General features: G+C 53.2%; 5 protein-coding genes across 31 annotated transcripts; 1 reads left to right on the top strand and 4 right to left on the bottom strand.

Annotated features, from left to right (window-relative positions):
- Positions 1–1597: 1597 nt before the first annotated feature.
- Positions 1598–14767, bottom strand: SLC29A1 (solute carrier family 29 member 1 (Augustine blood group)). 17 transcript variants are annotated; one of them, XM_067006306.1, is made up of 14 exons: positions 11699–11739; positions 9383–9507; positions 8058–8203; positions 6082–6163; positions 5765–5967; positions 5518–5657; positions 5101–5235; positions 4911–5008; positions 4679–4757; positions 4139–4263; positions 3562–3670; positions 3228–3313; positions 2595–2794; positions 1598–2268 (listed from the first exon to the last, which is right to left on the bottom strand). In XM_067006306.1, the coding sequence occupies exons 3-14, from the start codon at positions 8084–8086 to the stop codon at positions 2157–2159; spliced, it is 1398 nt and encodes a 465-aa protein (XP_066862407.1). In that variant the 5' UTR covers positions 8087–8203; positions 9383–9507; positions 11699–11739; the 3' UTR covers positions 1598–2156. The 17 variants fall into 17 exon arrangements, with proteins under 17 accessions (XP_066862407.1, XP_058931582.2, XP_058931580.1 ...); XM_059075599.2 differs by lacking the exons at positions 9383–9507; positions 11699–11739 and adding an exon at positions 14513–14767 and having other exon boundaries at positions 4139–4236; positions 8058–8140; XM_059075597.2 differs by lacking the exons at positions 9383–9507; positions 11699–11739 and adding an exon at positions 14513–14531 and having other exon boundaries at positions 8058–8140.
- Positions 14768–16302: 1535 nt separating this feature from the next.
- On the bottom strand, positions 16303–16673 carry MYMX (myomixer, myoblast fusion factor). The gene has a single exon (XM_059076485.2). It carries the CDS (start codon positions 16671–16673, stop codon positions 16347–16349), a length of 327 nt encoding a protein of 108 aa, XP_058932468.1. The 3' UTR covers positions 16303–16346.
- Positions 16674–34745: 18072 nt separating this feature from the next.
- Positions 34746–44006, bottom strand: CAPN11 (calpain 11). The gene is made up of 19 exons (XM_067043213.1): positions 43991–44006; positions 43585–43738; positions 43214–43382; positions 41603–41686; positions 41432–41517; positions 41109–41183; positions 40673–40833; positions 40357–40526; positions 38254–38265; positions 37753–37964; positions 37421–37460; positions 37255–37323; positions 37112–37169; positions 36944–37008; positions 36360–36428; positions 36060–36138; positions 35846–35962; positions 35316–35374; positions 34746–35188 (listed from the first exon to the last, which is right to left on the bottom strand). The coding sequence occupies exons 1-19, from the start codon at positions 44004–44006 to the stop codon at positions 35162–35164; spliced, it is 1722 nt and encodes a 573-aa protein (XP_066899314.1). The 3' UTR covers positions 34746–35161.
- Positions 44007–56582: 12576 nt separating this feature from the next.
- TMEM63B (transmembrane protein 63B) lies at positions 56583–81962 on the bottom strand. Of its 8 annotated transcripts, XM_067006294.1 has the most exons (26): positions 81744–81953; positions 81133–81255; positions 75703–75738; positions 74512–74694; positions 74171–74250; positions 73857–73895; positions 72802–72892; positions 71305–71342; positions 70182–70324; positions 70030–70081; positions 69459–69567; positions 68775–68845; positions 65065–65145; positions 64355–64478; positions 63643–63776; positions 63425–63562; positions 63131–63284; positions 62087–62193; positions 61785–61871; positions 61474–61539; positions 60078–60240; positions 59409–59514; positions 58256–58423; positions 57905–58020; positions 57658–57738; positions 56583–57369 (listed from the first exon to the last, which is right to left on the bottom strand). In XM_067006294.1, the coding sequence occupies exons 4-26, from the start codon at positions 74668–74670 to the stop codon at positions 57178–57180; spliced, it is 2499 nt and encodes an 832-aa protein (XP_066862395.1). In that variant the 5' UTR covers positions 74671–74694; positions 75703–75738; positions 81133–81255; positions 81744–81953; the 3' UTR covers positions 56583–57177. The 8 variants fall into 8 exon arrangements, with proteins under 8 accessions (XP_066862395.1, XP_066862394.1, XP_066862396.1 ...); XM_067006293.1 differs by lacking the exon at positions 75703–75738 and having other exon boundaries at positions 81744–81957; XM_067006295.1 differs by lacking the exons at positions 73857–73895; positions 75703–75738 and having other exon boundaries at positions 81744–81955.
- Positions 81357–93579, top strand: MRPL14 (mitochondrial ribosomal protein L14). 4 transcript variants are annotated; one of them, XM_059075244.2, is made up of 3 exons: positions 81357–81475; positions 90431–90522; positions 93093–93579. In XM_059075244.2, the coding sequence occupies exons 2-3, from the start codon at positions 90452–90454 to the stop codon at positions 93457–93459; spliced, it is 438 nt and encodes a 145-aa protein (XP_058931227.1). In that variant the 5' UTR covers positions 81357–81475; positions 90431–90451; the 3' UTR covers positions 93460–93579. The 4 variants fall into 4 exon arrangements, with proteins under 4 accessions (XP_058931227.1, XP_066862400.1, XP_066862403.1 ...); XM_067006299.1 differs by having other exon boundaries at positions 81358–81572; XM_067006302.1 differs by having other exon boundaries at positions 81426–81475; positions 92900–93579.
- The last annotated feature ends 7470 nt before the right edge of the window (positions 93580–101049 follow it).

Below are 101049 nucleotides of genomic sequence, written 5' to 3'. Positions count from 1 at the left end.
GCTGGAGTTGTGAGAAACCTACTTAACATCCATCTCTATCTCATGGGAACAGGCATTGAAATGAGTGCTGCCACACAGCTGGAGTCTGTCCTGTGACGACTGTGAGGCTGGACAAGCAGATGCAAGGAAGCAAACATCTTCGAGTACCTCTGGGAGCTTAAAAGAGTGAAAACAGACCCAAACCTGAAAAACATGACAGTCTGGTAACTGGAGTAAAAGCATAGTCACAGTTACAAAAGTTCTGAGGTGCAGAGGGAGAAGGAATTGTAGAAACTGGCTGTTGCTGGTGCTGCTAATCAGGAAATATGTGGCGTGCCCCAGGGAGAGACCGGCCTGAGACTAAATGTTTTCAGATTATTCTGCGGCCGTGTGTGGGATGGGCTGCAGGAGACCTGGCAGGAGTCCTGAAAGGCCAGGCAGGAGGCAAGAAGGGACCCAGGGAAGAAGCACCGGCCCCTGAGGGGCTGTGGTGCTGAGGAAGGAACCCAGCAGGACTCCCGGAAGTTGAGATGGAGTGAGAGGGAGCAGAGCAAGGGTGCAGTTTTTGCTTAGCCTCGTGGCCAAAGGGCACCGCAGGGATGAGAGCACTCAGGGCACCTTGTGCTTTTGAAACTGATAGGAAAGGAACACCTTGTTTCCCACCAAACTCAGATTCTGTACCCTGGTTTGGCGTGTACCCTGGGGTATTTCTGTGGACTCCAGTTCCCCCTATGATGATATATTTAACTCCCCTGTTAGGACTTCAGAGCTCATCAAAAGCCCTTAAAAATGTGCTAACAGCCCTTAATGAACTCTGAAGCCTTCAATTAAATTAAACTGTCAGAAATAAAGCCCTGACAGCAGTGCCAAGGGCATGGGGGGTGGGGACAGTGGCAGCTCAGAGGCCAGAGCTCTGGTTTCACTTCCTATCTGGAAGAGCCCTTTTGGAGAAGGGGGACCCAGCAGTATGGCCCCCTCCACCGACACCTCTCACAGTCCTGGGCCACTGCACACCTCCCTTGGCCAAAGTTTGGGAAGAGAAAGCGGGCCCAGCTTCCCTGAGGACACACAGGCCCCTTGTTCGCCAAGAAGTCTGCCTTGACTTCGGTGTCAGGGCCGAGTGCCAGGCAGGGCAGAACCCTTGGGCTGCAGCCTCTTCCTGCTGGGAGGGTGGGAGTGCAGCCAGGAGCTTGGGGGGACAGGGTGGTGGAGCTGGTCATTTGTAGAGAACTCAGTCCTCGGGCTGTGGGGTGAGGACAGAGTGGAGGGGGGTGACCGTGAAGACAAAAGAAAGATGGGGCACTGTCTCCACCCCCAGGCTTATGAAAGAAGGGATGAACCGGCAAAGGAAAATGGCCTTTCTCCATCTCGGCCAACAGTCTGGGTGTCCTGGCTCCAGGCCTGTCCCTCCTCTGCGGCCCCAGCAGGAGGTACTGTAGTCACTCTGAGACTAAGAGGACCAACACCCACACCCACCCCCCACCTTGGACCCCGGCCCAGTGCTGGCCAAGGCCCATCTGGGTCAGGCTCATCCCCCCAGACTCAGGCTGCCATCCCTCCAGCCTCTCCAGGGCATGAAGCCATGGCTGGAGCACACAGGGAGCCATGGAGCAGGGGCAACAAAAAAAAAAAAAGTTTATTTAATCAGAGAGCCTTTGAAGGCATCTGGTTTGAGTGTAAAAAAAAAAAAAAGGCAGTAAAATGGCAACTGTACAGGGTTCATGATGGGCAAGAACATGGAGAGGTGGGGGGAAGAGGCACATGGGGAGAAGGGGGCAGAAATATCAGACTTCCGAACAAGCAGTTCTGGCCCCTAGCCACCCCTGGTACAGGCAAACAGGTAGACACATGACACACACACTCTCTGAGACTAGGAGCCTCTGCTGCTCTGCCAGGCAGGGATCAATCAGAGCCAAGTGCGGGGGGACGGGGGGGGACACATGAACAGACACAGAGGCCGTGTCCCCTCCCTCAACTCTGACCATCAGGCCCACAATGTCCCCACCGTCCATCCTCAGAGGCTCTCTCCTCCAGGCCTGGATGCTGGGCCCAGCACTGGCCGTGAGACAGCAGAAGTCGGCTAGAAGAGAAAACCTCGAGGACCCCTGCCCACCCCTGAAGCAGAAGGAAAGCAGGAGCAGGCAGCCGGTGCCATCCTTCCTTCCATCCATCCTCGGTCACACGACTGCCCGGAACAGGAAGGAGAAGACAGCCCCCAGCGCCAGGCCCAGAGACAGAAAGAAGGCCATGATGGCTCCAGCTGTCTCTGCCTCGGCTGGCTTCACTTTCCTAAAGGAGGGAGGGTGAGCCTACCTTAGGATGGCCCCTACCCCCGCTTCACCCAGAGCATCTAATTCTGCTTACCCACCTGTCGTACTTCCCCTCTTGGGGGGATGTGTACTGGGGCTGTCTCTACATTTCCCTGGGAGCCCCTCCCTCACCCTACCCCTCTCCCACCCACCACTGCCTGGGACCCTAGGGCCAGCAGGCTCCTCTCTCAGCCTGGAAACCCTGAGCTCCAGGATCAGGTAGCTTCTTTTGCCCTCTCTCCCTCTATTGAGTGTCCCCCACTGGAGCACTAGCCCCCTCCTGAGACCACCACACTCCCCACTCACTTGGGCCCAAAGCACATGCAGAGACTGGCGAGATAGCCGTTGGAGAAGGCGAAGGCAGCCATGAAGAAGATGAACCAGGCATCGTGCTCAAAGACCACAGCCAGGTTGTGGCGGGGATGGACGTTACACAGCAGCAGCAGGGGCACGAAGGCCAGCCGGGCCAGCACCAGGATCGGCAGCCAGCGGCTGTCCTTCCCAGGCTGCGGAGACCAGGCAGTGTCTCAGTCAGGCTGCGTCAGCCCCCAGGGCACACCCAGGCCCCCAGGGCTCCAACCAAGGCCCCCAGAGCTCCATTTGGGGTCCCTTAGGATCTGAATTGAAATCTCAAAGCCTAGTTACCTTTCAGGGGTACTGACTGGGAGGGGACATGATAGAGTCTTCTGGAGTGCTGGCCATGTTCTATATCTTGACCTGGGCGATGCTTATCAGGGGGGTGTGTATGTTTACTTGTGTGTGTATATACAGTCATTAAGCTGTACACCTACAACTTGTACGCCTTACTATACATAGATTGTGTCTTGGTTTTTAAAAGAGCATGGTTGCCTTTCCACCATACTTTCTTGGTTCCCTCTCTGGGTCTCAGGCTGGACTCTCCCCTCTCACAGGGTCTTGGTGCCCCCTTCCTTCACTTACCCACATGGTGAAGGCTGTGAGGCTCCGGCCCAGCCAGTCAAAGATATTGAAAGTCAAGAAACAGGACACAGGAATGAAGTAGTCTCCTGGAAGAGAAAGAGTAGATTAGGGAATGGTTAGCAGGTCCAAGAGAGGCAGAATCTACAACCCTGACCCTCACTGGGACTCAGTTTTCCCAGCTATAAAATGGAGAAGATGCTTCCAGCCCAGGGAAGGGCAAATGGACCAGGAGAGTCTGGCTGGGGAGACAGCAGTCCAGGCTCCCCTCCCCTGGAGTCCTCGCCCTGCTGAAGCCCCTGTCCTTCCCCGTCCTGGGAACCCATGGGGTCCTCACTCCAGGCACTGGTGCCCGCAATGCTGGACTTGACCTCAGCAGCCACGGCAGGAAACAGCCCAATGGTGATGGTGAAGACGAAGCAGACGGAGAGAGCCGGGACTATGATCTGGAGGAAAGGGACTCAGATCTGTGTCTTCATGGCGGCTGTGCGTCATTAAATAACCAAGATTCCCCAACACACGCGCGCGCGCGCGCACACACACACACACACACACACACACACACACACACACACGAGAATCCAGGGAAGGGAGGGAATGGGGTCTTCCCCAGTGGTCCAGTGGGTAAGACTCCGCACTCCCAATGCAGGGGGCCTGGGTTCCATCCCTGGTCAGGGAACTAGATCCCACATGCATGATGCAACCAAGAAGCCTGCACGATGCAACAAAGATCCCATGTGCCGCAACTAAGACCCGGAGCAGCCAAAATAAATAAATAATTAATTTTTTTTTAAAAAAGAAAAGAAAGGGAGAGGATGGGCAGTGCCAGAAAGGGGGAGGGTGGGGTGGGGAACGGAACAAAAGGAGAGAAAGAGGGTGAGGGGTAGAAAGCAGGATGCCCAAGCCCCACATACGTTTTTGAGGATGGCGCAGACAGAGTGGCTTTCGTTGGCGGGCTGAGAGTTGGGGGTTGAAACTCCAGCCTCCTCTTGGCCTGCTTTTGACTCCTCTCCTGGGGGGTGACAGGTTGTAGAAGGATCTTCAAGTTGTGGGAAGGACAGAGCAACAGATGACACAATCCCCAAAGGGGCTGGGGTCAGCTGGGGGTGGACATTCCCTTAACCAGTGCACAGCCACGCCCTGACACTTAGCCCAGACGGGCTCTGAACTCCCACAGTGCAAGTTCCCTGACCTCTCCCAGGAGCCTCACGTCAGGTTACGCCCTGTCCAAGAATCTGAAATTGCTTCCCAATGTCCTCAGGCATTCAAGGCCACCCAGAATCTCCCCCCGGCTTCTCTATCCCGGCCCCTAGTTACTATTGTTACCCCTCACCCCATCCCTTGTCCCTCTCGCCTCTGGCATCACTGCAGCATGCTCATTCTTGCCCTTAGCTTATGCTGCCTCCCTGCTGGTCAGACTGTCCTCCACCCCAGCTTCCTCAGGCTCTTCAGACCTTTGCTAATGAGGTCCAGCTTGGTCTCCTGCTCCCCAGGCCCTTCGAGCTTGAGTTGCTGGTAATAGCGGTAGAATTCCTATCAAGTGAGGGAGACCAGGAAGGTGGATTCAGAAGCAGAATCTCCAGAATTTCCACCTCCCCCAGGTTTCATACCCAGAACACCCTTGATCTGGAGTCCTGGACCCGCCCTACACCCCAACCCCAAACCTGGTGTTCTCCAAGAGCTCACCAGACTCGGCAGGCCCAGATAACAGGCGATCGTCAAAATGATAACCCCACAGGCTGTGATAAAATAGCCGAAGGCACTTTCCGACAGCGCCGAGCCACCTGGGGTGGAGGGTGTCAGCGATCAGAGACAGGCCCCGTCCCCTTCTCCCCACAACAACCAGGGCGACAGGCGGACAGATGGCAAGACTTACTGGCAATGGCGCAGATCATGGCCACAGAGGCAAAGAAGCCTGCCAGGCCCTGACCACTCATGACGGGGGCTGTGTAGCTGGCGGGCAGGAGGCCGGCCAGGCCAAACAGGCTGCCCTGCAGGATGGCACCGAACGCTGGGGAACAGGGTGGGCATCAGAGGCGTGGGAGGAGCAGGGTGGGTGGCCGGGGCCCCTGTAATTACTGCTTTCCTCACAGGAAGTATGGACGCTGAGCGGCCCTTTTCTCCCCACTCCCAGGGCCTCCCCTCCCACACCTGGTCCATGCCCGCTCAGACCTCTGAATCCTGACCACCCAGAGGGAGGAAGAGATTTCTCTCTGGCCAGCAGTGGGTGTGAAAGAAAGGGGCAGGTATGTGGGAAGACCTCTGGCCCAGGTCCCCACCCAGCCCCGCTTACAGTTAATGAGCATGATCTTGACCATGGTGATGACAAAGAAGGGTGTAGCATCCAGGGGCACCTTCACCAGGATGGCAGTGACCAGGAACACCAACAGGATGGCCACCAGGCTGCCCAGGATCCGCACAGACTGGGGGATCCTGCCAGAGAGGCCACGATGGCAGAGACGGGTGGTAAAGCCAGGGGCTCAGCCCAGGGAGGGCAGGAGGCAGTGAGGAGGGGTCAGGCTGGGGGCCCGGGCACTCACCTCTGATGCAGGAAGGAGTTGAGGCAGGTGAACAGCAGTAGGGGCAGCATGGCACATAAGGTCATGACGTTGTTGAAGATGGCGCTGAGATAGTTCCGCTCTGGCAAGGGTGCTGAGGGGCTGGCCGAAGCCTGGATGTCCTTGCTCGGTTCAGCAGGGACCAAGGACGCATTCTGGGACGTGTCCAGGCGGTTTGTGAAATACTGTGAGGGTTGCACAGAGGAGTGTCAGAACCTCTCTCCCCGGGCCCACGGCACAGATCCAGGCCCTACGTGCCCAGTGGACATGCCCCCGGGAGCCCATCCCCCACATCTCACCGCAGTGGCTGTCATGAAAAAATTCCAGGGCAGCAGCGTCCCCAGACCCAGCATGAAGAAGATAAGCCAGACGGCTTTGTACCTGGGGATGGGAGAGGAAAGTGAAGCCAGGTGACTCACCATCCCACCCTCCTTCCCAAATCAAACCTGGGGCAGCCCCCTCCCCTTCAATCTCTCCAGCTGTCCCAGAGCACAGGGCATGCGTCCTCCTATTTGTGTATGTGGAGGGAGAGGTGGCCTGGGATGGGGGAGAGGGCACAGAAGAGTCCCGAGGGGGAAGGGGACCAGGGACACAGGACCGAAGGGCATGGCCAAAAGGACCATTCTCAGCCCCAAAGACTCAGGGGATGTTGCAGGCTTGGGAACCAGTGTGACCCACACATCTGGAGGTGGTTTTGGAAATCCTGCTAAAGGCTAGGGGTGGGAGGGTGAGTGAGAAAGCAAACACAAGTCTTCCACCCTGGCCAGGCAGGCTGGAAGTGATTACACTGTCAGGGCAGGGCTGTGTGGCTCTCCAAAGAGGATTCTGAGGTCAGAAAACTCCCAAACCATTCTGGATCTAGGAGGGCAGGCAGGCAGGGAGACTTGGGACATCTGGGAAGCGAGGGAACTGTTTTTTCCTGGCCTAGACAGAACCAGCTTTGTAGGTTGCACCACGTAGGGGAGGCCAGGAGGGTCCAGGCCACTGGACGTCATCTGGGCCCCAGAGTGTAAATAAGCACCACCCAGCCTGGGCCAGGTCACTGCCCCAAGCCCTACACCTCAGGGCCTATCTGGGATGGGACAGCTTTCCCCAGGCAGCCCTGGGCCCTCCCACTGTGGTCTCCAGATGTGTCTGCCATACTTTCCCCAGAGCCCACACCTGCTTTCTTCACAGAGCTGGCAGGGACAAGCCCAAGGCAATGAGGAGACGGGCCTAGCCAGAGTGCAGGGCCTGGCCGCAGCGGGTGGAGGCCTGGGTAAGCACCCCAAGTGGGTGGGTCTGAGCCCTGACAAGTGCAGCACCCCCATCTCCCTCATATATTCCCCACCTTGAGGAAGAGAGGTGAGGCCTTGGTAGAGAGGCCCAAAGGAAGGGAGAATCCCCAGCCAAGGTCCCACAGGACAGAGGGCCAGAGTGGGGCTGGATGAGTGCCACAAGGCCAATGGAGAAGGGGAAGGGGTTCAGAGAGCTGCCACCAGATGGGGGGTGCTGGGATAGGGCAGCAGGAAGCCCGGGAACAAAAGACACCGGGGAGGGAACCAACCAGACAGCTTGGGGCCTGTACTTACTATGTGTCCTTAAATTCCCTCCCACCCAGGTAAACCTCACATCTCTTTTACAGGTGGGAGATGATCTCAGAGAGCTAAAGCTATGTGCCCAAGGTCCCACAGCTAGAAGTGGCCTAGTTCCATGGCCTTTGGCACACGGGGACAGGAAGGGCAGGGGAGCAGTGATGGGACTGGGGGGCCTGGGTGGAAGGCTGTTTTGGACCCCAGGCACGGCTTCGTCAACTTTCTTGGGGCCTAGATTCCTGGGAGAACTTGAATCCAGCTACAATCTCTTCCCCCACATGCATGATCATGGATGCAGGTCTAACTGGAGGGAACTCCTAGGCTCCGGAGGTGGGGAAGTGAAAGGGTGAGGCAGAGGCGAGCCCTGCCAGCCGGCCAGCTCAGAAAGGAGGTGTGCTGCCAGATGTCTCCTCACGGTGGTGGCAGGAGCTGGAAGCTGCTGAAGAGCAACAATGGAAACTCTGACAGGCAAGGGAGGGGCTGCTGCCCACCACCCTGGGCCTCACCGAAGACCACCCCCCCCATCAGCACCCAGCCACAGCACGAAGGACCCCCACCCCTGATGCAGACCTGACTCATAGCTACCTCATAGCTGGAAGGCCCGTCAGTGGTGGCAAGCCCAAATTCCAAAGGATATGGCACCCAGCCTCCTGGAGACCCATTTCCACTCCCCTGGATTCAGAGCCCAGGTCCACCAGTACCTGTCCTGAGGCTGGTGACTGGTTGTCATGGTGATGGCGTTCTTGGTTATGCCTGGCTGATAGCTTCCTCCCTCCGGTGCTTGCTGGGGGCAGAAGCAGTGTGAGGTCCTGTCTTGGCCCTGCTTCCCCACAGGCCTCTTCAGACTCTTGGTGGCGGGGTGAGGAGGGCAGGGCAGACAGAACGGGCAGGCTGAAAAGTCCAGAAGGCCCCACTCCCAGCCCTGCCTCTCACGACTGCTCCCTCTGACCCCTTGGGCCTGGCCCACTGGGCCCCTCTGCCTGCTCAGGCTCTACCTGGCTCCCGGCCTGGCCTGGCCACTGCCACCGCTATTTTTATCCAGCAGTTGAAGCAGTTTGTAAGCAGGGAAACAGGAGGGTGGAGAGCAGGAGGGAAGGAGGAGGTATGGTTGGGAGGGAGAGAACAGTTAAAGGCAGGGGAGACAGCGGGAGGGGTCAGGGACAGTGATGACAATGGAAGTGGCCACAGGAGGAGGGGAACAGAAAGGAGATAAGAGCAAGAGGATAGGGGGAGGGGGGAGGGAGGAGGGAGGACACAAAACAAACAGATCCGCTGCTGCAGCAGCAGCAGCAGCAGCAGCAGCAGCAGCCTCCTCAGGGGTGGTGACCGAGGCCAAACCAGCAACCAGCGAGGCCTCCCTCCCCAGCTCTCTCTGCAAGTCTGACCTCTCTGCACTCCCAGGGAGCCCCTGGGCTCATGGCTAGGGTGGGCTTTGGAGAGCCTGTCCCCTCCTGGGGGCACCCCAGACTCCAGCCTCTCTGCTGGTGGCACCCTCACCATCCTTTCCAGCCACTGCCCAGAGGCTCCCTGGTTCCTGGCCAGTCTTCCAGGAACACACTTCAGGATGAGAGTGGGGACCCAGCCTCTCCCCTGACCCCCAGTCCTGGCCACAGGGTCATCCCATCCTGTTCAGAGAGCTGCCACCAGATGGGGGTGCTGGGATAGGGCAGCAGGCAGCCTGGGAACAAAAGACACCAGGGAGGGAACCAACCAGACAGCTTGGGGCCTGAGGCCTCTGGGCCTCACCCCCAGGCCCCTGTCCTCTTCCCCTTTCTGAGAACAAAGTTGGAGGGAAGACTGGAGGAGTGGGAGGAGAGGCTGCCTAGTCCCCAGGAACCCAGGCTCCTCCCTCAGTATCCCTTCCCTGCTCGGGCAGGGAGAGGCTCCCTGGCACCAGCAGAGGAAACAGCTTTCCCTCGGATGGCACAGAAAGCCAGGCAGGCGTGTGCTGGCGTGTCCCCAACGTGTGGGCCTAGCTCTGGAGCCAGCTCTACCGTTTTGGGCGAGGACTGGCTTCCTTGCCCACCTGGACCAGCACTCAGACTTGCCCAGACTTGCCAGCAGAAGGGTGGGGGCAGAGGGGGCCCGGGCGGTCCGTGGGAGGTGGTCCTAGCTCAGGCTCAGGCAGCAGGCCTTGTCCATGGGCTCCTCCTGAGTAAGGGTCCAGAATGAAGGTGGCTGCACAGGGCATATCAGGAGAGAACCCCCCAGGCCTCACTGTGGGAGGGAGCAGCCCCATTCCGAGAAGCCTCCGCATAAACACAACCAGGGAGATAAAATCCAGCCCTGTACCTTGGGAGATAAGACAGCCAGTAGTCTCAGCAGGGGAGCTGAGGGGGTGGGTCAACTCACAGGTGCAGCCAGTGCTCCAGGACCCAGCCTGAGACCACAGCCCTGGGGACCCCAAGAAAGGACCTTGATGGGCCTTTCTACCCCCCCCCCCCAATAATTCCTCTCAATCTCTCCCTGGGTAAACTCCAGCCTCTCCAAGGCCTTCCTCAGCCCCTCAGCCCACATCTGGGCCATAGGACAGGGAGGGGAGGAGCAGACCCACATAGCTCCACATGGAGGCGCTCTTCCTTTCCACAAATATTTACCGAAGACCTCTGCATGCCAGCCAGGCAGTTCTAGGCACTGGGACAGTGGTGAATGACAGTTTATACATTTTCTAGAAGGATGAGAACGAGAGGGCTCTACCCTGGGGTGTGGGCAGAGAAGGTGAGGGGAATCCCCAGTGTCTCACCTCATCCTAACCTGTGCTCCACCCTCACCCGCCACAGGCAAGATTCCTGGCAGTAAAGAGCATGTGCAGCTTCAAAGCAGGCGGGAGATGGCGGGCGGGGGGGGGGGGGGGGGGGGGGGGGGGGCGGTGAGAATAGATTATCTCCCCTTCCTCAGTAAAATCTCTCTTAGGCTCCGAGGAGTATTTCTTTCTGCTACACCCTTGCTCTCTGTTCTCAACTGCTCACCCCAGTCCTGGGCAAAATTCAACTCCAGGGGCAGCCCGCTCCCCCTGCCCACATCCTGACGTTCAGCCGACCTGCCCAGGTATTTTGTTTTTGTCTGCCTTTGCCCAGCAGCAATCAGGGATCTGATACCAGCTCAGAGCATCTGGTGTTCCTCAGCCATGCCTTGGCCTGCCGAGATGAGGCCTTGAAAGCAGCCACCGAACTGAGCACCTCCCCAACCCCACGGCCCAAACACCTCTCATGCACCGCAGCTTCTAGAGACACCCCTGTGGTAGCATCAAATTCACCACTTCCTTGGATCCCACAAGGGGCCAGCCACTACCTGGAGATACCTTCTCCTGCCCTTAATAAGCTAGTACAAAACTGTCTCCACTAGAACAGACGAAGACAGCTGAAGTTCAGAGAGGTTGAGTAATTTGCCAAAGGTAACAGAGTTAGTGAATGGGTGAGCTGGAAATCAAACTCAATGTGCAGCTTACTCAAGGCTCCTTCTGGGGTGGGGAGGGAAGTATAAAGGCTGCTTCCCATCCAGCCTCCTATACTGGGAGATAGGGTAACTCTACTCCAACTAAGGGGTTAAAAATAAGGTAGGGGTCGAGGTCACCTCCAGCCTGAACTACGTGTCAGCTGTAAGGCACTCCCCCACCCCATTACACACGCATCCTGGCAAGGAGAGCTCACACAGGCAGGAGGACAAGGCAGGAAGGTCTGGAGGTGATCGAGAGGAATGGGCAAAGGGGCGGCCCCGAGAGGGGTGAGGGGCAGGGATGGGACCAGCCCTCGTCCACCACAGCTCTACCCTGGGAAGAAAATGTGGGGTATGTCTTTGTTCTTTCTCTGAGTGATGCAAGGGTCCTCTCTTCGGGAATAAATGAGGACGCGCCCAGGGAGGGAGGCCAGGTACATGAGTTCGACCAATAGAAGGCGGGGGTTAAAGAGACAGCTCCTCCACCTCCATTCCGCGTGCCCTCTTCCCCATTCCCTGCACCCAGCGCAGTTAACGGTGCAGGCCCTCCCCAGTATCAACGACAAGAATTGATCGAGATTAACCTTCAACTCGCCCGCCCCTTGCAGACAGAGGTCAGCTCGGCGACAGCCGGTTTCAGGCCCGGGAGCCAGGTCGTCCACGCCCGCTCGGGTCCGGGTCCCGGCAAGGTGCCCCTGCGCCCGGGCCTCGGCGCGCCACGTGCGGCGCGACTCCGCACGCTCAGCGCGGGGGCGGGGTGGGCCCAGGGGCCCACCCCGCGTCCCCTCTCCCGGCCGCGCAGCTGCCAGGCCCGGCCTCCCTGCTCTCGTGGCAGGCGGCAAGCGGCGCCTTCCACCCCGGCGACCCCCGGCCCCCGGTTCCCCGGCCCCCAGTCCCCGGGTAGCACCTGCTGGGAAGGAGTCCTCCCGCGTGGAGGTTTGCGCGCTCTCCCTGCCACTTCCCGCGCCCGCCTGAGCACATTCAAACCCGCCCTCCGTTCGCCCCGCCCCGGCGCGCCCCGGCCCGCCCCGGCCCTCATCCGCTCTCCGGCGTCCGCCGCGGCCCCGCCCCCGCCCCCCGCACGCCGGCTGCCGGCTCAAACGGACCCCCGACCCGAGACCCTCCGCCGCCTGGCCTACACCTTGTACTATTTCTGTAGATAGGACCTCTGGGGGCCCTGCCACGCCAAACCCTGCCCCATCACGGAGCACGTGGGGCTGGAGGGTATAGCAGCACACTGGGTACCCCTGGTCTCCTCGCTGGGGTTACACAAACTCCTACACAGCTGTCTCGGGACTCTCCCAGCGACAAACCTGCTCAGACAGATCCAGACGGCCCCTCCGTCGCCCCTACACCATCTCAGACGTTCTGTTATGGCTCCCCAAGCCCCCTCCCACACCACTCTCTTTCACACTGCACCTTTTTCCTTTCCAGCGCCCCCTTCCCTTTTCAGTGCCACTTTCTTCGAGTCAGACTATCCCCAGCCCCCATGCCGGGGAATCCCTCCAACGGAATCAGCATGATATGTGGCCTGGGTTTTCCACACAGATCCGCTCACCCACAACTTTGACTTAGAGACGGATGTGTGTGGCGTGGAGGGGTGAGCGACAGCCCTGTAGCCCTCTCATGATTCACCCTTTCTAAATCCAGAATATTGGAAAAGCTGAGGCACAGCTGGCAACGGGAAGAGAAAAAGTCCGGAACAGGCTTGTAGCCTGAGTGAATCCTACGGTACTGATACTCAGAGGTGGAAGCCTTGCGGAGCCCCACATCCTCCCTGGCTGAGGAGGAAGGGGGTGGGCATGCTGAGGAATGATCAGTCCTTCTTGTACTTCCAAGGGAGGGGGAAGGATTCCCTCCTTTTTCGTTGGTCAGTAAATCTGGGGGACGGGAGGATCACTGCCCCTACAGCAGCCCTCATTATAGGACAATCCAAAGGCTAGAGAGATGCTAAGGACAGAAAATCCAATCCACCCCCCACCCCCTTGCCCCGGTTACCCAAGAGGCCTGTACCCTGGAGAAGCCGGGGATACTAATTAACAATTAGCATCTATGCTAATTAGCATCTAATTAGCATCTATCCTTATGATGTTAGCATCATAGGGATAAGGCAGAGTCCCACCTTCTCCGCAGAGAACAGACTGGGCTCTGAGGGGAAGGGTAGTTTTTCTACTTAGGATTGATCAGTGGACGCACCCCAAGATACTCAGAAGGGCTGTTCCCAGCCTACTGGCTCAGGACCCCACAGAGACATGACACACCAACATCTCCCGATCTTAACCAAACAGAGGGCAGGAAGAGGGGTATGAGTGGTATTTTTCTAGGCACTGCCCCATGCCTTGAGGGCAGCTTCATGTCTGGGTCTCCCTCCCCCCATTCCTACCCTGTGTTTGTCCAGCCTCTCTCTTCCTCTCCTGGCACTCTTCTCCCCTTTTGCTCAGCCCCTGTCTCTCTCCCCATCCTCATTTCCCGTCTCTAAGTCTGTGGAGGTGGCAGGCCTTAGTGGTCAAATGGATCCCCCAGGCTGGTGGCCATTGGCTGCAGCTGTGTGCAAAGGGGGCTGGAAGTGGAAAGAAACTGGAGGGAAATGGTGAGGGTCACAGGCCAGACAGCGGAAGGCTGGTTTTTCCTCTCCACCCCCGCTGAAGCTCAGCCTGCTCACTAGATGGCAATAGCCAGGGCTGTTATTGCTGGACAGAAGCCTGTCTGGCACTCTCCCCGCCTGGGCCCCCAGCCAGCACCCACACCCCTCCAGAGCCACCTCCCTATGCAGAGATGGTTGCTGGGTGCCAGGGCCCTCTGCTGGACAGCCTTGGAGCCCGACTCACAGTGGCCTGTGCCCTCTAGGCCCAGCCAGTCCTTGTCACCCTCTGCCCAATCTTTTGGCTCCCTCAGGTCCCGGGTACAGGGGTAGGGTGTGAAGGGCTGATCCAGCTGCACCCCACCCCCACCGGATCCCCCACCTATTTGAGCCTCTGGCTTGCCCTGATTCCCTCCTCCCCCTTCCAGGCCCCAAGCCTTCCTCATCACCTCACATAACCAGTCCTATACTTCCCCAGCCCTGCCTCCATCTGTGTTTGCTGGAAGTGGGTTTGCTAGGCTCCGCAGTTTGTCACCAACGCGTCTCATGACAGTTATGTTCTTAGTCCTGTTTGCGACTCTATTTCCGTGGCCCTCTGGCAGGCTGGGACTAGGGAAGAGGCCAGAGATGCAACTTGCCTGAGTCGCAATATTTAAGGGGGCGCCCAAATATTCCAGAATCCAGATAAATAATGTTTAAAGGCAATATTTTTTTAAAAATCAAAGTTAATGCAAAAAAAAAAATCCATGATGAACAAAACATCAACTAAACTAAAGCCAGAATCCGGCCCTCTCAGGGTCGGACACCTCAAGTCCCTCACCTTTCTTGTGGGTGTGTACGGGGATCAGGGTTCAAGAAGACTGGGCTTGGTTTTCCAGCTTCATTTCTCAGACCTCTGCCCCTATCCTCTGCTCTGGGAAGGTCTCCGACCTTGGAGACAACTGAAGGTGGTTAGGGTAGGGTAGTCATCTCACCACGGCCTCCAAAGTCTGGGAAAATGATTTCCTCCGCCAAAAACCGCAGATGCAGACTCCGTTGATTTCCCCCGCCCCACGAGCTCCGCGCGCTCCGCTCTCCGCCCCGCCCCACCCGCGCAGACCCCGCCCCCTCGCCGCGGCCCCGCCTCTGCTCCCAGCTCACCTGCAGGGACTTCGGAGGGGACATCCGGAGTCGGGGAGCGCGGACGGAAATTCACAGGCCAGTCGGCCCCTGGTCCCCGTTCGGCCTCCTCACTTCGGGACTGGGGCCGTCGTCGTGGCCGGAAACCGCAGTCCGCGCCGAGTCTGACCTGTCTATGCCGCCGGGCGGCAAAGGGGCTGCAACGTGCGATCCCGGCGCCAGCCCCGCGCCCCGCGGCCGGCTCGGTCCCGCCGGCGCCGTTCGGGAGTGAGGAGCGCTCCGGAAGGCCGGCGGGAGGGGAGACCCGGAGCGGGCGAAATAAATAAATAAAGGCTCCCGTGACCCTGGAGGGGACCTGGGGTTCGAATCCCCTTCCCCCCGCCCCTCCCCCGGGCCACCTTCCCGAGGGGGCCGAGCACGTGCACTGGCTTTTCAGGACTCCGGGAGGAAGCAGATGGTGCCGGATTGTGGGGAGGCGGGGGTCTGGCGGAAAGGCCCGCAGGGCCGGCTTGGGGGCCCACAGCTCTGGTCTCGGTTCTTCCCCCAGGCCAACCTTCTGAGGGGTATGCTAACGGGATGAGGGTCCTGAAAGGAGCCTGTACTCCTCACTTTCCCCCTTTGAACCGAGAGCCCAGGACTCGCTGGAGGAGGGTAGAAGAGAAGAGTATTGCATGGGAACCGTAAGCAAATTATCCGGAGGCTGGCATGCAAATGCCTCTGACAGCTCTTATTTGATCCCCGAGGGGCCTCCCACTGGGCAGGGGAAATAGGTGAATTCCTCAGATCACACCCCATCTACCCCCTACCCCTTAGATCCCATCCTGAGCAGAGGACCCCTCAGGGGTATGCATTTATACACTGCTCCTCCGGGCGGCTGCTCACAGGGTCCCTCAGCAAACAAATCTCCCTCTCCCCACACCACTAGCTGCGAAGAGTGTCCACACTTGCTGGAGGACGTTTACCTCCTTACCCTGAGCTGGCCAGGCAGACCCAAGACTGCCGGTTTACAGTGTAATATACTCAAATTAGGCAAGAGAACGTACAAACCGAGAGGGACAATGGAATAGGTAGCAAAAGGAAGCCTTGGATTGTTTCCTCACCCCACCCTCTGGACAGGTTCGACTGTCATGCAGTGCAGGAGTGTGACAAAGACAGTCAAAGGCATCCCAGGCATTTAAAGCAACAAATATTTATTGAGCACCTGCTGCATGCTGGGCTTTGGAGGCAGCACTGACTCCCTAGGGAACCAAGGTCTTACTACTTGGTAAATCACGAGTCAAAGACAGTCTGGATTAGCTAAATTGTCCATTGTCCCAGGGTTAAGCATTGTCCCTCATTGGACCTCATGTCCCCATTTGCCTGCGGGTGGGGGTGGTGGAAGGAGGAGAGTCAGTTCCTCTCCCCTCACAGGCCAGAGGTAATTAGAAAAGTTCTTGGAAAAAAAATTTAAAAGATGGGAATTCCCTGGTGGTCCAGTGGTTAAGACTCTGCACTTCCAATGCAGGGGGCGCAGATTCGATCCCTGGTCGGACACTAAGATCCCACGTGCTGTGCGGCCAAAAAAAAAGAAAAAAAAGAAAAAGAAAGAAAGAAAAGAAAAGTTATTGGGAAGAATGCAGGGGCAGGGAGGGAGGGATAGTGATGGATTTTCTGCTAAATGCAGAGCATCCTTCCAGTCATCTCTGCTGGGAGTAGGGGGAGTGGGGAGGCATGTCCTGGCCAGCCCCCTCTCATGCTCAGTCCCCCACCATGTCTTCTGCCCACTGGGCAGGCTGCAGTCAGTGATGGGGCCAGGACTGTCTTACTCCCAAAGAAAGCGTTTCAGCGGATACAGCTGCTACCAGGATTCACGGCCTCATTTTTGGGAGGCTAGCCTGTCTCTCCTCTCCAGGCGGGCCACTCTGGAGGCCTCCCCAGCATCCGACGGGTGTCTCTGGCTGAGGACAAACAACAGACAGCCCAGCAAAGCCTCTCGCATATCCTGAGAGCCCAGGCGGTGGGCCAGCCGGCGCAGCAGGGGCAGGAAGTGCCGGCGGGCCAGGCGGGCAGCAGGCAGCAGCAGGCGGGCCAGCAGTGTCCGTAGCAGCAGCGGGACTAGCAGAGTGGGCATGGCCGGTGACTTCCAAGGCGATCTAGACTCTAGGCTTGCCTTTCCTGCTCCCTCCTCGCCTGGCAAAGACATGAGGTGGGCAGGATTTAAACCCCGCTTCAGTTTATACCCTCCTGCCCCCAGATCTCAGTTCACGGGTCATTTTTGCTTTCCAGATGCCCTTTCTTTGGGAAGGGTGGCTGGGGCAGGAGGACACTCACCATAGCACAGATGGAGACAAACAGCCAAGGCAAGAGTAAATTTGGGGCTGGGACCTACAGCTCTCCATTCCCAGCCTCCAGGGACTCTTTACTGTCCCCTGAACCCTCCCTTCCTCTAGTCACCCCCTCCTCCTGTGCACTCTCAGTCACCTGGCATTCCCTAACTCCTCTGCCTCAATCCAATAGGAGTTCTTCCCTGGGCAATTCTAAGTTTTCTTTTCAGGGACCTTGATCCACCCAAACCTGACACTTCCGACCCTCCCAGTCCCCCACCGCCCAGCAATGGGCAGCAGCCCAGCTCTCACCAGTAGGGACTACCGCTTAGCATCAGTGTCCAGCTGAATTTGCCTGCAGGGGCTACAGCCTCACTGGACACTACCCAGGGCGGCCCCACCCAGCTCAGCCCCACCCAGGACAGCTTGCCTGGGTTGGGGGAGCAAGGAAGAGACAGCTGTGTTCTGGCACCTGGTATGTGGAGAGGAGGAGGCAGCTTGGCTGGAAGAAGTGATGCAGGAATTCCTCCTGCTGGGGGCAGACCTCAGAGTCTGCACGGCACTTTCTAATGGTGTGATCTGAGGCACGTTGATTCTTCTGGGTTCCAGTCCCCTCGTCTGTTACCTCAGTAATTGGGAGGAGTAACTGGAATGGGACAACGTATGAGACCCACTGAGTCAAAACCTCAGAAGCAGTAAGGTTGCAACCCACACACCGGGCATGCTCAGAGTGGCCGAGATGGAGAATGGACCGGGGCAGGCATTGTGGGCCCTCTCCTGGGATAGAGGCGTGAGGTCACAGTCATATCATAGCTGGACACAGCTGGGCAGCACTCCCACTCAGGGACGGGAAGAGAGATACCCACTTCAGGACCCTCTTCACCCACGTTTTCCCCCAAAGATTAAATGGAGTTCCATGAGATAGTGAGGTAGAGATGGTCCAGGTTTGTTTTATTTTGTTTTTAAATACCTCATTCTGACATGTACACACTGCTATATTTAAAATAGATAACCAGGGACTTCCCTGGCAGTCCAGTGGTTAAGACCCCGCGTTTCCAATACAGAGGGCACAGGTTCGATCCCTGGTCAGGGAACAAATATCCCACATGCCACACAGTACATCAATCAATTGATCAATATTTTAAAATAAAACAAAATAAAATAGATAACCAGCAAGGACCTACTGAATAGCACAGGGAACTCTGCTCAATATTCTTTAATAACCTAAATGGGAAAAGAATTTGAAAAAGAGTGGATACATGTATAAGTATAACTGAATCACTTTGCTGTGCACCTGAAACTAACACAACATTGTTCATCAACTATACTCCAATATAATATAAAAATTTTAAAAATAAATAAATTTTTAAAAATACCTCTTTTTTTTTTTGGCCGCCCAGCATGTGGGATCCAAGTTCCCTGACCAGGGATCAAACCCGCACCCCTTGCATTGGAAGTGCAGAGTCTTAACCACCCCCTCATTCTTCTACTTCATAAAATGGGTATAATTTCTGCCTTGATGGACTCACATGAGATAATGGCCATGAAAGGGTTTTGTAAGAATAAGGACGTGGGAATGTGATTGTTTATCATCAACCCACCACCATCCCCCACTAGCATCATCACCATCTCCAAAACCATCAAAGACCCTGAAGGAAGAAAACTTCCAATTTTGTCGAAAAGGTCTGTCCCCATTCTTCCTGGAGGAAGCTGGGCCAGGAGAGGAGCCAAAGTACAGATGTGCAGGTATGGTCTTCCTTTCCCTCCTGTCCCTTCCTGAGGAGCGGTGATGGTCAATGTCATCCCTGGGCTGTGGGTGGAACGTGTGTTGAGTATGTATGTGCATCATGCCTGTGAGTTCATGATCTCACTCAATTCTCACCATCGCTCTGCAGGGGAATGACGATTATGACCTCTGTACAGATAAGGAAACTGAGGTTTAGAGGGGTTAAGCAACTTACTCAGAATTACAGCAGATAAATGGCCGAGTCTCCCCCTCAGACCTGCCCCTCCCTCAGGCTTTCCCCTTATCTGTCAGTGGCAACTGCCTCTTTCTAGTTACTTCTGGCCAAAATCCTAGAATTTATCCTTGACCTCTCTCTTCGTATCACAGTTCACTACCCACTTTCGTAAATCCTGGTGGCTCTGCTTTCAAAATATTCAGAATCTCCCCACTTCTCACCAGTGCTGCCCTGACTACCGTCATCTGAGCATTTGTCATCTTTCACAAGAATTATTGTAGTAGCCTCCTAACTGGTGTTCCCGTTTCTCTTTTCCACACAGTGGCCAGAATGATCTTTCTAAAACATGAGTCAGATCCTGTCCTTTTGGCTCCCTTTCCAGTCAGAGTTAAAGCCAAAGGCTTTAATTGTGACCTGTAAGGCCCTCGGTGTCTGACCTCCCCCTGGCTTTTGATTCAACTTCTAGTCCTTTCTTCTCTCACTCTGCCTGCCCCACTGGCCTCCTGCTGCTCTTAACTGTGCCAGACATGTTTCCTCCTCAGGGCCTTTGCACGTACTATTGCTTCTGCTTACAAAGTTCTTTCTCCAGGTATCCACATGGCTCCACCTCTCACCTCCTTTAAGTCTTTGCCCAGATGTGACCCATCCATCCTATTTAACAGTACATTCCCTCCACCCCATCTCTTGCTGCCTTCTCTCCATCCCCTCCTCTGCTTTATTTATCTCCTCAGCAAATCCTTCTGACAGGCTGTGTATCTTCCTTCCTTATCTTGCTGATTATCTGCCTCCCTCGCTAGAATGTAAACTCCGTGAGAGTAGGAACTTATGTCTATTTTGTCTGCTGCTGTGTCCCTAGTGCTCGGCAATAAACATTTCTTGTCAGAATAAATAAATAAATAAAGGTTCTGTGATGGGATCCAAACCCAGGCCTGCTTGTCCTAGAGCCTGTGCTACTGAGTCCCAGAACTCCGTGGATCCAAACACATTCCTAGGATGTGTGTGAATCCTGCGGGCCACAGTCAACAGGAGAGAGGCATTTGGAGGGGAGGAACTGACCATGCTGAGCCTAAGGGAGGGGAAGTCAGGTTCCCTCTGGGAACCTTCAAAGTGTGTAATCTCGAGAGAACTGAGAGAACCGTGGAGGCGCGCCCAAGTGCTGGCCTAGATCTGCAATGCTGTGACCTTGGGTAAGTTGCACCCCATACCTCCCAGGTCAGTTTCCAACTGCTGTGAGATCTTCCAGTTGTGAGATCCTTGGACCCTGGGTCTGGGGCCAGACTTCTGTCCCATCCCTGCTCCCTGAGACAGTAGGGGGCTACAGGGGCCTGGGACAGTAAGGCAGGTAAAGGAAACAGGATGTTGTCTCTGGTAACAATAGGAAACCCCAGAGGGAGTTGGGAAGGGAGGTGGGGGAGGGGCAGCAGCTGTGTCCAGGGCCTGGATCTGGTTTTAGTTTATTTTCTACCCCTCGTCCCACCCTGGGATTAACTCACTTCTTCATCTCCTTCCCACCTTCACCTGGGATTAATCCCATCCCCTGGCCTGCCCCAAGGCAGTAAAGGATTTCCTCAGCCTGTCCAGGAAAGATAACCATCCCTTCCGGCAACAAAGCTACTGGAGAGCAGTTCCTTCTAGTTCCTGATTTAGCCTTGTATAATGGATCTTTCACTCACAGTTCTGACCCCTGCCTCCAACACTCTCCTGGCCAGGGAGGAAACTGGTCAAACACCCTGTTCCTTAAAGGCAATAAAAAAAAAAAATGTGTTTGGGTGCCAACTTGTGAAGTTGAGGGCTGTGGGCTGAGCAGTAAGTGACCCCTGAGGTCCTCGTTCGTGATCCTCTCCCCAGATCCTCAGGGCCATACAGAGGTGTCCTGGGGACCCCCCCCTCCATACATAGACATCATTTAATTGGGCCATTCATGTCAACAACAAGTGTGTAGCTGGTGAGGAGGACACAGGACTCACACACTAGCAGTCAACAGTGTGACAGACAAACAGATGGGCAAACTGAGGATGCGGTGGTGAGAGCTGTTAATAGAGCTAATGGGTTCTCGCGAGACCTGTGAGCACTGGGCCTTCCACTCCTGCCACCCCTTTCTGCTGTCTCCATGCCAGGGTTCAAACCATTGTACTGCACAGCCACTCACTCTGCTTGGACCCAAACAGGGAGATGAAGAGTGCTTCTGAAGGTCACTCCAATCTGGATTCACATGCCAGCTCTGGGACCCTCTCTGGGCTACTCTGGATGCCGGAGCAGACTGCACACCGTGCAGCTGGGGGCAGGAGTGACCCCCCTGGAGTTGTGCTGTGCAGCGGGCCTCCTCCCTAAAACGCGAATCATCATAGAACCTGCCTCTGACAGGATCAAGAGATGGGAGATTACCAAGTCCAGAGCTTGGCTTCTAGAAGGTGTTCAATAAACAACAGTTTCCTTCCTGATTGGGAGTTTGGGATTAGCAGATGCAAACTATTATATATAGGATGGATAAACAACAAGGTCTTTCTGTATAGCACAGGGAACTATATTCAATATCCTGGGATAAACCATAATGGAAAAGAATATATATATATATATATATATATATATATGTACTGTATAACTGAATCACTTTGCTGTACAGCAGAAATTAACACAATGTAAATCAACTATATTTCCATAATTTTTTTTTTTTTTGCCACACTAAGATGTGGGATCTTAGTTCCCCAACCAGGGATCGAACTTACGCCCCCTGCATTGGAAGCATGGGGTCTTAACCACTGGACTGCCAGGGAAATCCCAAAGATTTTTTTTTTAATTTACAAAAAAAAGTTTCCTTCCTTCCATATTTTTGAGTTGTTCCTCCCAGCACATCCTGTCTGAGGCCAGCCCTACTGGCTGCTCCTTGAAGACCTGCTATGAGGCATCCTGACACTCAGGAACAGCTACTGAGAGCGGGTGCTGGGGCTCAGTTAATGCCTGAAGAAGCAATGGAGGTCTGTGTCCTGGCTCTGCCATGTTCCAGTGCCCTGTCGTCACCCCTGGGGGACCAGCACTGGCCTGCAGCCCTTCCTTGTTGTGGGAGGTTGAGGGCAGTGCTCACCCCCAAACAAAGATTCTGAGAAGAGGCCAGGGAGGCCCCATCCAGGGCAGGCAGTGCTGAGGGGAGCAGGTGCTGAGGTGCAGGTGTGGAGGCCAGCCGGGTATAGAACTGTCGGTGGGGAAGGGCAGAGTTCCAGCCCTGTCCCCTATCACAACACCTCTCTGCCTGGGACTGTAGTCATTAATCTACCTGAGTGGGGCAATTTTAGGATTTGGGGCCTGAATGTGGCGACAACTAAGAGAAAACTGTGGGAACGGCAGGTCCGCTGAGGTTAGAGAGGGACGGTCCCTTCCCATGACCACCATTCTTCTGCCCTGTACCAGTTCCAGGCAGCGACAGACCCATGAACAGGCAATTGGGCCATAAGACACACACTAGACAGGCTCATAAGACACAAAGAAAAGGGGTCAGGGAGTTGGATGTTGCCTGAAAGAGTAACTAGAGCTGACAGGTGGGGCCCTTCCTTACCCACAAGAACAGTTGCTCTGGCCAGGGGGAGGGAAGCCCAGAGAGGGGCCTGTACAGAATGCAGCTCATTGTTCCCACGGAAACAACTGTGCCTTGCCCCAGACTCAGCTGACGGGCCCCGAGGTGGGAGGTAGGAGCCGTGTCCACTCTGCAAGCCCTCACAGGACTAGTCAGCTGTTGGAGCAGGACAGCTGCCCCCTGGATAGTGGGAGGGGAGGGAGTGGACCAAGGGCCAGGGGTAGGGGGTAAGGAGAGACGCACCTGGCATAGTTGATGTGGCCGCGGGGTAGGGGGAGAGCAGTAAACCCCCCAGGCCCCAGGAAGAAAATCTAACAAAGACTGAGCAAGACCCTCATGGAGAAAACAGATACAAATTCTTACATAGGGACCAGAAAAGAAGACCTCGTACATGGACGTGCCAAGGTAATGGTCGGGAAGGTATTATGTTAAAAAGATGTTGGTTCTCCCCCAGATGAATCTGGAAATTCAACACGATTCCTATTAAACCAACAGTGTTGGGTTTTTCCTTTCTGGAATTGGGTAAGCTGATCATAAAATTTATATGGGAAGAAAAAGGACCAAGAAGAGCCACATGATCTGAAGAAGAAAAAGAAGAAGGGATACCAATTTGGCCTGAGAGGTACTACTCTGGCCAATCTGGTAATATGGGAATTAAAACTGTGGCAAAATGTAAGAATAGACACAGTGACTAAGGAACAGAATAGAGAGCATAGAAACAGACCTAAGGATATATGGTACAGAGGAGAAATTTCTGGTCAGAGGAGAAGGGACATACAGGATCAGAAATAGAACTGGGACAGCTGGCCATCTATGAGGGAAAGAGAATATTTGATCCTCTGGCACACCAACTACAAAAGTAAATTCCAGTGGCATTAGAGACCTGAATGTGGAAAGTAAAACTATGAAATATAGGACATGATCGTTAGGAATTTGGGATGATAGAGAATTATTTGTTCTATAGATTTTTACAAATCTTTTTGTTAGGGTAATTTTCAAAATTACACAAAAATAGAGATAACAGTATAATGAACCCCCATGTATCAGTCACCCAGCTTCAGTAATAATTAAAAACTTTTAAATAACAAAAGACACCACAGAGTGAAAGACAGTCCCCCACAGACTGGGAGAAGAGATTTGCAATCCACATAACTGAAAAAGATTTAGTATCAATCATAAATAAAGTACTTTTATAATCAGTAAGAAAAGGACACACACACACACACACACACACACACACACACCCCACAGAAAAGTGAACGGAAGATATGGGCAGGTCATTTCCTGAAGAGGAAACATGAGTGGTCCATAAATGTGAAAAGCTACTTACCCACCTTAGCTCATGGGGAAGTGCAAATTATATCCAGAAAGAGCTCTCATTTCACACCCCTCAGAAGCAGAAATTCATGGAGTATTGGACACAATTGTTTTAGAGGGCAATTTGGCAATATCTGGTAAAGCTGGAAACACACATTTCCTTTGGAACTCGGCAGTTCTACTTCTAGGTGTGACTCTAGTGGAATTCTCACAGATGTGCACAGGGAGACATGTATGAGGATGTCCTTTCATGGTTTTTGTAATAACAAAAACAACTGGAAACAACTTCAATGTCTACCTACAGGAGAACAGAAATGTAAACGTAATCAAAGTGGAATACCATACAGCAGATAAAATGAATGCACTAACACACAGATAAAATGAATGCACTAACACACGTATCAACAGGGATAAGTTTCAAAAATGTTATGTTAAGGTAAAACCAAGTGGCAAAAGAATATAGGTCAAATCATAACATGTATGTAAAAATGCAGGACACATGAGCAATAGGACATATTCTTGTGGATACATACCTACGTATGCCCATGTAGTAAAAGTAAAAACATAGATGGCTTCCCTGGTGGCACAGTGGTTGAGAGTCCGCCTGCCGACGCAGGGGAGACGGGTTTGTGCCCCGGTCCGGGAGGATCCCACATGCCGCCGAGCGGCTGGGCCCGTGAGCCACGGCCACTGAGCCCGCGCGTCCGGAGCCTGCGCTCCGCAACAGGAGAGGCCACAACAGTGAGAGGCCCGCGTACCGCAAAAAAAAAAAAAAAAAAAAACAACACACAGAAAACCACAACATAGAAGGGAGAGACAGGACTCCAGAGGAATATCTCCCTCTAAGGGAGAAGGGAGAGGAAATGATGGTTCATAGGTTTGGGGAGGGGATTATAGCAGCGTCTCTAATGTATTATCCCTTTTAAAAAAAAATGAAGAAAACTAGGGACTTCCGTGGCGGTCCAGTGGTTGAGACTCTTCGCCTCCCCTGCAGGGGGCATGGGTTCAATCCCAGGTCAGGAAACTAAGTTCCTGCATGCTGCACAGTGCGGCCAATAAATAAATAAACAAACAAAAATTTAAAAATGAAGAAAACTAAAGGAAGTATGGCAAAATGTTAACACTGTCTAATCTTGGTGGTGAACACATGGAAGTATTATGTTACACTACAGAATTGCTGTCCTCTGCATCTTTTTTTATTCTCCATATCTATCATTTAATAATGGAACATACATTGGTCCCCTTCACCTCTACGTTTTTTCTCTGGACCTAAGTCTCTTCCATCTTTCGCCCTCTCTTTCCCTCCCAACCTCCCTCAAGTTTCTGGACCCCCAGAAGTAAAGGCTGTGCGTCCTGGCAGTTAGGGGGCATGGTGCCAGGAGGCAGGCCTCTTGCTTCTAGCTGTGCCCTGGGGGCGGGCATCCTCTTTTCTGTCCTCAGTCTCTCCTTGGGTATCCAGTGCTGGGCTCTTTCTGCCCCCTCTCCTTTCTCTGGCCCCCATAGTGCTTTGTGTCAAGGATGAGGGGAGGGGGAACAGGACAGGCAAAGGAGGAGGGCCAGGGAAACTATGTACGTGGACGTGACCTTGCTATGCCCTCCCCCAAGGCAGTCCAGGGGAGCAGAGCCTGTCCCCTGAGTCATAGACACAGAAGGGTCCACCAAAACTCTATCTCTGTTCTCCTGTACCCAGGGTGGCCTCTTCCCTCCCCTTCCTCATCCCCATCTCTCTCTTGGTGAGGAGATTCTGAAAACAAGGGAAGGGCATGGAAACCTCATCCTCAGGATGCTTGGAGGGGCTGGAATGGTGGGATTGGGGATATATGTCTGTCAGTACCACCGAAGTAAGTCCATGTCAAGTACGACAAAACAGATGCCTTTAAACTTCTCTGTGATTAATTCAGCTGACGAGTATTTATTCTATTTGAATCTGATAATACAAATGTCAAAGAACAAAAAAATATGGGCATGATTCTTTTTTTTTTTTTTTTTTGGCCTCACCGTGCAACATGTGGGAGTTCCCTGAGCAGAGATCTAACCCAAGCCCCTTGCAGTGGAAGTACGGAGTCTTAACCACTGGACTGCCAGGGAAGCCCCTAGGCATGGTGCTTTTTAAAGAGCTACATTTTGAACATGTCTCCATCCTTGGGAGATAAGTGGTTAGCTACACAAAAATCTACCTACGGATTTACCATTGCAGTTAGAATCATGCTGGGAGAACGTGGTTGTATGATTGGGTCACAAAACCCAATTAATTAATTAATTGGATAGGGCAGCTGTCAGACCACATGAGACTGTTATTTAATAGACAGACAATATAGGGTGGTGGTTAAGCAAGTGGAGCTATGTGGTCTGGATTCAAATCCCAGCTCCTCTACTGACAGTGTGGAATCCTAGGCAAATAAGTCATTAACTGCTCTGTGCCTCAGTATACTTTTCTATGAAAGGGGAGCTGATTTGTTTGGATGAAAGGCATTAATAGTTAGATGTTAGAACAGTGCCTGGTATAGAAAACATGCTGAATGAATAGTTGTGCTCTTTTTTTATGATGTACCCACACATCATATTCATTCATCACTTTGCCATTTACAAAGTATGTCATTCACTTGGTCTTCCCAGTTTTCCCGAGTGTTCTCCTCTCTAGACAGATGAGTAAACTGAGGTTCAGAGATGGCCTCGGTGACAATCAGAAAAGGGTGATAGGAGGACTGTCAGTCGAGATGGAGGAGTTTGCACATCAGACCTAAGAGGATGCCAATTCCAGCTGGGCCACGTTGGCCCTCCAGGAGGCATCCTGGATGGAGAGCTTTGAAGGTTCAATGTGGGAGCGGTCACATTAGCTGGGCTCTGCCATTCCTTTCCTTGGTCAACAAACTTATTAAAGGTTCATACGTGCGTGCATTCGAAATGCGTCAATGAAAATGACAGGCCTGCCCCCAGTGTATGGTCAGCAGGGTGACAGAGGAATAAACAGGAAATGACAATATAGAGAGATAAATGGTCTGCCAGGGGAAGTGACTAGCACCTTGGTAGTCTGGGGCACGCGGCCAGCAAGGGGCCTGGGTGTGCGTGTGCTGCTTCTCAGAGGAGGCCTCCTGGAACACAGAGCCAGGGAAGGGGGAGGACTGCGGGGGGAGACTCAGGAGGGAAGGGAAGGCGGGGCTGAGCTGGGGCAGAGTGTGACGAACTGGTCGTGGGGAGACGTGCTGCAGGAAGGGGACAGCAAGGAAGAGCATGAGTAAAGACAGGAGACCAAACAGCAGGGCGAATTCGGGAAATGTTTGGTGCACGCAGGACAAGACGTGGGCCAGAAACAATGCTTGGGGGAGTCTTGGGCGTTCCTCTTGGCTGGTTTCACCAAGGAGAAGGAGGGAAACTAGCATCTTTTGGCGTGATGGGTTGATGATCTGAGGTTTCCACCAAGGTGGTTCTGAAGACCCGATGAGACCAGGAATTTGACGTCTCTGGGCAGGAGTGAGGGCAGTGGTTAAGCTTGGAGGCGGTGGGGATGGGGCAGGAGAAACGTGGCCAGGGGTCCAGGAGAGAGAGTGAGGCTGCTGTGGGGATGGGCAGGAGGGAAAAGTTCCCCCCACGTCAGCTCCTCGAGCTTACCTCCTTGTGGAGACAGAATAGGGACAAGGAGATATCCAAGAGGGAGGAAAGTGCAGTTATACACTCCCAAAGGAACTGAGTAAGTGTAAGAAATTTATTTTGTAAATAAATAAACATATACGCAGTTAAAAACATGCATAGGCATTGATAAACAGGAAGTGGTTATCCTAAGAGGTGGAATATAAGGTGAGTTCTGCTTTTCTTCTGTGTGCTTTTCTGTGTTTTCTATGTTCTACTGAGAATGTGTAACCCCTAAAGTCGATAAAGGACAGAATAAATTTTATTTACACACAAGAGGAGTCTTCAGTATAGAGTCAGATGTCGCCAAGAGGTCAGATGTCACCAGGAAGAGTGAGGTACTAAAGGGGCTTTGGGATGTGGCTGTGAGAGGGGGCAGGTGGCCTGGAGAGGGAGGTTCTGCTGGAGCGAAGGGCAGAGTCTATGGGCAAGCGTTAAAAACCTAGTGGAAACACAGATGACAAAGGAAAATATTTGCAGCCCCTACGCAGAGAAAGGTCAAATCTTCCTAAAATATAAATAGCTCCTAGAATTTTATAAGGAAAAACCACAAAAGCCCAGTATAAAAATGAGCAAAGAATATGAAGCACTCACAGAAAATGAAATGAAAGGAAAACATGAATATTTGCTCAGCTTCAAATGCAAAAAAAGAAATGCAAATTACAAGGACAGTCAGAAACCATTTTTCTTCTATCACATTATAAATATGCAAAAGTTTGACCACACACTGCCTTGATGGGGAAATAGACACTCTTATATTGCTGGTGGGAGCGTAAATTGGGATCACCTTTACGGAGGGGAATTTAATATGTATCTGAATTACTGATATATACTCTTTAGCTCAATATCCCACTTTTATAAATTTATCCTATAGAAATATTTCCACTATATGAGATGACATACGTGCAGTGTTATTCACTGTAGCATTGCTTATAGTAGTGAAAGATTGGAAACAACTCAATAAAGAGCTGATAAATAAATGTCGAGACTTCGCTGCAGTGGAATACTCTGCAGCTATAACAAATCATAAGGAAGCTCCCTGTATACTAATAGAAAAGTATCTCCAAGGTATGTGTATCACCTTTCTCCCCTCTAGCAACCACCTGTTTGTTCTCTGTATCTATAAATCTGTTTGTGTTTTGTTATGTTTGTTCATTTGTTTTATTTTTTAGATTCCATGTATAAGTGAACTCATGCAGTATTTGTCTTTCTCTGTGTGACTTGTGGCATTGAGCATAATACCCTCTAAGTTCATCCATGTTGTCGCAAATGGCCAGATTTCATTCTTTTTTTGTGACTGAGTAATATTCCACTGTGTGTGTGTGTGTGTGTGTGTGTATATACACACACACACACACACACACACATATATATATCACATCTTCTTTATCCATTCATTTATTGATCAGCACTTGGGTTGCTTTTAATTACTTTTAAAAATAAACTATTTATTTTCAACTAGTTTTATTTTAGTTTATTTTATTTTAATTTTTTAATTTTTTTAAAAACTTTTATTAATTTTATTTTTGGCTGCGTTGGGTCTTCATTGCTGCCCATGGGTTTTTCTCTAGTTGTGGCGAGCGGGGGCTACTCTTCGTTGCGGTGCACGGGCTTCTCACTGCAGTGGCTTCTCTTGTTGCAGAGCACAGGCTCTAGGCGTGCGGGCTTCAGTAGTTGTGGCACACAATCTCAGTAGTTGTGGCTCGCAGGCTCTAGAGCGCAGGCTCAGTAGCTGTGGCGCACGGGCTTAGTTACTCCGCGGCACGTGGGATCTTCCCGGACCAGGGCTCGACTCCGTGTCCGCTGCATCGGCAGGCGGATTCTTAAGCACTGCGCCACCAGGGAAGCCCTCAACTAGTTTTAAATTTACAGAAAATTGTGAAGATAGTCCAGAGAATTTCTGTATACCCACACCCAATTTCCCCTGTAATTAATATCATATCTTAGTACAGCATATTTGTTACAATTAAGGAACCAATATGGATACAATAATATTACCTAAAACCCACACTTATTCAGATTTCCTTTGTTTTTACCTAATGTCCCTTTTTCTGTTCCAGGATCCCATCCAGAACAGCACATTACACTTAGTTGTCTTACCTCCTTAGGCTCCTCTTGGCTGTGACAGTTTCTCAGACTTTCCTTGTTTTTGATGACCTTGACAGTTTTTAGGAGTATTGGTCAGGAGTTTTGTATGATGTCCCTCAAGTGGGATTTGTCTGATGTTTTTCTTATGATTAGACTGGAGTTTGGGTTTTGGGGGAAGGAAACCACAGAAGTAAAATGCCATTCTCATCACATCATATCAAGGGTATAGTCTATCCACATGGTTTGTCTCTCTTGTGTTAACCTTGATCACCTGCCTGAAGTTGTGTTTGTCAGGTTTCTCTACTTTTTCTTTTTTTGGCCACACCACGCAGCTTGCAGGACCTTAGTTCCCTGATCAGGGATTGGACTCAGGCCCTCAGCTTTCACTGCTTGTGGAGTCCTAAGCACTGGACCACCAGGGAATTCCCAGCTTTCTCTGTCTTGAAGCTACTCTTTTCTCTCGATTTCCACACTGTCCTCTTTGGAAGGAAGTCACTATGTGCTACCCATACTTAAGGGGTGGGCAATTACACTCCACCTTTGACATACTCTCATTGTGCTTTTTTTTGTGTGTGTGTGTGGTACGCGGGCCTCTCACTGTTGTGGCCTCTCCCGTTGCGGAGCACAGGCTCCGGACGCGCAGGCCCAGTGGCCACGCCTCATGGGCCCAGCCGCTCCGCGGCACGTGGGATCTTCCCGGACCGGGGCACGAACCCGTGTCTCCTGCATCGGCAGGCGGATTCTCAACCACTGCGCCACCAGGGAAGCCCTCATTGTGCTTTTTGTTTTTGCCACTTTTTTTTTTTTTTGGCATTTCCGTACTTTCTGGCACTACAAGATGCTCCAGGTTCATCCCATATATTTCTTGCCCCCAGTCCTAGATTCAGACATTTCCTTCATTTTTCTTGTGATGAGAACTTTTAAGATCTACAGCCTTAGCAACTTTCAAATATGCAACACAGTATTATTAACTATAGTCACTGTGCCATACTTTACATCCCCATGACTTCTTTTTTTGTTGATTTTTTGGCCACATCACGCAGCTTGTGGGATCTTAGTTCTTTGAGCAGGGATTGAACCCAGGCCCATGGCAGTGGAAGCACGAAATTCTAACCACTGGACTGCCAGGGAATTCCCCCCATGACTTACTTATCACTGGAAGTTTGTTCCTTTTGACCACTTTCACATATTCCACTCAGCCCTCACCGCCACCTCTGGCAATCACCAATCTGTTCTCTGTATCTATGAGGTTTTTTTAAAAATTGATTAATTTATTATTGGCTGCGTTGGGTCTTCGTTGCTGCACGCGGGCTTTCTCTAGTTGTGGTGAGCGGGGGCTACTCTTCATTTGCGGTGCAAGGGCTTCTCATTGCGGTGGCTTCTCTTGTTGAGGAGCACGGGCTCTAGGCATGTGGGCTCAGTAGTTGTGGCTCGCAGGCTCTAGAGCGCAGGCTCAGTAGTTGTGGCGCACGGGCTTAGTTGCTCTTTGGCATGTGGAAGCTTCCCAGACCAGGGCTCGAACCCGTGTCCCCTGCATTGGCAGGTGGATTCTTTTTTTTTTTTTTTTGCGGTACGCGAGCCTCTCACTGTTGTGGCCTCTCCCGTTGCGGAGCACAGGCTCCGGACACGTAGGCTCAGCCACCATGGCTCACGGGCCCAGCCGCTCCGTGGCATGTGGGATCTTCCCGGACTGGGGCACGAACCCGCGTCCACTGCATTGTCAGGCGGACTCTCAACCACTGTGCCACCAGGGAAGCCCGGCAGGTGGATTCTTAACCACTGTGCCACCAGGGAAGTCCTATGAGTTGTTTTTAAATTATTAAAAAAATTTTTTTAGATTCCACTTGTGAGATCATAGAGTGTTTGTCTTTCTCTGTCTGAGTTATTTCATTTAGCATAGTGCCCTCAAGGTCCATCCATCTTGTTGCAAATGGCAAGATTTCTAGCACATTTTGACCCCACTTTCTCAGAGACCAGAGGAGGAAGCTCTGGAGCTATCTATTCCAAGGGACCTCTGTTTCCTGATGTGGCCTCGTCTTTGCAGTGCAGTTGGAGGGTGTAGAGAAGTGTCTAAAGGAAACAGGGCCAGCTGCCATGGAGAGTGGCAGTGAGTCATCCAGAGGTGAACTTTAAATTACCATGTGACCTCAGTCAAGGGCGCCCAGCTTGTGTTGTGCAGGGTGCAGGCAGCACGGTCTAGTGCCCTTCTCCAGCAAAACCCCACCTCTGTGAACGGAGGAAGTGCCACACGCTGAGGACCAGAAGAGCAGAGCATAAAATGGGGTTACGCACCACTGGGAGATGGCAAAGACGTCACGGGAAAGGTCTCCCAAGCATTAGGCTGGGGAAGGAGGCAAGTGAAGTTGAACGAGATTGAGTCAGAAGGGGCTGGTGAGGGTGTGTGTGCAGAGAGCAGACTTGACAGGCAGGAGGAGGGAGCAGCCAGGCCTGGCTGTAGCTGGGGGGACTTTTGTTTTAGAGTTTGGATGTGGAGGAATGTGATGTAGGCATGTTTGCATACATGTTGGATGCATGCATGAATTGGATATGTTTATTAAATGTGTGCTAGTTCATCTCCCTTTTCCCATACAGGGCAGTCATGTGCTAAAATTCTGGGGATGCCCCTCACATCATAATCTGGGTGAATGACGCCCCTTGTAGTTGTTCAGACCACAAACTATATATGGGGCTCTGCTAAGTGTGGTGATGATAGAAGCAGAAAAGGTAGGGGTTTCCAGATATAGTGTTTTTTTCTTAAGATTTTATTTTTATTCATTTATTTATTTATTTTGGCTGCGCAGGATCTTATTTTGGCACGCGGGACCTTTTAGCTGCAGCGTGCAGACTTCTTAGTTGCGGCATGCGGACTCCCAGTTGCGGCATGCGTGCAGGATCTAGTTCCCTGACCAGGGATCGAACCCGGGCCCCCTGCATTGGGAGCGCGGAGTCTTATGCACCGGACCACCAGGGAAGTCCCCAGATATAGTTTTTTGACGTAAGAGAAACCATGTAAGCCTAAACCGTTTTGTGATCTAAGCCTGGCCACAATGCTTGCCCTTGAACAGGTCTCAGTAATAATGTTCGTAAGGGAACAGAAGAACGAAATGACTTAGGCAAGAGAAGTAAGAATGGCAAAGATAATAAATCAGTTGTAAAGACTCCCAATTCTGGTTCAGTGGTAAAGATTAGCCTGAACGGGCTTCCCTGGTGGCGCAGTGGTTGAGAATCCGCCTGCCGATGCAGGGGACACGGGTTCGTGCCCCGGTCCGGGAAGATCCCACATGCCGTGGAGCGGCTGAGCCCGTGAGCCATGGCCGCTGAGCCTGCGCGTCCGGAGCCTGTGCTCCACAACGGGAGAGGCCACAACAGTGAGAGGCCCGCGTACCACCAAAACAAAACAAAACAAACAAACAAACAAACAAAAGATTAGCCTGAAGCACTCAACAACCAGCTCGACTGGAACCTAAGAGATGGTGATGTTGACCTTTTCTGGCCCTTGTGACTTCGTCAGCTGAAGCTTGGCCTCTGTTGACTTTTGCCTCAACTCCATGCTGAATTCTCCTCTGCTCAAGCCCTGTCATGAGTATGCATGTACCCTTAGTTTAGAACGTCCCCAACTTGGCTGTTGGGGAGACACTGCTTTGGGAAAGATCTCCAGTGTTCTCCTTACTTGCTGCAAGTAATAAATCCTTCCTTCTCCTGCTCTTTGGCTTGGTTGTGTCTTTTGGCTTGACACCCACCAAGAGGGGAACCCAATTTTTAGGTAACAGTAATGAGTTTACCATCTGTGGGAAGCACGGTACTTCACCCTCATAACCTCAGTCGTCCATACAGCAGCCCTCTGAGACAGACACTGTCACTCCCAGTTTTTTTTGGCCGAGCCACATGGCTTGCAGGATATCTCAGTTCCCCGACCAGGGCTTGAACCTGGGCCGTGGTAGTGAAAGCCCAGAATCCTAACCTCTAGGCCACCAGGGAACTCCCTGTCACCCCCAACTGACAGATGAGAAAAAGGAAGCTCTGTTAGAGAAATAAAATAATTTGCCCAAGGCCATCCAGCCAGAGGCTGGCAGCATCTTCTGCTAGGGCAAGGGACAAGGATGGGGTGGGGTCAGCGTCTTGCTGGGCTCCCCAGAACCAACTGGGCACTGCTGGGTTCTCTCAAAACTCAAAGGACCTGCTAGTTTTCCGGCCTCTCCCAAAGGATCCCTGACCCACCCACGGGAACCTTTGCTCCTTCGCTGCTCTGAGGAGAAAATGTAGTGGTAGAAAATTAGGGTGGAGGAATCAGTCTTAAGACCCTCATTAACGGAGTGAGACCTTCTCTCTCAGACAAGACTGCAGAGAGGAGAGGATGGGAGAAGAGAGTGGCAGGGCTGGAAATGATTCCTCGGGAGGTGGTGGGGGAGGCAATGGAGTGACAGTGATAGGGGGCAGGGCTGGTGCAGGGAATCAGTCACCAGACCCAGGAAGGCTGGAAGTCCCCCACACCCCCAAGCATAAGAGGAATGGACGTGTTTAGTGCAAATAGAAGGAAGTCTTTGAGTCCTTACTGTAAGAGGAAACGAAGCTAGCTACCCTGGGAAGTTGAAAGTACACAGACCCAGGACAGATTCCAATTCTTTTGGGGTTTAGATTCATTCGACCCTAATCTAAAGGAATTTGGAAGCGGTCTGTATGCAAGAGGCTGAAAAGCTTGCAGGTACAGTTCCCCAGAGGGGGAAGCCACGGAGCGATCTGGGAGGACAGGAGAAGTGCAGTTGGGGGCACACTGCTGGTGGTCTCAGTCTTCCCACTGCAGCAGGAGGCTGGGGGCTGGGGGCTGGAAGCAGGGCGTGTCTGAGGCAGAGACTCCAAGGTCAAGGACTGGTGAACCAAGGATCCCTCCACCCTTCCGGTGAGGACCATAGCCTGGCAGTCAGCAGTTTTTTAACAGTAAGAATGATTTGAATCTGAACACCTTTAAGGCAGGAATGAACTCACCCACGGCCACTGTCCCCCACCCCTCCCAGCCACACATCCAAGAGGGTCAGTTCCTTTCTATGACTGGCTGACTCCTGCCGATGCAGGATTTTTGACTTTTGCTAGACCAGCAGTGTCACCTTTGGAGACTCCAGTTTGAGGAAGGAGATGGGAGGGGCGGTTCTGGGTCCTGCGGCTCACTGCGCTGTGTACAGTTCACAGACTCATGCCTTTAGCATCCCAGCCGCTGCCTATACATGACAACAGCGCCCTCTAGCTTCTGTGACAACCACACATTTCCAAATGCTCCCTGGACGGGGTGGTATCACCCCAACTGAGAGCTCCTGGGTGTCCCCTCTTTGGTACTGAGGAAATGACTTACACCCCTGCCAGTCTCTTCCTGACATAGAAACACAGAGACACAGAACCCAGTGGCATGTGCTGTTCATTATAATAATGCCCTTCAGTGAGGGGGAGAAGGGAGGAGCCATGAAACAGGCCAGCGTGAGCAGGGTAGGAAACGTGGACAGCCTCCCCAGCCGGGGACACCGCAGAAGTGTCACTTAATGTTCAGTGAAATGTACTCAGAGAGGGAGGGAGACTGTGAGGTAAATCCAGCCATCAGAAGCCTGGCTGGGGTAAAAGTAAAACACTTTGCGCTGGGAGGCCGGGCCTGGAGGTCCTGCTGCTGGAACGAGCACGGCATCTCGGCCCTTGCATCAGCAGAGACCGCAGAGTTGAGCGCCACAAGGAGCACCCCGCCCCCCAGGCCAGTACCCGGCGGGGGTGGGGGCGGGGCGGGGGGCGGTGCTGATGTTAGTACGAAGCCAGGCTCCCGCAGTGGCTAACCCCACAGCGTTATCTGCAGCCACTGTGGGGCAAGAAGAACATAGAGGATGGGCGAGGTGGGGGGGGGGGGGCATGACGTCTGGGGAAAGGGAAGGGCCAGTGGAGCCGCGGGGGTGGGGGTGGGGTGCCTGAGGATCCTTTCCACGTACCTGGTTCAGGTTCAAGCAAATCTGGCCAGTATTGTTAGGGTCCATGGTTAGAAAGTACGCTGTTTCAAGGAGGAGGCAAGGGAGAAGGGTTGGGAGCTGAGTCAGTGGTCTGCAAGACCCCTTCCCGACTAGGGAGGCTGTCAGAAAGGGTGTAAGAAGCTGTTCCTTCCCTCTTCCCAGCCAAACCCCCAGCCCAGCAGGGAATTAATGGTAAGGACTCCTACAGCCTTGCTGGGAACCAGGGCCTGTTCTGAGTGCTCTCCAAATACTATCTCATTTAATCTCTGCCTCCATTCTATGCAGGCTGTACTGTTATCTGTATTTATAGGTAAGGCAACAGAGGCACAGAGAGATAAAGTGACTTGCTCAAGGCAACAGAGCCAGCGAGTGGTGGAGCTGGGATCTGAACCCAGATCATCTGTGCCCAGAGGAGGGGAATGGTTCTGGAGCAGTGCTCTTCGTGTGGGTATGTGGGAGAAGGCTAGCGGTCCCCCGGCCCAAGGTGGGGAGTGGGCAGGTGCCTGACTCACTGAACATGGCCTTCAGCCTCACGAAACAGCTGATGAAGCTGTCAAAGTCTATGATCATTCTGTCATCTGCATACCTGGCCACCAACACCTGTGTCACCTTGTTATTCAGTTTGATGCCTGGGAGAGAGAGGAGTGTGGAGGGGGAGAGTCCAGCCCTCTGGCCGCTGCTGCCTCCCCCCTCCCTGCCCCAAAGCCCTCTCCTGCCCCTGGCCACCTGCTTTCTCAATTGCCAAGCGCATCTCATAGGAGTTCAAGGTGCCTGAGTGGTCCTGGTCACACTCTCGGAAGATGTCCTGAAGGGACAAGACAGATGTAGTAGGGCCGTGTGCATGGCACGGTGGCTGAAGTGATGAAATGCTTCACGACTGCTACCCAAGACCCCAGGGGCCCCCTACGCTGGCCCACCCCCTGAGCCCCAGTATTCCTATCACCTGGTGACTGTGGGGTTAGTCCTCAACCCTCTGGAGGACCTCTCTTTCTTACCTCCATAAACTGCCCCCTCAATGCCCTTTACCATCCATTTCTTGATTTTTCTCCACAGGATCTGGAACTCCTGAAGCCCCAATTTGCCAGAGCCATCTTTCTGGGAGGTAGTCAAGGATATAACAGGAGGGTGGGGAGGGCATCCTGGGGGTTGGGAGGCAGAGGGACTCACTGAGGTAGAGGGCAGAAGACCCAAGGGGCCTGTATGGTAACCATGGTAACAGCCGGAAGACCTGACATCTTTGTGTGTGTGTGTGTGTGTGTGTGTGTGTGTGTGTGGTACACGGGCCTCTCACTGTCGTGGCCTCTCCTGTTGCGGAGCACAGGCTCTGGACGCGCAGGCTCAGTGGCCATGGCTCACGGGCCCAGCCGCTCCGCGGTATGTGGGATCCTCCCAGACCGGGGCACGAACCCGTGTCCCCTGCATCGGCAGGCGGACTCTCAACCACTGTGCCACCAGGGAAGCCCCTGGCATCTTTTGTTACCTCAGCACCTAATCCCCATCTGGAAGGAGGGCATGGCTGGTCAGAGATGGCCACCTTAGGGCCAGGCTCAGGGGTAGGGGGCTGGGGCAGAAGAGCACTGGACAGGACTGCCCACTGGACAGAAAGATACATCCAAGAGGTTGACCATACAGCGGCACACGTCCAGGCTGAAACCCTTGGTTTTGAGGTTTTTGACTGTGAGGGAGGGAAGGGGCAGGGTGTGGTCGGGGTTTGGGGGGAGGGGTGGGGGGTGATTAAGGGTGGGGGAAGGGTTGTGAGTGGGGGATGGAAGACTCACCAGTGGAGACCACCTTGTTGAGCAGCTTCTGTAGCTCATACATGCCCACCTCCTTGTCCTAGGAAGGGGCACCATAAACCCCCGCTCTGGCCCCTTCAGCCCCAAACCACCTCCTTTCAATCCCCCAGCCCTCTGCCTCTCACCTCTCCACCGGCCACTGTGTGAAACAAACGTATGAAGTCCTGGTCTATGTCACTCTCAGAGATGTTCTCCTGGAGGGAAAGGAGTGGGAGAGGGATACAGTCCAGAAAGTTCTTCCACACCCCTACATGCTGCCCCCAAATCCCACCCCCCACAGCCTCCCCTCACCTCTTGGAGCAGCTCAGCGAAGTTGGCTTCATCCAGTTCCCTGGGCAGAGGTGGAGGAAGGCTCGGAGTGAGCAGGGGTCAGGGAGACAGGGATTCCAGTGGGATGGTCAGGGAGGTCATGTCATGTGTCTGCAGCAATACGGAACGGGCTCCGTGGGATCTGGCTTCTGATTCTGGCTCTGCTACTACCTGGGACTTCCCTGCCTCATGCCTAAGTTTCCCTGACTATAAAATAGGGATGGGGGCGGGGGGACCCAGCTGACTGCCCCCTGAGCTTGAATCTTACAGCTCTGGGGCAGGTGGCCTTGGAGCAGTGAGGTGGGGCCCCTCACCAGGACTCGCTGTGCTTCTCCGTGAAGACCCGGAGCAGGAAGTCAGCATCCTTGTGCGGCTCAAAGGTGGAGGGAATGATGATGTATTCCCCAGGAGACAGCTGGAGGTGACTGCTCACCTCCCGTGAGTTGCTGAAGATCTCTGAGAAGCCCAGGTCCTGATACTTCACAAAGAAGTCCTTTTTCAAGTGGACGTCCTGGAGGTTCTGAAACTGTACGTGCCCTGGAGATGGGCACAGGGCCCACAGGGGAGGGCAGGGAGGGAGGGACCCCCACGGTGGTGCCTGGCTGGGCAGGGCTAGGGAGGGCCTGGACCCTGCCCATCTGGCAGGTAACCCCAGTGGGGTCGTTTCCTTCCCTGACCCTCACTCAGGGCCCAAGGGGGCTGGAACCCTGACCCAGTGGGCCCCAGAACCCTTCGCTGAACACCACCCCTTGCCCATCCACATGCCAGGAGTGGGGTGGATGTCTGCCCAGGATCAAGCCCCACGTCTTCTGTACCTCCTTTGGGACCTGGGAAGGGAAGAGAGAGGAGGGTCAGATCCCCAGGATGGTGAAGGGGATCAGGCCTGTGGAAGCCAGGTGTGTGTGTGTTGGGGGGTGCTAAGGGCACTGGATGCTTAGCTCTTAGCTCTAAGGGCTCTAAGAGCTAAAAGTCCCAGCGTTAATAACACTTCCGCTTTGAATCTAGAAAAATGGTACAGATGAACCAGTTTGCAAGGCACAAATAGAGACACAGACGTAGAGAACAAACGTATGGACACCAAGGGGGGAAAGGGCGGGATGGGATGAATTGGGAGATTGGGATTGACATATATACACTAATATGTATAAAATAGGTAACTAATGAGAACCTGCTGCAGAGCACAGGGAACTCCACTTCTCTGTACAATAGAAACTTAACACAACATTGTAAAACAACTACACCCCAATAAAAAAAAAAATAACCCTTCTGCTTTGGATGGCAAAGTACAGTTCACACAAAGTTTTGCCAAGGGGAGATTTTTACCACTGCAGGTTAAGGTTAAGGATGGGAAACAGAATCCCCCAGAGGTGAGATAACTTGCCCAATCTCACACTGCTGAACAGCTGAAGAGCTGGGATAAAAAACGAAGAGAGCATTTTTCCATGGAGCGCTCATGTCTTGCAGGAAGTTAATAGGGGATTCTTGAAACCGAGGAGGGAGCACATAGAAGTTTGTAAAAAGGTGAGATAAACCAAGATAAATGGGTTGCTCTCCTCCAGGGATGACCAGAACCTTTAATATACTGATGGCCCCGTGGAGCTCTGGGTTGGGGTAGAGAATACAGCCTTTCCTGGCAGGCCTGTGTCTAACCTTGGAAATGGCTTCAGGTGTGTCCGTTAACCCGGGGGACTCACAGCCTAGGAGGAGGGCAAGGCTCGTGTCTGCTTTTGTTCGCGATTGAACCCCTGGAGACTGACTGGGGCCTGGCATGCACTAGGTGCTCCATGAATATCACTGACTATGTAAATGAATGGACAAACGGGGAATTTCTAGGATTTTGCAAAGCACCGTTTGGGAAATGCTTGTCAGGGGTTTCTCTTGGCCGGAGTCCATGCTCTTGGTGGGGCAGCTGTGGGGAGGCTTGGGGGCCGTGGAGAAATCTCCGAGTGTGTGGGAACTGGTGTGAGTTTGGACAAGTGACCTCACCTCTCTGGCTCCCAATCTCCTTCCTCTTCATTAAAGGCGTTACTATTCGAAAGGCCTTTGGAACAATGCCTGGCACAGAGGAAGTGCTCCCTAAGTGCTTTAGATTTTAAAAATCTGAAAAGAAAACTGCCAGCCATGCCTCAAAAGCGCAAAGCACCACTCCAGAAAGAGACAGGGCCGAGATGGGCGGTGAGGATTAAATTGGGAGACTGGGATTGACATATACACACTACTATATATAAAATAGATAACTAGGACTTCCCTGGTGGCACAGTGGTTGAGAATCCGCCTGCCAATGCAGGGGACGCGGGTTCGAGCCCTGGTCCGGGAAGATCCCCACACGCCATGGAGCAAATAAGCCCGTGTGCCACAACTACAGAGCCTGTGCTCTGGACCCCGCAAGCCACAACTACTGAGCCCACGTGCCACAACTACTGAAGCCCGCGCGCCTAGAGCCCGTGCTCCACAACAAGAGAAGCCACCCAATGAGAAGCCCACGCACCGCAACGAAGAGTAGCTACCCACTTGCCTCAACTAGAGAAAGCCCACGTGCAGCAACGAAGACCCAACTCAGCCAAAAATACATAAATAAATAAACAAAGGAAAATTTTTTTAAATTTAAAAAATAGATAACTAATAAGGACCTACTGTATAGCACAGGGAAAACTACTCAGTACTCTGTAATGACCTATACGAGAAAAGAATCTCAAAAAAAAAGTGGATATATGTATAAGTACAACTGATAAACTTTGTAAATCAACTATATTCCAATTTAAAAAAAAAAAAAAAGGAAAAAGGAAAGAGCCAGGGGTGTGGAGGCGGTTGGAGGGTGTCCTGGTCCCAGGGCAGGTGGTGGGGTGGGGTGGGCAGTGGTTCCAGGGGTGAGGCCGTGGGGAGAGCAAGAGTGGCTGGGGGACCAGCTGGGCACGCACGGAGTAGATGACAAAGCCGATGGTCTGCAGCTGGGCTCCCTGGGGCCGTGCCCGCCTCCAGTTCTTCTGCATCAGGGCCACCAGGCAGGTGCAGACGGTTTCGTCGTCCTCTGGGGCATCATCCTCCTCGAGGAGAGAGATCTTAAACTGTGGGTTGGTCCAGAATGTGTCTGTGGAGGAAGCAGGTCAGGATGGCCCTGCCCTTCCCAGGGTGGACGGGCTTCCCAGCCAAGTGCCCGCCTCCTCACCGGGGCCCAGGTGTGCGGTGAGACAGTGGCCCATCCCTTGCTCCCTGCTCCTGCATCCCCTCACCCACCAGTGTAGCTCCGGCAGCCCCCTGCAGTGCTGCCCCTCCTCCAGCTGCCCTCGTAGAAGGTGGTGTGCCAACACCTCTTGTAGTCCCCACAAAGCGTGTCGGGTATCAGGCTGCAGATTTCCAGAAGGGTGAAGTTGTCCAGGAAATCTTGGTAGGACATCCTGTGGTGGAGGGGAGCGGCGGGAAGCCCGCGCGCCTAGAGCCCGTGCTCCACAGCAAGAGAAGCCACCCAATGAGAAGCCCACGCACTGCAATGAAGAGTAGCCCCCCACCTGCTGCAACTAGATGGGCCAGAGCCCATCAGCAGCACACCCGCACCTGTAGGCGCCCCCCCCCCCCCGAGCCGCCCCATCCAAGGCACAGGTGGGACGGTGGCAGGAGAGATGAAGGGACTGGGTGTGGGGACAGAAGGTGGTCCTTCTCAAGCGGTGCTGACCAGAACTCCCCATCCTCCTTCCTGTGCAGCAGCTGCCTCTGGACGTCTGGGGCCACCTCTTCCCACTCCTTGGCACTGGAGCAGAGACAGGCGGTGGAGGGGCAGGGGGTTGGGAGGCACCTCGGTCCTCCCCCAGCGATGCCCTTACCCCTGAATGTCTGCCTACTGTGGGTCCTGGTTAGATGGAGAATCTAGAGGGGAAGGGCTCACACTGGGCGCAGGTGACCGGATGCCAAGTCGGTCCCTCTGTGGCATGGCCTTGCTCGTGGACCTGCTCTGTGCTCTGCCCCTCCCCCCAGAGTGCTGGTCAGGGGGGCACCTACTTGTCACTCCAGGCTCCATTCCACTCAATCCGGCCCCAGGGATTCCGGACCCGAATCAGTGTTTCCATCCTGCCGCGGTACAGGACCTGGGTGGGTTGTGGGCAAAGGTTAGGAGTGTAGGGTCACAGAAGTTCTCCTTCTCCTGCCCCTCTGGGTGGGGTGTAGACTCACATCCTGAAGGCCGGTCACTGAGTAAGCATGTCCTCTCACCAGCATCCTCTGCGTCAACGACTCCAAGTCACTTTGGCTGTTGATCTACACAGAACAGAGAGGAAGGAAAGGAACTCAAGGTCTGGTCAGAGGGATGGGGGCACCTGAAGAGAGGTGACAACTCTCTGGGTTCATTTTTTTAAAAATTAAACTTTGTATTTTCAAATGATTGTAGACTCACACGCAGGTTTCTTTGTTTTTTGTTTTTGTTTTTTTAGTTGTGGCATGGGGGATCTTTTAGTCGCAGCAGGCAGGATCTAGTTCCCTGACCAGGGGTTGAGCCCGGGCCCCTGCATTGGGAGCCCGAGTCTTACCCACTGGACCACGAGGGAACTCCCTCACAGGCAGTTTTAAGAAATAATACAGTGAGATCTGTGCACCCCATATCCAGTATCCCCCAGTGGTAACATCTTGCAAAACTACAGCACAATATCACGTTTTTTCTTTTTTGGCCGGGCCACGCAGCATGCAGGATCTTAGATTCCCAATGAGGGATCGAACCCTTGCCCCCTGCAGTGGAAGTGCAGAGTCTTAACCACTGGACCACCAGGGAGTTCCCTATTGCACGATATCAAAACCAGGATGAAGATGTTGACACAATTTGTCAGTCTCATACAGATGTCTCCACTTTTACTAATACTCATGTATGTTTTATGCATTGTTATCATATGTGTAGTTTTCTGTATCCACCACCATCATCACAATATAGAACATTTCCATCACCAGTAGCATCCCTCGTGTTGCCCTTTTATAACCAACATCCATCTCTTATGACCCCCTTCCCTAACCTCTGACAACTCCTAATCTGTTCTCCATTTAAAAAAAATTTGTCATTTCAGGACTGTCATATAAATGGAATCGTACAGTATGGAATCTTTTGGCATTGGCTTTTTCCATTCAGCATAATTTCCTTGAGATTCATCCAAGTTGTTTTGTGTGTCAATAGTTCATCTCTTCTTATTGCTGAGTAGTATCCCCCGTTACGTATGCACCTGTTAAACTATTCACCCTTTGAAAGACATCTAAGTTGTTTCCAGGTTCTGGTTATTATGAATAGAGCTGCTTTGAACACTTGGGTACAGGCTTTTGTGTGGACATAAGTCTTCATTTCTCTGGGATAAATGCCCAAGAATACAATTGCTGGGTCTGACAGTAGCACTCTGGGTTCATTTATTTATTTGAACAAATATGTGTTGGGTATCTATTGCATGCCAAGTACCATCTTAAGTCCCAGGACCCAGCAGTGAACGAGACAAATAAAGTCACTGTCTTCATGGAATATGAAAACTGTCTGGAGAAGATTGGTTGTGAATATACATGTCGATAAGTAAGACAGTTTCTGATCATGATAAATGTTGGGGAGAAAATCAAAACAAAGTAGAGAGGAACTGGGGGGCAGGAGCAGCTAATTTAGATTGGGAAGCAGGGAAGGCTAGCCTGAGGAAGGGACAGCCATCTGAACTAAAAAATGAATGAGAAGGAGCTAGTTATGCAGGTATTTGGAGAAAGAACTTTCTAGGTGAAAGCAACAGCAGGTGCAAAGGCCCTGAAGCAGGACCAAGCATGGCTTACTTCGATGGAGCACCCCATGAGGGAGGATCGCTCTATGGCCTTCCTAAGCATCTTCAGCAGGTTCGGAGGGGGCTTCTGGAGTTGGAGGCTCTGGGTCACGCCCCCCGTGAAGTCCTCAAAGCCCTCCACCGTGTTGCCCCCAGACAGGGCTTCATAGGATCCGTTCAGCCTGTGGGCACAGAGAGGGCACCATCTGGGCTCTGGGATGCAGCTGTGAGCTTGGACCTCAGAGGGTGCGGTGAGGGAAGGGAGGGATGCCCTGCCGTCCCCCTGCCTCTTCCCCTGATTCCAGTTGCTCCCCTGGCCCCCGTCACTGCCAAATGTCAGGGCAAGCTTGGAGGCCAGGCGAATCGCCAGGCTGGGGCACTCACTTGGCGTACGCCTTCTCCAGCAGGGCACTCCAGAACTCGGCGCACTCGGCTGAGTGCACGAACACCAGCTTGCCATTCTGTGTGGGCAGCCGGTCATCCACCACCACGTCCACCCACTGCCCAAACTGCCAAATCTGCGGGCGGCAAGGTGTGTCTCAGCGGGGCGTGGGGCATCTGTAGGCCCCAGGCCCCCTTCCGAGCTCATACACACATGCATGTGCGCAAGCGCGCGCGCGCGCGCGCGCACATTCCCCCCTCCCGTCTTGCATGAAGACTCCGTTACACGAGCGCCTCCTGGTGTCAGGTTCAGTGACACACCAGTAACAGAGGGCCCCTCACCCCTCCGCCGCCGCCGCCGCCAAAGAAAGGCAGAGAAAGACCTGAACCTCCCCCCCCCGAGCCTCACCTCCAGGTTCTGCCATGGCCTCCAGAGGGACCCACCCACCTTTTGACCTTGGCTGGACTTTAGGACTTCTGAGGTCTTAAAAACTCTTGTGACTTTCAGAAATATTTTTATGACATGAGGAATTTGTCCACGTGTTGAATAATTTGAAGAGCAGATTACAAAAATTGCATGACAGAAGCTCCCAATGTCATATGCGCACATGCACATACACACACATATACGTGCATATACATACATATGTGAGTGTATCTACCGAGAGAAAGAGACAGAGAGAAAGAGAAGCAGGGGAAGAGGAGGAGGAGAATGAATCACAAACTGATAACAATTGTTTCCTTTGGGGGCTTTAAAAAATTAGCTTACACAATTTCTGTAGTGAGAGGATATTTCTCTGATAATTAGACAAAAATCCACCCTAGTAAGTGTCATTTTTTTCAAAAAGGAAAGAAAAAAGGTAAACTTCCAAGCATGTACTAATTCTTTCTCTCTCTCTCTCTCTCTCTCTCTCTCTCTCTCTCTCACACACACACACACACACACACACACACACACACACCTCATACACAATCAACTCTGGCTTTCAAATCGCCCTTCACCTGAAAATGGAAGATGCCAGCATAGTTTTTCTTGAAGCTCTGCCCCCTGGGCACCACGCGGTACAGCAGTTTGGGGTATATAGTAAGGGAGCCGATGGCAGCCAGCAGCCAGCAGTCCCCTGGAAAGACAGAAGGGCTCCCCGCTTGAGCACTCCCATGCGTGTGGGTCCCAGAGTCCAAGCCCCAGAGGAGTAGCAGCTGCTCTGTGGCCCCCTCCCCGACAGAGGTACCCTCCCATTGAGGAGTCTTCAGGGAGGAATCAAGCAGGCAGAAGCTGCAGAAGGGCCAGCTCTGGGGGCGAGTTCTCCACCTTTTCTATTAGGCGAGAGACTCACAAATCAGAGCCAGATGTTTTTCTTCTGGGATTTGGGGAGAAGGTGGTTTTGGCCTTGGTCTTACTCCTCCCTCTGGGACCTGCCATCTTTGGGCGACAGCCAATCGTTTCCTGCCCCTTGAACAAGGCCAGTCCCCTTCCCCATGGCCCCCCACCTCTACCCCATGATTACAGTGGCGTGGTGATCAAGATGGCTCTCCTTGTTGTCAGCCCCGTAATACTAGAGACCCAAGGGGCTCAGTCTGTACCCTCGCTGGGACACAGGGACAGGATTCCTGGGCTGAGGTCATCTGTTGCCATCTCTCCTGGGGAATCTCAGACCACGGGTGGGGCTTGGGGCAGGGTGGTGCCCTGAGGGGGTACATGGGCCAGGCTGAGGCTGAGGGCACTGGCAAAACTTCTGTGATTACCAAGGCCTTCTGGCTGCCTGAGGAACCCTTGGAGGGGGGCAGAAGCGGGGAGAGGAATGTTAAGGACACTCTAGTCACCATCGTGGAAAGGGCACCTAGGGAGAAGCAATTTTTCCTCCTGTAACCCTGGGCCCTCCGGCCCGATGAGCCCCAGCGGCAGCTGTGGGACCTGCTGTCTCCTTGGCCTTCGCCCTACCCACAGCCTGCCCTCTTCTCTACCACAAATGGGACAGAATTCAGCCCCAGAGGAAGCCCACCCTGGCCTTCTTCCTTAAGGTGCAATGAGGGGTTTGGAGGAAACCGGGGGATAGGACCAGGCTTAGGGAGGAAGCTCTCTTTGGGGGCTGTCCGTGGGAGCCTGCGTGAGAGTGGCCGCTCCTTTAGCTGATACCCCAGACTGAGGAAGTCGTGTCACTTGCAGGCGTTAGCGGAAGCCTAATTCCCCTCTCCTTGAGCTTAGGCCGGATTGCGAGCTTGCTTTTAACAGCAAAACATGGGGGAGGTTACCACTTGCTTCTCCCGAGACCAGGTGATGAAGGCATTCGGGCTTCCTCCTCGTTCTCTCTCTTGGGCCACTCACTCAGGGGGAGGCCAGCTACCATGTGTGGACACTCAGGCGTCCTCCGGAGAAGCTTATGTGGCAAGGACCTGTGGCCTCCTGCCACGTGAGTGCATCATCTTGGAAGAGGATCTTCCAGCTCCTGTGGAACCTCATGAGAAACCCTGAGCCAGACCAACCAGCCTATGCTGCTTCCTAATTCCCGCCCCGGAGAAGAAACTGTGAGATGATAGGTGTTTGTTGTTGCTTTCAGTCACCGACTCTTGGAGCAACTGATAACTAATATAGCACCCTGCTTACTCCCAGACCCAGATGGCATCAGGTAGGGGTGGAATCCGGCTTAGGGGAGGAGTAGGGACCCAGAAGAGCTGTCTGAACCCAGAGCTCGCAGTCCCCCAGCCTCAGGAGACACCCCGGCACTCTTTCCCAATTCACCCCCTGCCCCCAGCTCTCCTGCCCCCCACTCACCGAGCACCCCCTGGCAGATGTCGGTCGGGCTGACACCATGCACAATGAATTGAGGATTGCTTGTGATTTGCTGCAATGAAGGAATAAAGGTTTCAGAGAGCCCAGGACACACCCACCCTCCCAAGCTCCCTCCCACCTTCCTGGGGAATGCTGCTGTCTCTTGGGGTTCTAGGGGAACCATGCATGGGGGGAGGCAGGGGCAACTTGGCCTAATTGTAGGCTGTGATGGCAAAGGTCGGTGAGTGACCTTCCCAGGGGTTTTCTGAGAGGTTTTACTTAAGCATGTCCCGAACCGTCCCCTGCCTTGATGGAAATGGAGTCTAGTACAGAGCCAAGAATCTAGGGCGGTGGGGGCTTGGAGTGTATCCAAGTGACTGGGACGTCCCTACTACCCCCACCCCCCATGAGTCCATGCCTCCCTTCCCAGTGCCTACACTGGGCCGCTGCCACCTGATGTTCTGCACGTGTTTGGAGTTGGGGCCCAGTTCCTTGAAGCCCAGTGAACTGGGTTCAGCGGGGAAAAAGGGGTCCTTGAACAGCTCCCCCTTCCGCAGGCAGAGTGCTCGCAGCTCCTCAAAGCTCTGGTTGTTGTAGTTCTGGGCACTGTGCTGCTGGCCCATGCCCTTGGCCTTGAGTCGGTTCTGGCTTATGTGAGCCACCATCCCCTTGTTGGCGAAAACGGTCTCCACTTAACAATCAAAAGACAAATAACCCGATCAACAAATGGACAAAGGATCTGAATAGGTGTTTTTCTGAAGAAGATGCACAAATGACCAATAATCACATGAAAAACTGCTCAACATCCTTCGTCAACAGACAAATGCAAATCAAGGTCACAATGAGATACTACTTCACATCCACTAGGATGGCTCTGATCCAAAAGACTGGTAATAACAAGTGTTGGTGAGGGTGTGGAGAAATTGGGGCCCTCGGACGGGACGCTGCTGGTGGGGATGTAAAAGGGTGCAGCCACTTTGGAAAACAGTCTGGCAGTCCCTCAGTTAAACACAGAATTACCATATGATCCAGCAATTTCCCCTCTAGGTATATATACTCAAGAGAAATGAAAATATATGTCCATACAAAAAAATTCTGCACAAATGTTTAGAGCAGCAGCAACACTCACAATAGCCGAAAAGTGGAGAAAACCCCAAAGTCCATTAGCTGATGAATGGACAAACAAAATGAGGAATACACGTGCAGTGGAATATTACTCAACAATAAAAAGAAATGAAGCACTGAGACATGTTACGACATGGATGAATCTTGAAAACACTATGCTAGGGCTTCCCTGGTGGCGCAGTGGTTGAGAGTCCACCTGCCGATGCGGGGGACGCGGGTTCGTGCCCCGGTCCGGGAGGATCCCACGTGCCGCGGAGCGGCTGGGCCCGTGAGCCATGGCCGCTGAGCCTGCGCTTCTGGAGCCTGTGCTCCGCAATGGGAGAGGCCACAACAGAGAGAGGCCTGCGTACCGCAAAAAAAAAAAAAAAAAAAAAAAAAGGAAAACTATGCTAAGTGAAGACAGCAGCCACAAAGGATCACATACTGTATGATTTCAATTATGTAAAATGCCCCAAACAGGCCAATCTATATAGAGACAGGAAGTATAATCATGGTTGCCTAGTGCTTAGAGGATTGGGGGTTTGGAAGTTGATGGCTAAAGGGTGTGGGGTTTCTTTTGCGGGAGAATGAAAAGGTTCTAAAATTGATTGTGGTGACGGTTGCACAACTCCGTGAATGTACTGAAAACCACTGATTGTACATTTTAAATGGGTGAATTGTATGGTATGTGAGTCATAGCTCAATAAAGCGGTTTAAAAAAAAGACCTCCAGACCATGCAAACAGACACTGCCTTTTGGGGAGAGTGGAAATTATGGAGTGCAGCGGGCAGGAGGGCAGAGGGGAAGGGGCTGCTCGCGAGGGAGGGTCCAGTTAGGGAATAGCCCAGTGGGTGGGGTGGCTGGGTCTCTGAGAGGAAAAGTCAGGCGGGCTGACAGGTCCTGAGCCAGCTGGCGGCTGGGGACCCAGGATCCCTCCTCCCCCAGAGGGACTGCAACCTCTTATACCCTTCCTGAGTATGCCCTCTGTGGGACTGACTCCCCCCTGCCACCAGCAGGGGACCCAGGAGGAGAGCGTGGAGGAGGGGCGAGAGGAGCGGAGGTCCACTCTGAATCTCCAGTCCTACCCTTACCCAGGCACCCGGGGCCTGCGCACCCCCATCTCCCCACATTCTCAGCTGCCTCTGGAATAAGGAAGTGCTTGGGGGAAGGGAGGAAGGATGTGGTCTAAGTTCAACAGAGCCCAGTTGGGGCCGGGGTGTGGGAGGAATCCAGAGTGAGGAAAAGAAGGGGGGCAGCTGCAGAGGGGGGCAGGGGGTCCTGGGCTGTCCAGAGGTGAGACTGGATTGGGCCCAGAGAGGGGTGCCTTCCTCAGAGGCGGGAGCAGGGGGTCTCAGCTACGCTTCCTCCCTCGAGCGGACAGGCAAGAAGAGTTAGAACAGCAGAGCTGACAGTCCTGAGCGCCTGCTCTGTGCAGGGCCCCGAGAGAGGGCCACGTGGTGCCCAGGGTGACAGGAATAGGAAGCTGGAGCTCGGAAGCTGGGTCGAAGGTCACAGAGTGAGGGCTGAGGTGGACTAAGCCTGACCGCAGACCCCAGACTGGGCTTGTGACCTTCACCCTACGCTGCCCTGGAAGGAGGTGCCTCTCCCCTGTGGGAAGGCCTGGGGACCCAGAGCCATCTCCCCATCCTAGTCAACTAAGGAGGTCACGGGCCATTTGTGACTCAGCTTGTCTGATACCCCCTTACTCTTCCCATTACCCAAGCAAGCAAACCCATTCTCCTGTCCCTCACCAGCCTCTCCTGGGACTTCCCTGGTTTCAGGAATGACTCCTGTTCCCTCCACTTATTAGCCTGACAAACCCACCAGCCCAGTGCCTTGGAGCACAGGCTGCCTTTGTTCTTCAGCTGCATCGACTGTTCCTGCCTCAGTGCCTCTGCTTGGAACCATTCCTCATCCTATGCACACATCTGTCCCCTGGGAAAGTCCTGGCTCAATGCCACCGGCTCGGTGAAGCCTCCCCTGACGCCTGTGCAGAGTCGGGGCTGCCCTGGTGTCCAGCACTCTCCTTTATTATGACACCCATCCCTGCCTGGCCTGTCTGTCCCCCCGCTGGCGATGAGCTCTCAAGGGTGGAGGTGGGGTCCCCTGTCCACTGCTGGGTTCCCTCAGTCTTACACTGCACCTGACCCAGCAGGGGCTCAGAAACGCTTTCAGGGGATGAATGAGTGACTGCTTTGCAGACAGTAGTAATTTTTCATCTATGTTTGCAAATCTATGTTTTCTCTCTCCTGCCCTGCTCCCCAATTCCCTGTTCCACTCTAGCTCCACATGTATCTTGGTTATTGGTTGCCTCCCTCATAGAATGAATGCTCACGCAGGCAGGGATTTTGGTCTGTTTTGTTTGCTGCTGTATTCCTGCTGCTGTATTGTGTACATAGTAGGTGATCAATAAATACTTCGAAGGGTGTTCTTGGCAGCTTCTGTAGGGAGGAGGTCGGTGTATCTCAGTTTCTCCCACAGGAAGAGGGCCCAATAACAATCTGTGAAGGGAATGGGTGGGCGTGTGCTTCATCCCTGGGACACCCCCATCCATTAGGGAGAGCCCCCTAGCAGATGCCCAGTAAATGGTGGGACCTGCAGACTCCAGTCCAGCACTGTCCACAGGCCATGACTGGGCTGGGGACCGTAAAGGGCTCAGCTCAGCCCAGGAAAGCCAGAGTGCTGGTGCAGGGAATGACAAAGGTCTTGGCTACAGCAGAGAGGTCTCTGGGGTCCCTTGGGGGTCCCTGAGGCCTGGAGGCTTCTGGCCCCCACTAAGAAAATTTCATTGGCTGTAAGGATTTGGGTGAGCTTGCTGAAGAAAGACTTGGAATCCTGTCCTTTGCTTCTTCCTTAAAGCCTGTGGCTTGTGATGAGAAGATAGTAGGAATCCTCCCTCCGTTATGAAAGTAACTAGCACTTACACAGCATTTATAAAAGTAAAAATAGTTATCAGAGTTTGAGGACTCAGCGCATGCCTGCATGGCTCTAAACACTTTATGCGCATTAACTCATTGAATCCTCACAACAGCTCTGTTAGTTAGGTTTATTATTATCGTCTCCCTGCTTCAGAGGGAGAAACTGAGGCACACAGGCTGCACACCTGGCTGGCAGCAGAGTCAGGGTCACACCTAGGCAGGCTGGTCCATGCTCTCACCCATTACCCTTACTGCCTTTCAGGGAGGGAGCCTCGGTGGAGGGGCAGAGGCTGTGCTGGAGAGAAGGACAAATGGTCAGCAGGTCCGGGGCCATCCCTTCTTCCATCTTACTACAGCCTCTAGGTGGTCTTTCTTGAGCTTCTTCCCTGGGCTGGGAGGAGAGGTTGAGGATGGTGTTGGAAAAGGGGTCAGGAGGTAGCTTACTTCTCTTTAGCAGAGCTCATGCCCTGGGCTGCACCAAGCCAGAGTGGATAGCTGTGTGAACTTGGGCAAGTTGCTTTACATCTCTGAGCCTCGGTTTCCTCATTTGCATGAAGAGGTTGCTATATCCTATCTTGAAGTATGTATCAGGATTAAATAATGCAACATACATGAAAAAGACAGGTGTTCCGTAGGTGCTCAGACAATGTTAGTTGTCTTCTCCCCACTGATCTGGCTGGTCAACTAGTTAGTATTTATCGAGCTCCTAGCAGGATCACATAGCCCCCTGCATACCCCTCTGTCACAGGACTTAATGATCATAAGGACAGGGTCCTGAGAGGAAGGACAAAGAACATCCATAAGAGAGAAGAGAATCCAGAACTTGTTTTGTTTCACCGCTGGGTCCTCACCCCATGTTGCCAGCTGTCCTGGGTGGGTGAACCAGAGAAGGTGAGTCAGCGGTTCTCACCAAGGGGTTGGGGGTGATCACATCCCCAGGGAACACTTGGCGATGTCTAGAGACATTTTTTCACTGTCTTAACAGGGGACTGGGGTGTGGAAGCTACTGGCATCCAGTGGGTAGAGGCCGGGATGCTGCTAAACATCCCACAGTGCACAGGACAGACCTTACAACAAAGATTTATCCTGCCCCCAGATGTCAAGAGTGTGGAGGGTGAGAAACATGGACTGAGTGAATGGCCCACGACCCCGCATGGTGAGGGAACCCTCCATGCCCTTCCGCCATGGGGCTGCCCTCTGCCCGGCCGCCCACAGCAGTGAACATACCCAGCTCTCCAGGGGGTCTGGAAGGACCACAGAAGGTGCTGGCGTCTCAGAAAATTGGAGAACGTCCCCCCCGCGCCCCCCCCCCCCACTTCACTACAGTTATCTCCCAGAATGTCTCAGAGCCAGGGGTATGGGCAAGCTGAGACAGACAGACAGACAAAGCCGGCTGTGGGAAGGACAGGCAGATTGCCAGAGCAATATGTGAAAACAAGGTGTGAATGTATAGGACGATTTTTGGACAAGACAGGGCATGTCTTGTCTTCCCCCGTCAGACTGGGGACCTGTAGATTTAGGGACAGCTTAATTTCCAGAGCTGAGAGCAAGCGAAGATGTTGTCTAGACTGGGCTTGGGGTCGCCCCTTCGGCCTGCACTTCCCAAGAAGCCTGGAGGCTGGGTCTAGGGTGCCCCTTATTTCTCTAACAGCCACGGCCATGGCCACGGGGGCTTCCCTCACACAAGCCTGTTTCCCAGGTGGCTGTGACAGCGCGGTGGCTGGGCCCTCTCCTCTCCCCGACTCCAAACTCTCAGTGGTGACAACGAGGGTGGGCTCCTGCAGGTCTGACCATCCGTGGCCCGTTTTTTCCCAAACCAGCTGAGGAAGAGGCCTAGCTCCTGTGTCTCAGGAGCATCCAGTCTGATGGAGGAGTCACCCTCAAGGGGACACAGCCCCTTCCCTGGGGGGAGGCCCTCGTCTGCCAGGGACAGGAGTGGGACAAACCCCATCAACGCCTACCTGGGGAGTGCATCATGCTGGTGGCTCGCATGGTGCTTGACAGTTGAAGGTTCTCGGGGGAGGGGCCGGAGGACTCCCCCCCCCCCCCCGCCCACCCAGAACTCTCCAACTGCAGTGGGATTCCTAGGTCAGTGGCACGTTTTTGTTTTTTAATTAATTTATTATTTTTGGCTGCGTTGGGTCTTCGTTGCTGTGCGTGGGCTTTCTCTAGTTGTGGCGAGCTGGGGCTACTCTTCGTTGCAGTGCGCGGAGTTCTCGCTGCGGTGGCTTCTCTTGTTGCAGAGCACGGGCTCTAGGCGTGCAGGCTTCAGGAGTTGTGTCTCGCGGGCTCTAGAGCGCAGGCTCGGTAGTTGTGGCGCACAGGCTTAGTTGCTCCGCCGCACGTGGGATCTTCCTGGACCAGGGCTCGAACCTGTGTCCCCTGCACTGGCAGGCAGCTTCTTAACCACTGCACCACCAGGGAAGTCCAGTAGCACGTTTTTAACAGCTGCCTCCTTCCCACTTGTCCCCCCACAAGCTGGTGCTGTCGCTAATCTGGCCCCTTCCATCTGCCTTGTCCCCACCCACCAGTTCAAGGGCCATCTCCCCATGGGGACAGGCGACCCAGCACCCGCACTCTGGAGGTCACCACGAGGCTGGCTGTCCTCACCGTATCATCCCGTTAGGATAAGTCTGAGACCCTCTTCTTCCGCCCACGGCTGACAGGAAGGTGCTGTCCCTGACACACCAACCAGACCTCTTTATCTTGAAAGCCTCCTCGTTTCCAGAAGCCACTGACATGGCGTTCTCCCTGTGCATCTCTGTGTCTTCACATGGCCTTCTCTGTGTCTCTCTCCTATTCTTATAAAGACACCAGTTGTATTGGATTAGGGACCCACCCTTTTCCAGCATGACCCTATTTAAAAAAAAATTTTAATTTTATTTATTTTTTATACAGCAGGTTCTTATTAGTTGTCCATTTTATACATATTAGTGTATACATGTCAATCCCAATCGCCCAATTCATCACACCACCCCCCCCCCACGGCTTTCCCCCCTTGGTGTCCACATGTTTGTTCTCTACATCTGTGTCTCAATTTCTGCCCTGCAAACCGGTTCATCTGTACCATTTTTCTAGGTTCCACATATATGCGTTAATATACGATATTTGTTTTTCTCTTTCTGACTTATGGCACTCTGTATGACAGTCTCTAGATCCATCCATGTCTCTACAAATGACCCAATTTTGTTCCTTTTTATGGTTAATATTCCATTGTATATAAGCACATCTTCTTTATCCATTTGTCTGTCGATGGGCGTTGAGGTTGCTTCCATGACCTGCCTATTGTAAATAGTGCTGCAGTGAACATTGGGGTGCATGTGTCTTTTTGAATGATGGTTTTCTCTGGGTATATGCCCAGCAGTGGGATCAGCATGACCCTATCTTATCTAATTACTTCTGCCATGACCCTATTTCCAAACGAAGTCATATGCTGAGGTATTGGGGATTAGGATTTCAACAAATCTTTTGGGGGGATGCAATTCAACCCATAACATTCTTCTTGGCATGGTTAGGCTACTGGCATGCCTCAGAGCAGGTGATGGGGGTGTTTCTGGCTTCACTCCATGACCCTGGGGGAAGGTGTCTGGTACCATGCCAGTCATTTTGGCCTAATTGTGGGTCCTTGAGTCATCACTCTCCAGGTCAGTTTTCTCAGCTGAACACTAAAATGTTTGAATGAGGCAAGATGTCCTGCCTTTAAGCTCCCATAACATCCTAAGATTTTTTCACCCTGTCCTAGCTCCACTGTGTACAGGTTGCGTTAGCTGGGGCAAGTGACATCTCGGCCATGGGCCTCACGCTTCTCATCTATAAATTTGGAATAGGGCACCTCTGAGGACTTAATTACAGGCCCATCTCATTTTATTGTGCTTCGAAGATATTGCATTTTTTACAAATTGAAGGTTTGTGGCAACTCTGTGTCAGTTAAGCAAGCCTAGCGGGGCCATATTTCCAACAGCATTTGCTCACCTTGTGTCTTTGGGTCACATTTGATTTTATTATTTATTAATTTATTTTTTTGTGGTACGCGGCCCTCTCACTGTCGCAGCCTCTCCCGTTGCGGAGCACAGGCTCCGGACGCGCAGGCTCAGCGGCCATGGCTCACGGGCCCAGCCGCTCCGCGGCATGTGGGATCTTCCCGGACCAGGGCACGAACCCGTGTCCCTTGCATCGGCAGGCGGACTCTCAACCACTGCGCCACCAGGGAAGCCCTGGGTCACAGTTTAGTATTTAGAACTTACCACCAGCAAAAAGATTACAACTTGCTGAAGTCTCCGATGATGGCTAGCGTATTTTGCAATAAAGTATTTTTAAATTAAGGTATGTACATTTTTTTTAGACATAATGCTACTGCACATTAATAGACTACAGTGTAAACGTAACTTTTATGTGCGCTGGGAACCCCCCAAATTCGTCTGACTTGCTTTATTGCGATATTTGCTTTACTGTGGTGGCCTGGAACGGAAACCCCAGCATCTCTGCAGTCTGCCTGTAGTTCACTCATAGAATGTGCTAAGAACAGTGCTGGCCCTCGCGAGCACTCCCATCTCTGTCTGGCTTGTCGTGCCCTCAGCTGTGGGTGCCCAGGAGGCAGCCTTGCTCCTCACTGTGTCACCGGTGCACAGTAGGTCCTCAGGATGGTTTGATGGAGGGATCAAGGGTGAGACTGCTCTTTGTGGCCTCTGGGGACTGCTGTGTGTGCTCCCTGCTGGAAACTCAGCCAGTTTCTTCCCATCCACCGGCTGGCTCTCTGTTCCCTTGCCCTTGGCTCGGCAGCAACTCCAGCCCTGGGACTTTGGGATGCCTGCCCCCTGGGGTTCACATTTCCCAAGACCGTGGATCTGACACACAGGACATCCGGGCGATTTTTATCAGGCTTTTCTCTGTTTGCTGTCCCCACTGTTGGCCGTTTCTTGCTGACAGTCTGCAGGCCTTTGGGGTACCTGCTTCTTCCTCCTTCTCTGCCTCCTCTGAGTCTCCCCTCCCTTCTGGGAGTTCTTAGACTCTCTTTCTTGTTTTCTGCAGTGGGCGGTGGGTGGCAGGTGGGCAGGAGGGTGCTCCAGGGCCTTAGGGGTCACCTGGTCATGCTCCCTGAGTTTACTGATATGGAAACAGGTCCAGAGAGGAGAGGTGGCTCCCCTGGGGATGCACACGGCAGAACCAGGACTGGAGTCCAGGTCGTCTGGCTCCTGTTATACACGCTGTACACTCTGTGGGCCTCTGCAGGGCGGGCTAGAATGGTCACAGGAAATTTCTTAGAAGGTGAATTTGAGTTGGATGTGAGAGGATGGATCAGACTTGAACTGGAGGTTCTGGAGACCCTCCCTTTCCAGTCTCCCTCCCCGTCCAGTCTCCCTCAGGAGAACCTCTCCAAGATCCCTCCCAGGCCGGTATCCTTGGGCAAACCCCATACCCTCCCTGAGCCTGTGTCATCACTCATAAAAAGAGGAAAACCACACCTGCTTTGTAGGTACTATTAGTGAGCACAGTATTAATTACAGCTGACGTTTATGGGGTGTTTACCATGTGCCGGGCACTGGGCCACGTGAGCACTAGACATATATTATCCCACGTAACTCTCACAGCAAACCCACGCCTGACCTCACAGCCAGCTCTGAGAAGTAAATGCTTTAAAAAGCATAGAAGTCACTTAGTGTAATTCCAGGCACATAATAACCACTCAATAAATTGCATCGACAATGACAACAAATAATCATCACAGTATTTAGTCGACTCCTGTGGCCCTATTTTCTTGCCTCTCCCCCTCCAGAGCAGCCCACTAAAAGTCCCTCTCTGGAAGCAGCTGTCCTGGGATCTTCCTCCTCCAGGAAGCCTTCCTGGACCACTGTGGAACTTGTGGCTCTGCACGACCTTTTTCCCCTGAATCTCTGTCCCATTTGTGTGGGTCTCAGCAATTCAGAGTGTGCGCCCATGTCCCTCTTCCTCTTTCTGGGTGGTCCCACAGTTTCCTCAGGGCAGAGGGTAGAGGCAGAGGTGACAGGTGGTGGAGAGGCTGGCATTGTGAATATAGCAGGCCCCTCCTGCTACTCTCTCCTCTCTCTGATGGAGAAACTGAGGCTCCACACAAGAAGTCTCTTGCCCAGGTCACATGTGGATGCTGACCTCACAGGTCCTCCAGACCAACAGAAGGGTGGTTGGACGCCAGCCGTGTGTCCAGGGCAGCAGCGCAAATCAGACACCTGCCTTGGAGTTTTTCTTTCCATTTTTATTTTAAAGGAAGAAAAAAAACCAACAGTGCAAAACCCCATTTTCCAGTGTCAGCCACACCCACCCCCCACCCCCAGGTCACCCCCCTGGCTTGGGGCCTGACTCTTCCTCCCCCAGCACCCCTTCCCCTCTCATGCAACCCCTTAGGGGCTGGAGGCTCTACTTCCCTGGAGTGCTAGATCCCAGGGAGACTTGGGGGGGGAGGTAAGAACTGGGGGGGCAGCCCCTGATCCACCTGCCCCCAGCAGGTCTCCAGCCAGTACCCCCCTTGGCTCTTATTAACTCTTTCCTGATCACACTGGTAGCCCAGGGGGGCACTGATCTGGGGGGAACCCTGTCCACACCCCTCTTTGCCCCGGGGCCGGCTCGGGGCTCTCCTCACTGAGGTTGGGGGGTTCCCTCCCTCCCTCCATGGTGGGGGAGAGCGGTGAAATCCCCAGGTTTAAATACCTTAATGAAAGCAGGGGGTGGGAACGGAAGGGGCTTTAGATCTAATAAATTATTAGCGTTTTAGTGTCCGTGGGGGGCGGGGTGGGTGGGGGCAGGGCGTGGCCTCCAGGGCCCTCCCTCCCCTTACTGGTGAATCTCGTTCTCTATGAGGCTGTCCTCACAAGACTGGAAGTCTGTGTCCGTGAGGCCGTCAGGTGGCATCAGCAGGTCCTCATCTTGGGATGAGGATGATGGGGGCTCGTCCCCTGAGCTCCCAGGACCCCCATCCCCATCCCCGTCAACTTCTGAGTCCTGCAGCACCTGAGCGATGTATTTCTGAAGGGGGAGAAGGGTGGCGGGTGAGGGTGGACAGCTGCCCCTCGTGGGGAAGGGGTGAGGGGGGGACGTCACGGCCTGTGAGGGGAGGGGCGGTGACCCTCTTCCTAGGGCAAGGTGGGGCAGCCCCCAGCTGGTGAAGCCAGATCCCTCCCTACCCCTGCTCAACACGGCCCCGGGGCGTGGAACAGGCTTCCCTTTCTGGATGACAAATGGCACACCCAGCTTCGGGGCTGGATCTCCACCAGAGGCTCTTGCCCACACTTGGCCGTGGAGCAGGGCACTCACCGCAGATTTGGGGACAGCGGCAGCACTGGGGGGCCGTCCATTGCTTCTGGGGTCCACGGTATCTGTCTCCGTGTGCTCAATCTTGAGGGGCCCAGAACGAGTCAAGCAATGGGGGGAAGGCCCTGGCCCTCAGCCACAATCACGACCTCACTCTCTCTTGGCATCCCTGCCCTCAGCTCCCAATGCCCCAACCCCACCCTGCTGAGATTCTGCCCTCGGCCACCTCCCTGCCCGCCTTGCCCCACACCTTGTAGTTGTGGGCACTGAGGTATTTGAAGTGTCCGAAGCAGACGTGGCAGAGACAGATGACGATGGTGATGACCAGGACCACGAATGTGAACATGGACGTGGGGGCTAGAAACCCTGGTGTCGGGCGGGCAGAGAAAGGGCCGTTACCTCTCCTCCGGGTCCCCGTCCCACGGGCTTTGGCTCCCTCCGAACGCACTCCCACGCTCGCATACGTTGGGGCCTCTCCCGGGCCACGGGCCTGCGACCCCCGGCCCTCGTGGCTCCCGTGGCCTGCTCTGCCTCGACTCTGGCGGGAGTCTCCTCTGCCCACCGTTCACCCCAGTCCCCGAGGGTGGGGGGCGGCCCTCACCCGTGCGCATGGTGGAGAAGAAGAGCAGCCAGAAGAGGCACAGGATGGGCGCAGCTACCACCTGGTTCACAGCCCCTGAGTGGATCTTCTTGTCCAGCTTGGCCGGCAGGTAGGCGTAGTAGAGATTGTACCTGTCTACCAGGTGCTTCAGCAGCATGTACATGAGCCCTGGGGGAAGCCACATGGGCCCTGACCTCGAGCTGCCGGACCTTTGTGTGTCTGTCGCGGGTTGTTCTGGGCCTTTTGAGGTCACTGAAGGGCTGGCCCCCCTTCTTCTGCCCCAGGCCCGGTAGAGGATAGAGCCCCAATCCCCTCGCAGGACCACGGAACCTCAGCTTCCACTGCTTCAACCCCTTCACTCTGCAGCCCCTCCCTAGGAATTCTACTATTAGGAATCCATTTGTTTGGGTCAGCAAGCATCCTCTTAAAACCCATATCGTTCTTCCTATCTCTGCCCTTAAACAGACGAGTAGAAATTAGGTGGTAAGTTCCATTTTCCGGGAGGTTGAGGGGACGGGAAATTTCAAATGAGGACAAGGTGGTTAGTTTGAGAGTTTGAAGCCTTCAATAACCAGGGAGGGTGGCGAGGGGTTAGGATGTTAGTGGGGGGAAAGGAGAGGCCACCAGTGGGGGGTGATAATTGGGGTGAAGAGAAACTTTGCTAAATTTCTTCAGAAGAGGGACTTGCCCAGGTCACATGGTACAGCTACAGCAGGGTATTTCCATGAGTGGTAAGGACCACGCCGAAAGGTCTTTCTTGAGTTTACGGGGCTGTGTACAAGTGTGCCCATGGATTCTGTGTAGGACTGTGTGTGTGCGTGTGTACGTGTGTGTACACCTCAGTGGGCCTGGGATGTGTGTCCAAGTATATCCACCTGAGTGAAGGCACTGGTGTGAGCAAACATGACTGTGTTGGGGAGACTTGGCCCAGGGCACCAGCACACGAGCTGAGTCCAGCCCGAGCTGAGATGGCTTTTCCCCTCCTCCCCCCTGGCCGAGCCCCAGACTGAGCCAGGGACCGGGCGGGAGGCCCGAGGGGCCGGTCTCCCAGCCGGGGCCCTGTCCACTCGGGTGGCCTGCCTTGCTAGAGTGGAGCGGGAGAGGTCCTGGGTCCCCCCGAGCAGGGCCCAGGTCCCGGCGCGGCGGTGCCTACCGAAGGGCACGATGATGGGGCAGGTGATACTGTAGGTCATGACCACCGTGAAGACGCACATCATCCAAGCGTAGGCTGCGCCAAACTGGAACTCGTAGGCCTGATGCTGGGGGGGAGATGGGCAGGAGGGTAGCTCGGGGAGGGGCGGACTGGAGGGGCTCAGGGCAGGTGGGAAGTGGGAGGGGCTAGGAAAGAAGCCAGTGGGGAAAGGAACCCAATGTCCGGGGCCAGGCAGAACAAAGCCGATGGAGAGAGGGGCTGTGGCTGAGACGGAGGTCAGGGCGGGCACAGTGATAGGGCGTCAGGAGGGGCCTTCGAGGCATGAGGGGCTGGCAGGTTGGTGGGCTTGGGAATGGGATGCCCAGAGCCCTCGTGTGGGGTTAGGGCAGAGGCACCCTAGGTCTAGACCCAGACCTCCCCCAGCCACCGTCACAGAACAGTAGACTGTCAGAACTGGCGGGGACCTTCAGGGTTAGCTGTGTCAACCTGTCACTGTACACATGGGAAAACTGAGGCCCCAGATGGGAAGAGGGTAACCCAAAGCCACGGAACTCGCTGCCCAAGTCTCAGCACCCCGGGTGCCCCCACACTCTAGCACGGCGGCCACTGTTTCTGGTTGGGCCCACTAGGGGGCGCTGTGCGGACCGCGGCTGCCCCGGGTGGCCCTACCCGCTTCACGTTGCGCCTCTCGGCGGCCGAGCGCGCCAGGCAGAGCCGGATCATATACATGAGCAGGCCCGGGATGCGCAGGAGGTCCATGGCGTTACCGATAAAGGCTGAGGCAATGACGTAGTTCACGAAGAACGCGCCGTTGTCCGGCAGGAACACGCACCTGCGGGCACCGGGTGCTCCAGCTCTGCACCCTTGGGGGACCCGGTGGCCCCCTGCCCACTGCCAGCGTGCCAGCACCCACAACGTGCCTTCTTCCACGTGGACCCTTCAGGTCAGCCCTCAAAGCACCTGTGTCCCAGTGCTCATTCAGTGTGAACCCCAGAGGCAGACGCCAGAGTATCCACAGATGCCTCCAAAGTAAGCCCCAGACCCCCTAAGCGTGAGTGAGCCCAGAGGCACCCCTAGAACTTGTGCCCCATAAAGACCCCCGAAGAGAGTGCTTGAGACCCCTAAGGCCACCAGTGTCCAGGGTGAGATGCCAGAGGTTCCCCCCAGCCCCCCCCGTGACCCCAAAGACCCCCAAGGGTGGGAGCCCCCGCAATACCCAGAAGCCTCCCTGCCTTAGACCTTAACTTAACCCAGAGCCACCTCCAGAGTATGAGCCTCGGACACCTCCAGAACTAAAGCTCCAGAGACTCTACCCCAGAGATCTTCAGAGGGGGAAGCCCAGGGACCTTTGTCAGTACCCATGACACCCCAAGTGTGAGACCAAGATTACCACAGATGGCCTAGAGCGACCCCTAAAGCTGGTGCCCACATAAACAGCCAAGGTTCCTGTCCCCCAAGACCCCCTCACAGGGATTCCCGGGGAAGGTGTGATTCCCAGAGAACTGCAGAGTCACAACTCTGGATGACAGCCCGAGACTTCAGAGGTGTTCCCAGAACTTGTGCACCGGAAGCACCCCAAAGTGTGAGCTCCAGAGTCCCCCATAGGCTCTCTCAGGTGTGAGCCCAAGAGCCCTCCATAGATACTCAAAGGTGTGGCTCCAGAGACCTTCAGGGATACCTCTAGAAACCCCCACGTCACTCCCACAGTACAACCAAGATCCCACTATAGACCTCTCCAAACCTCCCGAGTGAAGCTCGACTCCCATGGTTAGTCCCAGGATACAAGCCCCAAAGCCCACCATAGAAACCCCCCAAATATGGGCCCCAAAGCCCCAAATATACCTCGGGGGTGACCTCAGAATCCAGAGAGGTTCCCAACACAGACCCCGGGACATCCCATGTATACACCCAAGGCAGCCTGTGGGGCAACCTTTGGGGTGACCCTGACTGTGATATAAGCCCCCTCCTCCTCCCTGCTGCAGGGGTGGGAGCTTTGTTGCACCATCCCATGGGGGAATACCCCCCACCAATCTGCTCTCCTTCCCTGGGGACCCCGGTCACTCACTCAAACCGAATAGCTGCCTCAGCCAAGAATTTCTTGTCAAAGAGCCAGCGGAAGAAGAGGTCCAGGCTGGAGAGGAGAGGAGAGGAGAGGAGAGGGGAGGAGAGGGGAGGAGAGGGGAGGAGAGGAGAGGGGGTGTGTGGGGGAGCTGGAATGGCCCAGAACACCGGGGGAGGGGGAGGCCCATCCACAAGCTCTGGGGATCCCCCCAGACATGGGGCCCCTGGCTCTGTAGAGGAGGTGGGAGCCTGACCTCCCCCCTCCCCCTCGGGCCATCCCGGATCCCAGCTCCCATCCGCTCCTCTGAAACCCACCTGCTCAGTCCCAGCGAGGGCAGGAGCAGCACCATGAAGATGAGGAAGGTGTAGCACTTGTGCATGGTGGTCCTGTTCTCCCCAGAGCTGGGGCGGGGTGCATGGGGGGCAGAGGTTAGATGAGCCAGCCCCCATGCCTGCTCCCCCAGCTCGTATGGTGTCCCAGGAGGGTTCCCTGGGAAGGAGGGGGGCTTCCCAAGGTGAGGATGCTGGTCACCACCCCTCCTTTGCCAGCTCTGGGACCGTGTGCGCCCAGGAGGACCACAGTGAGGCGTGGTGTGTGTGTGTAGGGGGTGTCTCACCGTGTCCAGTGGGCTTCAAAGAAAGCAGAGTAGTAGACGATGGTGGGGAGCAGGGCCGAGAAGCACCACAACAGCAGGGTGGGGAAGAACTGGGTGATGATGGGGTTCTGCAAAGGGCAGAGGGGGGCAGAATGTGTCAGGTGGGGGCAGTCTAGTGGGCCCGGCTTGCTTTGCTTACCTGCCCCCTCCCCCCAGTGAGCCCTGGTTCCCCCAGCTCTCAGGGCCTCATGTCAGAAGTCCAGAACATCTGGGGGCCAGGGCCATATGTACAATCCCAGCATGAATAATAGTAGTAGTTAGCATCTCTGAACACCTACTGATCATGTATTTTCATGTATTAATTCTTACATTAATGATATTACCCTATTTTACAGATGAGTAAACTGAGGCAAAATGAGAGTCAATAAATTAATCTAGCTAGTAAGCAGTGGGTGGGGGGGATTTGAACCCAGGCAGCCTGGGTCCTATCTATCATGCTATCATCACTCAATGATTTTCAAAGTGCCTTCTCATGAACTTTGAGGTTCCAGGGAGGTTTGCAAAAGAGATGAGGGGAGAGCAGCAGAAATGCCCCCACACCCATTGCCACCTGAGCAACCTCGCTTTCCTACACTGGGTTTCATGTAAGATTCCTTTTGATGAAGGCCATCAGAATCCAAGTTTGGAAGCCAAGGATCTAGTCTGACCCTTCACTCTTTGGTTGGAGAGACTGAGGGATTTGGAGAAGGACCTTGTTCAAGGTCACATGATCAGTTTGGAATGGACCCAGGCTCTCTCTTCCCTCAGAGCCCCTCTAGGTGTGTGTAAACCCAAGGGAGGCCTCTCTTAGGGGGAAGGTGGCAGGGAGCCCGAGGGAAGTGCACAGAGGGGTTTGCAGCCCATGGTCGTGTGGCACCTTCTTAGTGGGGCTGGGCTAGAAAAGCAGAACAGGAGCTGGACTGGAGGGCATGTGGTCCACCCCCCGCCTGCTGCTGCCAGGAGGGATCTGGGGCCTGGTATCTGCGTTTGGGGACACAGTGTGGAGGGTCGGGGTGTGGGCCTTACATTGAGGTACTCCACGGGCTTGGTGACATTGAACTTGTCCATGGTGGTGATGATGATGGCCGGGGTGGTGAGGAAGAAGAGGAGGATGAAGAGGACGACATTGATGACCAGGCAGCGCAGCCACCAGATGAAGCCACGGATGGAGAGGTGCTCCCTGGGAAGGTCCAGAGGCGTCACTCCAGGGCTGGACGCCTGATCCGTCCCCAGCAACACCTAGGGCCTCCCTCTCCTCCTTCTCCCCACTGGAGCCCACGCCGGCCCCACGAAGCCACCCCGCAATCCCCCTTCGCTCACCAGTAGATGTTCTGGGGGTCAGGGGCGTAAGACACGGTCCAGTTGGAGATGTGCAGGGACTCGCTGCAGGAGGAGGAGCGGGGCTCCCCGCGGCAGGTGCAGCCCTGGCACTTACACACGTTGAAGTCCTTCAGGATGCTGGGGGAGGGGGGCACGGTTACCTGGGACTTGGAGCCCCAGCTAGTCCCTAGGGGCCGGGGCGGGTGGGCGGAGCTCACATGGCCGTGATGGTCTCATTGTGGAAGGTGACAAAAGCCATGCCCAGAGGCTTCTCGTTCACTTTCTCCTTCTCCCGCTTGTAGTCCTCCTTCAGCTTCTGCTCCAGCTTCGTGTAGTACTCAATGGCCTCCACCTGCCAGGGCGGGCGAGGCAGGGCCCTGGTCAGAGCTGCCGGTCCCTGCAGCACCCAGCGGGCACTGCCCCGAGCTGACTGCAGCCCAGGCACTGCTTTAAGCTCTCTGTCCACTCGCTTATCCTCACAACTACACTGGGAGGTGGGTACAGAAGAGGAAACTGAGGCATGGAGCAGTCCAGAGACTTGCCTAAAGCCACAGAGTTAGCAAATACAGCAAGCTGTCCTCCTGGCTGACCTCTTCTGATTTGGGGTGTGAAAACTTGGTCACTGTAGGGATAGGAGGCAAACCCAACAATGGGACTTGGGCTTCCAGGAATAGACGGGGACCTGCTTGCGGTCCGCACCCCAGCTTTGCTTCCTCCGGAAGTCTCTTCACCTTGGGCTATTTATGTGCAAGGCGTGCGTGCGTGCGTGTGCGTGGGTGTGTGTGTGTTCCTGGGGATGTGGGACGGGCCCCACCGTGGGGTGCATCCATCTTCACTGTGACCTGTCTCCCCGAGACCTTCCAACTCCCCCCTCACCCATCAGGAGTCTGGGGGCCCTGAGGCCTGAGCCGAGGCCAGGACGCCCCGTACCTGCTCGCAGCCTTGCACCACACAGCAGCAGAGGTGGCCGCAGGGCTTGGGGTTGATCATGGTGGGGACGTTGTCCTTGCTTTGGAGGTTTGTGAAGTAAAGCTTTCCCCGCTCGGCCTTCTTCCTGTGGGACCCAGGTTCCCCGGTCACCTACTGCCCAACTGGGTCTGGCTAGAGGATGGGTAGGTAGCCCAGCTCGGGGGTCATGCAGTCCATTCCCCAAGGACAGGGGCCAACTTACTCTTTGGTTTGTTTAGGATGCATAGTTCAGACATGTCCCCAGCCCAGTGTCTCCCCACCATCCCTTGAGGGGCAGAAGTTCTCCCTATAGTCTGGCCTAAGTTTCGCACACTGTAGCTGAGGGAGAGTATGTCCTCCAATGGGGTGGGGACAGTGGGCCCCTTCCCTCTAACCTCCATGCCTTGCTCTTTCCAGAGCTGAACTGACAGGCACTCCAGGGGGTGAATTAAAATCAAACGCCCCTTGGGAATTCCCTGGCCGTCCAGTGGTTAAGACTCTGCACTTCCACTGCAGGGAGCATGGGTTTGATCCCTGGTTGGGGAACTAAGATCCTGCATGCCACGAGGCATGGAAAATCAAATGTCCCGGGAAACACCTGGAAGGGGAGCCAGGCTCCTGAGTGGCAGCCAAGATGCCCTCCACACGGGCAGGGGGCCCTCGGGTGTTGCCCCTGCCCCCAGCCCCATTACCTCTCTGCATCAAGGAACATCAGGCGAGCCACGTTGTAACATGGGCGGGCTTCCAGAACCGTGCAGTTGGGGTAGGCCTCCCTGAAACACAGCCCACCATCATCCTCTGCAGGGACCCTGCCCACCCACCCCCAACTTTCCCCTGTGACCCCGTCACATTCAAGACACACAGCCTCAATGCAAGCTCCCTCTTTCTCAGTCTGCAAAAATGACAGTTCCCGAGAATAAAACTTTGAAATTCCTCCTCATGCTTATCTGAGTGGGGGGAGTGTACGCACATAGGCGGGGGCATGGACCCAGATGTGAGCGTGTACCTACGGGGCGCTGGGGACACCACAGCTGTGGTCTGATTCTTGTCTGGGGCTGTGAACCTTAAGTTGAGAGAAACTGTTTCTAGTATGGCTGTTCTCTTAACCCTGCTCCTAGAAGACCTGATTACAGTCCAACACTTAACCCTGACCATCAGCTGACCCCAACCAACCCACAACCCTGGGCTACAGATCTCTGGCCCAAGACCGACCAGAGGTTGATCCTGAAACCTGACCTGAGATTGACCTCTAATCCTGGCTGGAGACTGATCCTTTAGCCTGACCCAAACTGATCCATAACCCAGACCCAATACTGACCCTCTAATCCTGACCCGAGATTGACCCCACCTTGACTTAAGACTGACCAGATAGACTCTCAGTGCCTGGTACCTGGCAGGGCTCGAGAGATGCTTGCAGGCTGACTGGAGGAGCACTTCCTTTTCCATCCTGATCACACAGGGCTCCTTGATCCTAACCCCTAATCTAAATTGAGTCCCTGTCATTTTCTTTTTTTGTTTGTTTGTTTTTTTGGTGGTACGCGGGCCTCTCACTGTTGTGGCCTCTCCCGTTGCGGAGCACAAGCTCCGGACGCGCAGGCTCAGTGGCCATGGCTCACGGGCCCAGCCGCTCCGCGGCATGTGGGATCTTCCCAGACCGGGGCACGAACTCGTGTCCCCTGCATCGGCAGGCGGATTCTCAACCACTGCGCCACCAGGGAAGCCCCCTGTCATTTTCTTTCCTTTTTTTTTTTTTTAATTTTTAAAGAAGGTAATACCAAGCGTTAAAGATTCAGGAGACGTGGTTCTAAAGTAACAAGATGGACCAAACCCACGAGAATTTGGAAACTTAAATCTGGGATGGGGTCCTTGAAAAGCACTTCCCAGGAGGCTTCAGACTTTTCCCCAGACACTGCTATTTCTCAAACCATTTTAGGATTCCTCTTTGGAAGGGCCTTTAGCCCTGTGGCAGGCTGAGCCCTCATTTTCACCCGACTAATCTCTAATCCCCTAATCCCCGCCACACAGGTTCCCTGATTTTATACACAGGATAACCCCTGATTGTGCTGGGTCAGTCCTCCAACCCAGACAGACTGCAGACCTGGACCCCAGACCCTGCCTGATGCTGACAGCTAGCCAGGGGCTCCACGAGGACAAGGGCTGCCTCCTGCTCAGCATCATATACCCAGGCCTGGGCCAACAGCCTGCACATAGTAGGTGCTCAGTAAATACCCACTGTGCTGTGGAATGAACGGGTCAATGAAATGGTTGTTCCATAATGCTCACCGTACTGATCCTAAAAACTCCAGTTAGGACTGCAGTCTCCCCAACCCCTGCTCATAGGCTGGCTGCTAATTTTAATCAGACTGTTTCCTAAACAAAATCACCCACTGACCCCTGAAACAGACAACTTGGACAGTGACCTCCCCACTGAGCAAGGCTGGCTCTTCTTTGTCTCCCTGGGATGAAGCACATAGTAAGTGTACAATAAACAGTGTACTGGATCAATGGATGCTTGACTCTCAGGGTTCACTCCCTCACTGCACTCAGGGCTCTGCTCTGACATCACCCTGCCAGAACCCCTGCTGCCCACCCCACCGGAAACTGCAACCCTCCCTGTCCCTGCTCACCCTGTCCCTCTACCTGCTTTGGTTTTCTTCTTAGCACCTACCCCTACTTGACTAGTTCATTTCTTTTTTTTTTTTTTTGCTGAGAAGTACGGAAGCCCGGCGGGGGAAGGGGGTGGGCGCAGGCGCGGATCCGCCCCGGGGGAGGGGCCGGGCTAGCGACTAGTTCATTTCTTTGCTAACTGCCTCGCCCCACTAGAATGTAAGCAGATGAGGCCAGGGGCTTTTTCTTTGTTTCCTGCCATATCCCCAAACTCCTGCCCCAGTGCAGGCACATAGCAGGTGCTCTAAGGATCCCTGTTAGTAAAGGACTTGTCTGTACAAGCTGATGGCTGATTCCACTTGAATGGTAACATTAAAGTGTCACCTAGGGCTTCCCTGGTAGCGCAGTGGTTGAGAATCTGCCTGCTAATGCAGGGGACACGGGTTTGAGCCCTGGTCTGGGAGGATCCCACATGCCGCGGAGCAACTGGGCCCGTGAACCACAACTACTGAGCCTGCACGTTTGGAAACTGTGCTCTGCAACGAGAGGCCGCGATAGTGAGAGGCCCACGCACCGCGATGAAGAGTGGCCCCCGCTTGCCACAACTAGAGATAGCCCTTGAAACAAAGCCCAGAAATGAAGACCCAACACAGCAAAAATAATTAAAAAAAAAAAAAAGTTGTCACCTAATTCTCAGCACACACCGTCCTTTATCCTGACCCAGCCTGCCCCCTGATGCTGAGCACAGCTTGAACCCCAGATGGGACCCCAAATCATTCTCTCGCACTGACCAATGATGGACGATTCTAATTTTGGCTGCTGTTCTATAAACTGTATGAGGGCAGAACTTGTTTCTAATTGATTTATGCCTGGCACACAGAAGGTGACCAATAAATGCATGTTGAATGAAAGAGTATTCACCAACAAATGCCTGTCACAAACCAGCCCTTCTCCTGTAATACAGGAGCCTGGAATCCGACCCCAATCTAGGGGTCCTGGGATCTAGGATGACGACTGACTTCTCATCCAGACCTCACTAAATCCTGATCCTGACCAGAGACGGAGCCCTGATCCAGACCACCAATGTCTCTAATCAGAACCACTGGACAACTCCTAATACTGACCCCAGACCAATCCCTGAGCAGCCCCTGGACTGGCCCCTAAAGCTGGCCTCTGCATTGCAAACCCCCAAGAGCTTGATGGTCTTGTACTCATTTTTATAGTCCCCAGGCCATCACAGTGACCTCAACAGCACCCGAGAACACTTGCTGAATGGACAGATGGATGTGTGATAGGATCCCTAATCCTGTACACAGACTGTTCTGGCCACCTGAAGGTGTATATCCATCCCCTCACTAAGACAGACCTCCAGCTAAAAAGCGTCTCGGAGAACATGCAATCCAGGCTCTCCTGGGCTCCCTGAGGATCCACTGAAAGCCGAGGAGCTTCTCCCTGCTAGTCTGCACACAAGCTCTGGAATCCCACGCACAATTCTGAGACAGCCACACACCCCATGGGCCCGTGGACCTGGGGTCGACAATCCATGACCCTGTTCAAGCCAGGAGGAAAGGCCCAGGGGACTCATTTTTCAAGTATTTCTCCTGCTCTTTGAGGGGTCAAGTCCAGCCCAAGTGCTAGACCGCCCTGGAGTCAGAGAATTCTTCCTTAGCCTAACCTCCATCCCTCACTGCGGCCCCTGACCCCCCCGGGAGAGAGGCCTGTGAGGATGCTCTTGGAGATGGAAAGCAAAGAAGGGTCCACAGGTCCTAGGGGTGGGGGTGGAGGAGCTACTCACTCAAAATGCTTCTTGATCTTCTCTGACTCTGCATATTTGGAGATTCCGTTGATGAAGAGAGTCCGCTTCACCTGGGGTGAGATGGGGCAGGTTGGCCTTCCTGAGGCTCCGATCCGGGAGAATGCAGGGAGGGGTGGGGAACGGGTGAGCAGAGAGGAGCAGACAGGAGTAGGAGGAGGCCTTGGGAGAAGCCAGGCCCAGGGAAAGCAGGGGGAGTGTTTCTAATAGAAATCAGGCAGTGAACAGAGTGAGAGTCCCGGGCCCCTTGCTCCCTGAAGGGTTACAGAGTGGGAAGAGGGGTGTCTACTCTCAGATCCTCAGGCTGTGAGGCCCCAGCACAGTGGGTGGCATGCAGTGGGCATTCAGTACTGGTTTTGGGAGTGAATATTGCAGGAGAGCGACAATCACTCCCGTAATATCCACCGCAGATATTTCCTGCCCCGGTGCCTTCCATGCACCGCCTCACCTCTCCCCCCACCTACCTCGGGAGAGGGACTGTTCTCTCATTTCACAGATGAGGAAACTGAGGCTGGGAGAGGTAACTTAACTGGCAGGATGGTGGGGGGGGGGAAACCTGAGCTGCTGAGGCAGGATTCTAAGCCAGCTTAGGACTCAGGCAGGAGAGGCCTGGAGAGAAGGGGAGGGGCTGGGCTTGGGCGCGGACCTAGGCTCTTCTCCACTCACCAGGTCATCCTCCTTGTAGCGCATCTTGGAGGTGTGTCTGCGCATGCTGTAGACGGTGAGCAGCAGGTACAGGAAGGCGAAGGAGGTGTGCAGCCAGAGCAGGTTGTTCCTAGCAGGCAGAGGGGTGCATGGAGCCACCGGGGTTGGGAACACTCTCAGACACCCCCAACCTCCCACTGTTAGTTAAACCCTGGTACAGGGCCCCTCTAGAGCACTTCTGACCCCCTCCCAAGGAGGGCCCCACACCCCACATCCTCTAGACCCCAAGATTGTTCCATTCCAACTGAAATGTCCCCAAGAAGTCATCTCTTCATGCCCTACCTGCTGGCTATACTGCCCTCCAACCATCACCAGCCAGCCCTCCTTGGCCCGGGGTTGCACATGGCTCTTCTTTATCTGGCCGTCCCTGGGATCTGCTCCTTCTGTTTCCATCCCAAGCCCTCGGGGACCCACAACCAACCCTGCAGCCTCAGCATCTCTCCGCTGAACACTCCCTTTTTCCTCTCCTCCCTGTTCCCACCCAGACTCTGGCTGCAGACCCAGGCCTCACCGACCAGCTTTCCACCCTTACCCTGATTTCAGGTTGGCAATGGTGGTTCTCCCGAAGCTGTAGGCATTGTTCTCTGGGGGGGTTGGGAGGAGGGAGAGGACGACGGTGGGGTCAGGGCACATCCCCTCCTGCCCACTCCTCTCCCCGCCCCGCCCATCCTGGCCCTCACTGACCCAGCAGGTCCCCTGAGAAGTTGACAGGCAGCACGATGCCTACGGAGAGGACGCCCACGACCACCAGCAGCCCAATGATGTGTCGCTGGAAGGACAGGTAGTGCACAGCGTCGCCGCCACATTTATCCCGGATCTCGTCATCTCTGCAGGCGCCGGGCACGAAGGGATGCGGTGAGGACCAGGGCAACAGAGGGGCCGCTTGGCTCGCCTGCCCTTGCCCACTCCAGCCCACATCCACCCTAGCCCCTGCCAGTCTGGCAGCAGGATCGGGTTGAAAGGGGGGGCTCTGGGTCCCCCATGTTCTGGGAGGGGAGGGAGGAAAGAGGGAGAGGGAAGGGGAGGGAGAAAAAGGAAGGATGTAGAGAAAAGGGGAGGGAAAGGGAAAATAGAGGAGGAGGAGAGGGATGAGGGGGGAAGAAAGAAAAAGAAGGGGAGAAAGAAAGAAGGAAGAGATGAAGGAAGCCTGCAGAGAGGAAGAACGCGAGGAACGGGGAGAGAAGGAAGTAAGAGGATAATCTGGAAAGGGAGGACGAGGATGGTGGCAGGAAGAGGCAGAGGCGGAAGGGAGGAGGGAGGTCTGGGAAGCAGTGGCGCTTTAGGGCTGCCGGCGAAGCCCTTTAGACTTGGGGAGGGGGCCCCAGGGGCCCAGGGGCGAGGGCAGTGGTGGTGCTAACCTGTCCGGGCTTCCTGCCTCTCTCAGGGCTCACTGCCTGCCTGCCGCACTCTGGCTCCATCTCCTGACTTCTGCCTGCTGGATACTGGCTCCTGCCTGCTGCTGGCTGGCTGCTCCCAGCCTGCCTGATGCCCCCAGCCGCTAGCTGCCCAAGGCTCTGAGGTGGCGGCGTGAGCCCCCGCTCTCATGGGGTGGCAGGGGCGGGGATAGCTGAGGGCAGAGCGGGACCCCAGGCAGGGGGGTGCATAGGAGACTGTCGGGGGGTAAAGTGAGGCCGGCTTGGAGGAACAGCAGGGGCCTGGCTCCCTGGAGCAGGGAGGAAGGTGCTGGGCTGGCTAGGAGCGCTAAGGCCCTCAAAGCTGCTGGTCTCTGGACTGTGTAGGGAGATGACAGGTCTGAAGTTTCACTCTGTTTCTCTCTTTCTTTAGAGCCTGAAGACCGTTCACTTACTTTATCCTGAAGATGGCTGTCAGCCAGGAACAGAAACCCTGCGGGGACAGAGGGCTATTGGCTAGAGTCCTCACCCCACCAGCCCGAGCCTCCCTTCCCCCTCAAGCCTCCCCTCCACCCGACCCCGACCTCGTAACCACCTGCAGGCTGTGGCTCACCTGTCGCAGCTCCCACAGTCCCCACAGAAACTAGCTCATCCCCAGAGAAGGGGACAGGAAAGGTGCCAGCCCTCAGAGAAGAAAAAGGACCAAGGCCAAAGGGGGTCATCGGCGGACCCTCGTGCCCAGAGTGCAGATCCCCACGAACACCCAAGGGGGCAGCAGAACTGGAGAAAGGCCTGCAGTTGTGTGGGCCAGGGTGGGGCTGGGTGGGGTTCAGGCTTCTAGCAAGGGGCCTCAGGCCTGCAGCTAACACGGAGAGTTTGCAACGTGGCTGCCAAGAGGAGAGCAGTGGGCCACGCTGCCCAAGGTCTTGCACCTACCCTCCAGGATGCCCTGCAGGGACCAACCCAGGGTCACTGTGAGCTGCAATCTCCTGCTCTCAAGCCCCCAGGCTTGTCTTCAGACAGAGACCCCACTCAGGGCAGCGTGGGGATACGCGGGGCAGGGCTGGACAGAGAGACCCTCCCCCAACTTCCTACCGGGAGAAGGTACAGGCATAACACGCGATGAGGGAGAGAGGTGCCCTCCAGCTAAGACGCAGGACTGTGCTACCTGTTGCCAACATCACTTGAGTCTGGGAATCATCTGGACACCTCTGGCTGGCAGGGGTGATAGCTTTGCTTTGCCACTTACCAAGTATGAGTCCAACTCAGGAAGCTGACAGGCTTCTTCTGCTCTGGCGGCTACAGGAGCTGCCGCCCCCAGGGCCCAGAGCCTAAGCTGGACTATCAGTGCCACCCTAGGGCCTGAGGATTAGAGTGCTGACCAGGATTAGAGTTTTGACCCCGGCAGAATGACAGAGGGCCGGGCAGGTAATGTCGGAGTGTGGTGTCTGACCTGAAAGGGGTGTGGGGTCCCCTTGCATCACCAATACATGCCTTGTCTACAGGGGCCCCTGCCCCTCAGCTCCAATCTACAAGCAGGTCAGCTGGCCCCAGGCAGCCAGGGGTTGCCAGCTTGCAACCTCTGAGTAGCATAGTGGATTCTGTGTGTTTTGCTAGGTGGGCCTGGGAGGCTCATTATTACTTCTAGAACCACATCTAAGAAAAAAGTCATCATTAGCATTGATCACTGGAGGCGGGCACTAAACTCTATCGGGGCAAATGATGTTTAGAAATCACAGATGTTCAACCTATGCTGGTTTGGAGGCTGCCATGGAAGACAGCCAGGAGTTCTGGGTCCAGGGGCTATCCCGTGGCTCTCGGACAAGCATTACCCTTGCTGAGGAAAAGGCCACACTCCATAGGCCCGACTCTGTAACACTGGAAGCTACAGGCTGCTGAGCCCACCTGCCCTGGAGGAGGGGGTGATAAGAAGTTGTGGGGAGGGCACTCACATTGTCTCTTTGGTCAAAGTCGACGGAGCTGGAGACAGACGTGAGACGCTCATACCGGTCATGACTGTCCCCGTGCATAGCTGAGGCCACACTGGGGGTGGGGAGATGAGAGATCAGAGAGCTGGTGAGTCCGTGAAGTGGATGGGCTTCCACTCCAGAGCTCCAGGGTCCAGACAAGGCACAGAAAGTGCAGAGGCAGAAGCGGGGATGAGTGGCTGCCCTCTCCCTGCCTCCCTTAAACCCGCCCCTTCCCTTCAGGGGACCCGGGGGACCTGGGGGGCACTGACGCAGGGCACGGGGGTGAAGGGAGGGGGTAGTGTTCATCAGCACCCCGTGGAGGTTGAAGGAAGAATGTGAGCCGGCCCTGCAGTTCCGGAGCTGACCAGTGGGGGATGGGGGAGCAGAGCCCACACCCGGCACAGGGCAGTGGAGGGGGTGTGGTGAAGGGCAGGCTGGACCAGGAGAGCCCTAGAAGGGCCGGGGGTGACGGGGGCTGGGAGGGGGTGTCCTCCGCCCTCCCTGTTCCCTGACCCCAGCAGCTGCCGCAACTCCAGTGCCAGGCCTATAGACAGAGATGGTGATGGACACAGAAGGCCAGACTCAGAGCCTCTCTGGCAGCCCCCCTCCCAGGCCTCCAGAAGGTGTGAGCAGGGAACCCTGGAATAGGAAGAACTAGCTGTTAGGGGTGAGAAGCCACTGGAGACACCCAGTCTTGTCTCTGCAACCAACAGGATTGACTATACTGTGGGTTCTCAGGAGGATGGCTCCTCCACCCCAGCCAACCAGGACTGCTGAGGCCTGCGTGTATGGGGCCCATGGGGAGGGATTTCTCCCAGGCTGGGGGCCGGAGGGAGAGATGGGTGTGTGTGGCAGAGACAAGCTGGGGAGCCCCCTGCTCTGCAAAGCACACCACCTGCGTTAATCCGAACATGAGCCTGCAGAGGAGAAAGCTGAAAAGAGAAACCGGCAACGTGTCAGGAAGAGAAGAGAAGCATGAAAGAGAAGAAAAGGGAAAGCTGGTTTAGTGGGGATGAGGGGGCTGCTGCCCCACATACTATTCCTGTTCCACTCGGTCCCTCTCCTGCCGCCGGCGCCTGGGGACAGAGAACAGACAGGGTTAGCGGGGGCAGGGGTGGGTCTCCAGGGACTGGCAAGGGACAAAGGCCCAGCTGTGGGCCCTCCTGCCCCCATGCCTGCTCTGGGACCAGTCCCTCTTCATCCCCCCACCAAAGAGGATGAGAACGGGCTGGCTCTCCTCCTATCCCCGAGGAGTGTGGATGAGATGTGTGGGTGCACGTGTGTTGTGTACGCATGTGTGTGCACACGCAAGCCTGTGTGTAGGGGGTAGGGGCGGGTTCCGGAGCCTTACCTGTCTGCATCTGTCACCAAGGCCAGCCGCCCATAGTCCCAGGCCACCTTCCGGAGGATAGAGAACAAGAACAGCAGTGCCTGAGGAAGGAGAGGGTGGTTGGCAGGAGGAGAGGCCGTTCACCCCCTGGACTAGCCGGGACGGCTAGTCCCTTAGAAAGGGATGACTCTGGCTGGGGTGAATGGTCAGAGGCTAGGCTTGGGCTGGGTGATGGGCATTCCCTCCTGCAGTCATGCCTGGGGAGTCAGGGGCAGGTGGGAAAGTGGTTAGAGCTGCAGGTGTTGGCCTGCTATGTACAGGGTGTGAGTGCCAAGGGTGGAGGGTGGCATGTGGGCACTCACAAGGAAGCACATGAAGTCCAGAGCCAGCACGGTGGGGACGCCCCCGAACGGCAGGCCCTGCAGGACGGTGCTGCGGATGCGGGCACTGTAGCAGTAGTCCTTGGGATTGCTGTTGTTGAGGGCTGTGGTGCCCAGTGTGGCCAGCAGGAAGGGCAGCATGGCTGCTACTGCCGCATGGTCCTCCTGGGAAGAGGGCAGAGCAGTCAGCTGGGCTCGGCCCCTGTCCCCCTCACGGTTCTGTTCATGGCTCCGGCAGGATGGGCGTGGGCAGGGGACAGTGAGGGCAGATCCCCGGGCTGCCTGGGTGGGTGGAAGCTGTGGCCTCTGGAGATAAGGGCCTGGGGAGGGGAGGGTTGAGTCACATGGATTTACCTTCACTGGCTCTCGGGATGCAACCCCACCCTGGATCTAGAGAACTTGGCCCAGGTCTGGACTAGGGAGACTGGTTTTTCTAAGCTGGAAGCTGTCTGTGAGTCTCTAGCATTTACCTCCTACCACCTCCACACACACACATTGCTTCTCCCTCCCTCCCTCCCTCCCTCCCTCCCTCCCTCCCTCTCTCTCTCTCTCTCTCTCTCTCCCAACACAAACTCTCTGCCTCTGTCTCTGTCTGTCTCAGGCAGGGGGCAGAACTGAGCCTGAGGGAAGATGGGGAGGGTTCTTAGGTCTAAGTGGAGGGGTCTCTAGGCCAGAGGAGCATGGGTCAGGAGCCAGTTACCTAATCCTGATCTTTTCTTTCTACCCCTATTAGAAAAATGGCATGGTTTCATTTGTTCAGTTTTCAACTCTGTTAATCACCTTCCCAATATAATTGGCTTCAAAATAAGATGTTCAACTTTAGAGTTGTCCCTCTGTCCTCAGAGTAGGGGTCTGAGGATGGAGTCAGAGTGGGAAGTCCATTAAAAAGCAGGACTTCTGGGGATTTCCTGGTGGCGCGGTGGTTGAGAATCCTCCTGCCAATGCAGGGGACATGGGTTCGAGCCCTGGTCCGGGAACATCCCACATGCTGCGAGCAACTAAGCCTGTGCACTGCAACTACTGAGCCCGTGTTCTAGAGCCTGGGAGCCACAACTACTGAGCCCCCTCACCACAACTACTGAAGTCAGCACGCCTAGAGCCCGTGCTCTGCGACAAGAGAAGCCACTGCAATGAGAAGCACACACACCGCAACGAAGAGTAGCCCCTGCTCACCACAACTAGAGGAAGCCTGCACACAGCAATGAAGACCTAATGTGGCCAAAAATAAATAAATAAATTTATTTAAAAAAGTAATTTCTGAGAGAGTTAAAAAAAAAAAAAAAAAAAGCAGGACTTCTGGGTTTGTGTGACCTGTCTCACTCACCCCAACTACACCTGTTTACCCTCATTCTTTTTCCTGGGCCATGGCAGCAACTACACCTTTCCCCCTTCCAGCCTCCTCACCTCTTTCCAATTTTCTTTGCACCTGAGTTGTGAGGACTACAACTCCCAGAGTGCCCTGCTCCTGCCCCTGGAGCAGGGCAGGCTGGGAATGCCATGCCCTGCAGTGAGCTTTTCCATTGGCAAAGGAAGGGAGAGTGGGTGGGGGCCGCTCACCTGGCCCAAGTCCCCTGCAGCCAGGGTAGTGCCCTCTGGCCTGGTTCCCTGCCACTGTCTGGTTGTCCAGCCCTCTACAGTCTGGTGGCTGGGTAGGGAGGAGTAGGAAAGGGGCAGCCAGCCTGGATGCCTGGGAGCTGGAAGTGCCTGGGGACTGAGCTAAGCCCGGTTCTGGGGAGGCTCCTGGGGCGGAAAAGTGTGTCCGTGGCACCACTGCCCCACCCCCATCCTACTGGAGGACCCCTGGGGGCCCCTTCTGCTGACAACACTGAAGCTCTGCCTTGTAGGTGTGTGTGGGGGGGGGCTGGGGCGGGGGGGGGGGTCCCCGGGGAAGAAAGGAAACCAGGCAAAGAGAGAGAACAACAAACCTAGAATCGGTGACTGCAACTCTGGAAAGCAAGCGTCCTCCAGCCCCCTGGGGTGGTTCAGAGGGTTTTTCCTGCCCACCAATCCCAGATTTTCCCCTGCCTCTTCCTAACATTTCAGCTGCAGGGCAAGAGGCACCAGCTCTCAGATGGAAGGGAAGCTGGGGTTGTCTGTGTGTCTCACTCGGTCCCAGGGAGTCTCTGAAAAGCCTGGGTTAGGAAGGCTAAGGGAATAACTGCCCTGTGTGTTATGCTTCCCTCTATCTTTCCAGCCCAAGTTGCCTTTAAAAAAACCCCATTGGGACTACCCTGGTGGCACAGTGGTTAAGAATCCGCTTGCCAATGCAGGAGACATGGGTTCGAGCCCTCGTCTGGGAAGATCCCACATGCCGTGGAGCAACTAAGCCCGTGCGCCACAGCTACTGAGCCCGTGCACCTAGAGTCCATGCTCTGCAAGAAGAGAAGCCACTGCAATGAGAAGCCCGCGCACCACAACAAAGAGTAGCCCTCGCTTGCTGCAAATGGAGAAAGCCCACGTGCAGCAACGAAGACCCAATGCAGCCAAAAATATAAATAAATAAATAAAAACTAAAAAAAAAACAACCCCCATTAACTTAGTAATTGTAGCAGGTGCCATGTATGGAGCACCCACTGTTTCAAGAATATACATTTTTCATTTAATCACTGACACTCCAGAGTTGGATGTCATTGCCATTTTAAGATGAGGGCACGGGGCTCAGAGAAGTTAAGTAAGTTTCCCAAAGTCACACTGCTCATAAAATAATGGACCTGGGGATCAAACCTAGGTCAACTTCCTTCTAAAGCTTTAACACTTTTCAGGGTACCTTGATGCTTTTCTGATGCGCCTAGAACAGGACTCTGCAGACCACAGAAGCTTCATAAACACTCATTACGTGTTCTCTGGCTAGAGAACACCACAGCACTGTGAGAATGTGTGTGTTTAGGTGTGTAAACTTGTGTTGATATGTGTATCTGTGTGTGTGTGGGGGGGTGGGAGGTGGGGAGCTGGGTGACTACATGGCAGTCCACGGAAATGAAGAGAGTCGTTGTTCTCTAAGTGGGGATGTGTATGTGGGTGTGTCTGGGAGCCTGGGTATGTAAACATAAGGTGCACCAGGAAAGGTTAAAGGTAGGTATAGGTATCTTACTGTGGTAATTGGGGGGCCTCTACACAAGTCCCTCCCTCCCTTAAGTCCCAACTCTAATGCACTCCAGAAATCGATCCAGCCCATACCCACTCCTTGCCTGTTTCTCTGCAAAACTCCAAGGCTCCACCAGGCCAGAATGTAATGGGTACAAACCCCTGGAGCAGCATCCCCCTTCCATTCTATCCTCTCCACTCCAAGGAAGGTGGAAAATTCCGGGAACTCCTACATAAGGGGACCCAGTAGAGTAGGTGAGGGTCCAGGTACGTGCTTAGTAACTGGTCACCAGGTCCACCTGCTGCCTCCCTCTTTACAGTCACAAAGCACTCTCCCCTCTGCAACTACACTGCTCTTCCTACCTGCACCAACCAGAAGGCAGGGCACACTCCCCATTTGACAGGGCAGGAAGCAGGGACCCAGGGTGGAGAAGCCACTCACAGGGAGGTCACAGGGCAGGAAAGGGTGGAGCCAGGGCTGGTGGCTCGGCTTGCTGACAGGGTACTCCAAGCTCTTTAATTGTGGAGGCGGGGTTGCTGGGCTCAATTTCACCCAGGGCAGCTGCTCTCAAAGCCTTCACTGAGAGCAGATGAGAGAAGGGAAGAGACTGAGGCAGAATGTTTGGGGGAAGGAGGGGCAGTTTATCCACTCCACAGGGTTGCCTGAGTCAGTGGTATCCCAGAATTTCTCTAGCCTGACACTGAGGCTTTAGCTGGAAGTGTGCAGGGAAAGTGATGGAGGATTTTATTTCTAGCTAACTGATGGTTACTTTATCATCAAGAAGTGTTTGCATGGTGGGGGTGGGGTGGGGAGGGAGCTATAAATTTCAAGTTTTTTTTCTTAAAGAGTTACTAGGGAAGATTTAATTTAGGGCTTGGGATCATAGGAAGGCAGTGTGGTCTGTTGGGAGGAGATGAAGATGGAGGCTAGTTCTGTTACTATGTAACCTGGGCCTCAGTCTTTCAACGTGTAACGAAGAGATATTAATGCTCCATCCCTACCAACTTCAGAGAGATGGGCAAAAATGCATCCACAAATGAGGATAAAAGTGGTAGGAAAAGAATGCATTTATCAAATACCTATTTAACTCATATTTTGTGCCAGGCACTGTTCTAAGTGCTTTACAAATGTTATCTTGTTTACTCCCCATAACAACCCTAGGAGGACAATGAGGTACAGAGAGCGTACATCACCTGCTCAATGGCACACAGCTAGTCTGTGATGGATCTGGGTATGGACCTAGGCAACCTGGCTCAAGCCCATGCTTTTAACCACCGCACTTTTCTTCGGCCTCAGCCAACAGAGGAGCCACTTCCATCAGGATGTTGGGGGTTGGGGGTTGCCAGCTACAGCTCTGGAGAAATGCCACACCCTATTTCTACCTGTTTGCCTTCCCTCTTGCTTCTAGCTCCCAGACCTCCCACCCTGGGTTTGTGATTTCAGGTTCTGAGGCAGGTGTAGGGCACCGGTAACAGAGCCTGGTGGTTAAGAGTACAGGTTCTAGGATGAGACGGATCTGGCTTCTGACCTGGCGACACTACCTCACCACCCTGGGCCTCAGTTCCTTTGTCTGTAAATAGGGATAATAATTCAGTCATTCAGTGGTTGTTTTGAGGATTAAACAAGATGATTTAGGTAAAGCTCTTAATACAGTTCAAGGTACAAATGGGTTCTAAAAAAATTAGCTACTGTTATCAATAAAGTGTGGAATAAAAGGGGTTGGTTTAATGAAGGAGAACTGGTAAAAAGCAAAATAAAACAGAATTTAATATGCTAGAACCCCTCAGTCTGGATGGGCTTCTTGTCTAGACCTAAGGGCTTACACTGCTTTCAGGACTCTGCCACCGAGTGGCAGAGAATGTTTCCAAACTCTTCAAACAAACTGATCCATCTGTAGCAGGCTGGGAGATGGGGGCATGGGAGGGTGGTGCTATGCCAGGATGGGTCAGAAGTTCAGGGAAGAGACCTCTTATTGATCCACTACCAGGCAGGGTGCCAGGCTCTTTACCTGTACTATCTAGTTTGATGCCCATGAGTAACCTCGTAAGGAGATGGTAGTAAACATACTTTTTAACTGACACTAAGGTTCAGACAAGTTAAGTAACTTGTCAAGGTCGCACAGCTAAAGAATGGCAGAGCTGGAATTTGAACACAGGTCTCCAAAACTGTTGTAATTGGAGGGAACTTGTAGGATGTCCAAAAGGGGATTGTTAGCTACTCACCACCTGCCTTCTGCCTTGACACATCCCTACCCACCCACCCATAGGCCAAGACCCAACTGGGTGAGCCAACAGCAGGCCCCAGCATGTGCCACCTGGGGCATGCCAGGGCCTGGACCCTCTAGTACCCTGGAGGACAGTCATGCTGCCAGCACCCCACCCCCCCAGCCCCCCGCTGGAAGCCTGACAGACACTGTCACTCCCCTCCTCACATGTTCCTGGGAGGCAGGTCTGGGGGCCCCTCCTCAGGAGGGGCTAGAGCGGCCTCACTCTTCCTGGGCTGCTGCAGACCCAGGGAGAGGCTAGAGAGTAGTATTGGGTACAGAAGTCCTGGCCCTCCTGCCTGTGCGCCCCCCTCCACCCCTCCAGGAAAGTGGAGTGCTGAGCGGCCAGACCTCCACCCAGGGGACCCAGGCAGGAGGCAGCACAGAGCTCTAAGGGCAGCCGGCCCCTGTGACCTCTCCTCTCCACTTCCCAAGGGTCCTTCTCTTCTGGGGAAGAAGGCGGCAAAGCTTTGGGTCTGTCCTCCCTAGGTGGTCCAGCAGTCCAGGAGGGACAAAGCACACCGCCCCCCTCCCCCCAACAGGGCCTTTGCCCCACTCCGGCTCCGAGTCCGAATCCTTTCTCCACCGCACCCTCCAACGCAGGCCCGGGCGGCTCATGAATGAACTGTACTGTGTGGGGCGCAAGGAGAGGACACGCTCTCGGGGCCAGTCGCCTCCCCAGCCCTTTGACCAGTCCCCAGACGGACCGGGAGCAGCGGCCGGCCTCGCAAACCCTGCCCTTGCCGGAGCCCGAACCCCTACCCCGGGCCGGCTTCTGGGGTTCTCGGCCCCTGGAGCAGGAGAAAAGATAAAAGACACCGAGGACATTGGACTTGGAGACCCTGGAATTCAAAACTCGGGGGCGGGGGCGGCAGATTCCCCACAGCGGCGGCGGGCTGATGGGGTGCTGCTGGAACCGCGGAGGGGACGCGCACCTGGACCGGGCAGGTGGGAGAAGAGTGGCGCTAGGGGGCCGGGGGCGGGGGTCCCACCCCTCGGATCTCTCGAGGGGTGGGGACAGAGGTAGGTGTACCTCTGGACCCCCGGCAGGGGTCGGAGCACTCACATGATAGGCTCAGGACGGTGCGGGGCTGGGGGCAGCGCGCGGCACCACTGGTCCCGCGGGCCCGGGCACCTCTGGGTCCCGCAGGAGGTTGAAGGGAGGGGACGCGCAGCTGAGACCGGGCTTTTTCTTTGGGTGGTGGTGGGATCCTCAAAGAAAAGAGAGGGGGCTGGGGAAGGGTCTCGTACTCACCCCCAGGCGCAGACTCAGCTCCGGCTCGGAGCCCCGGGTTGGGGCGGGGCGGGGCTGGGGGAGGGGGAGGAGGAGTCGCTGGGCGGCTGGAGCTCCGGGCTCCTGCGGCGGCCGCGGCAGTGTCTGGGGGAGGGGAGCGGGAGGAGGGAGGGGGAGGATGAGGGGGCGGGACCACGCAGGTCCCTCCCCCCACGCCGGCACACGCAAGGAGCGGGCGCACTCTCAGATCGCCATCCGCCCACATGGGTCCGACGCGCAGGCGCAGGGCGAGAGGCCGCGTAGGGGGAAGGCGGCCCTGGGCCTGTGGGGGCCCGCGGCGGGATATTCCAGGGCGGCGAAGGCGGTATGAAGTGTGCGGGGGGAGGGGACGTCACTCTCCTAACTCTGCTTCCTCTCTCCCTTGCTTCCCCGCAGGAGGGGTGGAGCACACTCCGGGATGGGTGAGGAAGGGCCGGAGTGCGAGGATCGTGGGCCCTCTGGGGGCCATGGGGCAGTGGGAGGGTCCCGACGGGGAAGGAGGCCTCTGACCCGGACCCTTCTCCCTCCCATCCCCCAAGGGCGGCGAGGGCTCCGGTGGCCACTGCGACCCCGTGTCCCCGGCCCGCGCTCACCTGCCTTCCCGGGGACTGGGCGGGATGCCGCTAGGTCTCACGAGGTGGCCTCGGCCGATCTCTCTGGCGCGGCTCCTCGGGTTTGTCTACTTCTCTCTTTCTCCCTTTCCTTTCCCAACCTGGGTCTTGAGATGACTTTGTGACTCGTTTGCCAGGCGCTTCTGTGGTGTGGAGAGTGAGTCCACCGCCTTCACTGTCATGCCGATAAGTGGCTACCCCGGCTCCAGGTGTTTTCCTGGTTTCTCATTTCATCAGAGGCTGCACCTGCCAGGGATTAAGGCTGGAAAGAAGACAGAGAGAGGGGAAGGAGATGTGTGTGTTTGGGGGCGGGGGGGCGTGTGCATAGCTCCTGTATGTTACCCACAATATAGATCACAGAGGCACACGGAATACCAACTTTTCTATTTAATTGTGGGGTCCTGGAAGGCTCTCTTCCCTTCAGGCTTGATGGGAGATGGTCTGGGGACAGAAAGGAAGTATTGCTTTTCACGGTGGGCAGTAAATGAACTTTGCTACCCAAAGAGATTGATGGACTGAATTTATAAAGAGGTTAACAAAAGAGCATATGACAGAGTCACCTCGGGTTACTAGGGAAAAGCTGGGAAGTTGGGAGATGCTTGAACTTGGGCTGCTGGACAGAGGAAGGGCACTGCCTACCTGGGTGTGTCTGGTTCTTGTGGCTGGTCAGTGTTTCTGCTGTCTGCTGGCTTTTTCAAGGGTTCATTGGTAGCTTGTGGAATGCAGCTGTAAGGTTTTGATGCAGTTCAAACTGAATTCCCATTCAAACTGAGTCCCATTGGTTAGTTGGAAATCAGTTTAGTGGATCATGGCCATCATTTAAGAAAAAAATGAAGTAGGGAAGAAAATATCAGAGAGCATTGTACTTAGTAAGGGTAGGTATTGTTTCTGGACACTTGCTTCAGGTATACACACATGTGAGTGTATTAGGAGGTGTTATGCAATGCGTTTCTGTGTGTCACAGAAAAGTTCAAAACGCATTGGTTTCCTGTGTTCTCCTGTTTGCGCTCTTGCCTTCATCAGGCTGCATCTTAGAGTCATTTAAAATTGTCCACGAGGATGCAATTAGCACACCAGGGATGTAGAATATAGAACAGAGTGGGTCTCTTTTTTCAGGGAGGTTACTATGCTAGAAGACAGTTTACCTTTCACTCATGGAAATACGTACAATGGAAGAGCAAGGATTTTGTTGGGGTAGGAAGTAGGTTGCCTTCCTAAGAAGGCCAGAAAGAGAGGTGAGGTTAAGCTGTGTATGGTAGACTGCCTGGTGAGAGGAGTCTTTGTAGGTTTGAATTCTGGGAGCTGTTTTGGGTAGTAAGATGTTTAGATGAAAAGGAATCTGTCCTATTTGTGTTGTTGTTGTTGTTCCCCTTTATGGAATTGTCCATTTTGCCCTTAGAGCTTCTTGGATGTATATTTTCTATGGAACTTTTTACATGTTGTGTTGATTTTATGGTTGTAAATCTGGTGTGATCCATTGCCAAGTAGCCCTTGTAATGGATATGTGGAAAATGGAAATGGGAGTCTGTAGTTACCTGGGTTTGGGACCCCTGAGGATCACTAGAAAGCATTTCTCATGTATTATTATCTTTTTAATAATGCAGTTAGGCTTGTTAACATGTGGTGGATTCCAGATCTATTTCTGCCTGTGCCTAATTAGGGTCACCACATATTAACAGACAGAGAGAAGAGGAAACATTTCAGAAAGACCGAAATGAGAACTGAATGAAGTACACCATGGAATCCATGAAGGAACAATGGCCAAAATGTTTTATTAGTGCCCCTGAATATGAAGGGTAAAAACCTTCCCTGGAGTCCATTTTTTAGGTGCTCTATTGAGCACTGAGTATAATTATTTAGACCCTCCTCATCATCTAGAATCTTACATGATGCAAGAGTCCTTTGAAGCCTCTCTTACCCCACTCCTGTCTTGGGGGATTATGACACCTGGACCCACGTAAGATGGATTTTCCTGTTGTTTTCGTTACTTGGATAGTTCTTATGGCCGTGTGGGAACTTAGGAGGGTCTCAAAAATCAGGTTACAATTGATCCTTTTTAGAGGCCAGTGGTTTGTTCTGGTTCACCCTGGTGTGATTTTACATGTGTATTAACAATGACAACCAGCTTGTACGAGAGGGCTATGATTCAGATCCCAGAAATATTCCTCTGGGTCAGGTAATATGCTCTCTTATTAAGAAAAGTGCCAGGTAGCTTATTATTCACCAGTGAAACACAACTCAGAGCGAGAAAGTCTCCCTGTCAAAAACTTAAAAAAAAAAATCATCTATGTCTTTAGAAAAGAGGGAGTACTTTTCCTATTCTACTTTAAGCTGAAAAACACTTTCAGGACTGAGTGATCTTAAAGAGACACCCATAGTGCTACCCTGAGAATCAGGGAGTGAGACTGTTCTCCCTGGTCAGAATCTGGGAAACAAACTGCTTATGCTGCAGACCTGAGCCCTACTGGTTAATTCAGAGAGGGGTTCTCCCACTTGAAAACCATCCCTTACATGAATGAAGCTAAAACAAGTTCATTTCCTTGCCTCTTTGCTCTTACCAATGACCCTTGCTTGACAGAGTCACTGAGGCCTGGAGTAGTGGACTCCAAGGAAACAGACTTGGCAGGAGAAGAGGGGAGGAGGGGTGGAGGAGATACCATTTCTTTGGGCTTTTCATCCCACCGCCATCCCCCTGCCTGCCCACCTGACATCTCTATAAACCTGGCTCCTTGCCATTGGCTTGGTAGAGGTACTAATAGGAAAGAAATATGTACGTGATTAAGTAGAATTTACCTTTGCCTTGTTCAGTTTTTCTGAGTTAGACCATACCAAGAATGTTATAAACTTATTTCTGGAACTATAGGTGTTTGCACACCTGTGAGGTGGGGATGGCAGGGGAGCAAAGCTAGAAATAGGTAAAATCTACACATTGAAAAACCAACTTGAATAATGGAGAACTGTCAGATATTTTTAAGAACCACAATTTTAAATCTGTAACAAGGTGGAGCAAACAAATATACAGGTAAATAAACATGTATAGTTAACCAACAGATAAAGACAAGAACCCTGGAAACGTTTTTTTCTTTGTGAACCAGATTGAGAACTGGGGTCCTCACTGGTAGCCATGGTAGAAACAGCCCATGGTGCTAATGAGGGATTGCTATTGCTTCTTGATAGTAACGCTGTGAAAATTCACACCTTTGCAAATCAGCTTCAGCGTTGGTCCCGGGCTGTGCTGTTTGTGGTGCAGATATCTATTGAAAAGACAGCTTTTAAATTCCTGAGTTTTAAAAGATTATGTGGCAGCTTTAAGAGAGGAGAAAGAATACTTGCACTATATGGGGTGTGTTTGTTTCTGTGAAGTTTATTAGTGGTTAAAGCAGCACCTTAGCTGGGCAAGTATTGTGCAGGGTATAGTAGAGACAACCTTCTACTCTTCTTCCCTTCCTACGGCAAGCCCGGCAAGTCGCTTAGCAATTCTGACTTAATTTCTTCACCTGCGAAATGGCACACAGTCTATGAACCTTCAGAACTGTTCAAAATCCTTAGGAATCAACCCTCCCCAAACTGTTGCTCTTTGTTATTTATCTTTCTGTTTCCACTGGGTGCTCAAGAATGAAATCAACCAAGAAAGTGATCTGTGTGAAAGTACTTTGAGAACTGTAACATGTATACTTATGTGAGGTTAAAAAAACTCACAAAAGATGTTTAAAAAAAAAAAAAACAATTCACAAAACTTCCTGAAAGAGAATCCTTCCGGGACAAATCAGTAATGAGTATTTAAGGGACAAATAAGAGTACTTTTTGGTCCATTGGGGCGAAACCTGTAGGAGATGGGAAGGGCTGTCAGCATGACAAGGCAGAGGGTCCAGGGAGTTCCCTTTTGTTTTTAGTTTCCTCGAAGCTGCCAGGCCTCTGCTTTTTCCTGCTTTAATTAAGGACATTTATATCCTTACACTAGGCAGAGTTTGTCCTTTTTGTGGCTGGGCTTTGCACTTGATTTCTCCTAGTGTTTCTTTTCACTTCTGTCACTTACTAACAGAATCTCCTTTAAACAGTCTTTTGCAGTTGGGCTGAACTTTTTTTGTCTCTTTTCTTTAGAACCTGTTTCTCTTGAAAGGCCTTTAAAATTTATGAAACGTGCCAGGCACCTAAAGATAGAAATTGTTCAGGTAGAAACAATGTATAAATATATGTGGATCTGTGGTACTAAGTACAACATTTTGCTGATTCCTAAAGTTCAAGTAATGGCACTTCCTAGCTTTTCACAAAGCATCAGGCTCTTTCTGTCTGCTTTTCTAGTTCAGTCTCTATGTATTACAATTAGCTAAAAATGAGCTCTCAGTGTCTAGGAAGCTCCTCCAAGTTACTGGGAGCCTGGGTGGAGGGCACAAGAAAGACCACCAACCCACCAACATGGAGCCTCTCTGGAGCTGAAGGATGAATTGCAATTGCAGATACATTTTATACATTTAACAGATACTCACTGAGCTCCATTTGTGTGCCAGGCACTGTTCTAGGTCCTGAGCATGCAGCACTAGACGGGGCAGGCACGGTCCCTGCTCTCACGGAGCAATGTTCTTCCAATGGGACCTATAAGGTGATGCCAAGTGAAAAACTCACCTGTGTGTCCCTAAAATCTACAGTCCTCCCTGGCCTCCAGAACTGAAGGGAGATCTTAAACTAAGATTTGAAGTAAGCATGGCTCTTGGATTGTATTAAGTAATTTCTCTCCTTCTCCCTCTCTCACGCTCTCTTGCCTTCCTTCTCTTGCCCGCCCCATCCCCCCACCCCCAGAGGTTATAATTCACACTCTAAACCTGGATGGCAGTACTAGTGCTGACCAGGAAGTGGCATGAAAAGCCATCTCTGGCGCTGGAGTATTCCGAATACCTGGCCTCCTCAGTGAGAGTAGAGGAGGAAATATCATTGGAGTTAGCTTCCTGTGCAAACACGGGACTCAGAATAACATTGCTTGTGAGACAAAGCACTCTACACAGACTGATCTGAAGTGAATCAGGGCCTATGTCTACAGGATGGATTTATCCTAGGAAGTAACATCAAGGTCAGTCAGTTGCTTTGAAATAAATTGCAGCCCTCATTACTCTTACCTGATCTGAGCCAGTTGTTTAGTGGTGCGATGGTGTTTTTTCACAGTGGGCAGTGTAAGCACCAGACCCAAGAGATGATTCCAGGGGCCTGTAGACATAGCATGAGTGAATCCTCTCAAGACCCGCACCATGGTTCTCCTAAAGCATGTTTGCATGTGATGTGCTGGTTCCCGATATACAGATGAGATCTCTACAGTGTCTGGATTTCCCTGTGTCGAGCCGTGGGTGGGGGAATCTGTCTTTCTGTTGGCTACCTCATTTATTTTATTCAACAAGTATTTATTGTACTCCCACTCTATCAGGACCTGCTGGGATCTTTTGCTGGGGTTACAGTGGAGGGGACCACAGATTTTTTTGTATACAAATATATTTGCTTCTTTTATGTTTTCAGGTTCATAGGAATGCTTACTGCTGTCCATTTGATGTCTTTAAGTCCTTTGGGTCTGGAGGTCACTATCAGATCCACCAAAGAGCTAGTGAAAAGTCTTTGAATTTGGTCTTTTCTTGTGAAAATGGAGGTGCTCCCTGCAGACGTGAATGTATTACTTTTGTGTTTGAGGGTAGTACAGGTAATCCGGAGTCTGTGTGATTGCTGAGTTCCTATAGTGAGTTCAGATGCCATGTTGTCAAGCTCTCTGGTTTCTGTGGACAGTGAGTAGCAAGAACTAGAATGTTGAGGGCTATCAGCCTTATCTCCAAAAAAAAAAAAAAAGAAAAAAAAATCCAGATTTATTCCATGTCTGAGTTTGGGTAGTGAAAATTGGAACAGTGAGAGTTCCTTTGGCACAGGACGCCCAGATGTCCTTGGTGTGCAGGAGGGATGACAGCAGATGCTGCAGCCTTACACAGAGCTGCTCGCAGGAGGTGTGTTTGGGGCCAGGGCAGTTTGGTTGGGCAGAGATGGACCCAGGTTGTGGTGGTGGCTTCTCAGCAAGGCACAGAGAGGGGGCCTGGGTGTGGTTTGTGCACAGACTGCCCTGTAGATTTTAGGGAGGTGCCTTGAATGGTGGGGTTTGTTATGCCCAAGTAGGGAAAGTTCTGGGAAGCCTCCAGGCACTTCTGCACTTCTTGGACTCACATAAATGCTCTGGAGGAAGCGATGCAGTGTGGAGAGGCTGGATGTTGCAATTCTCAGGAGAGGGAATGTGGGTGGTGCTGGACTAACCTTGAGGGTTCTGTGGAGGAGCCGAGGAGCCTCTTTTCTCCCAGGGAGTGAGAGTAGGGGCCCACCAGCATCAGATGGGAAGGCTTGGCTGAGATTGGACGTAACTGCAGCCTGGACCAGAAGGACTGCTTTTCAGAGCTACTTTTTAAATTCCTTTTTTTAAAAGCCAATTTTCCATTATTGCTCAGAGTGTGGAGCTCTTCTTGCCACCTACATTTCAAATTGTATTCAAAACCTGAATTGGATGAAAGTGAATGACTTTCACCTGCTGTTTGTCTACATTTCAGTTGATTCAGCAAGCACTGAGTTAGGTCTGAGTAAAATGTTCATGTGACATCAGTATTCTTGATGGAACAAGAATGCTCTAACAGTTGGAAAAATATTAATATTTAAGTTACCATGTTAACTCTGCTGATTTAGAGGGTGGGTTCAGGAAGTCGACTACTGGGGTTCAGATTTCAGCTTTGTCACTCCTAGCTGTGCAACTTGGGCAGATTATCTAACCTCTCTGGGCCTCATTTCCTCCTGTATAAAATGGGGCTAATAATAGTGTCCATTTTGTAGTTTTTGTGAGGCTTAAATGAGATGATAATGTAAAGCACTTAGACACATTATAACTAGTCGATACATTTTCATAAAGAAAGAAAGCAGAAAAAGACCAGGTGACCCTCAAAGCTGCCTCTCACCCTGAGCTCCTGTGTGAAGTGGGCTTTGTACGGCAGAGTGAGGCTGTAGGATATGGAGGGAAGACCCTTGGACCTAAGCTGAGTCCACTTCTGGTTCTGCTTCTGCCCTTGGCTAGTTATGGGGCTTTATGCGAGTCCCTTCCTCTCTTTGTATCTCAGTTTCCTAATCTTCAAAATGGGACGTGATGTGATGACGATGATGATGGTGAGGGCTAATAGGTATTGAGTGCGGGCATCATGCTCTGTGCTTTGCATGGCTTAGCTCATGACTGTCTTGTGAGTAGATGTTACAGGTGGGGAAACCCCATGTTACAGCTGGGGAAGCCAAAGCTCATACTTCCTTCTCCAGGGCTACCAAGCTGTGAAGGTAAAGCTGGCCTGTCTGATAGTCTTTGATTCTGTGTGTCAGATGTTAGTAGTTCTGAAAGTAGGCCACTTTCTTTTGCATATGTTTCTGATCATATTTACATTTTGGCCAACGCTTCCTGGGTTGTCTTAAGGAAAACACTGGCGAATAAGCTTGAGGTTTGAGGCTAAATTGTAGTTAATAAGCATTTCTGGAGTGTTTAGGTATTTCTGTGAAAGTAAATAGTGAGTTTTCCCTCACCATTATTAAATAAAATCTTATCTAAGGTGCTTTGAACTTATGCAAGGCAAAGCTATGAGTAAATACTACAGTGGTAGAGGCTTTCTCAGCAGGGCTCTTGAATGAGGCCCTCTGTAGCCAAACATGTGGGTGGAAAACAGACATGTCTTGCAGCTGGAATTACCAGCTGGCTGTAGGTTTTTCTTAAATATTCTCCTCACTGGTGCCCAGGTATTTCAGAAACCTGGGGATGGCCATATTTGTTGGTGCTAGGGAGCAGAAGGTTGAGGTTTTGCAAGCTGCAGTCACCAGTGTTGGGTTGGCGTTTACTCTTTTGTCTCCAGCTTGCTCTCCCAAAGCCCACTTTCAGTTGCAGTGTGGGGGTAGGTAGTTTTTCTTTTTCTTTCTTTCTTTCTTTTTTTTTAAATTGGGGTATAGTTGCTTTACAATATTGTGTTAGTTTCTGCTGTACAGCGAGTAGGTAGTTTTTCTGTGTTACGTTGTCATTTGGGAGACCAACCCAAATAGAGGCCTTGGTCAGTGACTTGGCGAGGGCCTCCTTTGGCACTACTTTGCTAACCTTGAGCTGTCCAGGTGTTCTGGCTTTTACATTTGGGGGAAAGGTGATGTGGTGATAGACAACCTGGGCAGCTGCTCAGATAATCTACTTTCCCCCAGGGAGTAAAAGTTCTAGTTTCAGGAGGCACACAAGTGTCAACAAGGGGCCAGTGTGCAGGTTTTCCTCTGTGGAGGATGTGGGAAGTGCTTCCTGCCTGGGTGTGTCCCAGAGGATTCGTGCTGTGGAGGTGATATAATTATGAAGGCATTCTCTGTGCTGTTGTGTAACCTACAGTGAGAACTGTGGTGGGCCATTCCAGCTCTCTGACCCCAGTTAGAATATGAATCAGCAAAAGTGCAGCTGGAGTTCCATCTAATCATCTGCATATCTTTTAACCGCTAAGATTTATATTTAGGGACTAATGATCTTGTGCTCGAAGTGCCATCTCCCACACAAGTCCCCCCCCAAATCTTAAAAAAACCCACAAAACACCAAAAACTACTGGCTCTGAGTGTGGACATTGATTTAGAAATAAATCCTTTCCCCCACTTTTTCCCTGCAGGATTTGCCATCTTGGGATCCCATGGCTTTCTTTACTGGGCTCTGGGGCCCCTTTGCCCACGTGAGCAGAGCACTGAGCCAACGCTGTTTCAGGTAACTTTTCCTATTAAGTTCTTAAAGCTGTGTCTTTGGGTAAGCGTCCTGTCAGGGTGGGGTATTGGTGACTAGAGTGGGAGTGGAAACTCAGAGACGTGGGCTTGGGGTCAGGGAAATCTAAAGGCATAGATGGAACTGGGGTTTGGTCAGGCCAGGTGAGGGAGATAGGTAAGGAAGTGATATTGCTGTTGAGGACGGGATTGGGAATGGATATGGAGAATGATGAAACCTCCATCCTTGCCAGACTTTTACAGTGAATCTGATGCCTCTCGACCCTATCATTCCTCCAGTACAGTAAAACCTTCTCTTTTAAGAAAATGTATATATATACATTTTATATACACTTTATATATATATACACACACACATATATACATGTATATACTCTATGCTCTCTATATACATATATATGTATATATATACACAGATATACTCTATATGCATATATATACATTTTATATAGAGTATATATCTATATACTTTATATATATGAGTATATATACTCATTCTTAGTCACATTGCTATACGCCTGAAACTAACAGAACATTGTAAATCAACTATAATACTTCATTTTAAAAAAACATATAAATAAAATAAAAGGGGGGAAAACCCTTCTCTCTTAAAAATGGAATATATATATATATATTTTAAAATCACATACTTATTAACATAAACTCAAGCATGATGGAAGTTTGACAACCTTTCCCCTCCCCGTTTAGATGCTAAGCCAGGGCGGAGAGCACAGGTTGCATTCCTGTTGGCAAACATGCCTTTTGGCCCTGTTCATGCACTCATTCCGCAAGTGTTTACTGAGCCCTGTGCCCAGGGTTGGTCATAGAGAGATGAATAAGAATTGCTTCCTGCCCTGGAAGAGTTCTCACAGTTGGCCACAGGAGCAAAGTTGGAAACAAATAACTCTAAGAAAATGTGACCAGTATAATAATAGAGGCTTGTACAGTTCTTTGGAAGGCCCGAGGCAGGGGCTGCTAACGGAGGAGGAGGAGGAAAAGAGGAGGATAGCAGCTGCCTTCCCAGAAGGCAAATGGGGGCAGGTCCTGTCCAGGCCCACAGGGAGGGCCAAGAGGCCAGGCACGCTTGGAGAGCTCCAGGGATTCCCGGCCATCGGGGCTCAGAGTGAATGTGTGAGTGGCAGGATAGAGGACCTCAGAAGGCAGGTACATAGAGGCCAGGTTGTTGACAGTGTATACAGTGGGGAACCACTGACCAGTCCTGAGCAGGGGAGTAGCCTCCGTTTTATATTCTTTTTTTTTTTTTTTTTTTTTTTTTTTTTGTGATACGCGGGCCTCTCACTGTTGCGGCCTCTCCCGTTACGGAGCACAGGCTCCGGACTTGCAGGCTTGGCGGCCACGGCTCATGGGCCTAGCAGCTCTGCGGCATGTGGGATCTTCCCGGACTGGGGCATGAACCCATGTCCCCTGCATCGGCAGGCGGACTCTCAACCTCTGTGCCACCAGGGAAGCCCCCGTTTTATATTCTAAAAAGAGCTCTTGGTTGGCAGAGTGAAATGCGCAGGGAGCTGGTTAGGACACTAATGTAATAGTCTTGGTGTAAGAGAGTGAGCTGCTGGATGAAGGAAGTGTCCACGGGGGTGGAAGGAAAGGACAGAGGTGTTTAGGAGTGGTGTCAGTAGAATGGGGTAGCCAGTCGATGGTGATAGAGGTTTATGGCTCAGGAGCTGAATTTTCTGGAGAAGCCATCATCTAGGCAGGAAACACAGCAGTGGGAGGAGGTTTGCAGGGGGAGGCGATGAAGTCACTGTAGGACCTACTGAGTTTGCAGCATCTGTAGGACACGTGAGGAGTTGGAGTGGAAATATAGGACCGAAAGATAGGAGAGGAGTGGGGCTGGAGATGGAATTTACTAGCTGGAAACAATGGGGATAGAGAACCTTGCCCAGGGTAGGCATGTGGAATGAGAGAAGAGGACCCCGGGTCACCCGGGAGAACACCAGCACTAGGGTCCTAGCGGCAGCAAACTAGAATTCCCACTGTCATCAGATGGCTTAATAATAGCTTATTTGCCTTTAATAGGTACTCTTATAGTGGGGAAAAATACATTAAAACAAAAGATTGCTACCTTGACTTATTTTCAGTTTCTGCTATGTTGTGTCAAAGGACTCCCTTAGCAGACATACTCACTTGTACCTTCTGTTTCTCAGCAACATGTAGATGGGACATTTGGTAATCAGTGTATTCTGGGGGAGCAGGTTTTGCAGGCTAGGCAGTGGGCGAGGCCTGGCCCATAAGGTATTCCCTTAATCCTCAGAGGCCTTTTGGAAACCAAAGGCTTTAAATTAAGTCTGCCATGCAGTTTGTTGTAACAGAATATCAGGTCCTCTTTAAAACCCATCCAGATCGAGGTCCTGACCTGGCAGCAGAAGCCGTGAAGAACTGTGAGAGCACTGCCTTGGGCACAGAGAAGCCTTTCCAGGCACCGCCTCTGTCAGGGCCCTGCTAATGTGCACGCTGCCAAGCCTGGTCTGGCAGAGGCCTCTGCGCCCTGACCAGCAGAGATGAAGACCTCAGACTCTTTTCCTCTTTTGCCAGCACCACTGGGAGCCTTGGTGCAATTCAGAAGATGACGCGGGTGCGTGTGGTGGACAACAGTGCCCTGGGAAACACCCCGTACCATCGCCCTCCTCGCTGCATCCACGTCTATAAAAAGAATGGGGTGGGCAAAGTGGGCGACCGGATCCTGCTGGCCATCAAGGGGCAGAAGAAAAAGGCGCTTATTGTGGGGCATCGTATGCCCGGTCCCAGGATGACCCCCAGGTTCGACTCTAACAACGTGGTCCTCATCGAGGACAACGGGAACCCTGTGGGGACCCGAATCAAGACACCCATCCCCACCAGCCTACGCCAGAGGGAAGGCGAGTTTTCCAAGGTGCTGGCCATTGCCCAGAACTTTGTGTGAGCAGAGCCCAGGCACCGGCTGCCTGGGGGGCTCATGGATGGAGCCGTTCTGAGAGCTGTGCCTCTGCTGAGAGGGAGCCCGGGGCGCAGTGTGCTGTGAGAAAATAAATGTTTTCCTATACGTTTCTTCCTGAGCTTTCTGGGTGTGGCCATGGGGTCAACAGTACTGAAACGGTTAAAAGGTGCCACGTGAGATGGTGGTCTTTGCCTGCAGTAGCCTGTGAGCTCACCCAGGATTATCAGGCTCTGGAAAACTGGGGTACAAGCCAAATGCCAATTTGTAGATACGCGGTGGAATATCACTTTCTAGCCAGGCAAACTGTTTATTTGCCTTCCAGAGTGTCATCTTCCTGTGTCAGAGGGCCGGAGGTGCTAAATGGGTATAAAGGTGACTGGGTTGCTGGGTTAGCGTGAATGGAAACGGGGTACCGTTTCCTCCAGCGCAGCGTGGCCTCCAGCCCCCGAGAGAACCTGTACCGTGATCCTTCCTCCACCATGGGGTGCCCTCTGCTAGGCACCGGCTGCTTCTCTGTGCCCAGAGCACACAGCTTCCTGCCTTGACTCCTGGGGAAATGCACTAGCTCCGGTGTTTGCAGAGCACCAAATCGTGGGCCTGTGCAGGGGATTCAGTGACAGTTTACCTCCCATTTGTTTTTTGGTCTCCTTGGGGAGGTTCTGGGGCACTCCCTTAGTTTCTTTAAATGGAATCTCATCAACTCACTTCCACAGTCACTCCTTCATTCATTCAAACTGTCCTGGGCACTTCTCATTAAACATTCCAGTGGCCTCTGAGAGGCAGAGTGGCATGATGATTAAGAATACACGCTCTGTAGCCACACTGCCTGGATTCCAATCCTGACTCCACCACTTAACACGTAATGCCTTTGGGCAGGTTATTTTGCTTCTTACACCTTCTGTTTCCTCACCTGTAAAATGGGGATATGATAATGGTACCTGCTTGATACGGTGGATGTGAGAAATGAGTTCGTGCTTGTGAGTACCTGGTGATAATAAGCGCTTGTAGCCATCAGCTGTTTTCTGTCATCATTGCTCTGCAGCTGCCAGCGCTGGGAAACAGAGGTGAGGATAAGTACATGTCCGTGCTCTCCTGGGCAAATTGACACAGATCACCTAATGACTCCAACACGTGCAGATCCCCAAGTGTAACAAGTGCCTTCGATGGAGAGGTTAGGCTTTTTCCGTGGGACAGGAGACGGCTTCGCTGAGAAAAGGTAGCATCGGCTGCCTTTTGAAGAATGATAGGCATTGTGATAGAAGTCAGAATAGTGGCTACCTGCGGGGTTTGGGAAGAGCATAGACCACAAAGGTCACAAGGGAAACTTATGGGTGTTGGAAATGTTCCAAATCTAGATCTGGGTGGGAGTCACGTGAATGTATACATCTAAATAATTATTGAGCTGTATACTTCAGTGCACTGTACTTTATACCTTAGTAAAAATAAATGGACAGGCATTAGCTAGGTGATAGAGGAGGGGAAAGTGTTCCAGGCAGAGGGAAGAGCATATGCAAAAACCCTGTGGCAGAAGGGAATGGGGTGAGTCCCAGGGACTCAAAGGAAAAGCCGATGTGGCTGGAGCAGGGCGAGCAGGAGGGATTGTGGTGTGGGATGGGGCTGGAGAGGCAGGGCCAGCCAAGCCTGGGAAGCCTTCCTTATCCTGAGGGCGTTGGGACGCTGTTGGAGGGTATTCAGCAAGGAGGGTTAGGGTGGTGGGAGGGGAGATACGGTTGGACTGACTGTGGAGTGGGGCTGAGGGAGTCCAGAGTGGACGAGTGTAGGCTTTGCATGATGATGACCTGCTGGCCTAGGGCGGTGGTGAAGGAGGGGAGCAGAAGCCTTTAGCGGGTGCAGTTGACTGGGCTTGGCAATGCGTTAGGATGGTGGGGAAGGGCCAAGAATGTGTCTCAGGTGTCCAGCTTCCGTGCCTGGATGGTTGGTCTTGCAAAACACCGAGCTGGGTGCTCTGGGAGAGGCCCAAGGGTGGGGGAGGACGAGCAGCTGAATGGCGTCTGAATGGAGGCACCTCTGAGATGTCCAAGAGGTGTCAAGTAGGTAGCTGGATGTAAATAATCTCTTAAATTGGAATGGCACTTGATGTCTATTTTGAAAGCATTTATGTGTACGTGCATTCTTGGTGTTCCTCACAGTCCTTCGGTTTGGCGGCCACTGGTCCCGTGTTTTACATGAGGACACTGAGTTTCAGAGGTAACGTGATTTTTCTGCAACTAACAGACGGTCGAGCTGGTCTCAAAGCCAGATCCTATGACTTCAACGCAGGGGTCTTCCCACAATGTCTGGGGGTCTTACTTTTGTGGTTGATGAGTCCTTGCCATCTTGAGCTGATTCTTACTAGCTGTGAGTCTAGAGGATGATAATCTGGTTTTCCCGAATTCAGTGGGTACACTTGGAGCCTCACCAGCTCAGCCTTGACTGCTGGGAAGCGAAGGCTCTTCGTTTTCCATCTTCCTGGTCGAGGTGTGCACCGCTCCCCAGGGCTGCTCTGATTAAAGGCTGATTCAGGGTGCCTCTGGGCATTTTAGGAGCTAGCAGCCCTCTTCACCGGGCCCTTTGGCAGACTCTGGCTGACCTGCTCTGCTGCAGCAGCTGACGCTGGCTACGGAGGAGGAATCGCCTGGAGGAATCGCCTGCACCACCGGGGCCTGCTTTGCCAGAGGGGAGTGTCTCCCCAGCTGCAGCAGCTGCTACTCAGCAAGTTCATAATTCCTCTGCTTTCTAGGCTGCTTCCCGAAGGCTGGGGGAGGAAGAGACCCCTGTCCTGAGGGAAGGGAAGGGCGGTATTGTCATTCTCAGCCTGGTACCACCTGCTCAGGGCATGGTCTTTGCTCTGACCAGGGCAGCTTGACCAAAGCTGCCCTCTAGCTTTGAAGGGCACTCGCTGTCTAGGGTCGGGCTCACTTCTTCCCCTGCCCTTAGTCAGCAGAACGTGCATCCATCCTTTCACGGGTCTACAGGCACCAGCTGCCCTGCTTCAGCCCTGCTCCCGCTCCCTTCCTGTTGAGGTTTTTGGTAGTCTTTCAAATGACTGTCCTGCCATCCCCCCTCAGCTCAGGTCTTCCACGGCCTTAAACACTCTTCCCAAGGTGTTCTGTGCCTACCGCTAGAAGGCTGTGGTTTCCAGGGGCTGGGGGCCAGAGGCCGCTCCCTGACCATGACGCAGGCCCTGACAGCACACAGCCCAGAATAGCCTCAGCTCTGCTGCTTTCCCAGCTGCCCTATCACTTTGCAAACTGGAATCTAATTTGCTGTCCACCCTCCCCGCCCCAGCCTCTCAGTACCGCTTTCTTTGCTCATGAAATATTTATAATCACAGATTATGTTTCCCTATGAGTATAAACTTGCTTTTGTTTTTTTCCCTTCTGTGCCCTTAAGACAAGTCAAAGAGCCTCATCTCTCTGGGTTCATAGACCTCATCCAATTGTCTGCTGCAGCGGCTGGCTCCACCCACCCACAGGTTGACTCTCTTGGCTGCCCCACTACTGAAGAAACGTGGAAAGCTGTACATTGTGGGTTGTGGTTGGGAGACCTGGGTTCCAGTTGGGCCTGTGCTAACTAGCCATGTGACCCTGGGCGAGTCACCGCCTGGGGAGCTGGGGAGCTCACCCCTTGGGGGCTTGGTGCCTCCACTGGTGGGCTTGCCTCCAAGGTCACCAGGCATGGATCTGACTGCACCCTTGCCCCAGCGACCTTGGAGGGTGTGTCCCTGGCTGCAGATGGGGACCTGGCCAAAGAATGCAGGGATCACCCTGTCGCCATCAATACTCCTGGAAAAATAGCCAGAAGCCAACCACCTCCCGTGGGGGTGGTGAGGCTACAGCACTGCTCTCATAGCAGGCATTTCCCTCCTGAAACCCTCAAGCCCAGCCCTGCTTTAGTGAGGTGCCGGGTGGGGGCAGAGGGGAGGGGGTGCCCCCTGGTGGACAGGATACCCCAGAGGCCTGGTTCCTCCGGAATCAGTGAGGAGGAGCCCGCCCCCCCCCCCCCCCCCCGCCCCGGGGCATGGCTGGGCCTCACCTGGGCACAGCCTCCTTAGCTTCCCTGCTCCATCTTCCCATTGCCTTTCTTGGCCGCTTGTTCTCTCTTGTTCTTTCTCAGTTGCTGAGAATCCTTGTTTTTGACGAAAATTGCATGATATTGGAATCAAATGCTTACCTGAAATTCAAATCTCTCCCAGCAGCTGCATTTCTTTCCTTCCCCTAGTCTTGTGATTCAATCTTTGAACAAAAAAATTTCAGGATTTCATTTTATTCTTTCCCACCTGGAGGATGGATCACAGTTCAGTTCCCCTCAGTATTTTGGACACTTGCTGAATTGTTTTGCCAAATATTAGGTAATTTTCCAAATTAGGTGGACTTCCTAGGCTCAAAGTGAAAATGAGTTTGCTTCTCAATTTTCATCATCAAGCCAGTTTCATTATGATTTTTTAAAGCCAGTGGTTTCCAGCCAGATTCGCTGATAACCTGTTGTCACTTGCTTGATATCATGACAGACTATCTTGTAAGACATACCACAAGCTTTTTCTTTCTTTTTTTTGGCTGCGCTGGGTCTTCATTGCTGTACGTGGGCTTTTCTCTAGTTGCGGTGAGCAGGGGCTACTCCTCATTGCGGCGCACAGGCTTCTCATTGCGGTGGCTTCTCTTGTTGTGGAGCACGGGCTCTAGGCACGCGAGCTTCAGTAGTTGCAGCATGCAGGCCCCAGAGGGCACGGGCTTCGGTAGTTGTGGCGCATGGGCTCAGTAGTTGCGGTGTGTGGGCTCTGGAGCGCGGGCTCAGTAGTTGTGGCACATGGGTTTAGTTGCCCCATGGCATGTGGGATCTTCCCGGACCAGGGATCGAACCCATGTCCCCTGCACTGGCAGGAGAATTTTTAACCACTGGACCACCAGGGAAGTCCGTGCTTTTTCTTTTTTTAAATGAAAATGAATTTAAACTTATTTTGAGAATTTTGTAAGAACCCTTGAGTAATTGGGATACCCCTGGATATTATGAAACTGCTTGGCAGTTGATTTTAGGCCAAATATTTATATGAAAAATAGATGCAGCTCTCGGTCAATCGAGCCTGATGATCTGGTGTGGGATCAGAGCCATCCTGCCTTCTCCCTGCTCTGGGCTCCCTGGTGGTTTGTACCACCTCCTAGGGCTGGAAGAGGAGAGAAAGAGAGACCTTCTCTCCCAGTGCTGGCCTTTTCAAGGGATGCCATGCCTGGCCTCCCATGGTTTCCTGGGCTGGGAGTGGGCAGTACTGACCTATCCCCATGGGCTAACCCAGTGCCCTTCCTGGCTGGCACAGAGCAGAGCTTTCGTTTGTTCATATACCTCACTGGCACTGTCCTTACCCAGTTACATTAACTCATCGGTTTGCTGCTAGCTCTGGTTAAAGGTTCCCTAGTGAAGAAGAATGAAACCCTTGCTTCAAAAGAGATTTTAGAGTTGTCTGTGGGTTTCGTTTCTCTAGGCTGGGTCCCCACAATAGACAAATGATTAAGAATTACTTACATGGTTCTCCATTTGTTTGAACAGTGTTTGCTGCAGATCTGCTGTCCCATAGGCTTCCCTTTGTAATTAATTAAATTGCTTTCTAGTAGGTAACTGCTTGCAGAGAGACACTCCACCTATATATATTTTTTCTTTTGTAAAATAAAAAAAATTAATTTTAGTCTTACCCATTCCCTTTGTTTACAAGATGTATTTATGGTTTTAAAAAGTCTGGTGCTGAAGCACTTAGGGAGTGAAGTGTCATGATATCTGCAAGAAATTACCAATTGATACATCTAAATGAGGCGTATATGGAGATTATACTATTTTTTCAACTTTTCAAAGGTCTGACATTTTCAACATGTTAGTAATAAAAGTAATAAAAAGGAATGACTGCTTTTTTAAAAATAAATTCTGGGAGGAGGAATCAAGATGGCAGAATAGAAGGATGTGGCTCTCACCTCCTCCCACAAAAAAAAATTCTGATGATAAAACCAAACCTGTGTGTGAAACGTGTTTGCATTGGCCGGGGCCCTGGCTGACCCCCAGAGCTGTGGCTGTGCGTTGGCTGATGGGGACGGGACAGTTCAGGCAGCAGGAGCCAGGGCTGCCAAGTCCACTCACTGCTGCCCACGCACCAGCTTCTGACCTGGCCGTTCTCCCCACCCTCCCCACTTCCGGGCCACGGCTTGGGTTGTAGTCTATAGGAATGTGGCTATATTATTTCTTTTAACTCTGTGTCCCCAGCACCTGGCACATAGTAGGTGTGCGGTAAATGTCAAACTAATAGATTTCCTCTGTTCAGGTTTGTGGTGCGCTCTTCAAGGTGAGGAGAACTTTGCGCTTCCTAAGTAACACTGTTAGTCGATGTGTACTTTGTTCTGGGGAAGGCATAGGGTACCTCTCTCGCCAAAGGCACCTCTCTCGCCAAGGGCATGTCATAGCTAACCCACCTGTGGCTTGAGTTCATTTCAAAACAAAACTGGGGGTTTTGTCTCACCCACGTGGTTTGAACCTTTCACTATGACTGTGTTGACTTGGGGGCTGAGGAGCCCCCCCGAATTCCACAGAGGAAAGTAGCAGATTCAGTCAGACGTTGGGTTTTCTGGCGCCTAGTCCCGTTCTTTTCCACAGCATCACTGAGCACTTTCTTTCACCACTGAGTTTAAAAACATGATGAAAAAAAGAATAAAAAATAAATAAAAATATGAGGAACTTTCTGAAAAATACATGTGGATGGGGCCATATGTACCCAGCTGGTAGGGGTAGAAAGCAGCATTGCTTGTGAGCAGCTGGCAGGATCAGGGCTCCCTGGTGAGCATATTTCCCAAGGTGTGGTGAGCAGGCTGTTGGGTGTGCGGCAGTAATGGGATTGGGAGGAAGCAGGTTTGTGATGCTGTGTCTGAAACCTCCCCTCTGACCCTTTAGGTCCCCCACTGGGTCCGAGGGCTTCAGAGCACCACACAGCCCTCTCTTACTCCTCCTGATTAGCAAGGTGCTTCCTCACTGGGGTCCTTGTGGTCTCTGAACACTGCTGTGAGCAAAACTCTACCTCTGCAGAGCCCTTTCGCTGTACAGATGCCCCCATCTTTGTGATCTCACCTCCTGCCTACTGCTAAGGCTTCCTCCATCTGGGTGGTAGGTAGGGCTGAGGTCCCCGTTTTATAGACAGAAAACTGAGTAAGTGTGCAGTGGAATTGAGCCCAGCGTTCTTATTACTCTACGCTTGCTATAGCCAGCCCCCCGGCCAGGCATAGTGCTTTTCACACCTCTTTGTAATTGATAATCCCCATGGGCTCCAGAACAGTATCCGTCTTGTTCATGGCCGTCTCCTCCATGCTCAGTAAATCCACAAAAAATATTGAGAGCTCCAGTAAGTTAATGACCCCCCCAAAACGTGCCCTTTGACCCCTAGGACCTGCTCTTTGCACAGTGCCCTAAAAACAATAAAACATAGTGGAGAATAAGACCTACAACCTGCCCAGTGGTGTCATCAAGTTAATGACCCGCAGCGCATGCTCTGTGCACACACACAAAACAATCATTTATGGAAAGGTGACATTTCAAAGTGAAAGACCC

This window comes from Kogia breviceps, chromosome 10 (assembly GCF_026419965.1).
Source record: "Kogia breviceps isolate mKogBre1 chromosome 10, mKogBre1 haplotype 1, whole genome shotgun sequence".
Classification (NCBI taxonomy): Eukaryota; Metazoa; Chordata; class Mammalia; order Artiodactyla; family Physeteridae; genus Kogia; species Kogia breviceps.
This window is presented reverse-complemented; position numbering and strand designations above follow the sequence as displayed.

What these genes read in the sequence shown, in the direction of transcription:
- SLC29A1 (XM_067006303.1), bottom strand. An exon ending in GCTGGACCTCATTAGCAAAG is followed by an intron (nt 4,264 to 4,678) that starts GTCTGAAGAGCC and finishes CACAACTTGAAG; the next exon opens with ATCCTTCTACAACCTGTCAC. An exon ending in TGCGGGCACCAGTGCCTGGA is followed by an intron (nt 3,314 to 3,561) that starts GTGAGGACCCCA and finishes TTTCTCTTCCAG; the next exon opens with GAGACTACTTCATTCCTGTG.
- MYMX (XM_059076485.2), bottom strand. Translation starts at nt 16,673, where the DNA reads ATGTCTTTGCCAGGCGAGGAGGGAGCAGGAAAGGCAAGCCTAGAGTCT.
- CAPN11 (XM_067043213.1), bottom strand. An exon ending in TCATGGGGTGCTCCATCGAA is followed by an intron (nt 41,687 to 43,213) that starts GTAAGCCATGCT and finishes TGTTCTGTGTAG; the next exon opens with ATCAACAGCCAAAGTGACTT. An exon ending in TCGCTGAGCTGCTCCAAGAG is followed by an intron (nt 37,324 to 37,420) that starts GTGAGGGGAGGC and finishes CTTTCCCTCCAG; the next exon opens with GAGAACATCTCTGAGAGTGA.
- TMEM63B (XM_067006293.1), bottom strand. Translation starts at nt 74,670, where the DNA reads ATGCTGCCCTTCCTGCTGGCCACACTGGGCACCACAGCCCTCAACAAC. An exon ending in ACTTTGACCAAAGAGACAAT is followed by an intron (nt 71,343 to 72,801) that starts GTGAGTGCCCTC and finishes CTGTCCCCGCAG; the next exon opens with GGTTTCTGTTCCTGGCTGAC. An exon ending in TGGTGCAAGGCTGCGAGCAG is followed by an intron (nt 63,777 to 64,354) that starts GTACGGGGCGTC and finishes CCGCCCTGGCAG; the next exon opens with GTGGAGGCCATTGAGTACTA.
- MRPL14 (XM_067006299.1), top strand. Translation starts at nt 81,375, where the DNA reads ATGGGTCCGACGCGCAGGCGCAGGGCGAGAGGCCGCGTAGGGGGAAGG. An exon ending in TGGAGCACACTCCGGGATGG is followed by an intron (nt 81,573 to 90,430) that starts GTGAGGAAGGGC and finishes TTTTCCCTGCAG; the next exon opens with GATTTGCCATCTTGGGATCC. An exon ending in CTGAGCCAACGCTGTTTCAG is followed by an intron (nt 90,523 to 93,092) that starts GTAACTTTTCCT and finishes CTCTTTTGCCAG; the next exon opens with CACCACTGGGAGCCTTGGTG.